This window comes from Mixophyes fleayi, chromosome 2 (genome assembly GCF_038048845.1).
Source record: "Mixophyes fleayi isolate aMixFle1 chromosome 2, aMixFle1.hap1, whole genome shotgun sequence".
NCBI classification, from domain to species: domain Eukaryota; kingdom Metazoa; phylum Chordata; class Amphibia; order Anura; family Limnodynastidae; genus Mixophyes; species Mixophyes fleayi.
The window spans coordinates 68373525-68517703 of NC_134403.1; the positions used below are offsets into that span (position 1 = coordinate 68373525).

The 144179-nt window shown below is 41.1% G+C and overlaps 1 protein-coding gene and 1 long non-coding RNA gene across 2 annotated transcripts; both read right to left on the bottom strand.

Moving 5' to 3' along the window:
- Window positions 1–21437: 21437 nt before the first annotated feature.
- CALCOCO1 (calcium binding and coiled-coil domain 1) lies at window positions 21438–62888 on the bottom strand. The gene is made up of 13 exons (XM_075199218.1): window positions 62783–62888; window positions 60165–60330; window positions 59902–60004; window positions 59349–59539; window positions 58120–58278; window positions 56824–56972; window positions 55959–56049; window positions 55608–55862; window positions 51424–51549; window positions 46219–46314; window positions 45991–46096; window positions 44280–44479; window positions 21438–23955 (listed from the first exon to the last, which is right to left on the bottom strand). Exons 2-13 carry the CDS (start codon window positions 60309–60311, stop codon window positions 23950–23952), a joined length of 1629 nt encoding a protein of 542 aa, XP_075055319.1. The 5' UTR covers window positions 60312–60330; window positions 62783–62888; the 3' UTR covers window positions 21438–23949.
- A 2671-nt stretch (window positions 62889–65559) lies between these two features.
- LOC142140135 (uncharacterized) lies at window positions 65560–76352 on the bottom strand. The gene is made up of 2 exons (XR_012688301.1): window positions 76304–76352; window positions 65560–66134 (listed from the first exon to the last, which is right to left on the bottom strand). It is a non-coding gene; the product is annotated as an uncharacterized LOC142140135 (long non-coding RNA).
- Window positions 76353–144179: the final 67827 nt, after the last annotated feature.

Sequence of the window (144179 nt, forward strand, 5' to 3'; positions counted from 1 at the left end):
ATGGACTGCAGAAGATAGAATGTCTTATGTCATAACCTGTTTCAAGTAGAGAAATAGCAAGAAAAACTTCTAATATTTGGCCACTAAATGACAATGAAGGGAAAATAATTGTAGATGGTAAAGTTGATGTTTTTGCAAAAGCATTCAATACTGTTCCACATAAGTCAGGCAAATATAATGTGAATACTATGTCTAAATAAAAGAGGAGAAAAGTGCATGCATGGGTAGATGACTGACTGAAGGATGAAAGACAAAGGGGTATATTTACTAAACTGCGGGTTTGAAAAGTGGAGATGTTGCCTATAGCAACCAATCAGATTCTAGCTTTCATATATTTAGTACATTCTACAAAATGACAGCTAGAATCTGATTGGTTGCTATAGGCAACATCTCCACTTTTTCAAACCCGCAGTTTAGTAAATATACCCCAAAGTGTAGCTGTAAATGGAATATATTCAGACTGGGCTAAAGTTATTAATAGTGTATCATAGGCATCAGTACTGGGTAAAGTACGGTGTTCCTATTAACTGATGACACTCAGCTATGTATTAAAAACAGAATAGGATTTGATAAAAAGGTGTACATATAACACATATGTATATACAATTGGAGCAAAGTCCTTTGTGTCTAGCTGTAATGGTTTGAAAACAATGGTTTATAACACTTGTTTCTTAGAACATTAACTGTGCTCATAGTGTCCCAGCATGTTTAATGGTTAGAGACAGCATGAAGCAATGTCTGATTTTAGTGGGTTCTCTACAGGAGTATGCAATAGTTCATTATTTCAACATACGTGGCAAAGCAATGGCAAGAAGCAGAAGCCATGCTGTGTAGTAAATCTGTGTCCTGTTATTCTCATGTGGTAAAGAAACGTTCAGCCCAGTATATTTAAGAAAGGAACTAGAAAGGATCAGGACCTACTCAGAACACAACTGTTAAAGGTTAAGGTTCCCTTTAGTTATTCAGCTGCATGTAACAGTGGGTACTTTAACCCACCAAACGCTGTGCTCACCTCCTCACTCTGCTTAGTCAGTATGCAGAATGACTAGTACATTTGTGAGGGTCATTACCCTGGACTATTTGTTCTATGCTGTTTTCCCCTGTGTTATCTTGCACAGGAGATCTATGCTGAACAGCCAATGGAGAGAAAGGATCCCAGTGACAAGGCAGCCAGCTTCTGCTTGGGTGGGATCACAGATGAGGGAATCCACCAGTGTACAAATAATAGAGAAGGGCTGATCATGTAGACAAATCACTCAAAGAGAATCTAAACATACTAAATCGTGGATATATTGCCATGTAGGATGTGTGGTGTTGTCTTACCTTCCAATGGATGGAAGTACATCTTAGGATGACATGTAAGCTGCTAACTAATGTTTCTGTTCTTGGCTAGGCAAGAAATAACCCAATGCCAAATAAACTGCCCTGTTTACAGCAATGTGTGGTATAAAGGTCCATAAAATCATAGCTCATAATTTCCATTATCACTGAACTTTCTTTGCTTTCAGTATTTACAGCACAAACACATTGTGGGAAATAATTATGGCAGCACTCAGTCAGCCAATGTGGATTTTACAGAACTCATATAAATCACTCGGGGGAAAAGAAAATATCAAACTCCCTGGATGATGCCATCATGTTTCCCAAGCTCGCCGGCTCCCAGCTCCACTCCCATGTACACCTCCACCTTCCCTGGAAGGGGACCCTTGTACTAGATTTTACCTTTTCTTATTTTTCCACCTGGATGTCAGATTTCACAAGATAACTAAGTTTTAAATCTGCAACATTTACCACTGATAAATGTGGTCTTTTGCTAGCAGCTGTTTTGTTGGAAGCAGGGGATAGGAAGGCTTAGCACTGGTGTTAGGTAGAGCATTGTCTCTGATGTGACTTGCAGAGTTCATTGTCTTCAAATGTGTTTCTTCATGTGAACCACCACTTGTGTGTGTCTGGGAAGTTTTGCTTAAGCCACCTTCAGAAGCCATGATCAGAACCTCTGTATGTTCACTAGTCATTCAAAATGGTGAGGAGTTATGTTAAAACGTTCTTCATGTCCGCTTTCCTGGGTTCTTTTATGTTCACAGAACTCAAGACTGCTTTACATTTTCAAAATGTTCCATTGACATTAAACGCATCATTCCTGTAAGTACTATTCCCTTCTGTGCGCCAGCTTTTAGAAAGGAGTTTCTCATCATAGGACCAATGAAGAGACTTGCAGCCCAGTCATTCTCAGATGTTCAATTCATCTATTTTTCCTGCAAGCAAATAACGATGCTGAATTTTAAGTTTTTTTTATTTCTTCTTAGGAAACTTCTAGTTTTGGGCTATATTCTGCTTTGAGTTTGGCAAGATTTTTTTTTTCTTGCTGTGAAATTTTCTCATTAACACTTGATAGCTCTAAAACAGTGATGGCTAACCTGTGACACTCCAGGTGTTGTGAAACTACAAGCCCCAGCATGCTTTGCCAGCTATCAGCTAGTTATCTACTGGCAAAGCATGCTGGGGCTTGTAGTTTCACAACACCTGGAGTGTCACAGGTTAGCCATCACTGCTCTAAAACAAGACTTTCATTGGCTTCTACTAGAATAATCTGGTAAAAACTCTGATGCTAAAAGTTTGAAAGTTACTAAACCACTCTGAGATAATGAGTGAGGAACTGGAGATGTTGAGCTTACAATCTATTTTTCTATTGTAATTGCTGAGTAATTTGAAGTTATTTTCAACAATTTCTGGGCTCTTAAGTTCATTTTGATGCCATTTTTGATTCTGTATAGAGCTTGAATTAGCAGTATGGTTTATTGGGATATGCTTGACTCCAGCATTGTCCATCCAGGGCTCTACATTGAGACTTAAGAAAATATACTTTCAACGGAGCCTCCTATTCGCTTAGACTCCACTTTCATGCTTTCTTCTGGTCTCCAATTGCTCTCTGGCAGGTTCTCGAGTTCTTCTTGGGCATTCTATTTTATAAAAATGTTTTCGTGCCTTTCATTGGCTAAAATAGTTGTTTTTTTCTTTTTCAGTTTGTGACTACTAAAATCCATTGACCCATAAATTATACTACCAACCAAATAAAATAATATGTAGTAGATCCGCCATCTATGAACCTGGCACAGAATCGTACAGTTGTAGCTTCCACATGGTGCCACATTCTATTCACATTATGGTCAAATCCAACAAAAAAAACAAGACTGAACAAATCATCAGCTGTCACCCTGGAAATATTCTCTATTTAAAAATCATTGGTCTGTTTGTTTGTCTGTCCCTTTGTGCATTCGGACACCCATACACCGATTGGGATGAAACCGATGTGAGGTGGTCCAGTTGGATCCTGGCCAGGTTTTAGGGGGTTTAGGATCCCAATCGGAGCTCCTGTTGCTATACTTTAGGCAGAACTTTGACCTGGGGTGCCTGTTTTGGGCCTTCCACTGGATAGATTTGGATGGAAACTTCACAGACTGGTAACATTGGATCCCAAAAGACATACGAGGGGGTTGAGGTCTCCGTCGGACCAACCGTTGGTGTATGCTGGGCAGAACTTTGACCCGGGGAACCTGTTCTGGGCCTTCCACCGGATGGATTTGGATGACATCTTAGCTGCTAATTATTTTTAAAGTGTTGACAGTTACATCCAACTCATTGATAACTTTATAACTTGAAGATTTAAACCCAAACAATGCTAGGTACTTCGACTAGTGTCTAAATAAATAAACACCTTACACCTCACTAATAATAATGTCACTAATTGATGGGCTGATTGATATGGATATTGTATCACCAAACAAAATGTCTGTCTCTACTGAAACAGTTGTACTCGGCTACTAAAAGAATGAATGATTCTAGGCTATTTGAAATATGGCTTTGTTATATCAGCAAGTAGGAAGTAGGAAGAGACTGACGCAACAGTAAAAAAAGTCTAAATTTTCCAAAAAAAAAGTGAATGCTTTAAAAGGAATCAATGGACAGATCCCGTAGGTCAAGGTTCTCCACCTGGGGCCCTTCCAGGCTTCTTATTCTGGCCTGCGACTTTCATGTCCACCTCTGTAGACAATTTTTTTTTACGTCATTTCTAAATAGTTTTCAGCCCGACATGTCCCTGGCCTTGTCATGTACATTTTGGACAGCCCGACTCTAAAAGATAAAGAGATCTAACAGCGGGGAGCCTTGTAGTGTATTATTTCATGCATCTGGTCATCTGAGCGACATTACACAAATTAGGCTTTGCAGCTCAAGCATAAGAAAAAATATAATATTTATTATGTGAACCTTTGAGCCCCTGTCATCAGTAAAGATATAGACAGCAGCATGCCTTCACTTTCTTTCTAGGGAAATGAATAATAATGAGTGGGTGGGGATGTCATTAAATATATTTTAGTAGAAAAAAAAACATTTTCTTAATACAATTGTGAGCTGGTAAAACATGCCTATATTTATTATCAACATTTATTTATATAGCACCAGCAAATTCCATAGTGCTTTACAATTGGGAACTAACATAGTAATAAAACAATACTGGATAATACAGACAGATAAAGAGGGCCCTGCTCACAACCTTACAATCAATGGGACAATGGGAGTCTGACACATGGGGTAAAATGCTACATATTGTTCCAGGTATGTCACTTCATGTCTTGGTGCACATGTATTACCACCAGTTATATGCCACCAGTTTTGACCTGTTTTTATACTGGTGTTAGAAAGAACACTATATACAAAAACAAAATCTATAAGCACTAGAACTGCTTGAGTTTGAGGTTGGATTTTTAAACAACAGGAATGAGTAATATCAAATGCCCCAACATTTTATTTACCTAAAATAATCAAAGGACTGGCAATTATCATGTAAACAAAGGGTGGTGTTTAGTGCCCAGAAAAGCACTCATGCCTGCACACAGACATCACATGTACATTTTTCTTTCCTGTTATATGAAGATGTACTGCTCTGCATAAGTAAACCTAAAAGCAATTGCAGAAGTGTTGTGAAGGTTTGTAGACAGGCCTGTGATGGCTGCTTTGCATTCAGGCACCATGAATCTTGCAGATGATTAATACGCAGTTTGTGACCATGGCACTGGAGAAATTTACCTCTCCTGCCTTTCATTAGTCTCCCCCAGATCTCATTATTCTGCTGTGTTAGGCACAGCCAGGGACCTGCAGGTAGAGGCTGTGATCGCTCTGCATGTTACTCCAGTAGGGGTCCCCAGCACCTCAGGAATCTGTTATACTCTGCAGCTGCTGGATCTCCTCCCTCCCCCTTCCTCCTATTTTGCTTTCATGTCTGTTGGTCTCTCGATTTTCTCTCCTTTGTCTTCTACTTGCTTCGGCTTTTCCGTTTGTTTTACGCAGGATTCCCATTACATAGTTTTGATTTTTTCACTTACATATGTTTTGCTGTTATCATTCGAACTGGCTCCAACCTAGCAGACTTTTATTCTGGCTTTTGGACCGTTTTGATTGTACATAACTTTAAAGCCAATTCTTCATTACTCTTGTTACTCCTTCTCATGAAAGCATAAACAGAAGAGGTATAGAAAGGGTTCTCTCTACATCTGGTATGAGGTTCCTGTGTTATAAGCCTATAGCAGTACTTTCTATATGTAAGAATACCTACCATATAATCATGCAATATTTTCACCATTATTGAATAGGTTAATTAATGCCCTTATCTGTTTCTCTGCTCGCTCACTGGTGGATTCCAATGATACCATGACCCCCATACCTTACTGATTTATCTCCAAACTTCCCTCCCCTCCCCCTCAGGAGTGTTAATGCGGGAAGCCGTAAAGCGGCACAGGGATTCCATTAATTAAATCTGTGTTATAATTAACTTTCATTAAAGGGAAATCAATAACGAGAGAGGCTTAGGTGATGGGAACAAGCCAGATTTATGATTAGGGGTTGAGGAGGTGTTCAGGCACCTGGATACGTTAACTCTCCTATTGCTGTAAAACAAATCTTATACATGGATTTTCACTCTTTTGAGCGAGCAAAAGACCCTGCGATCATTTATTAACCCATAATTCACTGAAAAAAGAAATATGGCTCCTTTCGTTAGGAGTTTCCTTCTTTCTTTGGTTCATTAACCTGATCTGCCTGTAGCATCTTGGGTGGCGGGGAGAGCTGCCAAGCATAGCCCAGATAACAGCTTGACATCAGGAAAATGCTGCATAGAATTCTCTGCTAACAAAATAGATATTGAGTGGAAAAACTGCAGACTTTCTTCTCCATGTGCTGCAGAGCATTGCTTCAGCAAGTCGGGGAATTAAAATTGAAAGCTCAATGTTATCCCGTAAATTCTTTTGGTAACAAAAGCTATGGAGCATTGCATCTTTAACACATTACATGAAACAGTCACATTGCTTAGCTCTTAGCCCCTATGTCATTTCTCCACTTCCAACTTGAGGGCTTTGTAGCCTTCGGAAATGCCAAGAGAGGCTATAAAACACAGATCCCCCTTGGAATAGTGACATTTGGAGGATTATAGCGGTTCTTTTCAGGATAGGATACAGGTTATGGTAGTATCGTCTTCTTTCTTATGTCCTGCAGACCTGCATATGCCTGTGGCACCCAATAATTCTTTGCATCTTTGTATAAGAAGTGACAGATTAGGAAGAAATATTTAATTGATTTGTCTATAAATGGATTGTGTAGCCGACGCAAGGTCCCAGGCTGGAAATATGAGGCTGGACGCGAATAAAGTAAATTTATATGGCAATATAAAGGCACCAGCAAACCGTGAATCACAGCAAGGCATGGGGCGAGGGGGGGGGGGGGGGGGGCAGGGTGAATAAGAGAAATCTTACACTGAGGCAAATATAAGCAAATATTCAGAAGGGTTGAAAGTACTGCATGACTAAGATATCACGTTTATGTGCAGTGGACTGTCGTGACTGAACATCTTGTAGATGAACAATTCATTCCGTCTATCTATCTATCTGACCCTCTCAGCTTCTCCTTCCCTCTTTACTGGTGATGAATGATGCAATGACAGCAGGCAGTCTCTCTCTCTTCAGACTCTCTGAAGAGCAGCCTCTGATGGATAGCAGCCATCTCTCTGCTTTTTGTTCTCAGCGATGTTAACCGATCACAGCCCAGGGAAGATACAGCCTTGCCGCCTCTGGAATATCTGTCCATCAGAATGCCCATTAGAGTCTGCCTGGGTGCAAGGGGTGCCTGTTTTCTGATGCCTGATATTGTTCCATTACAGAAACCCACCACAGTTGGATTACTAACACAGTGAAGCAGCTCTTGACAATATTTTATATGTAAGCTTCTAGTAGACAGGCCAGGCCCACAAGATCACAGAAACTACAAACTGGTCATTGCTGACTTCCATTCTGTGTCTGTCCTGCAGAAATAGAACATTCCCCCATCCTACCAGTAGCCATACACATGACTATTTCCCTTTCAAGACAGGGTGACTTTCCTGTACCCCTGTTCTGTTTAATGAACCATTTAATGTCACAAAGCTTTGTGACTGTTCCATAGAGCTGTAAAGCAAACATTATTTTGAAGTTTACCAATCATTAATTTACATTTTCTGCTTATAGTCTATACAGATTATCTGATTGCAGTTTGTTAGCGATATTTACCTTTGTATAGTCACTTACCTTGTTTGGCTATGTTCTCAGTTTAGCCATTTCCTGACAATGCCTGGGGCATCCATAGGCAAATAAGAAGGAGTAGACGGATCCAGCGGCCAATGAGGCAAATCCTACATAAATGCATTTTTATATGGGGGTGACAGGTCCACTTTAACTGCTGCCTTATCTTTGAGATGACTACAAAGTAGGTCATTGTGCGCTGCTGGGTAAATTACAAAAACAACCAGTAAAATCCATAGGAATCTTCGTAACATTTAGGCATGTGGGCAGGAGCGCATGAAAACTGCTATGGGCAAATTAGTGCAGCAACATCATGGAAATGCAGACACAAGAGGTGTCCTACAGGCAAGTAACAGTGGTGGGAACACTTGGAGAAGCGAAGGAAAGCTACATATAATAAAAAGAAATTCTGCCGATAGGTCCATTTCTGTTCTTGGACTGTAGTTAAACTGGTTCTAGGTTTCAATAGTATGTGCTATGAACTACAGCAATATACAGTCTCTCAGAGAGAGTGTGTGTATGCAGGTAGTGGGTATAGGTACATTTTAGTTATTAGTATTATAGTTATAGTATTTCTCCTTTTTTCTTGGCTCTGTATCGGTCCTGTGGACATCCATGCCCAATAGAATTGTTTTACGTCATTCAACTATACATACATAGCTGGCTGTCATGTTGGTAAACTATAGCCCTGTAGCTGTGTCCGCTATCTGCACTTAAATAATGACTCATTTTTGGCTTTTTAGTATTTGTTACACAGATTTGTACATCATAAGTAAGCCGTACTAGTTAACATTTGGTTGAGCCAGTAACATAGCAGGATGCAGTGCCCACATTTCTCTGTCCCTTTTAAATATCTGTTCTTCAAAACTTTCAACACATCTGCTTGCAACCTGGCGCCTGTAATGCATCTCACATGCAAAAGCTATGGGGCAAAAGGGTTAATTTCCTTGAAGACTTTAAAGAGTTATGAAAGCCCATCGGTGATAAAAATTGATTTTACGGTTCTGTAGCCAGAATGGTAGAGACATAGAGGAGGGGCTTGTACAAGCCCTTCGTCAGGAAAACAAAGCCTGTCTGCCTCAGCTGTATGCCCCAGTGACAGTCTGTGTATGTGAGAATGGGCTGCCTACTCCATCATTCTCAATTACAGATGGTGTGAGAATGGGACACTTGGGCATCTAGCGAGCTATTCGCCGAGATCTATTTACTTTCATTGTGAGGAATTTAGAGGCTCGCCATTCCTGTATTGTGCGGACTGTGACATGGCTTTGGTACAGTAAAAATATAAGGAAAACTATAAAAATAGGAAATAGGAGAACATGAAACATAAGCATAGCCAGTCCATTCGGTCAAAACTAATTTAATTAAGGAGGTGTCTGGTGACCTCGCTGCCCCTGATAAACAACAATGATCACTCACAGGTACTAAAGCAAAGTTTTATTCATCATAAAAATTCTATACATAAATCATAACATACATGCATAGTTTGCCACACAGGAATTCTAGGTGTTTAAACATCTATATCCGAGATAAACAACCTGTGGCCATTCAGCTGTTATTGAACTACACGTCAAGCATACAATGCCAGCCAGGGCATGCTGGGAGCTTTAGTTCCACAACAGATGGCGGATCACAGGTTGCCAACTCTTGATCTATGTTCTTTACTCATACTCTTTATATACATTGCCTCTTTGGCATCGGCCAAACAACATATGCATCTCTTAATATCTTAACCTTGGTGGGAAAAAAACAATATAGAAACCAAAGTGATTCGAATGTATATGTTGTAGATGTGAAACAGTGAGATGTGAACTTTTGTATAGTTTTAAATGTATATGTGGGTTTGATTATATTATTCATACAATGCACTGTGAACGCTGTCATATTATGTACCAGGTTAGGTGTGAAGAGATGACTGTACGTTTGTCACCTTTATGTGTCATTCAATACTTTCTACTCTGTAAACAATATCTGTGTTAATAGTCTAGTGCTTAGTAAGTGTCTATCCTGATGGTGTGAAAAAAGCATTAAGCTGTACTCAGAGAGTGTAATGGGATTATAGTATATATGTGCAGAGCTGACAATAATGGACCAGAATTGGAACTGATATCTGCATTGGCAGTGGGAGATCTGGAATGCTATCTGATACTCTGCATGTGCAGCAGGGAGGCCTGGAACAGCTCCGGATATTGTATGTAAGCATCAGGGCAGCTGGAACTAGTAAAATCTTATGTCTGCCAGAACCAGCAAAGACAACTACTGCAAGGAAACAGCATACTGCAAGCTAGCTACACAAATATATATCTGCAATAGTATTAAAGTTCTTGTCTATTTTGGAAGAAGCATCCTTCTTTTGTAGGTACCCTTCCTGGTCCTCCTGATACTACCCTACAATCAGCGTTGGTCATCACCATTTGTGAATATAAAGAGAACAGTTAGTTCTATTGTATACATCAACATCATTGTTTATTTGTAAGGCGCAAGAAAATTCTGCAGCACTGGATAGCCAACTGCAAATCCTTGCACAGTACAGATGATGTTTATAAAGGAGGTGTAGACGTGAGACAGATAGTATAGAGGGCCCTGCGCATGAACTTATAGTCTGTTTGAAGAGGGTTATTCTGAGACAACAGGATCTAGTGGAACTGTAGTTGGTAGAACATGCGGAGGAAGTAGTATCAGGTGACGGTAGGATATTGGAAAAAAGTCTGATCAGGTGGAGTAGGGAGTTCCGTAAATAACGATGTATGTGATAAAAAGCAAATCTTTATTGGTATCCAATAAAGATTTGCTTTTTATCACATACATCTCTATTAACCTCGTATCCTAGAGTGCCCCACGTTATAACCTCTGTTCTGTCTCTTCTTGTTACCAATATATTTTTAGGTTATAGGGTGCACCTTTCAGCGATTCTGCTGATTACAATGATAATATATTATCAATTATAAACTGATATATATAGGATACTTGGCTATAGACCTAGTGCGGTTGTACTCCCCCCTTTTTCCTTCAGTTCCGTAAATAAGGCAGGAGTGAGAGCTGGTTATAGGTGGGTAGGAGAGATGTTAGGGCAGATTGACGAGGGCGAAAGAGAATGTCAGATGTATGAAGGGGAGGAGTGGATTAGGGTTTTTAAATTGAGTAGCTTGCATTAAATTCCGGGGGAAAGGGGAGCCAGTGTAGGGATTTGCAGAGTGGTTAAGCAGGAAGAGAGGAAGAACAGTCTACAGAATTTAGGAGAGATTGTAGAGGGGAAAGACAGAAAGTAGGATGTTGCAGTGGACAAGGTGGGAGATAATGAGAGAATGGATAAGGTTCTGGTAATGTCCTGGGTGAGAAAGGGTTGTATTCTGGCAATGTTTCAAGAAGATAGAGCAATGAATTGGAAGGGTGGAGTCAAGGATGACACCAAGTTAAAAGGCCTGGCGAACAGGAGAGGTTGTGATATTGTCAACTGTGAGGGAGGCTATAGAAGGGTTAGTGACAGTAGGAGGAGGGAAGATGATGAGCCATGTTTTGGACCTTTTGAGCTTTAGGAAGTGTTGGGAGATCCAGGGGGAGATGGCAGAGGCGCAACTAGCCACACAGAATAAAAAAGAGGGACAGATAGATGTGTGTGTTGTCTGCATAGAGGTGGCACTGGTGGCTAAAGGAGAGTATTCATTCACTGTGAAAAGAGGTATAAATAGAGAAAAGCAGGGGGACAAGAACAGGGCCTTGAGGAAACCCACTGATAGTCACTGTGCTATGGAGGAACATGTGGCCGATTAGATGGCAGTGGCTTCTATGCAATCAGGTATGGCAAAGTTACTGGTTTGCCGGATCTTAATCTCCATTGAGAAAGGGAGTCGAATGACCCAAAGTGGGCAACCTATTTAAACAAAGTAATATATAACAATTACAAACCATCCATAGAATCATGCACCATGGTACTGGCCCATTTTTAAACAGGGGAATAGGATTTGCAACTATAAACGTGGGCATTTTATACACTATTCCTACAACATGTCAGACCAGTCGTAGAATAGTTAATTTATTAGCACATTATTTAAAATAAAAAAAAAAAAGGATGAAAATGTGTCTGAGACAGATTGCCCAATGTTTTGTGTTCTGAGTCCCCTCACACACTGGGAACAATGGCATATTGAATATAAAAACCGTTGCAATATTCACAAATGGGCAGCACCTTTTCAACTGTAACTAGGTAGCACTTCGCTTGCAACAATTTAGCTACTGGTTTAAAGATGCCAATTGCCATTCATTTATGTAAATTTGTTCTTAAGATCCCAAGGGGTATATTTACTAAACTGCGGGTTTGAAAAAGTGGAGTTGTTGCTATAGCAACCAATCAGATACTCGCTATCATTTATTTAAAACATTCTACAAAATTATAGCTAGAATCTGATTGGTTGCCACTTTTTCAAACCCGCAGTTTAGTTAATATACCCCCAAATGTGTTGCCTGTGTCACATTGCATCTATGTTCCTCTATTGTGCTCAGTTATGTATCTATAGCTCCCTGTATCAAGCTGGTGATCGCTTCTCGGCCTTTTGGCTAAGATCAAGTGCAGTTGTGGCAGAGCTGCACTTGGTCCTCTGGCCAGGGGCTGGGATTGCTGCTTTGAAAGCCTGGGACAAATGTGCCTCTGGGAGTGGCGACCCCGGGGGTGCCAAAAAATCACAGGTCAGTAGCACCTTGAAACAGATATAATGTGATTATGTTGGCACCCATGCACTTTTGACCACTTTCTTTTAGCACTCGCTCTATTCTTTGCCCCGGCCTTATGGCTGGGCGAGAAAATTTTTATACCAAGCCCAGCCATTGGGCTGGGGCCGTATCCACTCGGCACTATTTATTTTTCTCCACGTTTGTCACTTTTTCTTTTGTGTTCACGTTTCTGGATTTTACTGGGTACGGGTAGGCCCTTTTGGGCTCCTGTCCCCGAGACGATCTAGGGGAGGTTGTGTGGCCAATAGGCTCCGGCCTCCCTGAACACCCACGTTGGTCCTCCCCTTAGGGGGTGGACTAGTTGTTAAGCCCTGGGTGAAGCTTCGGTGGATCCCAGGGGCTAAAGGGACCCCCCTAGCCTCGCAGCGAAGGGGGTCTGAAGACCCTTGCCCCCTAAGGGACCTTTTTGGTTCCGGGGGTCGGGGACCAGGGCCCTTTCTTTTTAAAGAAGGGGCCAGTACCGTACCCCTTGTGCACTTTTTTATGGTTTTACACCTTTTTTGGGCACTTTGGGTTTTTGATTGCACGTTCCCAGGCTTTCAAAAAAAAAAAAAAAAAAATCAGTAAACATGTGTGTACTGTGAGTGTCGCCTGTATTGTATGTTTAGACAAAGTAACTGGATTTTGCCACTTTGTATCTTCTACTTATAGACCTGTGGTTACCAAACAGTGTAGACTATCAGCCATTTTGTACGGCTGTCACCATTAATCCATTTATATTTAAGGGGTATTAAATTTATTAAACATCACTATGGAGTGCACTTCACTGCAGGACCATCTGTCAGCAAATTGATTACATTAATTATTAATTGTTCCTCCTGCAGAGCTGTGTAGTAGTATTAGGAATTAAACACTCTGCAATGGTAATTGCTATAAAAAAAGCAAAGTGTTAAGTGCAGAGGAGAAATTAGAGAGTATTTATAACACAGATCTGTGGGACATGTGTAAAGATAATGCAATTTGCTCTGTAATGAGCAGTAAGAATAAAATGACATTTCTGCCAGTGACAGACACATAAAAGTGCTTAATATGCTTTTAGATGAGATACAGAGAGTGACTCCTCAACCTGGGGGATTAAACACATAGAAATAATAGTCTAAAATATATATAGTCTCTCTCTTGTTGCACCTGGTAAAAGGAGAATTACCAACATTTTTAGATTTGATTTCCTTCAAGTCAATTGCGTGATTTTTTTGGCGATTGAAAAGTATTTTTAATCCATCCAACCAGATGAATGTAAAGCAACAAAACTATTATACCATTCACAATGTAAGGGGAAACATATCCCTGGGCCAATGCAGCTGTGCTCATCAGTAGGAGCGGAATATAAAAAGACAGAGGGCCCGGTTCATCAAGGCATGCACACTGATGCACACTGATGCAACCTGCGTTTGGTTTAAAACGCATGTATTTTGGCTTTGCGCACACCCTGAATTCATCAAGGCACGGATCTCAAGATACGTACGCTAATGAATTCAGGTGTGGGTTACGCTATCTAAAGCTCAACATACCCAAAACAGAGTTTATTATCTTCCTTCCTGCCAGAATCACCCCCTCTCCTTAAATCTTTCTCACTGTTAATAACACCACAATTTCCTCAGTCTCCCAAGCCTGCTGCCTTGGTGTCACACTTGATTCTACCCTCTGCTTTATTCCTCACATCCAGACTCTCTCCCAGTCCTATCGATTCCACTTTAAAAACATTGCCTGAATACGTCCTTTTCTTATTCAACATGTTACCAAAACACTCATCCTATTCTCTCATTATCTCCCGTCTTGACTACTACAACCTCCTGCTATCTGGCATTTCTGACACCAATATATCCACACTTCAATCCATCCTAAATACTGCTGCAAGACTGATCTTCCTCTCTCACCGCTCCACATCTGTTGCACCACTTTGCAAATCCCTACACTGGCTCCCTGTGTGCTCCAGAATCAAATTCAAATAACTCACCTTTACCTACAAAGCCAACAACAACAACACCCCTGCATACATCTCAAATCTTATATAAATCTGATGATACTATTCACACTAATGCACCCTCCCAGCTGTGCCAGTCTCCACTCTGAGCCACAATCGCTTCTCTTGAATCAGCTGTGCCCTCATCCACTTAGAATGTGAGCTCTCTAATGAGCAGGGTCCTCCATACCCTTTGTTTTCATGTCTGCATTAATTTTGCCTTATATGACCTTGTTTTTTGTATGTCCTGTTTCCCCTATTGTACGGCGCTGCGGAGCACTGTGGCGCTTGACCAATCTTCGATAATAATAATAGGTCTGCTGTGCTCTCCTACACAAGACACTGCAGAATACATCCAAAGCCTATGTGGATTATAAATTTGCAAAAGAGAGCGCACAGAAAAATATATATATAATTTAATGCCACCAGTTAAAATTAAAGGCATTAATGATCAAACACATTTATTAGTATGCTGTTAATGTCTATTAAACATAAAATACATTTTTACAGTTGCTCCTGATTGTAGACACGTTATAGCCTGTATAAGACTATCATTACTACTGATCAGTGGCGGATCCAAGGGGGGCGATCGGGGCGATCGCCCCCCCTAGCAGGGGCTTGCTGCCGGCGGCTGCACACTGTGCAGGTCCGTTCGGCAGTGATAATGTGCTGCCCGGCTGCTCTGATTGTGTTTTAAACACAATTAGAGCAGCAGGACAGCACATTATCACTGCCGAACTGACCTGCACATACTGTGCAGCCGCCGGCAGCCTTAGAAGTTAGAAAGGGGGCGGGGCCTAAATGCCCCCCCTATATCGCCCGGGGTAGAAAAAATTTCTAGATCCGCCACTGCTACTGATCAGGATTTAGACTAGACCTGTAGCTTGAGCAAGAGATACAACAGAAAAACAAGTTACTTTGTGACGCACAGAGCTGGATTTGTACACTTAGGTTTGGCACGCTCCTACTGTACACAGACTATGGCAAAACGCACTGTTCACTCCCTGAAAGTGTAGGCTGAAGTAAATGTCCTTTACGTTCGGAGACGGAGCGGACAGGGCTGTGTTTAGTGGCGTATAGTGTGGTTCCGGGCAGATATGTGCCTTGATGAGTGTCCACGTGTAGTGCCAGCTTCATGTGCTGAATACAACGGAAGCTTCCTACGCTTAAATAGAAGCACGTGACAGGCTGACTATATGCTTCTTGTCATGTGATGTTCAAGTGGTGAGAAAGTAGAAATACAGCTCAGCATTGAATTGAGCCATTTCCAATTCAGTGATACAATTACCAAGTGCCCAGTTATTTCTGCAAAAGTCATAACAAATATCACTGCTGATTTTTTGTGTATAATTATTTTTGTTTTGTTTTACTTATACAGTAAACTGATATTTGGGTTATATTTGAGAGGGAGAATGACCCATTTATCCTTGGAGGACCACCCACATCAGTTTGAAAAAGAATGGTGTGTGCTGGTACATGGGAAATATTTACTTGTTACATTAAGCAAGACCATAACACCCATAGTTCAGATGTTTAAAAAAAGAAAAAAATATTTTATCACCGATTCGTATGTAGACATATATAGGGGCATATTCAATTGTTTGAATTCTCCGCAGCGTTAAAAGTATTACCGTTATTACGGTAATACTAAGCCGGATTTCAGCTCGGAGCTCCCTGAGCCGCTAGCTGAAGTCCATCGTGAAATGTACCGTAATGACGGTAATAGTGTGCGCGCCGCATTACTTTAGGCAGTAACGCCAACAGTTGAATATGCCCCATAGGGCCTGACTCATTAAATTTGTGAGATAGCTCAGTGCATGGTCAGAAACAAGCTTTACACCAATGGACGCAATTCATGTCTAAACGTAAATGACACATAGATCTGCCTACAACTTGAAGGGTGGAACAGGGGAGGGAAGGGGTGGGTGACAGTAGACAATGTAAAGTAAAGGTCGCGCCGCCGACGAAGCCCATTCAAGTTCCGGGTTTCTGGTAACTACATGCTTGTCAACCCTATCATTGGCACCAGCTACAGGGCAGGTATTAATGCAGACTGATAGTGGTGACTGTCACTGCATCTTCTCTGTATTAAACACTACATGTATGTGTGCCACTAGATAGCACAGAACATGTGTATGTAAGAGAAACGGACTGTTTGTACAGTACACAAGAAGAACATCTTGATTTATGATTTTAATGTTAAAAAAATATATAAAAAAAACCTTTTTATTTTTTTGCATGGGTTCTGATGGGACATATCTATGTGTGTATCCTGCATTCTGTTGTGTCTATTAACATAGGACAAGTACTATTTAGGCAGAGCGTACTTACACCCACATTCAAATGGAATCGTATCTTCAGATCAACTTGCATTTGAATACAGGCGCATATACCCTCAAGTTCCATGGGGTGTGCACCTATGTACGTACTAAGCAATGTTGCCCACTTGTGTATAACTAAATTGGCCGTATGCTCCCATGTACTGTAGTTCGTAAACAAGCCTTTTAGATATTGCTTGTGGTCATATGACAATGACCAGTCAGTTATGTGTCATCACCTACTTGTCATAACAGGAGGGAAGAATATTGATGGCTCCAAATAGAGATAGTTGGTAACATGTCCACCAGAGGATGCACACACTGAGAGGCTCATAGCACTGGGTGAATATAAAGCTATTTGCAGACTTGTCAACACTATAATTGGCTTCAATTATCATTGACAAATTGTGCAGTAAAGGGTTTTGATAAATGTCTTTAGAGCTACAAGGGGGCACAAGGCCAGAGAATAAGTACCTTTAGCACTCACAAAATGTGTCACAATTGACATCATTGAGTGTGTAAGTATGTGCTTATAAAATGTCCTGAGAGCACAGCATATAAAATTAGATAGCGCATTGTAATGCTACACTCCATTGTGATAGGTCACAGGCCACAGTTAGTACATCTGACATTATAATAATAAGAGTAATCCAATTAAAGCAACCTGCTGATGTCTAAGAAATCAAAAGTGCTATTTCCTCTCTGGTCAGACAAATCAGGATACATGTAGAAAATAAAGATATTTGTAAAATTTGTGCTAAATGAGAGCTAATTAAACAAAAGTAATAAGAGACAGATGGGTCATTGTTGCTGGAAAATACGTTTTTACATCGTGACTGAAATCCCTAATTTGCCACATCCGTTCAGCAATACTGAGCCCATGACAAGCACTTCCACCAATGGTATCTTCTTCCTCTACCTAGGAAATCCCCCTGTATAGACTCTTGTAATGAGACTGGTGTAATAGGCAGGCTGCCCTCCTCCTAAATAACACGTCCCAACCACAGAAATACAGAGCTTAACAATTATCAGATATCTAAGGCACTATAAAAATGAAGTGTGTTTGTGGATTGGAGATAACAATTTATTGACAGATATAAACAATATATAAAAATGTATAAAAAAAGATCTTCGCTCTAAAGCAAATTCTCACAGATACTCCTACAGCTCATAAACATTATCATGTAGCATATGGCCAGAAAATACTAAACATCTAAAAACCTCCAGTCTCAATAATAGTAACCTATGTACGTTATAGATGTAAAAAGCATCCCTTAGGAACAAGTGTCCCATCCACAGTATGTAAAGATCCTCTACTGGTGACGTTCAAGCTGTGTCTTTCTGTGTTTGGGATGTTCAGTATCTCCTTCTACAACAGTGTTAGGATTAAAAGATGTCACAGGCCTAGTCATCTCACAGAGGGTCTATGCATTAATAATATGCAGTACCAGAAAATATACATTGCTGCACATCACAGTGATGCATATTTAAGTACCGCTTCAATGCACCATGCCAGGGCTACTCTGGGAGCCCCAGCGAACTGACCCCTGTGCTGCGATTACTTTTACCTATTAACGGGCAGCTTAGCGCTGCCGGTGATAGGAGGAAGTGCTGCGCATATGCGCACAGCACTAACACTGTATGAGATTCTGCTAAGCCAGAGAGGCTTCAGCAGGATCCCAAAGGAAAAAACAGGCAAAGCCATACTAAAATGATGTTCTCTGTCTGTGCAATGCAAAGCTTATCAAAGCTTCATGTATTGCAGAACATCGCAGTCCCCATATTAATCTATGGGGACTGCGATGCTGCACGATATTTGTCTAAACGGAGGCGATTTCTGTGAAATCTCCTCCGTCAGGCATGTAATGCATAGCAACTAAACTTAAAAGATGCATGTTTTAAATGCCAAATAAGTTTAATGCAGGGCCGTCTCTTCCATTGGGCACAATGTGCAGGTGCCCGGGGGCCCTGCGGGCAACGGGGCCCGTCCGAGGAGGCACTGTAAAAAAAAAAAAATCCTGTAAAAAAGAAAAAATAAATACTTATCTTGCGGTCACGTCAGCGGCGATCCGGCTCCCTCCCTGGTCCCTCTTCCGTACTGTGCTTGCAGTGAATGTTGGGCGTGATGTCATGTCCAGCATTCACTGCAAGCACAGCACAGAGCAGCGCAGAAAAGACTCAGCGGCGCGGAAAAAAGAAGAGAAGGGGATCGGACTTAAGGTAAGTTAAGGGGGCCCCATGTATATTTATGCTTAAAGCACAAATTATATTAACTTACATCTTACAGCATAAGCAGCAGGCATCTAGATACAGCAAATCACACCACAAAGATCAGGATATCTTTTCAGCACCTGTCCTGGCTGATCAGCATTTCTATACGCACAGAATACAAGTGGATTCACGTGGCCAATATATAATATTGCACGGGGAACTGAAAAAAATGCAGACACAAAAGTTATTTGTGCCTATTTTTCTTGCATGAACACCTGGTTTTACAATTTGCACGTGTATACGAGAGGCTACATGGGATCGTTTGCAGAATATGCAACTATTTGCGCTGCCATATATATATATATATATATATATATATATATATATATATATATATATATATATATACATACATACATACACACATATATATATTTAGGGGCCCTGGTGCACTGCATTGCCCGGGGGGCCAAAATGTAGTTAAGGTGGCCCTGGTTTAATGCATAGACCCAATACTGTATAAATATATGTTACAGCATCGTTATTAATGTATGTTTGCATTCTGTTTCTGTTTTATAACGCTACAGAATATGTGAGCAACACACAGCCACCACACTGAGAGATCCTGACAGCGGGTGTCACATCATTAGTGGTTACTAGTAACTATTTACAGTAAGGTGGCAATAATGTTAGATTTTACCTACCAATCTGATTATAGGGGTCTGAATGTTGTTCACACTACATCAGCACTGAAGAGCGGGTGAGGTATAAAACTTAGAATAATATAAAATAACCTACGGTAAGATATATGCATACAAGCAGCTGTACATTATTTCCTTTCCAAAGTTTACTTTGGTAAATGTCTATGTAAATAAGAGGATTTATGCAGGTTGTACATAGCTGCCATCCCCACCAGTCTCCCGGTTCACCAGATAAATCACCAGTGAAAGATCTATAAGTGGTTGCACAGTACAAGTATATTCTGTGTGACAATGGGACTCTTCTTTATGGTGTTACTGTGGTCTTTGTCATCTGGCCATCAGCACAGAGTGTTCTGCACTTCTGCGGAATGAATGGCACAACCCTTAGCTAATTAAAGCACTGAGGGGATTGATGACCCATAGTTACAATCTGTATGAATTTTTATGGCATATTTACTGTATCTGTAAATCAGAAAGGAGCTCAATGTTTTCCACCAAAGCAATTAATCATGACTTACACTGCATAAATTAACTGACAAGTTCTCCTTTTGTTTTCAGCAGCTACTGTTTAAAGCCAGATACGTATGCAGTCTCATGCTTAGAAGATAAAGAAAATGAGGGAGTTGTATGAAAACTGGTGCACAGGTAACTACGGAAAAGGTGATGTAACCCATAGCAACCAATTAGATTTTAACTGACCTTTTCTACTACAACTTAGACCAGTGGTTCCCAAGCTTTTGCAGTTCGCGGCACCCTTAGAGTCTCCATAATTTTTTAAAGGCACCCCTCCAAAATAATTACCGAGCAGTCTCGTTTTATAAGCAGTTGGGTCAAAAAAACGCATTAAGTATTTAGGTCAGGACAGAAATACTTATTTAGTTGTATTCAAAAATAATACACATAAATCCAAATATTTTTATATATTTTTTTCAATTATATTTCTGTCAAAGAATAATTTACATCTCACCACACTCTGTGGCCCCTCTGCATCTCACCACACTCTGTGGCCCCTCTGCATCTCACCACACTCTGTGGCCCCTCTGCATCTCACCACACTCTGTGGCCCCTCTGCATCTCACCACACTCTGTGGCCCCTCTGCATCTCACCACACTCTGTGGCCCCTCTGCATCTCACCACACTCTGTGGCCCCTCTGCATCTCACCACACTCTGTGGCCCCTCTGCATCTCACCACACTCTGTGGCCCCTCTGCATCTCACCACACTCTGTGGCCCCTCTGCATCTCACCACACTCTGTGGCCCCTCTGCATCTCACCACACTCTGTGGCCCCTCTGCATCTCACCACACTCTGTGGCCCCTCTGTATCTCACCACACTCTGTGGCCCCTCTGCATCTCACCACACTCTGTGGCCCCTCTGCATCTCACCACACTCTGTGGCCCCTCTGCATCTCACCACACTCTGTGGCCCCTCTGCATCCCAGGGGACAGGAAGAGGGGGGAAAAAAATAAATTAAAAAAAATTACCAATCTGGAGGCACCCAGGACCCAGCATCCTCTCTCCTGCGACTTGTCAATGAATGTCGGGCGTGATGACGTCACGCCCGACATTCAGTGAGAAGCACGGAGGCCCATCATTGCTCTTGTCAGGTCAGGTGTTACTGTTTAACTTTAAAAGGGAAGTATACACCATTTTTAAGCATAGTTTATTTTCATTGTATATTTCTAGAGCTGTGCAGTAAAACCTGTGGACGTGTCATTTTATACGGAGGACCTTATTTATCAGAATATTTATTATATTGATCATCAAGAGAGAAAGCTTGGCTGAAGTGTAATGAAATATTAGGCAATAGACTGCCATGAAACAGAGCCGCCAGACTCACTAGGAAGAAGACAGACGTGTTTCCCTTCACCAAGCAATAACATCCACAAGAAGCACTGCACAAACAGGCATTGTTTATATAATTGTTTAATATAAATGTCCCTTTGAGACTAGGAACATGAATGTAAAGCTTAATATGGAAATGGAGATATTAAAGTTAACTGAGAATTATTTTTTTCTCCAATCAGAACTATTCTCTCATCATCCTAAAAGGAATCTCCACTCGCACAGTGACTTTCCAATGATCAAACATAATCCCCCAGCCTGTTATATTACCTCTAGTGAGAGCTTCCATCCTTATCAATCTTATTCTTTGACACACTACGAACAGAGGGCATTAAGAAAAGTTAAGCAAGAAATTGAGTTAGTTTTCTGGACAAAACCATTTTGCAATGCAAGGGGTGCAAATTAGTTTATTATTTTGCACATAAGTTAAATACTGGCTGTTTTTTCATATAGCACACAAATACTTGATAGCTGATTTGTACACTGAAATATAAAGATGATCTATAAAAAAAAACTAGTATTTTCCTTATGTGCAAAATAATATACTAATTTGCACCCCTTGCATTGTAACATGGTTTTGTCCAGGAGAAAACTTAAGTAAAAAAAAACAAGTACTTTCCTTAATGAATCAGGCCCAGAGTGATTGCAAAGGCCAAGATGTAATTTGCTTAGAGAAAACAGAACATATTCTGAGGGAAGGAATACATTAAATGACAATGAGGTTGCAAATTATTTATTGCTGCTTATTTCTAAAAAATATATAGACTCAACTCTAAATCAAAACTCCGACCTTTCCAAAATGCTCCCAGACTAAATTTATATTGATGTTTGTTATATGCATTGGCCACATAGGGCTATGTACTAACTTAACAGATAACCCGCAAAGTGCAGTAACCCGTAGCAACCCGTCAGCATTGAGCCATGATCAGTCTAGTGACAGCTAATGTCTGATTGGCTGCTGTGGGTTACTGCACCCAGGGTAGTAGATAATGTGCTGACATACTGGTTGCAGGGGTAACCGTAGTTTAGAAAGTGTATGTATTTATTCATCCACATCAGATGTATAATGATGTAAACAGCAGCCCGGCCTTTATAGAAATCTACTTAAGTGAAAGAGAAGCAATGGAAACATACAGGAACATAATGTTATAAGTGATGCCAGACTTTCCCTAATCTGTATTTTATGTAAATTACAATCTATATATTTATATAATACAGGGCTTTAGTGGAAAGAAACTGTAATAAATGCCATAATTAACATAAATATAGACAGCACTAAAATATGGCTTCAAAAAAGTTATTAGGCTGATGCTGAACGCTCGATCTAATGCAAATGACCCCCTAAATGGCTGCACTGTGAATCTACTGTTTAGTGAAACTCAGAACAACTGAGTTTTCCTAACAAGTTCAGTTTTGAACACTACAAGTCCCAGACTGCTCGGCCTAGATCTAATAGTGCCTGGCCCTATTTTGCAATCTTAGGTCTCATTTTTAGACTCACATTAACAAATATCAATTCATCTGTTCTCAGTTATGGAGTCTGGAAGATGAGTCCCATTCTTCTCTTTGCATAAATTAAAAGGAGCTAATTATCGGAGCCAGGGAGCCAAAGCTACCAGTGCCTGATGGATATTACTGCACAAATATTCTCTACCAGTCCTGTTGTCATCCAAAGGGTCCTGCACATGGAAATGTTCCCAACAGAGGAAACACATAAAACACATATAGAAATGCTGAGAAATAATGATACAATTGATTCTATTAGACAGAACATTTATCGTTGATGTTGTTGACAGAGTATAATAGACTGGTGACATTTCTGTATGTTTTCTGATCCACTTTATAAGGTTACTGCTAAAAGAGACAATTTTCTCTGCCTACTTATGACGGTTTAGTGCCGAGCGTCGGGCCCTACACCTGTGGCCAACAATATCTCAACACACAATATCCAGAGGTTACCGAACCTTAGCTCTAATAATATTCTGTCAAGTAAATATTCCATATTATTGCAATAAGAAAACATTAACTGGGGTTAGAGTTAAGAGCAAAGCACAAAAGGAGCAAATTTGCACCTTGGCAAAACCACGTTACACTGCAGATGGGTGATATTAGATGTGTGGACAGATTTAGACTTAGGAGGGGGCGTGTCCTAGCTCAACTCTAAACTTCTCAAAATTGATTCAACTCTAAATCCAGCATTTGTGTGCTACAAGCAATAACAGTCAGTATGTTACCTGCATGCCTTGAGCATATGGACAGACCATGGTGCAATTTGCTAATCACCTGTTTATTTTGCTTTGCTCATAACTGTAATGAGGCCAAAAATGTTTCTTAGAAGAAAGCAGAAATGGTGCTTCGGTCCTGTCAAAGGCTGATAAAAAAAGGAAAACATGGTCAGCTTACTCAGAGTCCAGTTATTGCATAAAGCTGGGTCATGATGTCAAACTGGACTGCCATAAAAATGGGAAAATATCGCAAGAGCTCCAGAAGAAATGATGAGTCCTGCTCCCGTCTGTCTGTACACAGGGCGTTACTACCACAGTTCTACCAGACTGAATCCACGTGGAGGTAAAGATGTTACCACTGCAAGAGAAGAAAAAAGTTGTGTTACTGTTAATCCACTAGAAGGACAAACCCTCCAAGTAACACGGAAGTACAAGTACAGATATGGTTAAATGCTCTTCCCGTTCTCCTACAGCCAGGTGTGATTATTTATATGTATATAGTAACCAGACTTCTCCGGCTACAGTGACTGTAAAATGTGTTGTGTGACATCATGTACAGCTGAATCAGTAACAGCCAAACGAACGGAGATCTAAGACTCACCATACACATGTACGTATTCGCTTCCTCTCCCAATATTCATATGTATATCTGGCTTGCTGTAGAATTAAAGAGCTACGAATCCTAAAATACACTTTCTGTAGCAAGAATCAGAAATATGCTCTGTATGTAACTGCTTATGATAAACGTGAGAGAATGAGATATATGACATTAACTACGGGAGGACATTTTTATGACTTGTGGGAAGCAGACCCGGACATTATGTCTGTTGAAGGGTAGAATCTCTAAGGTCTGATAGCAGAGCTGCTGGTCCATGTGTAGCTGTTCTGGTTGTCTTCCCTATATAGAGTTCCCTGCCATGCACCACCGTGAGGAATGTGAAGCCCCCTCAATGCCATGTGTGCAAGCAGCATTGTAGGGCTCCAAAATCAAGTTCTGCTCAGAGGGGCAGGGATGTTCCCTTGATCTCTGAGCAGGATGTAAAAGTGGAACACAGCAGTAAGTTAAGGGGTGGAAGGGGTATGATGAAATATATCCCTCCTGAGAAACTAGGGGCCCCTTCAAACTTTTTCTATGAGGCCTACAATTTTCTAGTTACACCCCTGTCTGCTATCATATGGGAACATTTACATTGTGAATGTTACAAGATGACTATTTATACTGAATATGTGCTTAGTGGAGGACCATACTGATCACATCACAGAGGGCAAACTACACAGTATGTAACATTCCTGAAAAACGTTTCTGGCAAACCCTGCCCACATTGTGGCAACGCCCCACTTACTCTCATGCAAGGTCCTCTAATCGGGACGGGTGGGAGGAATACCTTATTGTGCAAAAACAGCATGAAAAATATTCACATAAACCACTATATACCTGGGACCAATAATAATAAAAACATACATAAACTATTTAAAAGTATACAAGGACTGGTACAATACTAAACTGTGTAAAGTCTATGCATTTCAAGGAAAAAATTTATATATATATATATATATATATATATATATATATATATATATATATATAAATAAATAATACACACAACACAAACAAACACACACATTATCAAATTGCAGATACAATATAATTTAAATTGATAACAAAATTTAAAAGAGTAGTTTCCAAAATGTATAAAGAAAAACAAGAAAAATAGCAGTATTCCCCCTCCGATATTTTGGCATTCTTAATGTTACTTAGTTGACCAAATAGCACTATATTAACATTCAATTCACATTATATATATATATTGGAGAAGGCCATTTCTTCTGGCTACCCTTCCATTGAAGTCATACTTGTTCAGTGTTCCTCTGATGGTACAGTGATGAACCTGAATATTTACTGTGTTATCAGAGGCCTGGATGTACATCGCTGGATGTAGTTTTTGTGGTTTCGCAATTTCTCATATAATTTAGTCTGATGTTTGGGTTACTTTCCTGGGATGCCAACTCATGACAACTATCTGCAATGTTCTCCAATTGTAAATAATCGTTTAATCTTTATCACTGTAGAAAGATGGGACTTTGTTTTTTTATTCTTTTTAAATAATAGAATAGAATAATCAGCAGCTTCTCTGGGATCACTACAGATGTATGTTCTCCTTGACATGGTGATAACAAAAACCTGAATGCTTCAAACTAATCTGCCAGAGGTTCTGCTTTTATACAGAGATGGTAAACATTTAATGGAAAAAAAATCTAAAAACATACAGTTACATAGTAATACCCAACAATCGTTTCAGTATCAGTAACTTTCTTCAGGGGTCCCTCTGGGGAGTATTCTGAGATGAGATTTGATATGTATGAAGGGGTGGTGTTGTTGAGGGATTTATAGGTAAGGGTGAGTAATTTCAATTGGATTCTGGAGGACACAGGAAGTCAGTTTAGAGATCTGCAAAGTGGTGCGTCAGATATGGAGCGGTGAGAGAGGAAGATTAGTCTTACTGAGGCATTTGAGATGGATTGAAGCAGGGATAGACGGGTGAAAGGAATGCCAGATAGGAGAAGATTGCAGTAGTCAAGGTGGGAGATGACAAGAGAGTGGGTAAGTGTTTTGGTAGAACCTTGGGTAAGAAAAGAACGTAATCTGGACATATTTCTATGGTGGAGGCAACAGGACTGGGAGAGAGTCTGGATGTGAGGAATAAAGCAGAGAGCAGGGTCAAGTGTAACATCCAGACAGCGGACTTGGGAGACTGAGGAGATTGTGGTGTTATTGATGGTGAGTGAGATTTGAGAGGAGGTGGTGACTCTGAGGGGATGGGAGGTGATCATCTTTGTTTTTGACATGTTGAGCTTTAGGTAGCATTGAGAGAGTACAGAAAGGGTGAAGTCAGGGGAGGTGAGGTAGATTTGGGTGTCATCAGTGTTGAGGTGGTAACATGAGCAAATGTAAGACATTTTGAACCTGATGTTTTGACTCGAGTCAGGTAAAGGTGAGAGGGAGTTCTGCTCCTTCCTAGCAACTGTTGCCAGCTCAGGCTTTGTGCGGATGGCATGCAACACTGTGCTGGTTCTCTGTGCACAATGATTTATGGCAAGATATCACGGGCTTAGGAGCAGGTGCATCGCCATGTGATATCCTGTTTGGATGCATGTCATCACTAGAGCATCCACAGTTACATATCTGTGTGTCAGTGTAAGTCACAGACATGCAGGATGGACCGGACGTTGTATGAAGGACACATGGAAAGCGGGGCCACCCATGGGCTTCTTCTATACTCCAGATCTGAGCACAATCAGACACTTCCAGTACACAAAACAGGGGAAGTGGTAATGCACAGTTGTCCATACATACAAAATAGGACCAGACATTTGCAACATAAAAGTAAAGCAGACGTTTTGTGCAGTTGTCCACATATACACAGTAGGACCAGACAGTGATAACAACATCCCGCAAACAGAACAATAGAAGGAGTACTGTGCATCTGTTTATAAACAGTAAAACCAGATACTTCCAACATACAGAACAATAGAAGTTGTACTGCACAAACTAATGTAATCATTACACCCATCATTTAAAAATAGTGTTGCTGTCAGGGGTGTAACTAGACGTTTGTAAGGGCCCCCATGTACCTTCCAGTGGTGAAAAACTAACATATAACATGGGGCTTGCATACCTCCCAAATGTCCCGATTTCAGCGGGACAGTCCCTATTTTAGGTCTCTGTCCCGCCCGGGACATGTTGGGGGAAGGGAGGTATGTACTGGGCCCGCCCCCTTTGTATCATGGCCACGCCCCCCTGTCGGGGACAGACATGTTGGGAGGTGTGTGGTTGACAGGGAAGGCGGCTGCCCCCTCAGCTGTTGGCCCCATAGCAGCTGCACCTCTGCACCTACGCTCCTGGTTGTCATGAGAAAGTGTACATTTATATATAGAATAAATAAGGTCAAAGGAGATAAAGCTTTGTAGATATCCATGTAGATACAATCTCTGCTCTTTCTATCTCTTTCAATGGATTGCTAAGTAGATGGCAATCTCCATACTGTATACTCCACATTCAGTCTGATTCCCCCCATTATAACAGAAGTTGTTGCATTTGTGCAATGCTAACTCTCAATGTTAAGGAGTTACTAAACACTAATAAGGTTCACAAAAATATATTGCAAAACTTGACATATTTAACAAAACATTTACATTTGATAACTATCAGAGACCAAGATAATCCGTTATCAGCTAAAGCAGGTTACAAATGGCAGACTGATATCCTTTAATGGAATATTTACAGCCTAATGTCTGCAGCTTCTCCTGCTAACTGCTGTATGTATAAAATTATGTTATTAGTATTTATTTGAACCAATAGTATTTTAGCTTTACTTGACTTCTAAGCTGACTTGTCATTGTACAATATGCCTTTGTGATAAAGCTGTGTCCACAGAGGGTACATACAGTATGTGTAGTAGGTGTGCTGGAGTTGCTATTCGAGCAGCATAATTATTCTTTGCTCCATTTTATTACATTCTTGTTAAATTGTTGCGGTCAAGGTGTCAAGAAGGGTAAAATCAGTTAATTGTGATTTATCATTAAAAGACTGAAACACCATATTATTGAAATGATAAAAGACAAGCATGGGCAGTTTTAAGAGCATTGTGGGAGGTGGGCTACGGCAGGCTAAGTATTGTACCAGAGGTTTCACTCTTCTCATCTCTGACATCCTGATGATATAAAGGATTATTTTCTATTTTGTGTACTATATGTCGGCATCTCCCATCTTTGCAAGGTGTCTTCTCTCTTTCTCATTACACCTGCTCTCCCTCCTCCCCCTTTCTTTCTCTTCAAAATACTTCCATTCTGATTTTATCCATTACACTTGCAAATTGTGTTGTCTCCTCCTCCCTCCCTGGTCCCCTATTCTTTCCTCTCTCACAGTCTCTCTCCCTATGTCTGACTGCAGGAGAAAAGAATCTAATGATGCTGAAAATTGATTCTGAAGCGTCCTGACAATGCTGTACATCTTTCCCCCTCCTCGCTGCCATCTTTATGGCCTCTGGCTGTAAAAGTCCCTTTCACTCCCACTGGAGGGAGGCGGATTTATATCACTGCGCAGGCTGCAACCCTACTCAGCTGTGCACTATTCCACAAACGTCTTCCAAGATATCACCTGTATCGTGCTTCAGAAAGTTCTGATCAGCAAGGATACAGTGCGATCTGCCATTTGTACGACAAGCATTCGTCCTCATTCACACTCTACGTTTTCTGGCTGTCTTTTATCCCTCATAGTAGTAATACGCATTCTCTTACTTTATGCAGTAGTCACTTCTTCCTCTAAAATATATACTCACAGCACTGAGGGTGTGACAACATCATTGCTAACTGGTATCATTATCAGGCAATGTAGACACTGGTGATAACATTGCGCGTTTCCCCGACCATGGCCTTATCTGTGTGGAGTTTGTATGTTCTCCCCGTGTTTGTGTGGGTTTCCTCCAGGTGCTCTGGTTTCCTCCCACACTCCGAAAACATACTAGTAGGTTAATTGGCTCCTATCAAAATTGACCCTAGTCTCTCTCTGTCTGTATGTTAGGGAATTTAGACTGTAAGCTCCAATGGGGCAGGGACTGATGTGAGTGAGCTCTCTGTACAGCGCTGCAGAATCAGTGGCGCTATATAAATGGTGATGATGATGACTTGCTCTGTTATGTGTTGTTTTGAATGCTTATTCTATTTCAGTGGTTCAAAACAATTGAAAACTTTCATTCAACATGGCAGTGCCTTGTAAATACAAATTTACTCACAAACATGCACTGCAAACACCATTGAGTACTTAGCCCTATACTGAGAGCTGCAAATACAATTGTGTTTTACCAACAAACGATACACTATAACAACAGTATTCCACAACTTGATATTATTTATGGTCAGACAAACAAGTCAACAGATTAATTCATGACTGTCTTGTGGATGATGCAATATGGCTCATCCTGTTGCTTTGAAGGTGTAAATGCAACGTGTTCAAAATCAGAAACACTAGAAAGATTACAAGCGTTCGGGCTTTTTAATCTGTGAACGAATTTCATTCACTTGGCTATCAAATGCAAATTTATGATAAAGGTACTGAATAATATGGATAAAACGGGGTGCTGATTGGAATGTTAAATGGACTATACTTCACTTCAGTTAAACGCAGATTAAAGCGTGTTTCGTGCCAGAGAATGACATCATCATATTTGTAAGGAGCCACAAAACTACGCAGCAAAATACAAATCATACCTAAAACCAGAACAAGTACATAAGAAGTTGATGAAGCAAGTGCAGATGTGAGACAGGGCAGCTAGGGCCCTGCTCGTGAACACTTACAGTATAGTGGGAGAGGGCGGTAGGAGCTAGTGGAGATGAGACTGTAGCTTGTAGAACATGCAGAGGGTACAGTATCAGGTGGCTATACACTGATCAGTCACAACACTAAAACCACTGACAAGCGAAGTGGATCACATTGATTATCTTGTTACAATGGCACCTGTCAAAGGGTATATATTTTAGGCAGCTGAACAGTCAGTTCTACAAGCTGGTGTTTTGGAAACAGGAAAAACGGGCAAATGTAAAGATCTGAGCGACTTTTACAAGGGCCAAATTGTGAAGGCTAGACGATTGGAGCAGAGCATCTCCAAAACGGCAGGTCTTGTGTGGTGTTCCTAGTATGCCGTGGTTTGTACCTACCAAAAGTGGTCCAAAGAAAGACAATCGGTGACAATCACCTCTACAGTTTAGCCTACAGGATCATGGGCACACAAAGCTCATTGATGTGTGTAGAAAGCGAAGGCTAGCCTGCCTGGTCCAATCCCACAGAATAGCTACTGTAGCACAAATTGCTGAAAACGTTAATGCTGGCTATGATAGAAAGGTGTCAAAAATCACAGTGCATCGCAGCTTGCTGCATATGGGACTGCATAGCTGCGACCGGCCTGAGGGCCCACGCTGACCACTATCCACCGCCGATAGCGCCTACAATGAATACCTGAGCACCAGAACTGGATGGTGGAGCAATGGGAGAAGGTGGCCCAGTCAAACAATCATGTTTTCTTTTACATCATGGGGACGGCTGGGTGCGTGTGCATCGTTTACCTGGGGAAGAGATTACACCAGGATGCACTATGGGATGAAGGCAAGTCAGTTGAGGCAGTGTGATGCTCTGGGCAATGTTGTGCTGGGAAACCTCAGGTCTGATCCTGGCATTCATGGATGTTTCTACTACATACCTAAACAATGTTGCAGACCAAGTACACCCTGGTATTCCTTGATGGCAGTGGCCTCGTTCAGCAGGATAATGCACCCTGGCATACTGCAAAAAATGTTCAGGAATGGTTTGAGAAACATGGCAAAGAGTTCAAATTCCACAGGTGGAGCATCTGTGATGCAGAGAGAGAGGAAGATTTGTCTCACGGTGGTATTTTTAAATTAACTGTCGCAGGAAAAAACAGGTGATGGTAAAAATGATAGAAAGGAGGTTGCAATAGTCAAGGCAGGGGATAATGAAATATTAGGGTTTTGGTAACATCCAGTGAGGGACTAGTCTGCCAATGTTTTGAAGGTGGATTTGATATGACAGCACATAGATGTATGCATTAAAGTTGAGTATATGGGAAACAGGATAAATTGTTACTTTGTCAACCACGAGGGAGTCTGAGGTAGTGGGGATATTGGGAGGAGGGAAGATGTTGCTGAGCTTTAGGTAGCATTGGGAGAGCCAAGGGGAAATAGCGGAGACATAGTTGGACACAGTATAAATTCAGGGGAATGGAGGTAGATTTGGGTGTCATCTGCTTACAGGTGGTAGTGAAAGCTGGAGAAGAAAATGAATTCACTGAGAGAAAAGGTATAGAGAGAGAGAGAGAAGTAGAGGGCCTAGAACAGAGCTTTGATGAACCCCAGCTTATAGGGGGAGAGGAGGATGGGCCAGAAGTAGAGACACTGAAGGAGTGTTTTAGAGAGGTACAAGGTGAACCAGGAGAGAACAGTTCCACAAATGCCAAAGGACTAAAAGGGTGTCCAGGAGACTTGTTGACTGTATTGTAAGTGGCTCTTCAATTAGCCATGAGTAGACGCTGGTCACTTCAGTGAGGACAGATTGGTTGGGAGCTGGAGAACATAGCTTGTGTTTAGAAGCCTGATTTTCAACGAATGATTTACCTCTCTCTTCAATTATCAACATATAAGGAGAGTACAGAACCTCTTTAAACTTGTTTTAGCAGAGGTAAATATAAAGGCATATATAGTACCTTTGAATGGTTTACAATCTGGGTTTTGCAGAGCACATTCAATTAAGACTATCCTGAACAGAGACAGAAATGTCCTTTAGTTTACTAAATCCAAGCCACTTTGGACAGCTAACCCTTTCCTTGTTATTTAGATTTTATACTCTCCGAGTCACTGCATGGATATCTTCCTACATGTTCTGTCATTAGGACCAATATGTGCTTATCTTTTATTCCCTTGCCAGCAGTCTGGGGTGCAGCAGGTGGAACCAGGGATGTCTGAACTATCTGCGGAAGGCTCAGCTGTGTGTGAAGAGGAACTTAATTTCAGCATGGATTTGTTTCAAAAGTCTTCTGAGGAGACTATGGTTTGGGATACACCCCCAAGGGTGGACACAGTAGTCGCCAGACTGTCCAAAAGAACTACAATTCCTCTTGAAGTTGTGCACTCCTTCAGCTATGCTATGGAAAGGAGGATTAAAAGAGGTGAAAAAAATGACACCTGATTTCTGGGGCGGCATGGAGGCCTGCTGTGGATACAGCTGTGACAGCCAGAGTGCTACACATCCGGTGTAATGATTTGGAAGAATGTATACAGGATGGAATGAAGAGGAGTGAACTTCTAAAGATTGTCCAAGATATTTAGTTGGTAAATTAATTCATGGCTGAGAACCTAATCTACTCTTTTACGCCAGGCATCAGTTCCATATCTAATATATTGTGAAAGCCTCTATATGGATGGCCGACAGCCTTTTTAAAATCAGCTGGACAGAACTCAACTGTGACCTTTACACCTAACTTTAGGATCATGTTTTTGAAACAAAGAAGACACCTGCGGACACTGTACTCCGTGATTCCCAAACAATGTGTCAGTATACATGTCTGTGTCAGAATGCTAGGCTGGAGCTATCAGCAGAAATCTATATTATAGGTGAAACTATTCAAGAGAAAAGAACGATATGCAGTGAATATAATATGTGATTTTAGCTCCACTAAATGCATGTCTTCTTCCTTTACATACATAGTAACATAGTTGATGAGGTTGAAAAAAAGACACCAGTCCATCAAGTTCAACCTATTTTGGATCTCCTGCGATCCTGCACTTATATTTGAAATTAATCCAGAGTAAGCAACCGCCAATCTGTTTCAATTTTGAAAATCCCCCCAGACTCAATATTGCAATCCAATTTTTACCCTATATCCACGACTATCCTTTATTTTAAATTAACGGTCGTATCCCTGGATACACCTTTCCGCTAAAAATTTGTCTAACCCTTTCTTAAACATATCTATTGAATCTGCCATCACAACCTTCCCTGGCAATGAATTCCATATCTTGACTGCCCTTACTGTAAAGAACCCCTTCCTTTGCTGGTTGTGAAATTTCCTCTCCTCTAACCTTAGGGGATGACCACGTGTCCTGTGTATGGTCCTTGGGGTAAAAAGTTCCCATGAAAGCTCTCCGTATTGACCCCTAATGTATTTGTACATAGTAATCATATCTCCCCTTAGACGCCTCTTTTCTAAAGTAAACATGCCTAAACTGGCTAACCTTTCCTCATAACTTAATGACTCCATACCCTTTATCAATTTTGTCACCCTTCTCTGAACCCTTTCTAGTTCCAAATTATCTTTTTAATAGAGTGGTGCCCAGAACTGTACTGCATATTCAAGATGAGGTCTTACCAACGATTTATACAGTTGCAAAATTACACTTGAAGAAGTTTTCGTTCCAGATGAAACGCGTTGGGACACCTTTTTGACCCATTCCGGTATCCGTAGACAGGAAGTGACTCTGCGCTCCACTGTGGAACGCATCGCACCCGCGGATTCCGGCACACACGACCCGACTGTTGCAACCAGCCTGCCTGTTCTGGAGTTCCATTCTGAAGGAGATCATTGGACCTTGATTCTCCTTCATCCAGTAACGCTTCCACGCCGTTTACCAACACTAGCGTGAGTTCGGTGGTGCACACCCTGGTCACCACTCCATTTTTATCAATTTGTATTTTAGTTAGCGTGTTCATGCTGTGCATGTTTTCATTGTAGTTTATTGTTATGGCCAAAATTGAGTCTTATTAAACTGCTTTTTGGTTAATCCCTCTTGGTCCCACACGTTTGTTCAGTCTAACGGATTGCATTTTTTACTACAATAATATTGTGTATCAACTACAGCAAGTATTACCAGCTGATATCATCTTCCTTTCCTTCTTTGTCTCCTTTCCCTCCATTTCCTCACCCCCCCCCTTTTTTCCTTCTTTCCCTTCTTCTTTTTGAGGTTTATCCTGACATACGTGGACATGTGTGGATTTCTGGATTGATCCCTAATTGGTTCATACCCCATTGACAGCAATTCCAAATCCTGCAAGTGTTTTTCAGAGACTTTGTGTGTTTTTTGTGGACTCATTGAGCCAAGGACTATTGGTTTTTTCTCCATTCAGACTATCATTTAGTTCATTCCATGGTATGCATTGATACACCACCTTTAGCTTTGTCATATCAAGCCATTGTATGTGTTGTGTCTAATTTATTCTGCTACAATATTCACCCCTTTTTTCTATTAACACTTCGCGAGCGCAGTTGGAACATATTTATATTTGCAAAATTACACTGTCTTCCCTTGCATCTATGCCCCTTTTTATGCATGCCAATACTTTGTTTGCCCTTGCAGCTACTGCTTGACATTGAGCACTATTGCTAAGTCTACTGTCTACGAGCACTCCCAAATCCTTTTCCATTATAGATTCTCCTAAATTAATTTCATTTAATTTATAGATTGCGTTCTTGTTTTTGATCCCTGAATGCATAACCTTACATTTATCTGTGTTAAACCTCATATTCCATTTGGCCGCCCAATCCTCCAGTTTTTTTAAGTCCCTCTGTCACTCCCCGACTACTGCAATGTCAGCCTTTCTGGTTTGCATACTTCTTAGCTCTCTAATATAGAGTCCTTGAGAATTTTTTTATGTGCTTGATAAAGGAATGTGGATATGTGGATCCTTTAGATCTACTGATGTAAGGAATGTCCTACCTCCATTACATTGAGGATGGTTCTCACTGACTCCATCTTGAATCTCTTGGTATTGATTTGTTTGTTGAGGCCACTTAAAATAAAGTATAATCCGAAAGCCTCTGCTGTTCTTTTCTACTATGAAAATCTTTGAATAAAAGCATTAACCCTTTTGTGTTTCTGGAACTTTGCAAATGACTCTCTGATTCAACATCATTTTTAGGTTTTGCTTCATTGGTACCTGTTTTTCTTAGGATCTGGGATTTTTGGCCAAACAGATAATCCTCTTGAAAGGAGACTGCTATCAATTTATTCTTAGCCTGTAAATCCCCCAATGATGGGCATAGCCATAATGCTCCTCTTTAGAAGTTCACTCCTCTTCATTCCATCCTGTATACATTCTTCCAAATCATTACACCAGATGTGTAGCACTCTGGCTGTCACAGCTGTAGTCACAGCAGGCCTTCATGCCGCCCCAGAAATCAGGTGTCATTTTTTTCACCCCCTTCAATCCTCCTGTGCATTGCATACCTGAAGGAGTTAACATCTTCAATTGTAGTTCTTTTGGACAGTCTGGCGACTACTGTGTCCACCCTTGGGGGTGTATCCCAAACCATAGTCTCCTCAGAAGAAAAAGGGTACATTATACAAAATCTATTCATGTTACGAAGACATCTGGGAACTTCCATTCTTCTTATATAATACTGCTGATAACCTTATTCAATGGAAAAAGACAACTTTTCTGTTTAGGCCCCTGAATCAATGGTTCCTGCAAAGACTGCCCCTCTGAAACATCCTCAATTTCCATCACTTTGTGAATGGCTTTTAGCAGATTTTGAAACAAATCCATGCTGAAATGAAGTTCCTCTTCACACACAGCTGAGCCTTCCTCAGATAGTTCAGACATCCCTGGTTCCACCTGCTGCACCCCAGACTCATAATCCTCTGAGGCAACACTAATTACTAATCTTGACCTTTTAGACCTCAGCTGCTGTAAATCATCTTTAGTAACAAAAGCTTCAGCTAATGCAATCTTCATCCATTTAAACCATATGAGGTGGAGGCTGTTGCTGTTCACTAGAGCTACATTGTGTACACATCTTTCCACAAAAGCCTTCTGGCAACTTTTTATCACAACAAAGAATTTTCTGGGTTTTTTTCTTAGGTTTTCTCCATTTCCTTCTCACTTCCAGTCTGGGTTTCTGACCTAGAGACAATACTGTAGACTAATATCAAGCTGTACACTAACAAGCTAAAATAAGAGCTACTATAAACATATCGCTGGTGCATACCCTGAGCTGTGTCCTTGGGACCGTTTTTCTTCCATATTTGCCTTAGTTCTGTTTGGTACACAGTGTGTGGATGTGCTGTCACATAAAACGCTGCACTACCTGCTTCTGGCAATATATTCAAGGGCTTTTCAGCTCCCAGCATGCACCGTACATGTGTGATGTCACAGCATCAATTCCCACAATGCCTTATTTTAAAGGCACAGAGTCAAAAAACAGCCATCATTGCTGTGGGAGGATGCACCAACAGCAAAATGTATCACCAGGTTAGACAAGGTGCCTTATATTAGCGGTCGGAGGATGCAAGCTCCTATAAGGAGGGCAGCGCTCCGAATACTGGTACCATTCAGCTTTTCTTGGCTGCCAGAGGATGCAATCCCTGTGACTAGGCCAGTCCCACCATCTATGCTCTGCAATTGCCAGACCTTCAGGCGGAGCTACCCCCCATCCCCTGCTCCTTCTGGTAAAAATAGAAGTAGGTAAGCACAGAAAATAATAAACCTGAACTGCCTGACTCCACTACAAGGACAGGAAAGAAGACACAGAAAGAAGGGAGGCGTGGCCCTCCAGGTGTGCAAGTGCATAGTGTATGCTGTCATGGAGGAGGAGAATATATATAGAACAGAGAGAAACATGCTTGAAAAAAAATAAATGCAATTTGAAAAAACAAATAATTGGGGTGTCCTGCTCACGAGAGAGCTTAAAATCTATTGGGAAAATGGCAAAACTGAAAGAAGAGAAACAAGTGTGGCTCAGAGTGGAGATTGGCCCAGTTGTGAGTGTGTGTGTGTTAATGTGAGTAGTGCAGGCTCTACTAAAGGGGAGGAGTGCAGGCTCTACTATAGGGGAGGAGTGCAGGCTCTACTATAGGGGAGGAGTGCAGGCTCTACTATAGGGGAGGAGTGCAGGCTCTACTATAGGGGAGGAGTGCAGGCTCTACTATAGGGGGAGGGGTGCAGGCTCTACTATAGGGGGAGGGGTGCAGGCTCTACTATAGGGGGAGGGGTGCAGGCTCTCCTATAGGGGGAGCAGGGCAGACTCTACTATAGGGGGAGCAGGGCAGACTCTACTATAGGGGGAGCAGGGCAGACTCTACTATAGGGGGAGCAGGGCAGACTCTACTATAGGGGGAGCAGGGCAGACTCTACTATAGGGGGAGGAGGCAGACTCTACTATAGGGGGAGGAGTGCAGGCTCTAATATAGGGGGAGGAGTGCAGGTTCTAATGTAGGGGAAGAGTGTAGGCCCTAATAAAGAGGTGGGTTTGCAGTAGAATTAGGTTGTGTAACATTATAATATTTTAAATTGTGCATTTAATGGTGAGAATGAGCCCATAAGAAACCATCCATCCTATTTTACAATGCAGTTTTCCCTCTTTTGTTAATGGCTGAAAATCCCTTTCACAGCGGATAGGTTTGAGCCAGCCCTGCCTGTGGACATAAAAGGAGACGCATATCCCACATTAAGTTATGACCGTTCTTTCCAGTTCCTCCATCAGAACAGCAAAATGTTACACATGTAGATGCTGCTATTTGTATGTGCTTTAGTGTCAGAGCAATTATCTTTAGTGTTCCCCAATGACTCAACTCCATGAATGTCATTACTCAAGACTGGAAAGTAAATGTTAGTAGTGAAGATAAAGCCAGACACAGTTATTTACTAACAACATTAATGTGCCAAAACTCATAATAACTAAACATGTGCTTTCATTGTCTACAATGCACTAAGCTCTATTAAGGCTAATTGCCAATTTGTTGCCGCTATAATATAACATAGGCTGTAAAGTCCTAAAATAGCGCTCTGTAATCAGTAATCTTCCTGCATGATATGAGCAACCCATGAAATCATACTAGCCAATTCCTGATCTGCCCTAGCCAAACCTACTTCTGGCAAAACCACACCCCTTTTCTGACAAGTCACACCCATGTCTGCCCCCACAATCTGGGACAGATAGCAAGAATGGGAAATATAAGTTTGCTTATTGACCAAGGTGCTTTCCAATCAAGCAAACAAATAAACCTATGATTTGGTGTACACGGCTTCAGGTTTGATACCCAGCATTCTCTAATCCATAAAACTTGTACAGAAAACTGTATGAAATATGTGCCAAATAAAGCGGTTTGCGAAAACACCCAATAAAAACGCTTATTTTTTTGCAGTGGACATTTTGTAGCAGAGTAAACAAAATCTAATTGCTAGCCATAAACCTTCTTTATGTTCAACAATATATTGGTAACGTGGTTTCATCCAGTGTTTGACATAGTTTTATACTACAGAATTAGACCACATGCATTGTACGTAACTGCAATTACATTGGGATTATGCTGCGTTCATGCTGGTCATAGTTTGCATAAAATGTTACAGACAGACGAATGCCATTAGAAAACGAATCATGTTTCTTGTTCTTTAAATATTCAGTTCAACAGATACTGCAGGGAGAACACCACATAGCATGTACCTGCCTCTTGGGATCTGGCTGTAAACAAGTTGGCATAAAATTATCAAGTACTTTAAAGAGTAAAACTATATCAGTGTAAGGGTTTTTTCTACTGAAGACAAGTGATCAATCTGTGGTTTAAACGACTTCTAGAATACACAACAAGTGATGAGTGAGACAGTCTCTGTTCCCTCAGCACTGGATATAATCCCTACAATCAATAAGTCTAATCAAACAAGTAAGCAGTTCAATCAGATCAGGTGTATCTATGAGCGAGAGACAGTGTGAGCTCAGTACTTTTTATTTTCTAACCTCTGTTATTCAAACAGCCAAGTGTCACAAAAGCCTGCAATCAGAAATGTGTAGCATGCGATCACACAGTATTCTGCTATAACCTGCTTAATGGGCCAGCAAACTAACTAGGCATGGAGGTATGCGTTTGACCCTTGACGGCTGCTACTTCCAGCATGCACCCCACACTCCAGATTTATAGGCTGTCTGCTCATCCATATTGTGTTTGTGGAAGCAGACCAAGTATAGAGAGAAATGAGGGTAGCTGGCTACCTGCAGTTTGGGAAGGTGCCTTTACAGGCGACAATGCCAGAAAGGTGTTTTCTGATGTAAAGACTAGCACTGGATCAGAGATATTATAGTAGTGCATTGTAAATGTGATGTGCACAAACTACAGAGCAGATGGGTGATAGAAACCATGAAAGAAGCCAGTATGAACAGATCAATGATTCCGGCTCCAGCTGGAGGCTGCCGATAGCACACTGCTTGTACCAAAGGCTCCAGAGTGCTCAACTCATTTCTCTGGTAATAGAAATACAGAGGGTGTCTGCAGTGTTAAACATATAAAGGAGATATTTAAGTTGCTGCAGTTCACTTTCAGAACATCTAATTAGGAGCCTTAGAAAACAAGCTGAACATTAAGGGCTAATACGTCCGACAAGTCCACGGAGCTGTGCGATATAACGCACACTCCGTGTTCTGAACTTTGTGTGGTCGTTAATGGCTGAAGATCTTAATTCGACGCACAGGGAGTAGCTGACCGCTGGCTGTTTCCTGTCCTCTCTCCCGTCTTAGTTTTAATGTATCTGAAGCTGTGTGAGTATATTGCCTTTGTAATAACTGGAAGGTGGAGAAAGTGGGGTGAGGGCTTCGACAGAGACAGGTTTCTGATGGTAAAACTGACACAGTGCATTGGTAAGCTGTCAGCAGTAACCAGTGAAACGCTTCCCTGGAGGATCTGCAGATAAGGTGAAGGTAAAAAAACAAGAAGCTTACAATTTATATGGCAAAACAATACAAAGTAATAACGAGAGATGCGTACGGCAGGGGCACTGCTCGGCCGTGGAAACAGGGTCCAGGCCCCAGCCTCAAGCATTGTTTTCCAGGATCATTTTGAAAATGTTATTTATTGTATTTTTTTTATTGATTTACAGGATCTGATTTGAGATACTTATACTGTTGTATGACACCATTATTTATAGATTTCCTCTTATATTATTGTTCCTTGTATCCTCCTGCTGCACCATGGAGTACACGTACACCCTGATTTACTGTGTCTTCATGCACCAGGGAGTAGAGATACTGGGCCTGATTCATTAGTGTTCTTATCTGACGCTTTTTGCTTATCTTAAGCAAATCCGCTCTGTGCATGCTCAGAAAAGGGAGATAAGAAGCAAAATCCACTGAAAATCCATCTTAACTTCACTCTTATCTCCCCATTTCTTCTTAAAAATAAGCATCTTAACTTTTGCACATGATAAGATCACTAATGAATCAGACCCACTGTTACTGAGCAGTTACATCGCCCCTGCACAGGGTTCAACATAGAATGGATGCATAGGAAGCAACGTCCCACCTTCTACCTCTGCCATGAATCCCCATCTCTCTACACGCTGCCCCTATCTTTATAGTATGTGGGAGCATGCTTTTATGCTTCTATGATAGCATGAACACCAGAGCTAATTTTATTGCATAGAAGAGCAAAGTAGAAAAAAAAGCCGACAACAACCCCCCCCCCCTTCCCCCGCCCAATACATCTCTAGCAACACATTTTTGGGTTTACACTAACTGTGTCAAAATAACAAGGGGCAAAACAGCAACTAAATGCATTTTTTCCTACTTTTGCCTGAAATATTCATATTAAAAATGAAATACAAATGTAAAGGCCACATTGTGTGGCGGGATGCTATCACACTGATGCTATGCTCAGGGCCTTTAATAGGAGATGTTATAAAACATACATGCTTAGTGGTAGCAGATGAAATAAGCACTTAACGCTGTCTTTCTATGTTAGAGAAACGCAAATGAGCTACATTGCTGGAACATAAACTTCTAGTGTGGATTTGTTGCATACTTGCTCCTAGGAAGTTGCCTAAACCGCTAAGTCACCCGTATCCAATGTTAATGCGCTTTCCGTCTGCTAACAACTGAAAACTGTATTAAAATAGGATGAATGGTTTCTTACAGGCTTAGTCCAACTATTACAATCTTCTAACGAAACTTTAGAAGGCACCCTGTCCTAATTCTTATTTGTTACCAGTACAACAAATTATATTGTAAAATTGCAATGCATGAATTTAAACATGGGTAAAACTCATATTAGCTTTCATGAATTTGTATCCATTTTCCTAGCACGTATGTGTGAATGAGCCCTTAGTAATGGTGTTTGTTACAGAAAGGAAGTGGTTGTGATTAGTGGAATTGGACGTACCAATGAGAAATATAACTAACACAGCAATATTTTGACCTGAATGTGTCAGGTGATAGAAAGATCCAGTGTTCTGTCTAGTTGGCACGACATAAGAAGCAGAGATTTATGGGTAATTTAAAAGAAAAGAGTCCATTCAAGGAAAAAAGTTGCAGGCATCAGGTAAGAAATTACATCTTACTTTCTCCTCGACTTATTTTTTTCCATGGAAAGTCTTTGTAAATATTTTTCTGTGTACTGGTATGGACAGGACAGTGTATCAGGAACGCACATAACATTGCAGATTGCTGTATAAATGTGTGTATGGTATCCGTATATGAGTCTATTACAATATTTTAAACTGTAGAAGATGACTAACATGGTAATGCATATATTGGCTATAGGGTGAATGTCATTTAAAGATCTAATGATGAGCTGTTATCATTTGAGGCTGGGGCGGAGTGTCATTCTATTACTTTAGTAGCACTGATTTCGCTGGATGAGTGACCCAGCAGCCAGCATTGACACCGTTAAATGTTAAGTGCGGCAAATGTTCTGGCAGCAGACTAGCTTGGCTGTCTGGGTCTGTTGCTTAGCGGAGTTCTGGACAGCGTGTGGACAGGCTGTTCATGAGTCCGGCGCTGACAATATACTAAACGCTGAATAAGAGCAGGCACAGCACATTTTATATTGAACAAATTCGCCTATTAGTCACCTTGCACATATATAGGCTGCATGCCCACTTTTGGGAATAATCCCAGTAAAACCACTCTGCACCTACTTTATGGGATTACAGGTCCAGATGTAATGTACAAGTATTGTACAATACAATAAGTATTGTGGAAAGTGTAAATGCCTCACTTCAACATCCAGTCTAATATCCCTTTAGGCAGCTCCTGTCATTACAACCGAAACATTTATCTCCTAAAATAGTGCTGTTTTAGCCTCATTCATGTCTTACGTTATAAAACTAAGAGAATACCAGGACTATCTTTATTACATGTGTCACTAATATACTCTGCTTATTACATGGTATTTCTGTACATGTAAGTGCATTTTCCCACATCAATAATGCCAGAATGGCTTAGAAGACATCTCATTACAGATGTAGGACTGCTCCTAATCTCCAGAGCACCCACAAAAAAACATCCTTTTATGTGGCCATTTGCCCCATGCAGAAAGCCCCTATAAATGCACCTTCTGTACCTATAATTTAAAAATCTTCTCCCACAAAGCAAAACGTAATTTTTGCATTTGGGCACAATACGAGTAACATTCAGAAAAGAACTTCCCAATTCACCCAGCTCCTCTCGTTAGAACATGCTCAGATTTGCACCCTCTGCAGCTACCCCCTATCTGCCCCACCAAGATATGCACTTTATACACAAAAGCATGGCACAGCACGTCACAAAACGGCATTTGTGTTGAGGGGGCAGCATGACACTTACTGATGGAGAACCATGCACTGCTCAGTCAGTATAAGGCAGGTAGTGTGTGGATACAGAGCTGCATTTCAGGCAACTGGGCATCCAACTCCCACTCTTCCTTTTTATACAGATTAAAAAAAAAAAAAACCAAACTCATCTTGGCGGCATCACAGAGTGTATATGTTAAGTTATTGCTTCTGGTGGTTATTCACCCTGGACAAATGAATGTATGAGATGCCAGAAATGCTAATAATACTGGATCATAAGGGCCAACTGATAGATTATTGTACAAGATTTATTGTTTTGTTTAAAAGATCAATTCGGTTACATTAAATAACTTGTGAATAAAATGATCTGTGGCCTTTTCCCCAACATACATCATCATCAGTTATTTATACAGCGCCACCAATTCCACAGCTGCAGAGTATTTGTCCCTCACATCAGTCCCTGCCCCATTGGAGCTTCCAGTCTAAATTCCCCACCACACACACAGACAAAGACACGGACTAGGGTTAATTTTGTCTGCCAATTAATCCTACCAGTATGTTTTTGGAGTGTGGGAGAAAACAGGAACCCAGGCAAATATGGGAAGAACATGCAAAGAACATGCAAAGTTCATACAAATAAGGACCTGGTCAGGAATCGAACTCAAGACCCCACCGTGCTGCCCAACAGGTTTTTATTTATGAACTGTGCAAATGTGCCTGTTTATCCACCAAGAGACACCCACTTTCCACTCCTAGAAGCTGCCCCCCCTCATCAACCGCACCAAAAGAAATGACCGTGTGCCCGCTATGCACATAGTAGAAAGAGTGATCACTATCACTTTGGCAGCACCTCACCCTTCATTATAACTTTTCCTCTTTTCTCCTCAAATACTGTTTGGTTGAGTCTCATTCATGTCTTATTACACGGTCACTGTCATTATTACATTTGTCCCTATAACATATTGAATGATTTCATTATATAGATATGCACCTATAAATGCACCAGATCTCCGCCACCTCAAAGGACACGTAAAAATTGAAGTTCTTGTTGTGGTGAGAAAAAGACTCTGCACCCTCCTGGTAACCAGGACATATTGTCATAAATGTGTTCTCTCCCCCATTCAATCTCAGTTGGAGTCAAATGGAATCTCATTTTGCATGTAGGCACAATAAGAAGCACAGGAGTGTGCCAATCTAAGGCAAGGAACGCCTCCACCCACAACAAGACTCAAAGTGCACCAACCCCAGGCAATGCCATCTTGGTCCATGCCCATGTGCTTGGGCCAAGAATAGGACCACAACATTACTAAAGAGCATTTGCACCAGTGGCCTGCATTGTTGCAGCTTTATAAATTACCATTATAATGCCTTATTATTCATGACCTATGTGCATACATCCTCCCGTTCTCCTATAATATGGTGAAAGACAAGTGTGGAATCCCCCTGCTATTCATGCTTCTGCATACACTGTTATTATTTATGCTGTCACTTATTTACTACTTCATCAGCGTCAGCTTGCAAAATACAGAAAAATACATGTTTATAAATCATAATGACTGGAGACATTGGTATAGGTTGGAACTCACAGAGTCAGAGCTGTCCTCGGGCAGTGGTTGCAGCTGGCATGAAATGGATGCAGGCTGGTTGATCACCACCCTCTGAGACTCTGGTGGAAACGCTGCAAAGGTGGCAGAGATTGCATAGGGATCTTCTTGCTGAGGTAGACTCTTACTTTCCACAGACTCATCATCAGAGTCAGGGAGACCTAGCGGTGAGTTTGATGAACCTGTGTAATATAAGCAATACAATAACATTACAGAACAGTCTTTATGTGATATAGATAGTACAGTTCTTCTTTTTATATATCCAAATGTCTCTTTGTGGTAAGGGTCTGCATATTTCAATTCACTGGGACCTTGAAGACATTGGCTGGTAGCATTATTTAACATACTTTCTTTTTTTTTCTACTAGAAATAGAATGTTATGTAAGAAAGGAACCGAGTGGTACAGCCAGTCTGCCGAATGGTGATACAAATGCCCCTTCTTGTTCTGTTGTGTCTTAGAATATCTTTATGTTCATCCCATTCATGTTCTGACCATTTTACTGTATACTGTTCATCCCCATCTGCTGGGGGTTCTCCTTTGATAAATCTCTCTGTGTGTAAAACAATGTGTTACTTAAATATTGATATGCAACATTTTTGTGATTAAGGTTGTCTGCATATGAATGACTTTTTTCTCTCACAGGGAAATCTTATTAGATGAGGTCTTACAGATATCATATCTGCTGCGGTCCCACTGTTATCATAAGCAATAGTAGTCCCCATAGCTTTCTATGGGGACAGCTATTTTTCGTGATTTAACAAGTTCTGAGAATCAAAGATCTGAAGCTGGCATTAGCCACTGAATCCTATGGGGAGGGCATTGTGGTAGAGGTGATCGCCGGGTCACTCACCGCGTCTTCCTGCTCTGCCCATCGGTTACTAGCACAAAGGTGGCCAGTTGGCGATAGTGACCATAGAGAAGAGAGGATATAGATACTCTTGTGTGTTGACAGGGACAGCAGTTTATCATGACTGCTGTTCCAGCAGGACACTTTTAATAAATGCTCACAATCTTTCATTCTTTATCATTGCGTTATGATTGTGTCAAAAATGTGCTAGTCAATAAATAAGCCCCTAAGGCACACAAAGGGGAATATTCAATTGTTGGCGAAAACTCCAAAAATCTCGTGATGCGCGCACTATTACCGTCATTACAGTAATAGTGCGCGTAAATACCGTTATTACGGTAGTTTGCTCGCTCGCGGCTCCGGGAGCTGTAAGCTGAAATCTGACTAAAATTACCGTAATAACCTGTTTACTTTTTCCGCAGCACAAACAGTAAACAATTGAATATGCCCCAAAAAATCCTAAAAGAAAGAGAAGTTCATTCAGAAATATGTATGTCCACAAATAAATTGCATTGCTGGGATTTAGGACACATTAAAATAATCATAAATAAGACATTTATTTTCCGTGCATGCTCACCATGTTAGGTTAAACAGATTTAGATCATTCTGTGTTTAAAAATTATCCATTGAAAAAAATTGATTGTGAAAAGATCTTTCTGTTAAAATTCATGAATCGCTGCATTTGTGGGTACTGTAAGACTAATAATCTTGTATGAACTGTGAAATGTGACACACAATAATCTTACTGTTAGAAAAGAGAAATGTAAAGCAGCCCGTAAGTAAACTAAACACATGACTGTGAAATAGAAAATTCAGACTGGTGAGAGAAATGCAGACAGACATACTAAATCCTGCTGAGGTTTCTTCCTCAATCATTTTGTCTTCTCTCCACTTCTCATCGGCGAGCTTGTCCAGCCGTTCCTCCAGCCTCCGCACATACTGCATAATCTCCTGATGGGTGAACAGAAGTCAAGTTAAATCTACTGGAGATATGTTAGAAGGAAAAAAAACAAAGCTGCCACCAAACAGCGGTGTGATAAGGAAGAGGTGAAACGCGCTGGTACATATCTCACCTGCCTCTCCTCTTTCAGTTGTTCCTTTTCCATCTGTGCGACCTTCAGAGCAGATTTCAACTCACTCAACTCTCGTCTGCTCTCTGATAACTGCACCTGTACAACATATGGTAAATAATTACAAGTCTAGAGGAACTAGAGTCAGCTGGTCACCTACAGTGCAATTGTGGTTTTTCAATTTGGACAAATTGAACAATGATTGCGGTGTGTGTAGCTTGCAATTACCAAAAATAATCTCATCCAAATGGTCTGTATTTGCTTGGCTATGGTAGCAAATAATATTGGACAATAAACCCCACTGCTATGGAAGGACAAGAGCGGATGGTAGCGTTGGTTATGGTGTATGGTCAAACTGCTCTCGGATTTAGCTATTTGATGGTTATGTCAAACAACCGGATTATAACATATGCGGGCGGGCATACCGCATTTCTGTAATTCATGTATTATTTTTAATTTCAGGGGAAGTTTAATCTTTTTTTATGAGACCTATTATCTTATTTTCATAAATAGAATGTATAGAAACTTGGTTGCTTGTACAAAATAACGATACCTATCCCCTTTACTGCGAAGGCATTTTGTCACGCCTATGCTGAACCTATTTTGACACTTTTGGGCTCATCCCCAACACACTTCAATATCACCATCTTTTTTCATACCTTTTCAGAAGACATTACATTTTCTGATATATATTATATAGACTAGAATGCACAAAGGTTCCTGGAAAGTGGCGTAATATTAGAAATAAGTAATTTTTATAATTATGTTATGTCCATTAGGGGACACTGGAACAGCTGGAGTTTGAAAACTTTAAATGTAGAACAAAATATCTTAACTCCTCCCTTTCTACACCCTGCAGACTGCTGGGAGACTCCGTTATTGTCCAGTCAAGCCCGAGAGGACAGAATACGGAGGAAGAAAGAGGAAACGAAAAACATTCTCCACTCCAACCACAAACAACTGTTAAAACTATAAAATATAACAAGGTGAACAAGAGCTTAAAAGGGTGGGAGTACAGTGTCACCCAATGGACAAATCTAGTATTCTCTTTGATCCTATGGGGGACACTGGAACACTGGGGACGTCCCAAAGCTGCCCTTTTGGGAGGGTACACTTAGAAGTTACAATGCCCAGCACCTTCTGTAAAAAATATGAAATCTGTAAAAAGACAGCTGTTGTCAGCACTTGTCCTTAACACTGCGTGTTAACTATCTGTGTGTATCTAGCAAAATGAAAACGTGAGGTATTGGTTCATATTTTGATCGATTGCCATACGGAGAATGAACTTCTTCACAGAAATGCTCCAACTCGTTCTTATCCATGCTGTTTATGATAGACCCAAAAGACTCCATCTTGAACCTGTCCACCTGAAGCTGGATGTTTAAGGACTTCATGTTCAAAATAGCCAAAAGGATCTGTCTGGTTTCTGGACCAAGAAGAGAATGGAGTAGAAACCCAAACCATTGTAGTCTTCTGGGACTGAAATGACTGCCCTGAGGAGATCATGGACTGAATGGCTTTCTATAGGGCCTAAAATTTTGTTTTGTGTCCAGGAAAGCCGGTGATAAAAAAAACATCTGTGTGGTGATTTTAGGAGATGTATAATGTATTCCCAACCTACGATTTCTCTCACATAAATGTCTGAGGTGGGAACAAACCACTAATCCCGAAAGAGAAGCAAATAGGCTCCCACCACGTGAGCTAAGGCTCTGAGGGCTTATCAGGCCGAGCCTGTTTTCTCTCTGCTGACCTCCACAAAGTCCTGAAGATTGTCCTCTGGAATTCTGACACCTTACTTTTCCTGAGGAATGAAAGGAGTGAAATCTAGGGTCTTTAGGTCTGTAGTCATTGATGGGTAAAAAAAAGAGTTCTTCTTCCCCGGTGGATATGTTGTCCAGTTCTGGACCAAATAGGACACTCCCTGAGAAAGCATGGACTCCACAGGGTCCTTTTGGAGTCTGTGGCTGACTCCCATGCCCTAAGACACTTGAAAAGTGCAGAGACCTCTGAGGCAGAAATCCAAGCCCCAATGAGCCCAGCATTCAGAGCGGTGTCCCTCCAACTATTCGTATGCTCTGGGCCTACCTGACTATAAGCCCTCCACCAGCTTCTACAACCAACTCTCACTGCATTATTGACCAAAACTGAAGCTAAGATGGGTCTAAGGGAGGTTCCCACAGCAATGTAAACAGAGTTAAGGGTGTATTTGATCTTTTTACGTGCTATCCCTACAGGTTGCAGCATTCGGTATGGTGCTGGTCTTAGATAAGCGCACTATGGAAGATTCCGCCTTAGGCATATCTGTGCTGGGGAAAGGATAAAGGTTGCAACCTACTTGAGACCTGAAACCACCAATCAGGTTTTGTCCACACATCAAATAATAGGTCTTTCACTTAAGGGAAAGTGTGTTTCTTCTTCCTCTTAAACAGTGAATTGTCGGGCACATCGGACTCCCCTCTGTTCTCTAAATCCTCTACTCCCTGCTTCTTACTGGAATCCAAGTCAAAACACGAGAATACCTCATTATCAGAATCTTCAGCCACCTCACCTTCCTTTGAGTCAGATCCCTCCCAAGATTGACGAACAGCGAGAGTCTAACGTGGTTTAGATGTGGTGGCAGATTCCATGATCCTTTCCAAGGAGGCTAAAACCTTAACCAGGCCCCACAATGACTTTCCCAGAAAGGGTCACACCCCAAGGCTCCCGCAGATTTGCATGATGGCACTTGTGGCATGTGGTTCCCAATCACCAACTGGTTTGGCAATCACCGAATATCGCCTCAGCCTGCTTCAAGCATGCAACAACCATGGCTGTGGAGATACTGACTGGAGTAGACATGAGAGAAGCACAAAAAAAAATAATAAAGAATAAAAATAAAAAAAATAATAAAAAAAAGCAACAACTGCCTATGGCAGCTTCAGAAATTTTGAAAAACTCCCAGCAGGCTGCAGGGGGATACAGGGTGTCACGAGTCACAGTAGCTGATATTTGTGCTGCTAAGCTAGGAGGCGCAGAGTCTAAACACCCCCCCCCAGTCTTCGCCAAGGACCTCCGCAAGGGAGTTTGCTGCAAGGGACGTGCAGATCGCGGCCCTCCAAGTTAGCTATCAGCGGAGTGGATGGTGAACAGACGTGGTGTTGCAGGCAAAGGTCAAACCGTACTGGCAAACGTGGTATCAAAGGGCAAGGCAAATGGGAGTCAACAAGCCAAAGGTCAGATACAGCAGGAGCAATCAGGCCAAAAGGAGATCCAGAAGCAGAACTAGGGGAAGTCGGGTCGATACACAGAAGGTCAGTCAGATAGCAGGGAAACAAAGACCTAGATACCCTGGTGCCTACCTAGTTTTAGAGGCAGGTTTAAATAGTGGAGCCCATTCCCTGATTGGTGGCAGTGGAGGCGGTGGCCCGAACAGTTGACCGCCGACAGGAAGTGCAAAGAAGCTTCCCGTTGCTAGCAAACAGAGACGCGAGTGGACACACATGCGCACGGCAATCCTGAGGAGAGAGGACAGCGTCCAGCTGCCTAACAACGGACAGAGCTGCCGGCAGAGGAAGGCGTCCGTCCCTGACACCGATGGCGAGTCCAGGGACGGCGTCTGGCAGAGGGGAGTTCACACTTTTGATGCTAAATTTACAGTGCCCAAACTCCAGCTGAACCTCTCTATACCCCAGTGATCCAATGTTCCCCATAGGAAAAAAGATGATAGGTTAGAAACTGTAGGTCTCCTGTTAAGAATGGTACCCCAATTGTATGAGTTGACTTTGCATATTTGTACTTCTTGCATTCCATACATTACTACCACTTTTTGTGACCCCCCTAAATATAATATCAGGGCATTGTAAAGGTTGTACAGGCAAATAAAGTGTGAAATGCATAACTTTCAGACAACCTACAGCATCAAATGAGGTGTCAACTACCTTTCTGAGCAGAGCATGGAATGCTTAACAGTTTCCAGAAGGTGGCACTATAGAGGACATATTTTCCTATTTTTCATTTGTATATAAAATTAAAGTTTGGCAAACAGTTAAAAAAAATAGGAATTGTTAACCCTTTTTGAATAGCTGCTGGTCTCCCAACAATGCACGAAATACTCGTATTTACATAAATGTGTTTCTTTGGTGATCAACAGACATTAAATAAAAAGGGACTCCATTCTTTGAAATATGGGTCTTCCTTCTTTCAAATGTGGGTGCTCCTGCGTATTTGACAAATAGTGTAGAGTAAAAATTTGGTTTCTACCTAAATATTGTGGGTTTATTTACTTTTAGCTCACCAGACAATAAATAAAAACAGGGCACTTTAGTTAGAGAGAGAAGACTTTCCTCTTTCAAATAAGGGTACTTTTATTTTTGTGGGGGAGCAGCATCATGGCTCTAAAAGAGCCCAATTCCCAGGTTAAAAACTTTTTTTACAATTAAAAAAATAATTAAAACAAAAAGAAGGACTTCGATCTTTAAAATGAAAGTGACCCAATTTATGTCAGAGTCAGGTAAAGAGAGATCAAGGCTATGAAAGAGTCTCGCCCTAGCCCTGGTTGTTCCAAAGCGCGTTGCCTTGAGAACATGTGACCTGATGATGCTGTAGCGAGTCTCTTGCCGCGGCACTACAAGAAAACTCACCAATCAGAGTGGCCAGTGATCAGTAAGATGACTGACAAACTTTTAACGGCAGAGTGAGTGGAACTTGCCATTCGCAGTTTTGAACTGCATGCAAGGGACAAATCCCACTCACTCGTAGCAGCCAAAGACTAGCAATTAGTATATTAGTTGGCAGTAACAGAGGACTATCAAGTTCCGCCATAAATGACTTAGCAAAAATAAGTTAAGAACCATTTTAGGTTATGGCAGTGTCATATCACCCATATTTAAATACTACGTTGGTAACCTGAGCAAATTTATATTTGGAATATTGATAGATAATATTTTATGTCAGACCTGACAGCAATATTTCTTGGCTCTTTCAAATTATGCCCTGATAAAAATAAATCCTAGTCTTTGCCATTTTATTTACTGCATACAAATCAATAAACTGAGAATCAAGTATAAAAACCTCATAAAATCAAGAAAAAGTGTCATGTCTACTAAGCAGCATGCAATTCTGTGCAATTACAAACGTAAGAATATGGGTATTCATGAAATTGTCCTCAATGTTTGTCCCTGATATATGGCCAGAATGTAATTTTTAATCTTTGTGAGGGTTGTCTGGTACCTGACGAGCATCCTTCTCCTGGTTTAGCTTGCACTGAAGTGTCTGCCTCTGGCTTCTCTCTTCATTTAGGCCGGTTTCCAAATTCAGCTTTTCTGCTTTCAAATTTACTATCTGGTCCCTCTTGGCCTGAAACACAAAACAATATTCACAGATCAGTACTTCATGGGGCTGAGGAAGTGACACTGAGAATTCAAGGCCTGCTAAATCATCTTCTTATTTCTCATTGTATATATTTAATACAAGAATTTAGAATTAGTGTATAATAATATTCATGTTGCAGAACTTATAAGTGCTAGTAACCTTACATATAGATCTAACAATGCCATGAAGTACTATTTTTACCTTGTCTCATAATAAGTTTGTTGTTGGATCTCCTTTTACTCTTGTGCGCCAATACTAATTTATTTTGGCCAGAGGGACAGCGAGTCTCTTTTCAATGCTTAAATGTGCCAACACACGAAGGCTGTAGCTTTCACTGTTTAGTAATATGTCCGATCTCTAACACATCTTCATGCCAGCTAATGTTTGGCAGAAGGTTGGCTGCACCACACAATATCATTAAACCATTGCTTCTTTAATTGTTATGATTCAATAATGAATTTGTGCTGTGCAACTTCATCTGTACAAAGAGCCATATCTTTCTTGACCACACATATCCAAATATATGAAGCATTCTTTAATAATATCAGCAGCCAGATTAGGTACAATGATACATAAAGTAAAAACAGAAAAGATTTACAATTTCTATTTTAGATCAAGTCAATCTACCCAGCAGATACATATTCAGAGCACATTTTATTTATATAATAAATATATTTAAAGTTACTGAACATGACAACAAGGATACGAAGCAGATGTTATACTCTGCAATAAAAAGAGAAAGGATTACTGTGCTCCTATAACAGCGGACGTTACGTAGGACAAGAGACGTGGCATTGTGCAGTGATAGACGCACGCGGAACAAAAGATTAATTCCAGCGTACTGAATAGCAGAATTTGTACTGTGCAGACGTATACAGTAATTATACTGATACAGAGAATTACATCTAACATATTAAACAATAGGAATGGAACACAGTTGAAAATACTAAATAAGATCAGATTCAGATCATAGCCTTGATCTCAAATAAGAATAAACCATAAATACAGAATTAAGCAAAAAAAAAAAAGTAAAAGATAAATAAATCCCTTTATGGGGAAAAACAAGGCAAGACTCTATATAAAGGGCATACCAATAACTCTAATGAAATCACAGACAATAATAAAATGCAATGACACTTTATTAGACATCAATATTAATGTGATTAAAAACCAAACCAATTAAAAACAGTGCAGGTACTCCATAAAAGCCCTTCTTAAGAAGAACATGGTCCGTCTGCACTGAAAATAGGGATTTTCCATCACTGGGAACCTCCCACCATTACTAGAGACGACACTGCACATTTTCAGACAGTCAATAGTGCTTCCATAGAATTCTATTGTGAGCTATGGACGTGCTGTACCAGCACAGTGAGCTGGATCCAGGTAAAGGGGGGAGGGCTTCGCAGCTATGTTCGGCCAACCTAATTGCTGTATGGGATCATGTTTCATTCTGAAAACGAGGAAAACTAATTGAATAAAGGAATAAAGCTATATTTGCGTAATATATACATACACACACATATATATATATATATATATATATATATATATATATATATATATATATATATATATATATATATATACACAAGTTAACCCGTGCATGATACTCATGCATTCTAGTCAAATCAAGCTACTTAAGGTGTTAAAAAAGTTCTTGTCATGCATTTGAGCCTAGCCCAGGCCTCCTCAGGGGAAGAGCGTTACTTCCCGACGTAAGCGCCCTTTTTTAACGTGGTTTTGTCCACATGTCACCACCTCATCATTCTTCTCCATCACCTCATCCTTCATTTTCATCGCCACATCTATCCAGATGTCTATCCAGACACAGGGATCTCTCTCAGCGGTCCTGAGTATCACACTCCTCTCACTCTGTCACCCCCGGCAACCACCAACCACTCCCCACTGTCACCCCCGGCAACCACCAACCACTCCCAACTGTCACTTCTCCTTCAAGAAATATATATATATTTTTTTTAAATCTTTATAAACACTTTTAACAATTAACAAATTAAATTAACAAATTAAAAACATCTTAGTATACCAAATTTCAGCCCTTTCTGAATTTTTTTTTCCACACACACTAAGAATTTAGTAGGTCAATGTATAACTCCGCCCAGCAGGTGGCGCTGCAGCTTGGTTTTATTTTTTCCACACACACACACAGACAGACAGACTAACACACGCCACTAGACATTTATATTATGGATATATATATTATATACACATATACATGTGTGTGTTTCAGGTTTTTTTACCTGTCATTCAGCTGTGATCAGAAGGTACAACAACACACAGTACATCTGATATATATTCATGTTCCCCGTAATTAAAGTTGTCCTTCTAATTTTAGTGGTAGTTAACGGATACCCCCTAAACACCTTTTAGGGGCATATTCAATTGTCCATGTTACTTGCAAAAGTAACACTGTGCTAAAACTATTACCGTTATTACGGTAATACTAAGCTGGATTTCAGCTTGCAGCTCCCCGAGCTGAAAGCCGGCGTTAAAGGTACCGTAACAATGGTAATTACGCTCACTATTACCGTAATAACGGTAATAGTGCGCAAGCCGCGCTACTTTTCCGAGTAACGCGGACAACTGAATATGCCCCACAATACAATGAATCTACTCTTGTTCACCTTCATTAATCTGCCCATTCACACATAGTTTTTGCAGCCCATATAATTGACGTTCAGTGGACACCTCCATATGATGTAACCATCCCCTCTTGCCCTTTGTCCCATTTACTTACAAAAATACACAGAATTACATACCTCACCAGGCGTAGTCAAAACCCCCTTACTTTCCTATCTTAATTCAAAAAGAAATAAATTAAATCATAAATTAATATTGTTTTTTTTTGGGAGGGTGGGGGGGGGTGGGGTACATCCTCACATGGATATAATTTACTAAGAATATAGAGGGAAAGAAATGTGTCATCTTGGGGCACTCCGAAACCATTCATTCAATTTTATATTTATTTTTTTAGAAAATATGAATATTTTATTTAAAAAAATATAACATTGAATGAATAGTCTTGGAGTGACCCAAGTTGACATTTCCTTCTCTCAATATTCTTAGCTTTTAAAATAGCCCATTCGTGTAGACACCACCATATATGTACCACCTCTAAGCACACTCAGACCCTTCTTACTCTCCTTTATAACATTAAGTTACCCATTTAACATACTTTTTGTAGCCCTTTCATTCGTGATCAAGGATCTCTCCAGAATCTCTGACTGCAGGGACATTATATGTTCCTGCTAGCGAGGAGAGCTGGTATAAATGCAAATTGTATCCAATCAACTTGCAGGGCTTCTGTCCATTGAAGTCACAGGTGATTTCTAGCAGTGAAGCTATGCAGATTCTCATTGAAACTATTCAGCTTCCTCAGTGGCCAAGACTGCAACAGTAGCTTCATATTTTATAATGGGGCTGTCACTGCTGATTGCTGTTGGCACTGTACCTGTACTACGGCTGTCAGAGGTGATCTAGCAGTGTGGGTGTAGCGTGTATATATTACAGATATTGCCACTGTTCATCACACCCGATTCTGAAGCCTAAAGCTGTATTGAGTCTTGTGTTTCTACTATCTCTCTGTGGGAATACATAAGACCAATGAAGAGGAGGAATAAATTCATCATCATCACCATTTATTTATATAGCACCATTGATTCCGCAGCGCTGTACAGAGAACTCATTCACATCAGTCCCTGCCCCATTGGAGCTTACAGTCTAAATTCCCTAACATAGACAGACAGACAGACTAGGGTCAATTTTTGATAGCAGCCAATTAACCTAGTAGTATGTTTTTGGAGTGTGGGAGGAAACCGGAGCACCCGGAGGAAACCCATGCAAACACGTGGAGAACATACAAACTCCACACAGATAAGGCCATGGTCGAGAATTGAACTCATGACCCCAGCGCTGTGAGGCAGAGGTGCTAACCACTGAGCCACCGTACTGCCCATATGAATTATAAATAAATAAAGTTATCTACCTATACTACTCATCATATAGTACATTTTCACCCAAATTACCTCCATGCTGTGATTTAGTGCTGCCTTCTCCTGCCACCACTGCCCGATTTCTTCCTTATATCTCAGACTCAGGTTGGACACTTTGATGGCAAGGTCAGCAGTCTCAAGGCGACTTTTGTGAAGGTCAGAGATGGTGCGGTCCCGGACAGAAGAAACCGTAGCTAGCTCCTCCCCCAACAGCACCACTTTCTGCTGGCTTGCAGCGAGGATATCCTCTGTACAGCGCAGCTTTTCACGCAGTGTTGCCATCTGCAACTGCACAAATGCAGAGAGGACTTCAGTGCAACACAACACAATATCATCAACAACAAATCTTCTGTATAAATAGATGATCAAATTATTCACACACACCTGGCAGTGCTCCAGCTCTGAAGTTGCCTCTGCAAGATGTTGTTTTAGCTCCTCCTTGTCTGCCTCAAGCGAGTTATTCCTTGTCTCCCACCTAAGTAATAAAGAAAAGCAGTGAGCATACATCACAATAATGTACCTTCTGCAACAGCTGCCTATAGCCACCATTTTAGGTTACTTGCCCACTAGGGGGCACTGTGTAGAACATTTCACATTACTTCAGCAAAACTAGGGTTGCATACCTACCAACTGTCCTGATTTCGGCAGGACAGTCACGATTTTAGGGCTCTGTCCCGCCCAGAGACATATTGCTCCCACAGGTGGAAATGTTGGGAGATATCTTACGCCCACGGCTACTCTGCATAGCAGAGCAGTGGTGACCGGAGTGCGTGCTGCAGTGTTTGGAGGGGCAGGGGGGGTTTCTAAGGTGCAGTCTAGGGCTTCGTAGTGCTAGACGAATCTCTGGGGGAGTGACCAAACCCCCATTATGATGTGACCACGCCCCCCACGCCCCCTGTCCCGATTTCAGGTACTAAAATGTTGCCGGGTATGGGGTTATGTCTTTATATCACTCATCACTCAATAACAAAGTTTATGAATTGCCTCACTAACAAATTCCTAGGGAAATGATAGGCTGCACTGTGACTGCCTCCAGATAGATGCTCTCTGAACTAGTATAAAAAAAATGTCATGATTAAAATTGCTTTTAGTAAAAATAATCTGTATGTTTTTTGTAAAATGACCTAGTTACATTAGTCCATCACTTTTATTGCCAGGAAAAAGCTGAAATTGTCCGTTTGTATTTTGTATTGTGATTTAGAAGATAAATATGAAGCAAGCAGACTAAGGAAAGATCACTGGTTTGTACATGTCAAGCTCCTTGTCTTTCTCAAGCAGTTGCAGATTCCTCATGTGGATGTCATCCTCAAGATGCAAAATCTGATCTCGATGCTCAGCGTCCTTGCAGCTCAGGACATCCCGGTCCTCCCTTACTATCTGCTCTCTCAAGAAGAGGTCCTGTAAAAGGGAAGAACCCAAACCTTAGTGAGTTCCGCTCTTGAGGAGCGATGCCCAACAAAAGGGTGTAGTGCACTACATTGTAAAGAAATGAGGAAATGACTGGAGTTAAAAGCCTATAAAATGTAGATGAAGCCTTATGGTGGGACTTATGCATAGAGGTGTATATTTAAAGTGCACTCTAAACGTGCACTGTATTTTGAATTATCGGTACTGATGAAGGAGTTTTGTATTATTTAAATTCTGCCCAGTGTAGGTATCTATATCACAGATCACATTTTTTAAAGAAATGACTATTGTGTCACAACATACATTTGTTACCTACTGTCCTATCTTTTGATGCTTAGATACTATATGCATGTCAGGCGTATTTAAATATCATGCATACACCAAAAACCTAATGTGGCATTAGACAAAAATGCTGGGATCCCACCCATGAAAATCCTTTGCTTGACTCTGTCATAGTTGCCATTTAATGTGCATACATGTAAATATCTCCCCTTTCAAAAATGAGTACATGTCCCTGGCCACTACTGTCATAATGTGCTGAGCAACCTCATGAGAGACTACACTTCATCATCATCTATTTACATAGCACCACTAATTCCGCAGCGCTGTACAGAGAACTCACTCACATCAGTCCCTGCCCCATTGGAGCTTACAGTCTAAATTCCCTAACACACACACACACACACAGACAGAGAGAGACTAAGGGCAATTTGATAGCAGCCAATTAACCTACCAGTATGTTTTTAGAGTGTCGGATGAAACCGGAGCACCCGGAGGAAACCCACGCAAACACGGGGAGAACATACAAACTCCACACAGATAAGGCCATGGTCGGGAATTGAACTATGAGGCAGAAGTGCTAACCAATAAACCACCGTGCTGCCCAATCTAAACTTAATCTAAAGGTCAGTAGTCATCGTCATAGTTTATATCTCTAGTGTTACATCTTTATTTTTCCCCAAACAGTCTGCTTTCTGAGCTGATTATTAATACAACAAATGTCATTTTCCAGGATACCCATTCCTATCCTAAGTCAATATTGGGAGAGGTCTCATTGGCTGTTTCCTATGTACTTCGGAATGCCTGATATCCTCCCTGGCAAAGTATATATAAAAAAATGAAATCTGTAAATGTGTACCTGGTATTGGTGGCTGAGCCTGGCATGTTCATTGTCAGAAGTCTCCAAGGCAGCCTCAAGCTGTTTGATTTTTTTCTTTAGAGAGCTCACCTCCTCCTCCAGTGCAAGTCTAATTCTCATTAGATAGTTCCTCTCCTGCTGGGACAACTCCAACTGTTGCTGTGGGGTACAATGGTCACTCAGTACACTACAGTATATTATTAGAATATAGATCATCCATCAATATGGCCTTTTATGAGCAAAACTCCCTTTTAATACAAAAATTACATGTATATATATATATATATGTGTGTGTGAAATCTCCTGTAAAATATTTCCTTATATTTGGCAAATGGTAATATAATTATTTATATTTGGAGAGTAGTGAAGTCGTTTCTGTAAACTATAACTATATGGGGAATATTCAAATAGGTCCGGAGATCGCGGTTACACGACGGCTGTAGATTACATAAGGTAATACGGTTCCACAACAATGCGGATTTCCCTTCGCAACCCTATAGGGGGGGGGGGGCAACGGAAAATCTGCGTTATTGCGGTACCATATAGTACCTTCGCTGTCCATTCCGGAGCGTAGCCGTGATCTCTGGACCTAACTGAATATGCCCCTATATCTGGTGAGCACAGATGTCATTCATTTTGACAGTGTTCCGTGATGAATGAACACCTGAATATGACGATCAACTCATACAATCTACTTGCTTAGTTTCAAATTAATACGTGTGCATTACTGGTGGTGGCTATCTAAACACAAAGGTTAAAGTCATTGGAGAGAGTATGGCAGTCATAATAGTATTTAGACAAGGGGTGTCTGCCAACACAAAGCTACGTAAATAAACCGAAATATCACAACGACCAAAGATTTCACACATACTGACTGATTTCATGAATACACCTAGAGAAAAAGAAGCTTAAAGTGCTCTAAGACACCTCCAATCACACATTGAATTGGATATATAGTTATACAGGTTTAGGAGGTGACAAAATAGTGTCAGGAATAGACATTAAAGACCTTCAGTGCAGAAATATTGTTTTGGTGCCTCAAGCGTCAGGACTTCTGAGAAACACCGACACCTAACTGCTGTTGGTTGGTCTTATGGGTACAAAATGATGCTGGGGATAGACCCTGTTACAGTCTATGGACCCTAAATGACCTGGAATAACTGCTTGGTGGTTACTTATGAGTAAGTGTCAAATGAAAATGGAAACCTTTAACAAGTACTTCCAAGTACCTGCAAGAAGGTAGCTTTTGGGACAACCAAGATCATATCCAGAGATGCCTCTTCATCCTCCAAGGTGACCAGGTCGTCTACGGGCCGTGGCTCACTGAACACAAAAGGTTCACTAATTCCTTTCACAATGCCATGCTGATCCACATAACGAAAATTATACCGCTGCTCACCAGGGCGTGGTAGATAATAGGCTGTGTGGCGAGAAACATTTAGTAAAAACGCACATATGAGCTGGTTGTTTCATAAGTTGATGTATTTGTGTGATTTCAGCTTTAGTGTTCGGTGTCAGTTATAATACTTACTGTAAAGTTATGTAACATTGTACACTGCATTGCCGACTAGACCCTTCACTTCCAAAACTGGAGTACTCTTGGATATGAGGAAATGTTCTAAAGCTGACTGTGCTGTTTATGGTCAATGCTACTTGTACATCAATGAATAATGGATGTACACTAGATCCACTTTAAATAGTTTTGCATGAAGGAAAGGCGTTTCCTTTTTAATATAATATGTCACTATTTTTGTAAAAATGTAAACATTTCAAGTTTCTGACCTTGAAACGGAACACTGCAGTGAGATTCTGATCCATCTGTAGGTGCTTCTGAAGACACTGCCCAGACAAAGGTGTCATAGTCCTGTATAGAGGAAGCTCCTACCTGTTATGGAAACAGTGCATACGGTGTCTACATAATGTAGCTTTCAATATGCATACAAATATATTCAAACTTATATAGTAGCAGATCTATACCGACCAGGATTAGAACACACAGGCAACATGTGGCAATTAATTTACAAAACACAGAACCACGCCCTCACTTTGAAGATGCCGATCCAGTCACTGGTGGAACCCTTCATACCGGCTGGCAAGGTGTAGTGACATTCCACTTTGGTGTTGGGCATGTAGGTGTGAGCAACATTCAGGAAATTGACACAAGACACCTGATATGAGGGGGTGTCCTCCATGACGCTCAACTTCTTGGTTCTATGGATGATAGTAATTAATAACAATGACACAAATGCTTTTTCTCTGCAAAACATGCACAAATATATACACAGTATGCACACAGATAATTTGTATTCTTATTTTTTTTGTAATTGGATGGTAGTGGTTTTTCGAATTTTTCTCCGATTTTTTTTATTTAACAGTGCTTCTCTGATTGTGTATATAGTGTACAATAGTAGTCAGGCTTCAGTTGTAAACTTCTCTGCTGTCCAGGATGCCACTAGGAGGAGACAACAGGGACAGGTATCCTGGGCCTTGTCACCAGGAGGGGCCGCACAGGTTGGGAAGAGAGCATGATGTTGCTTTAGCTGCCAGTTCCACTGGTCCTACTTCATACTTGCCAATTCTCCCTGAATGTCAGGGAGACTCCCTGAAATAGGGCTAATCTCCCTCACTCCCTGAAGAGTCTGAGCCATCAGGGAGCATTCTCCCTGATGCTGAGCCAGTACAAGACGTGGTTGGCTTTGTCATCTGTGGCAGGATGACACAGTTCAGAAATTGTGTCCTATGTCCATGTATTGATGCCTATGTTGGAGGCCATTTTCATGGAGACCAAGATGTAATCAAAGACTGACAGGTAAGACAACATGACTTCAGTAATGGAGACAGAAATGTAAAAGACACTTCAGTCTCTAGAGATTCATTAGCTGCTTTTCTTTAATGCATAGTTGCCTACTCTCCGGGAATGTCCGGAAGACTCCCACACCCACACTTCTGGGAGACCTCCTGGGCTCTCGGGAGAGCAGGACAACCTCCTGGTTCTCGCCCCCGCAATAGATAAGTGGCAGGGGTGGGGCTTAATGGCGCAAATATCGCATTATCTTAGCCCCCTGCTGTAATTGGCCAAAATTGTGCCAACCGTTTAGGGGGCGGGGCCAAAATGATGCGATTTGTCACTCTGGCACACCCACCTCCCCCGGGATCTCCCTGAAGCTAAAGAGGAAAAGTTGGCAAGTATGTCCTACTTGTTTCCCTATAGAATCCCCCTGACACCAGCTCCTAGGTGGGGTTTCCTGTTACCCAGAATCCCATAATACACCCATCCTCTAAGCTTACACTCTACATTCCAAATCAAACCAATTATATTAACAGAAGTATGCATTGTAAATAAAGCATTTTAGCTCACTGTGCCAAGGGGTGCATGCTACTTGGATCACCTCCAGCTCTCAGAAGGATAAATTGAATACATGCCATTACTTTACTGCACTAGTTCCCTAACCTCTGACAGCTGTTTTGCTAGGTCCTCAAAGCAAGCTTTGTAATCCCAATTAAATTCTGCATGAATAATAGAGGTCATGTAACACTTCTTAATCAATGTACTAAACCTAACTTTGTTCACAATTTCTACATTTTAGGTTCTGTTTGCTCTTGTCCAATTCAATCCACTGTACAGTGCTCCCTCGTTTTATGCCAGTCTAAAACACAGGCCAAAGCTGGCATTATAACATGTTAATACGCTTTTGAACATACTTGTGAGAGTGGTATTATAAAAGGGAGGGGGAAAAGAGGGAGCACAGTAATTTAGAGACAGGTTCTGGCCACTTGTGTCTCAAAACTCATTTTGAAAGTGTTCCATGATGGAAAGCATGTTAGGGTGATGTCACTCTGCTGGTGCAAAGTTTGTTTCCAACTAGAACACAGCTTTCCTAAGCTGCAAAACTCTCCCATATGATGCACGGCATTAAGCACATGTGAGTGTTTTAGAGAAAATCAGATGTGACACTGCTGTAGCTCTGATAAGCTCACAAGTGAGAAGGAAACTGCCTGTAATGTGCAACTACAGCAGGAATTCTTAGACCCATTTTTTCCTGATTTCAAGAACAGCTTGAAAAGCACCCAGGTGACACCACCTTAAATAAAAGCAAAACAGACATAGATGCAAGGATTACCTTATACCAGCAGCTTGTTAAAATGGTTCAAGTATATTAGATAATTATTATTTTGCCTGCCCATCTATAAGAAATTATCCACTTAAATTAGGTGTTGCTAATACACTTGTATTTTATTTTGATATACAGGATACTGGGTGCTATATAAACAATAATAATATTCTTAGAGATGTAATTGTGTGTTCTTTAGGGAGAGCATTTGCTATACAACGTGTATGTTATATATTATATGGATTTGTGTGATACTGAACTCTCAGTCACATATTGCAGCACCCTCACACCTCTGTATGCATCAAGTTATTGTGGTGATGAAAGTGCAGACTCTCGGGTCCGTACTGTACATTAGGCCTACAGCTGATGGAGATTTGCTGCGCAACGCTCATGCATCCACATCACAGACAACTGAAGTGGAAAAAACAGCGTCACCCTGTTCGAGATTGTACTCAGTACACACCATAAGCCTCCCTAACACCTCCTTGTACACGCTGACTACACAACCTGCCACACTTCACCACCCTGTAAGAAACAACAAAGCATCTTACCCCCGCACTCAGAAATCAGCTGTCCCACAACAACAGCAGCTTGGCGCGGTGCTCCCTGGGAAGTGTAGTTCCAGGATGGGAGCAGTAGATTGTAGATGGCAGGAGACCGTACTACATTACCCAGCGCGTTCTGCGGTTGGCAGGGGAGCTGGAGCCTTAGAAGGATTTGTGTTGTTATAGGTAACGTGGGCAGTTTGGGAGTTCCCCTAGAGCCTGCTGAGATTTCCTTATTTTTTGTAGGGATGGGTGGAATGCGGTAGATGTATAGTGTATTAGATCAGTGTGACTATAAGTGCTAACTTGTTATAACTCTATCACGGCGGTTCTTGAATATGGAGTAAGACACTTAGGGTAAATGCTGTTCCTTTACTAGTAGTACATGAATAACATTAGTGGTGGGAAAATTTGGACAAATTGGGACATGCCTCATATCTGCCAATGCCACAGCCTTTTCCCTCAAAGCCACTCTCAAATTTGACCTTTCAAAAAATTGTCTCTACAGAATGGTAGGAAATATTGGGAAGTATGAAGGTATTGCACTGTGCAGTTTTATTTTGTTGTAAATGACTGCATATTGCAGACAAATGCTTTGTCTTAAAGTTCCCCGTGACATTCTCCTTCAGGACTGATGTTCCTGTTACCCAGAATCCTATAACACATCCCAACACCCATAGGTAAAATGCAGACCTAATCTGGGGATACTTTTTCTATTTGAAGAAGCAATGGTTAGTGTAAAGTGATAGGCTATGATTAACCTATCACGTTACCCTTACATCTATTCATTCCAATATGGCAGACATTGTAGGAGCAGGGCAGAAAGTGGATATTCTTTAGTGGGTGTAATTCACCCTTGGAAATGCATACCTTTTGGAAGGAAAAAATAAGAGTCAAGTGATTGGTTAATCAGTAATTGCTGCTTCACCAAACAGAGAAGCTGTCAGGCCCAATAGAGCATGCCCCCTCTACCCCCTCCATCACTCTTTCTACCTCAGTAGCATAATGTATGTGACGATGTGGGCCTACTACGAAATAGCCACACAAAAAAGTCCTCATTTTAAAGAATTGGGGTAGCCCTAGTTTTACAACCATATCAAAGTGAAATACTCTTTAGGAAGCAACACTGTTGGTATTTTTTTTTTCAGTATAATATTAAATGTATATCCATTGGATTTTAATTGTTATATTTTAGTATATTTCGCTTTTAAGTTATTACTCAATAAAAGTTATGTTTTATAGGATGGTAATTATCGATATTATCTATTAGAAGATTTAGTGCACCTTATATCAGAAACTTCGCTTTTTTCTCCTTTTTGTTCATAATATTAAATGTAATCAGGAAATTTAGCATTGTTATTATTGTGTTTACACTTCTTAATAAACCATACTTGTCTACATTTGTTCTTTTCATCTGGATATTTTGGGAGAGTAGGTAAGTATGTAGTAAACGAGTCTCCATTCTTCTCAATACAAAGTTGTATTCATGTCTTAGGATCTTGAGTTCCTTCCACAAATCAAAAACATACCTATAGGTTAGATGGCATCTGTGTATGCCCAAGGGACAAATGCTGGGGTGTGATAACATAAAATCGTGTTGTTGTGCAGCAAGTCAATTGAATCATGTCATCAAGACCCTGCCCACTTCTGGAGGAAGACAAGCGGGATCTGGGAGGATGACATACTCTCAATGGAGTCCGAGAGAACTCCCTGAAATTTGTGAGTCTCGGACATTTCAGGAGAGTAGGTAAGTATGTCCTAAACTGACCTTGGCATGTGTATGTTTGTGTGCTTCAGGTAGGAAAGTTAAAACTTCTTTGTTGTTTGTCTTTGCTTTATTTTGAAATCAAGCATTTAGAACCCCCCTCCCCCTTCTAGACATGACCATAGAGAGTGATGAGAGGTTTAAGTGCAAAGTTTGTGCTGTTGCTAGCAGAACAAATTAAAAATTGAAAATGTACTATCAGAAGTCTGGATGTTGAAGATTCATATGGATGTGACATACCCACAAACTATCCCAATTTAGGCTGCACAATGTCTTTCTGAGGGGGCTGTCCTTTCAGCCATGACTTTTGTCCCTAGTGTGGCACCGTTGGATTGTATTGGGTGCAATGGAGGAGTCTTTTTAGGTGAAGATGGCACACCCCTGGAAACATGGTAAGTGTGACAATGCCATGTACCCCCCCACCCCTTTGTGTTCTGACTTACATCAGGACAATGTTAGGAGATATGCTGTGATCTTCCTATGTGACTTGGGGTGAGGTTCAGGATCAAAGTTGGGGCAGGGGTACAAGATTGATGAATACTGTAGGGGTATAAGGGTGCCGACAGGAGGTAGGAACATGTTCTTACCATCTGACTTGAGCCCAATGATATCTGATGGCAGTCTTGCTTTTACTATAAACATCTAAAGCAAACCAATCTAAAGCTGCCAGCTTGTAATGTTGACCATCTGCTGAAGGGCAATATTGGATGGGAGGCAGAGTTTTTGAAACAAAATCATTTTTCTAGTGAATGAAGCATATTCAGAAAAAAACATTACATACTGCACAAGTCCTCTTTATATGTCAATTATGGTTGGTTTGTTTGCTTTTATATTGTGGTTTTAAGAAATGCAGAAAATATTGTACCTCAAAAAATAATCATGATTGCCTGTAAAAAACAGTATAAGTTTCAGTTCTTTTTCAGTGCTAATAATACAGTAAAGCTTGTGAAACTTTAGTGATTAGGGTCTCATTATTATAACAAAATAAAAGGGACAGTAAAGAAAATGGAAACGTACGTATATTCCCACATTCACTTTTAATTGAGACTATAAGGTATGAATGTCATTTTGTTTTGCTGGGCGTCTGATACAGTTTTAAATCTAAAACAAACAAGCTGAGCCAAGGTAATGATCGACTCAACTACATTGTCTCAATAATGTACTGTTTCCCTTCTTCTCAATGCAGCAAAGTTTATGTAGAGGGGGCAGTATCAAATAAAAATGGCACATTGGAGTATGGTTACAGGACTCTAAAGTTGTACTGCAGATCAGGTAATGTCATCATTTATTGCGTCTTTTGTGTTTTATTTGTCTCAACTTTTACTGTGACCAACTCTGAAGAACGGGGTTCTCAACTGGCTGTCCTCGTCTGGACCACAGCAGCCAGCACTTCTAGCTCTAGAAGAGTCCAGGAACACATGGTCAAACTTCACGCCCGGGTAAATTTGGCACTTCCAGCTTGGGACTTGAGATCCACAACAGCCCCGAACTTCACCTAACAGCAAAGCCAGGTAAGTGAACCTGTGCGATTTCTAGTTGAGTACCGCTAGGTCTTATAACTTGTGGCAGTCCACCTTCTCCTTAGTCTCTAATCTGTGAAAAGTGTATAGTTATTTAAATAATGAAAAAAGAAGAATCAAAAACATTTCTTGAAAGTAACAAATGCCAATTATTAACCTGCCCTATATTTTTCGGCAACATGTTCCTATACATGTTGCTCTAATTTGTTTTGTTAAAAAAAATTTTTTTAATTCAAATAAATGTTTTTCTTCAAATATAAATAGATTCCAGGGGGTAAATGTATGAACATGCGGGTTCTTCAACACCCGCGTGTTCGGCGATTAAATTTCAAGCGGCGCTGCATTGTAAAGGGAAGTTTCCCTTTACAATGCAGCGCCGCTTGAAATTTAATCGCCGAACACGCGGGTGTTGAAGAACCCGCATGTTCATACATTTACCCCCAGATGTGCTGCCCCACTCGAAAGAGTTTGTTCACATGGGTGTTTTCAGTGTTATCAATCGTACAACATACATTTGAAATGTATCATGATGCACCTGTGTGTACAACTCCGGTTCTTGTCTGTGTACTTTTCACATGCGTTTCAACTGCTTTGCGCTCCACTTTTTGGAAAGGAACATATCGTAATCACTGCTGTTCAGTGCATGTTTATCTAACCATTGAAATGCCTTAACTAATGCAAGTCAGAGCTTGGTAAATGTTTAGCCTCAAGCATTTGCCGTGTATTCACAGCGGGGAATACAATTGCCGCCTCATTTTTCAGGGGTGCAAGGAAAAATAAGCGGAGGTTTCTTTCAAATCTCTGCCGCAAAGTGTTTCACGGACGTTCTGGAGACAATTCTCGGCTAATTGAATTCCCCCCACATAGTGAGCAAATAATGAAAGGCATCTCAAAGTACAATAAATACATAGAAATAACCAAAATGCAGATGTGAAAATGCAAAAATAGTAAAGATTCACTGCAAATGTATATGCTGCTCATTTCATTGTATTGATATAATATGCTGGGCATGATATACTGGTAATTTTATATGCTGGGTATGACAGTCCTGATTTTTGTGAAAGTCCAGAATGGGTAGGGCTTAGAAATGGAGTTCTCCTTTAAACATAGATGCGAGTATTCTTCAAATATTTCTAACCGTTGGCTATAATGTATGAGTTTTCCAGCCAATGAATTGCTTCCTCTTAAATTAGGAATACATTTAGGGGCTAAGCTTGCATTAAACATATTACTGCAAAAAAAATCCAAACTCCCAAACATAGTATCACCACAGTGGCGTGACCCGTGGTCTTTGTCACTATGACAAATGGTTTGTTTTTTATTTTTATATCAAAGAACTTGTTCCACTTTTAATAATCCCTCTATATAACACTCTACACCCCCAACCAAATTTATGTTATTGGAATAGGTGAGGATTTAGTACAGGGTTTATTTAAAATGCAAACACCTATTAATAAATTCCAATGTTGCATTTCAGACACTTTTTTTCCCACTGGCTTTTGTATCTTTTTTGCCAAATTCTGCTCTAACAGTCTAGCAATGAAAACAACCTTTTCTTCATTAAATCTACAATACAGTGTCAGCAGTAGACAGGTTAAAAGCATTATTAGGAGTCTGATATAATAAAATAAAAGTGTTGTGAAGGGTATGCGCTAGTACCAGACTCCACCGAGGAATCAACAGCAATTAAATGTTGCCCATCAAAGCATTTATTATCAGGCTGTTAAATTGTAGATATTTTTAGTGTCCTCTCCTGCCGTTTCATCCTTTCCACAGCCCTTTTGTTACCCCTGTGCCGCCTTCCTTTATACACATTGCCTATCACTGCCATGACAATTCATTACAGCTGGGGTTAGGTGTGTTATCATTTTGGATGGCAATATTTGTAAATGAAATAAAGGCTTGTTTTATCCTTGCATATAGAAAGAACAGAATTTTGACCTAATAGTTTAATTTCATTTTTAAATATGATCTAAACCACAGGTCCTCAAAGTGGTTGATATTGACAATCCATGCCGTCGATAAACCACAGAAGGTCGATCAGGGGTCAGTTACATTTTTGTAGTCAAAAGCTGGCAATTTAAAATGTCAGTTTAGAACTGAAGACAATGAGGACACAGTTTGAAGTGGGTAAAGACAAAGGGTAGTTGCACAGGTGAGGTTATTTTGATTTAATCATACTTGCCAACTCTCCTGAAATTTCTGGGAGACTCCCGCATTTCGCGAGAGTCTCCCGGACTCCCGGGAGAGTGTGGCAATCTCCCGCATCTTCCCACGTGGGCAGAATTAGGTCCAAAACGCAGCGATTCACAGAGAATCGCGGCGTTTGGCCCCGCCGTAAAATGACGCGATTGCGTCATTACGTCACAGGGGCAGGTCCAAAATTACGCAAATTTTTGGAGCCCTGCCCCCATCACGCCCACCTCCCCGTCAGGCTCCCGGAAGTCAACTTTAGAAAGTTGGCAAGTATGAATTTAATTACTGTATTTAAATTTATTGCAAATTTCAATTGAATTTATAGCTATTCTGCACCAAAAGGCTGTATTCACTTGGCTTAGATTGGAAATGGGACAGGACCAACCCTAGTCAAAAGGAGGCAGATCTCAGAGAAGACATTTAACATACCCTCCAACTTTATAGTTTTCCAGTACAGTGCTGTTTCTTTAACTTTTGTTTTGTTTTGCAATAAGATGCAGTGCAACTAAATATGCATTGCTGCACATCGCAGTGATACATATTTATGCACTGCTAAGATGCACCATGCCATGCTCTGGGAGTCCCGGCGCGGTGACCCCTCTCCTGCAAACCTTTTTTCCCTATTTACCGGCAGCGCTAAGGACGAAGTGCTGTGTGCATGCGCACAGCACTAACACTGTATCGGATTCTGCGAAGCCAGAGAGGCTTCAGCAGTATCTCATAGGAAAAGACAGAACGTTACTTATCTGCGCAATGCAAAGCTTGATGCTTTGCAGAACATCGCAGTCCCCATAGTAATCTATGTGGACTGAGATGCTGCACGGTATTTGTCTACACAGACAAAATTTCTGTGAAATCTCTGTTAGGTAGTTAATGCATGGTAAACATACTACAAACTACTGTTTCCGCATCTCTTACGTGTCAGATAGTCTTGATGCATAGATCCCTGAGTCTTTGCAGTATTTTTAATAATTTGTTTTAGACTTTGTAAAAGCATGTATGCCTCCAGCCACTATTTGGCACTGTCTTGTATGCAAACTACCACTGCGACATTGGGTATTCTTTTCTAAGGGGAGAGGCAGTGACAATTGTGAATAATAGTGTGATCTACGACACATACATTTCTCAGTGCAATTAAAATGTCCAATTCATGAGGTAACCCATAAATATATACCATGTGACATACCTCACAAGTTGTAGGTTTTTCTTACCAGAACGGTGTGCAGGCACAAGATGGGGAGATGACCACACTACACGGGCGTGGGCCTGTGTGGTCTGGGCCACCCTCCCATAAAACACCCCTTAAATGCCGGGTGTACCTGCCACTGATACGCTTGGCATTGATGGGGCAATCATTAGTGGCCAGGGCCAGATTAACCCGAGGTCTAACTGGGCTACAGCCCAGGGGCCTCTGGCATCCAGGGGGCCCTTGAAAGTGCTCAGCAGCATTATTGATCGGTCGGGGGCGGGTGCACCCCCGGCCTGATCAATGCTGCTGAGCACTTTCGCTGTAGTCTCCTCAGTAAGGAGCGTACAGCGCGCTGGGGAAGGACTGCAATGCCAGGAGAAGGAGGTAAGTGCCTTGGAGGGTGGGGGGTGGCTCTGCTCACAGGGGGGGTCTCACCCTTCGGCTCGGATCGCGGGGGGGGGCCTCTCCAGGGGGGGGGGGGGAGGGGGGTGGCCTCATGGGGGAATGGAGGCCCCCTTAGCCCAGGGGCCTCCATTCCCTTAATCCAGGCCTGTTAGTGGCGCACATCTCTAAGCTGTCCTGGGATTGGGACAAAAACCTGATTGGTTGGACAGTGAGGAAGAAGGCAGGTATGATGTACTATGTAAGACCATGCCTTCCAGCTTCTCAGTACTGAGAACTAGCACAGATCAGGACTGTCCCTGCCACACTGCTGCAATATATGTAGTCACTCATAGAGATGCTCATAAATGTCAGCCTTATTTGTAATTTGATTGAATTGGTTCAAAGGCCCAAACCTGTTTGTGGTACAATCGTCAAAGTCTTGGATTCAAACTGTGGGTTTGCAATTTCAGGTTCATGTTCACATTGAAAAAAAAATTAAAAACACATTAATGTATTTAATGAATAAAGAAATTTTGCTTTTTTAAGTCACACTTTAAACACTACTGTGTTTGCGGTTTATAAAGAAATGGAAGTTGCTCAAATCAATTTATAGGCTATAAGGTTTACTGTTTGCATTCGAGATTCATCATTCACAATAAAAAACTGGCAAACTTTAAATGTAACTTGATCGTGTCTGCTTGTACTTGTGGGACCTGGCTCAAGCACGTTCAAGCAGGCTTGAATATGGTAGAACCTGCTCAAACATGGTCAACCTGTTTTGACTTTCTTGAATTTATTTAATGGTTCTGCAATTTGAGAAATTTATGTTTCAGTAATTTGAATTTTAGAACCGATTTGTCGAACTGATTCAAGAAATAAAACAGGTTGGTTGGGAGTATCTTGAATCATGTCGACAGACCCCTGACCAGGTCAATTTCTTGTTCTTGTGTGGACATACTTGACCGACTATAACTTTAGTGGGGTATCCTGTGATAGCATAGTGGTTCCTAAGCTAGTACATTTTTTTATTGTGGCTTATCGCAGTGATAATTACTTATTGCTGCGATTTAACATAACTAACACCTCGGCAGCTGAGCAGTTCTCAGTTGCTACAGCAAAAAATATACAGAGCGATAAGGGTTATTTATTGGGAACCCCCAGTCTGTTTGTCTTTCTGGTAATGCTATCCTGAAATACAAGATAAATAGGCAGTGATAACCCCATTAATATATTAGACAAACCAAAATCAATTAATTTCTCCAGTGAAAACACCCATTTTCGCTAGCAAAAGGACTCTTTGAGTTAATATACCCCACAATCTTAAAACAATTATATTGGTATACTGGCTTATTGGGCAGTATTCTGTGCAGCTTTAGTATTTACCCATGATTGTATTCTAGCTGAAAATGTATTAAACATAATATTTTATATAAGCTTAAGTGCCCCTGGATATATTTCTGTTCCAATAATTCAGTGGTTTCTATGCTATTTAATTATAAGAGCACCAATTGTGATTTGGAGTATTCCTCATGAGTATGCCAATGTTGTAAAGCAATATGACACATTTCATGATCAATGATGTAATGCTAATCAATCATGTGAATAGATCCTGTGTTTTGACCTTTATATTTGGGATGTTTTTGTCTGTACACTACTTTGTATAAAACGGGCCACTGAAAGAGGGATCATTTCTGGCAACTTGGTCAGTGTCAACCATATTGTTTTGTTTGTGATTAAAACAATCAGCAATCCCCATCAAAGTCCGCTCGAGATAAACTGTATACTTACGTCATGTCAGGGAATTTGATTGGCTGATGATGTAGTCTGCATGTGTGTACGTTCATCACCTGACCATACTAATTGGGCATAATTCTGTTGTTTGGCCTGATTGCTGAACTACACAATATTTGTAATCTTACCAGATATATATACTGAACTGGTCATTAGATGTCCACTGTTTGGCCAATATAAGACAATCAGGGCATCAATTCTAGGCCTGCTTTTAAGAGACGTAAAAACCTTTGTATCCTGGGTGACTACTTCGATCCCTGTAATTTTCCATGCCCACCTTGACTGCATTCAGACATGTGATTGTTGTACAACATGTGCACATGTCGCTGAAGCACCCACTGTGGGCATCCAGCATGTTTAGTTAACGTCACAAGGCCAGGTTTACCTAAACACTGACAGTCCCGATTTCAGGGCTCCGTTCCTCCCACGGATGGTGGGAACTTTGGAGGAGAGGAGATCTCTAATGGGTCTGCCCCCCCGTTGTTGTGACGTGACCACACCCCCACTGTGAGGTGGCCAAGGCCCCTGTCCTACTGCCGGGGACAGGTATGTTGTAAGGTGTGCCCATAGGAACAAATCAGACCTTAACTGTAATCTTTCTAGTGCAGTTAAGAAAATAAAAGAAAACCTCTGTTTGGTTGCTATAGGTTACCTTTGTGTTTATAACACCATTTCTGTTATATAAGCACCTATGTGCTCTTCGGTTGCATTTACACCACAGTCAGAGTAATATACTTAGGGGGTCTATTTATTAGGGGTGTGCACCGGCCACTTTTCGTGTTTTGGGCTCTGATTAGCTTGAGGTTTTGGGTTCTGATTGGTTTTGCCAAAACACCCCACTAAAGGTTTTGGTTCTGATTTTGGGTTTTGGGTTCTGATTTTTTTTAAAAAAAAGCATAAAAGTGCTAAAATCCATATTTTTGGTTTTTTTTTTCACTCCTACACTATTATTAACCTAAATAACATTGATTTCCACTAATTTCCAGTCTATTCTGAACATCATAACATGTATAGGCTAAAATATCTAGGTTGCCACAGCCATTCCTATATAATGTCATATAATAACACTGTGCCTGAATAGCAAAATAGAGTATGCCAAAATTTATATGTTCATTTAAAAATTTTTATTAACCATTGGGCACAAATAGAAACATTTAAAAACAATGCCCATTGGATATGAAATGTGAATACCAATATCACCATATTTAATTGATCTACTATGACTTCTGATTCACATGAAATGTTATATGCAACTCAACCTTATTTAAAAGAATCAATACATATATAAATCCCAAGGCGCAAATGTATCAGTATTTAATGTAAGCAGTATTAGGTAGTGTGACTGGATCACTATTAAATAACTTTGGGTAAAAAATTTATTTAAAGCGAAACTTACAAATGATCATTCATAACATAAAAACAAGTACTGGCCAGACCAAATAAATTCCATAAAAAGGTCTTTGAAATCAGCAAAACTAACTGTGATCCAGATTCCAGCTAGGGTAGCTAATGATAGACCAGATCTCTAATCCCAATAGAAATACTCTGTTATTCTCTAATGTTCAAAGTTCCTCTCATATTAATGTGTATATAGTAGCCTCCTCAGATGAGGGGGGCAGTCTGTATGGAGGTTCTTCAGATAGATCCCAAATAGCTTCACTAAATCTTGACAATAGTGAACAATGTCATCGGTAGTAAAGTCCTTGGTGCAAAGCAAATGTATAGAAAATGGAAAGTAAAACACAGCCTATATAAAGTTCTCGATATGGATACATAAACTCACATTTAGAAGTTCGTAGTCAAAGATGGTAAATTCTCACATGTTGGTCCTCCTGTGATGATCTTCTGTTACCTAACCCAAAGTATAAAAGCGGCAAGCGGGGAATTTATACAATCCGAGTCTCGCTAGATCTGACGTCGGGATTTGGAGTCTGAGCCTCGCTTTCAGTGTTTCTCCCCGCCGGAAATACCCGAACAGTGCTCGGATCGCCCTCGGATCCACTCTGTTCGGGGGGCTCGGATTGCGATAATCCGAGCCCACTCATCCTTACTATTTATCAGTTCTCCTGTTTTTGACAGGTTTAGGGATGTTTACTATTTATCAAAGCCCCCTGGCCGGTGAAGACTGCAAAGCCTAGAGAAACCTGTGTACCATGGACAGCTGCTGCCCTCTAATTGCTAAGACCATGTCATGATGGTGTCAGCCAGGAAGAGGGTAGGAGTAGTGACCGCAAACCAAAAAATGCTGTATTAGTATAATAAAGCATTTTTCCTTTTTATAATAAAGTAATTCTTTTCAATTTTTTTTTACATTTTCTTTTTTTAAAGATTTTTTTTTAACCTATAACTAGAAGCCCAAGTCTTGGCTTCCAGTTCCAGTGGGCATGTGTGAACCTACATGCTGAGCCATGAGTGCCCACAAGGACCATGCACTCACTGCTGCCAGTCAGTGTCGCCAGACAGCTGAGTGAGCGTCGCTCAGCTGTCACAATGACATTTAAATGATAAATTGGCCAACAGAACATTTTTTATTGAAAATCTTCATAACGGAGAGGTCTTGTTAAATACACCCCTTAATGTATTGTTCTTACAGCAATCAATAAGTAAATTCAGCTAATAATGAAAGAAACTTTTGAGGGGATTGCTGGTAAAGTAATGTGTTTTTCATGAGTTCATAAGTTACTTTCTGGAGCTTGGAAAAAATAAAGAAAAAACGTTTGGGGCAGTTTATTTCCCCCAAATAACTATTGCTATAAAACAAGCACTCATATCCGTCTGTTCTGTTGTGGACTTGAACATATTGTATTTTTGCCTCGTCAGTGCAATCAGGTAAAAGGAGGTCAGGCGCGTATCATTAACATGGTGTAATATCTTTCTGGGGACTGAAGAAAGGTAAAATGCTGAGAGGCAGGATTCAGCAGCAAGACAGTGAGGCACTCCGGAGTGCTAAAATCCACAGCTTGTTTGGTGTAAGCAACTAATTAAACCAGCGAATTTCAGACCTGAGGGTCCTTTCATGAGCCGTATTAACCATGAGTGCTTCCTTTTCGCCCATCTCCAGACGCTCAGCTATGTTCAGAAAGTAATAACTCAGAATGTGTCTGAGGATAGAACATTTAATTCTGTGTTATATGCCACATGATTAAAGCATTACAGCATACTGCTAATGTCATGATAAATGCAGATGGAGATTTTAATGTGGGATGCTCATTAAAAACAAATACTGGATGGTTCATATTACCATCAACCATGTGTTTGTTTTGTTGTTAAATGAAACAGGCGTATCAACCAATCTCCCTGCTTAAATACTAGCTCAGGGCAAATTATCTCAATATATATTTGCAGAAGATATTTGATTGTCTGTTTTTATTGATGGCAGTAATATAAATATGAATGCTAAGAAATTAAAAATTGGCAAATTGTAGAATGATCTCTTTCTTATGCAGTAGCTGATAAACCCTATAATGGGCTAATGGGCAAAGGAAGGTGATGGATATTACAGCGACCTGTGGGTTGGGTGGGTTTGGATACTAACACTAACGTTGCTTAGTGTTTGAGGCTTAAAACAGGTTCACTGTTGTGTGTAAAGGACTCAGTACTGTGGTGGTTAAAACTACATCTTTTTGGCGGATTCGGCGCAGGTGCCAGTTTAAACATGTATAGTTTGTCGCAGACTTTGCCAGCTGCAATGGTTTAGGGGTTCAGTGGTGGCATTTCTCCCATGCACATCCCTAATGCCCATTTGATAATTGAGATTAAGTAATGATTATTTAGAGAGGGAAGACACCAGTTGTTTCCTATATTTAAAATAAAGTAAATGCTATATACACTATATATATTTTTTCTTTACATAGCCCCCACTGTCTGTCCAGAATCACCCCTACAGTATAGCAAGCTTAGTATACAAATCACTGGACTCAGAATTTTCAAGTAGAGCTAACAAGTGCTGTTCTTTCCTCTACATCAATGCCTCCAACGTTCTTAATGGTGTTATAATACTGTGTTGAAATAGTGCAAACCATAATGTGCTTGTGGACACTGCCGCTATAATATATTTCAGGACACAGTTAGATCCTGGGAACTACTAATATAATGCATGGTTTGTGCTGTATTATATATCTATCTATGTGTGCATGTGTGTGTATATATGTATATATATATATATATATATATATATATATATATATATATATATATATATATATATATATATATTGAAAGCAGTTATATGCTGTTCATTGATAAATATAATATGCTATGTTACAATGCTGTGCAGTGCATAGATAAATATTTATACAAGAAAATTAGACATAACCCCAATTAACACCACACCAACTTCTTTACATAGACACTATCAATCCCACCCCTAATAAGTGTGCTGTGCAAACATTACATTTGATTTAATCTATAATGGCCTAAGTCAGCACAAACTATAAATACCTTTGTCTAAAAATACTGCCTCTTGTCTATACATCCCCCCCCCCCCCCTTTGCACTGCACATTGTGCAATAAGAAATAGCGTTGTCCAGCAAATTTCATGGTGAGGACGGGAATACAGAGGATTAGAAACATGGTAGATATAAGCATTGTGCATTATCTTGCTGCCTGTTCGTTGGCTGCTTGTGGACGTCCAGGCATGTTGAGCCCTTGTATATGTGTAACCCCTCAACCTGTATGCTCACCTGTATAGGGAGGCCGGGTCCCCGGAGTAAAGTTACAGCAGAGGAGGAGGAAATGGCATCGGCACCCGCCATAGGTGGGGCTACTCGTTTAAGTGAAGCCCTAAGCTGAGGGCAATTAAAATTTTGTGCTATATTTCATCAGCACTGCATTAGGGGTTAAACATTTGGTGTCAGCCAGCCTATCACTCCTGGGGGAGTGGTTTCACAGGAGGGCATAAATTACATGGGAGATGGGGGCTGGCTCTCTCTTGTCCTGGATGCCAGATACCTCCCTCCCGCCCGGCATAAGCTGGTTATACTAAATTCAGGCCTTGTCTTAGGTCAAGGCGCTGCGGGTAGGAGAGCAATGCAGTCAGCGGCTGATCGAAGGTGCTACCGTTTAATTGGCCGCACGTCACTGCCCCTTTTGCAGTAACCTGACTCTTGGCCTCTGGGGCGGAGGATATACGGTCGTATATGACAATGTGAGTCCAGAAGGGGGCAGTCACGATGACGCCAAGTTTAGTACCGACCAATCGTAAAGACTTGGGATCCGTAAAGTCTTGGGACAGCGGTATTGCTTCACCTTACGCTGGATTGGTTTAAAGTTTAGTCGTTAGCTGACTGCTTCGCTCTCGTCGCCATTCAGAGTTTTAAAATAAAATTCTTCCACAAAAATAAATACGCCCCTTTTTGCCAAACTTATATCTTGTGTCCGTGTCGTTATTTTAGATAAGAGGTATTAAGTGTTTAATCATTAAGGTATAAGTGCAAAGATAAAAGGTATTAGCACTGAACATTTTAACGCCAATGCAGAGGAAGGAGAAGTGCCAGAGCACAGTCAGAGAGGAGGTAGGCTAATCCTGGGACCTCTGTCTCACCAAGCGGAGCTGATGGAAGTAGAAGAGCAGCGCAGCTGCCAGAGAGAAAATATGTTGCTAGGAAAGTGAGGACTGTGGATAGAAGTGCTGTAAGGAAAGACTAAGACATTATTGTGAGGCTAGAAGCAATCAAAAGGGCTACAAATCCTGTAGAGAGCTTTGCAAGTCTTACAGAGAATGCTGCATGTTTGACAGAGAAAGCTGCCAACCTTACAAGCTGCCAGGTGCCTCAGGTTATTAAAACTTCTACATAACAGCCTTGAGATGAGTGCCATTGTGACCCCATCTAGGCCTTTGATCCATGTTTCCTGAACTGCTCAGTATCCACAGCAAGTGTGAGTAACCTGTTACATACAGCAGAGTAACATACACGGCTAACACTAGTACTGCTGTCTGTATGAGTAGAGCTCTGACCTTGAACTGCCGGACTCCTCCTTCCCTCATCTTTTGCACATACCCGTGCTTTTTGTTCAAGGGGTTAATACCCTCGGTATTATCTTACCAAATATTACAAATGCTGGCTCTACTACCTACAGCATTGTGTTCATCCTCTTAATTATTATTATTGGGACTACAACCCACATTATAATTATCAACTTCAGAGGGAGTGTTGTAATCTTCATTGTCTTCATTATGAAGGGACTCTTTGATAAACTTCATTATTATCTTCATCATAGTTTTTGTTAAGACTAGCAGCACTATGTGCCTCTACCTCATCTCTTACTGACTCAGAGTCTGCATTCTTCAGGTTCTATTTTTTTTTTATTTCATTCATGCTCACTGTATGAGCCAGATCAGGGTGTGTGTCTGGAGGTTTAATTGTGAGTGCTGGCCACTCCAGATCCCCGCCAGACAAGTGATTTAAGTAATGAGTGTGATGTTTAATATGTCTATTAGCTCTACAATGAAGCTGTTATCATTTTTCCCAATACATTCTGTTCCTGAGAGTAGTGCCATTGCTGAATCTACCACTTCATCAGTGTTGTTACTTATTATTTCCCTACATGCTATTGCTAAATATTACATTGAATTCCATTATGGAAAGCTTTTGTCTTTAGTGAATGCTACTGTGCTATTGTTGAGTTAATCTTTTACACTAAGACTGTACCACTGATTACTTCATGTGATTTACATTTCATAGTTCTGTTAGTCTCAATAATTTTTCCCTTACTTGTTATTTATTAGGTTGTGGGCCTCTTAAGTTACCTGCTCATTTAATAAATATGCCAAGGTATGTGTATGCATGTGTATATATAATATATATATATATATATATATATATATATATATCTAATATATATAAGCCTAGCGGTGTGTGTTAGTGTGTGTGTGGAAAAAACTATTTTCTCAGAAAAAGCTCATCCAATTGACATGAAATTTGGTATACTGACATTATTTGACAAAAAAATTATAATAGTGAAGTCAGTTAACTTCCATCCTCCCCCCTTCCCCCCCGTGGGAGGGGTAGTAAATGCTAAATTTACGAGTTGAGGGCTCAAACTCTTGTGGGTATTTATTTACCAGAGCCTGTGTTTGGTCATGGACAATTGTATGTCGTATTTTCACGAGTACGGAGAAGCAGTGATGTGAAAGTGCAGGTTATAAATACTGCCCTTCAAGGAAGACTGATTGAGCACAGCGATAAGGTGTTTAGCAGAAACGTTGTGTATCGAGAGGTTTTAGAACAGTAAGACGATGGAGATTAAGGATGTGGCGATGAAGATGAATATGTGGACAAAATCACGTTAAAAAAGGGCGCTTACGTCGGGAAGTAACGCTCTTCCCCTGAGGAGGCCTGGCCTAGCCCCAAATGCATGACAAGAACCTTTATAAGACCTTAAGTAGCTTGATTTGACTAGAATGCATGAGTATCATGCACGGGTTAACTTGTGTGTGTGCGTGTGTATATATGTATATATATATATATATATATATTAGTGTTTGTGTGTGTGTATATGTATATATAGTTGGCAACATTTAAAATTGCAGGGGCACATTGTTACTCAGTCAGTGCATCTATGCAGGCTATGGAATATGTCTCTGTGGACCTTGGATCAATCCCCATCATGTCCTGTTTACTGAATATGATAATAGTGTGTATATGTGTGGGGGGATTACAATTTAAATAGGCCTTTTCATTAAAAGTTAACTACAAGATAAGAACAGATGGTAAGAATTACATATAACGTGCAGACAAATAGGAATTTTATTGTCCGTTTGTCAAACTAAAAAACAGACAAATATTTCCAGGGACATATATTTAGAAACCTGGGATTGTCTTTGGGAATTGAGGAAGATTGGCAATCATGTCCTAATTTCCAACATTCTAAAATATATTCCAGGATCGCATTGATGCTGACAAAGGGCATGTAAGCCGATCATGTGCGATAATGCCTTGGTGGACTTTGCAGCACTATAACCCCCATTCTCTCATGAATTTATTACAGTGTAATATTAACTACTCTTCTTGAATGAATATTAACTTATAAAGCCTAAATAAGAATACACTGAAGCATTTGCACAGTTGTACTGTACATTTAGTCACATTTCCTGGGATGAATTTTCAGGGACAAATCTTTCAAACCTGGGACTGTGCCTGGAAATTAGGGACAGTTGACAACTATTACTTGTACATTTTATGTATGTGTACAATATGCAGTGTGTGTTGGTATCTTCAATATATTTATAAGTGTATATGGTATTTGATTTTTTTACATTTTTTTTATTGAAAGCCCAGGAACAGTGCTTTCGTGTCCTAAGTGCAAGAAAAAGGTGTAAAAAAACAAAAGGGTGCAGAGCTGACCCTCCTCTAAAGTGTAAAGGTCCTAATCCCCAATCCCCAGAACCAAAAGGTCTCTTAGGGGGCAAGGGTCTACAGACCTCCTTCACCGCAAGGTTACGGGGACCTCTTTTGCCCCTGGGATCCGCCGAAGTTTCACCCAGGGCAAGACAACTGGCCCACCCCCCATAAAAAAGGAGGGCAATGATAGGGTTCACGGGGGCTGGAGCCTAAGGGTCTCACAGTCTCCCCCCCTCAGATCTTCATGGACACAGGGCCCATAAGGGCCTACTCACACCCCTAACATTCGTGAAACAAATGAACACAAAAGTGAAAGTGACAAAAGTTGTAATAAAGAGAAAGATAAAAAAGTGACAAATGGTTACGGTCCCCTGGACTATTATAAAGATTTTCACGCCCAGCCATAAGGCCGGGAAAGCGAGTGTGTAAAAGAAAGTGGTATAATGTGCTAGGTGCTGGCAAAATCACATGTTTTAAGGGTGAACCAGTGATTTATGGCACCCTCGGGTCGCCACTCCGGGGGCACATTAGGCCCGGGCTTTCAACGCGGCCTCCCAGCCCTTTGGTGAGAGGACCAAGAACAGCTCTGCCACAACTGCCTTGATCTTAGCCTAAATGGTATTGATGGGATTTTAATTGAAATGACAACACATATAATAGATTTGTTTTGGTTTTTATTTATTTGAATCAGGATGTCAATTTGAAGCTTAAATACTTTATAGCACCTTGTATATTTTTATTAGATTATTTCAAGCCATTTACTTAAACAAAGGAATATGAATCAAACTACAGATATGTTTTAATTATCCAAAATATAAATTCCACTAGTGTCTTTTGTTTGAATGATTATTATGTTAGCCACACCCACTCATTTGCATAACCGCAGCCCCTTAATTTTCCTTGATTGTTGTAAATTCCAACACTCTGATGTCTAACCACTGTTTTGTTTTCACACCAGAAGTTGGAACATTGGAATTTTTTTCCAATGTTGACAACAATGCCTGGAGCATTGTGTATATGTAAAAATATTGAGATTTTCTACAGTGTGTGTTCAGTTGCTGGTTATAAGGCTTGTCAGTTTGTAAGTCTGTGCAGCTGGCCACCTGTGATTGGTAGACGTCACCCGTACGAGGACATGACAAGGTCGGAGCACTTGTTAGCAATAAGTAGGCGTTATGCACCTATATAAGTCCACACAGCGTATGCTGGTGATAGGTTCTATTAGGTTTTTAAGAGCACTGTTACTTATTCTCAGCTGGTTTTTGCCTTACCTGGCTGCTTATCTTGTCTGATATCTGACTGCCTTGTTCATGGCTTTGAATTTCGACTGTTCTTCTCAATATTGATTTGGTGCTGCATCTGGCTGACTTGCTGAACCTAGCTTGACATTGATCTTGTCTTCTGTGTCTCTGAATTTGGATCCTGTTTTATCAATGTGGTTTCATAGGTCCAGTTCCCTTGCTAATAATCCCATACATTGTAAGCTTGCGAGCAGGGCCCTCTTACCTCTCTGTCTGTGTGTATTACCCAGTATTGTTTTATTAATGTTTGTTCCCAATTGTAAAGCGGTACGGAATTTGCTGGTGCTATATAAATGTTGATGATGATGATAATAAACACCTTGTGCAGATGTCCTGGGGGCAATTGAGTACCAGTAAGCACTGCTCAATGTAAGGGAAAGAGCACTCTAGATTGGTCACTTGTGTTTATCAATAGAAGGCTAGACGTGATAATGACTGGGCTTCAGAATCTGACTACATACTAAGTTATGCTTTCAAAATAGCGGCTTGTTGTATGTGTCACACGTACCTGCCTGGTGCACGCTTGTCTAAATGAAGAAACCTGTCTGATGGAGAGTAAATATTAGCATATGGCCCGAGTATTTGCATGCAACTCGGAAATTCCTGTCTCCCAGGAAAATGGAAAACTTTTGCTTACACATATACCATTCCTGATTTAGAGTTGGATGTAAATCCATTTACTCCATGATTACTCCATTGGTTAGTTGCAAGTGGACGCAAGTATGGGGGGGGGGGTTGGGCGGGGTCTACATGTGTAAGTTCAGTATAGTAGCGGCATGGAGAAGTAGTAGTCGCGCCCCTTAGAGGTGCATTTGGATTCGATATAGATATAGATATATAACATGGGCTCCACACATTATGCCCTTTTTCAATATGGCCACCGATACATCCCCCTATATGGATACACTGCCCACACTTTATTTACTCTTATCACTCATTCCCACAAGTGTCCCACCATGTAATCCCCTCACAGGGCACAGAACCGATGTGTAATGCACACCCAATGTAGCCGCAATATGGCGGCACCGAATGCCGATTCGCGCATGCGTGATGATGTCACCGATGACGCGGGCACAAAATGGCGCCGCGCATCGCATATATAAGACCCAAAAGTTCATACAATTGATCTTACTACTCCTGATGAAGTTCATTGATTGAACGAAACGCGCTGAGCCTCTATACCATATCTGAAGACTACTGGTTACACTGCTACACCCTGAGAATTATACTCTTAGAATATCCTGCACCTAGCTTTTTGTGTGGAGCCTGCTGAGGGATTTCTACTACACCAGGGGATGAAACTGCAGACCAGTCACTTACAGCTAAGCATATATATTGTGAGTTTGTACTCTAAATGTTTTACTTGATTAAAATGCTTTTTTAAAATACTACACCCTATGGCCTTTTCATATATTTCCTTTCTATGATGAGCGGATGAGATTGGTGTTGCGGTTGTTTTAATATTAGAACATACACTATTTCCATCGCTAAGGAGATTTGGTTACAGACCACACTTCGGGATTCCTAAGGAGCCACTATATAGATAAGCGGTTTAATTTTATATATTTGGTACGCACGCCAATTTTTATTATTCTGCACGACAAGAATATATGTCAATTCATGCGTTAATCCTGCACATCAGTTTTATGATTCACTTGTGGTGCATTTATACAGACACCGTTCTGTTATATTTACTACTCTGGACTATTTTGTGTACTTTAGTGTTTTATATACACTGTCTATACACCTGAAGGCGCCGCCCTTCCCTATATATATACTGCTATGTTTTTCGGACTAACCATCCGTTCCGGTTGGCTGCCACACGTATATCTGTGGAGGTGTTACTCTCACTGCTTTCATTATATACATTTATTATTCGAGTACCTTATATATATTGTATACACATGTAATTTTGCACTTGTGTTAATATCCATACATTGGGCTAAGCGCCACATGTAGATATCTGGTCTGTGTGTGTGTATATATATATATATATATATATATATATATATACATCTGCCTTACAGCACTGGGGTCATGAGTTCAATTCCCGACCATGGCCTTATCTGTGAGGAGTTTGTATGTTCTCCCTGTGTTTGCGTGGGTTTCCTCCGGGTGCTCCGGTTTCCTTCCACACTCCAAAAACATACTGGTAGGTTAATTGGCTGCTAACAAATTGACCCTAGACTGTGTGTCTGTCTATGTCTGTCTGTCTGTGTGTGTGTTAGGGAATTTAGACTGTGAGCCCCAATGGGGCAGGGACTGATGTGAGTGCGTTCTCTGTACAGCGCTGCGGAATTAGTGGCGCTATATAAATAAATGATGATGATGATGATGATGAGATATATATATATATATATATATATATATATATATGCCTTTTAGGAAGCGTATTTTTGTGCATCCCGTAGGCCTAGTGCACGCTTCCAAATTGATGATAGCAGCCACATTTGTGCACTGAATGTATGTATACGCTAGATTTTAAGATATGTGCAACTGAAAATACAGCCGCAGAAACCTAATTGCGTGTACACAAGTCACAATATTCAGGCACATAGTGCATGAGGCAGTACGTGAACAATAACCACTTCTCTTTAAACATATCTAAAAAGACTATAGATCTATACTTTAATAAAGCAAGAAATATATACTGTTCATAAAAAAATAGATGGTTTTCTTTATGTATATACAGTTTTTTAAGGAAAACATCTGCAAGCGAGCAAATGTTGAAGCTGTCTGTTCAAGATATATGTTAGTGACAGCTGTCACTTGTGAAACAAGAGACCCCATGTGGAGAAGACATTAGACACATGGGAAAACACATTTATGAAAATTCTCACTTCTAGGCTTGTATTCCTTATGTGCTCCAAGGCCACTATTTGCCGAGCTTTTCACACACAAGCATTTTGCCTAATGACTGAAGGATCAATGATATATTTAATTAAGTTAAAATAGAGAAATAATTTATTCAGACTTAAATGGACTGCAAAACATATAAACAAAGAAAGAAGCAATTGACAGCGCTAATTACTAGAGCATGTGACCACCTGAAAATACTAAGATTAGTACATATTATCTAATTTATTGATGGCAGAATAATACTCATCATGAAAATGATTAAACTGAAAAAAAAAGAAAAATTATTACATATACCCATAATAAAGGAGAAGAGATCATGCTATAGTCTATACATAACAGTTCTATAATTAAATGCATAGACCAACCAACGGTACCTCACAAATCTAGTTCACAGAATTGCAAATCAACTGAATTAGTAGCCAAAGACCCGTAGATAATGCAGATAGAATGAGTATACTTGTATGAGTTTCAAAACTGGAGGTATTATCCATTTAGTAATATTGGGGCAGCACGGTGGCTTAGTGGTTAGCACTTCTGCCTCACAGCGCTGGGGTCATGAGTTCGATTCCCTATCATTGCCCTATCTGTGTGGAGTTTGTATGTTCTCCCCACGTGTGCGTGGGTTTCCTCCGGGTGCTCCGGTTTCCTCCCACACTCCAAAAACATACTAGTAGGTTAATTGGCTGCTATCAAAGCGCTGCAAAATTAGTGGCGCTATATACAGTAAATAGCTGCTGCTGATGATGATGAAGTATATAGGAGAAGAGACAACTAATCATACACTTACTAAAGGGGTAACAATGCTTTTCTCCATCTGGTCCCAGCCACTGAGCAGGGGCTGAGGTGACAATGTATTTTGTGCAAATTAAACATCTCTGAAATTCAACAAGAGTACCTTTATCTTCTTATACTATGATCTCTTATGAAACACGTTTAGTTGTCTTGTATTGCAGGTGAGGTTTAGTTGTGTTTACGTTCCTATTATTTCTGGTATTTGCAATGTACAATAGTTAACTAACGCTCTGGAATATCCTTGTGTGGAAGAGGTAGTAAAATACAGGGAGAGACAGACATACAGTGTTTTCTGCAAACACATTAGCTTGAAGCCAGAAGCAAATGGTCCTTTCTCACTAGGGCCAGATGGAATTGGGAAGGTTGAGCATTTATCCACCTCTTTCTTTGCCAAGTAGAACATTGTGTTTCTAGACACATGCTTTGTGGTCAGCTCTGCCAGTACAACATTCTTCTGCAACACCAGCCAGTACATGAGTGCAAAGGTCCATCTGCCACTACTGAAAGAGTTAGGAAAAATAGCCTCCCCCACCCGCCGGCTGCAGCCTATTCTGTATTTTAGACTATTTTCAGATACTGATGCCTTCTGCCCTTGACAGATGCCACTGGCCTTCCGAACCCTTCCCAACATGATGCCAGTCTGCAGACTTTTCAAAGTGGTGAATACTTTAACACGTTATTTTCTACAAAGCACTTCTGATACCAAATAATATTCTGTATTTGTAAACTATAACACGCTATGTATTTATTACATCTGTATGAAATAATCACATAAAATGACTGCTTGCTATTGTAATTTTGCACTAAAATGTCTTGTTAAACAAGCCTGCAATTTTTTCCCACTGAAAAACCTTAGAAAATAAGAGAAACAAAGTAATATATTAATACTAGCTTCAGTTAATGCAAAATATTTATTTTAATGTTTTTTATTTTATCATTAGGGTTTGTTTTTTTGGCGAATTTAAGATGATAGAAGGAGTACTTATATGTAGCTTTGTTTTTTTTTTCCTAGACACCCTCTTCATTCCAAGATATAATGGCGTAATTATTCTATAAAAATCAAAATTGCCCCATATTTTGTTAAGCAGAGGAAGCATGCATGTTATTGGTTGTTGCTTCCCACTGTGTGACTCAGGAATGTACCCCAAAAAGCAACAGGGGGTGACGGATACAAATAGGACAGACATGCTTCAGTATGCTAGCATTTGAGTTCTTTGATTGAAAAGGGGCATGAAATCTCGTCAACTACATCCTCCTACACTAGTCTGTATTATAAAGGTTGTTTCAAATTGCAAAGCGTTCTAATAATGTCCACAAACATGCACATATTCACATTGTCGGAAATAAAAAGCATTATGTTGAAACAGATCTGCTTTGTTACACTCCTATAAACATTTTCAATTATTACAAGGCACTCATTCGCTGAAGGGCGGTGTAAGGAGATAGTTTATTAGATGTAGTGTTATTATAGAAGGATATGTGTTTGCTAGAGGGCATGTTGGAGCTATGTGACGTGCTTTTAAAGAGGTGATTATATAGCAATGCACATTGGGATTATGTTATTGTAAATGTGATTTACTTCTAAAATAAACTCCTATTCTCGGTAGATTACATTTGTAATTTAACAAAATCTACCCCTTTTTTGCCAAGCTGTCAACCTACGTGAACAAGACACAAAGCAACATAGTATTCTCATGCTGTTTAACACTTTATTCAATGTTTATGGTGCCTATTAGTAGTGCAGAAGACTGGCACCATTTATTTAAAGGGATTGGATCAGCCAGGAGACTTGGCATCGCAAGAGTTCCTGACCGCAGTGGGTGTCATTTGAGTGGAAGTATCACGTTATCTACCCACATCGAGTCACGCGATGCCCTCTTCTGCAAGGTATGCTTCACTGCTTCTTAGCCTCCTCTAATTAAGTTAATTTGGCAAGGGATATCAATACACTTTAAAGAAGAGCTCTACACAGACCTTTTGTTTATGCATCTATCAACTCCTTTTCCTAAACTAGCAGAAGGAGGCGCGTAACAATAGCCAATGCAACTAGTGACAATCAAACCCTTAGGCTTTCAGCATAGGGGTGCTTTGTATGTCCATGTATATTAGCCTAGGGAATCCACACTTTAAAGTGCTAAATTCCTGACATAGAAGAGCTGCTTTTCTCTGTCAACGCTGTCTGATATGTGCAGGAAAACAGCATACAAGTCTAGGCTAATAAATGCTGCATTGTAAGATCCAGTATCCAGAGATGCATTAGGGGGTTAGGAGGGTGAACAGGGGGTGGGGCTACTGTGGGACCCAGAGCCGGACTGACCCACAGGGATACTGGGGGGAAATGCCAGTGGGTCCCACTACCTTGGGGCTCTGTTCTCTACTGTAGAGGGGTGGGGCGGAAATTGTGAATCTACTGCAAAGTGGTTAGCACTTCTGCCTTACAGCACTGGGGTCATGAGTTCATTTCCTGACCGTGGCCTCATCTGTGTGGAGTTTGTATGTTCTCCCAGTGTTTGTGTGGGTTTCCTCCGGGTGCTATGGTTTCCTCTCACACTCCAAAAACATACTGGTAGGTTAATTGGCTGCTATCAAAATTGACCCTAGTTTGTCTGTATGTCTCTGTGTGTGTATCTTAGGGAATTTAGACTGTAAGCTCCAATGGGGCAGGGACTGAGTGAGTTCTCTGTACAGCGCTGTGGAATTAGTGGCGCTATATAAATGGTGATGATGATGAAATGTAGAGAGCCGATGTGCGCAGCTCCCTGTATCTTTACGTGTTGCAATATCAACTAATGATGTCGCAATGCTGTCAATGCAGAGGAGCCAGGAGTAATTGCTGGGAAGCAGCTGCAGAAGGTGGAGATGGAAAGGAGCGATTCATCGTGACAGCAGCATGGAGAAGATAGAAACGTAGAACTTGACGGCACATAAGAACAGCTTGGCCCATCTAGTCTGCCTATTTTATAACCTATGGTAACCTCAAACACTATTTGATCCTAGTGCTTTGTAAGGATATCCTTATTAGAGATGCTCAGGCTCGGTTCCCAGAGAACCGAACACACCCGAATTTAGCAGATTAGAGCATCGAGCCGGCTCGGTACTTTTGCGCGCTTTCGGAATTGAAAACGAGGCCAAGCTTCATTGCTATGTCGTCGGATCTCACAAGTTTTGAATGCTATAAGTACCGCCCTCCACGGCGATCTAGCGCCATTTCACAGAAGGACACAGAAGGGCTAGCACAGTCTTTAGAGCAGTAGGGCAGCATCATAGGTAGAATAAAAAGAGGAGGGGGTAGCAGTGTTCTTCAAAGTCTACAGTGACATTCAGGAGAGCTCCATTGCTAATTGTCATTGCTGAAATACAAATACTAGGGCTGGCAGGCTTGGTGTAAATCTGCAGTCAAATTGTATGGCGTTATATAGGTTAAACACAAAGAGGAGAGCCTCATTGCTCCATTGCTAATTGTCAGTACTGAAGTACAAATACTAGGGCTGGCAGGCTTGGTCTTCTGAATTTGCAGTCAAATGGAACGGTGTTATGTAGGTTACACACAAGGAGGAGAGCCTCATTGCTCCATTGCTAATTGTCATTGCTGAAATACAAATACAAGGGCTGGCAGCCTTGGTGTAAATCTGCAGTCACATTGTACTGTGTTATCAAAATGGATTCATAGCAGTACACAGGAGACCGAAGCTTTATTGAGACAGACACAAATTTAGGGATGGGTGCATAAATTAAGGCAAGACATTCAAAAAAACTTCAAACAGTGATGGGGAATGGGTTGGAGGGGGTAAGGAAGGGGGAGACACAAGCCCAAGGTTTTATTGAATAAACAGACACATAGGGGGAGAAGGAGAAGAGGGAGCCAGAAAATTATCCATCTTCCTCTTCCTCAAGACTGTCAAGGGTGTTATAGTCTCTTAGCAGGCTGTGGATCAGCCTTTGACAGTCCTGGATGGTCGTCATCTCCCTTTTCAAGATGAGGCGATTCCTGGCAAGCCAAATAGCATCCTTAAAGCAGTTCATAAGGCGCCAGGCCTCCTGGGTGCCCCAATGGTGTGGGTCCCGGGATATAATCCATAAAATGCTGAATGGTATGAAAGACAAGTTCTGGACACACCGTCCTTAAGTTCATGTGCCCCACTGCAACAGTGCCTGTGCAGTGGGGCAGTCACCAAAAATTTGCTGTGCTGTTTCCCTTCTGGTGATGCAGAAGGGGCAGTTGACACATTGGCACAGGTTCCGGGAGTGCATGAATGTCCTGAGAGGCAGACCTTCCTGGATAGCCATCCATGCAATGTGTTTGTGTCTATTAGCCTCTTAGAGGACACATTCTCCCACATGTGTTTTGTTGCAGCAGAGAGCCCTGGAACAGGCTCCATAATGTCTTTAGCCCTGATGAGCTTGTGGACAGTTTTTGGCTTCCATAAGTCTGGTTTAAGTCCCTCCAGATGGTGCTCTCTCACAAATTGTCCAACATCCAGGTAAAACCAAGGTGTAGTCGAGTTGTAAGGGAATGAGCTTTCCCACTTGTCCCAACCCCCAACCATGGGTCCTCCAAAGAGGCAGGAGGAAAAAGCGAGACATGGACTTCCCAGCAGAGCAAATGTTCTTTTCAATAAGAGTTCTGTGGATGCAGTTGCAGACAAAGAAGGCCGGCAGCATGATGGGGATATCCGGGATCCCTTTCCCACCTTTAGGGTCTCCTTGTACATGACCGCCCGCTTCACTCTGTCCATGTATTAGCTGTAGAACTACCACAGTTATCCAAAGGAACGGGTGGAGCGATCAAATGAACCATAACTGATTTCATGATCCAAAGACAATTCCATCTTGCACCACTTTTTCTTTTCTGCCACTGCTGTGTGGCAATGTTTCCTAGATGTGCCAGGACACTGCAGTATTTGTCCGAAAGTCTATGAAAGTAATATTGTGACCTGTGAGGTGGTCAAAATTGACTGCAAATGACTTGAAATTAGTGTTATTGAGGTTAATAATGTAGGAACAAAAAAATAGCAAAATTATGTGATTTTAGCATATTTTAACAGTTTTTCTAAAAAAAACAAAATCAAAATACACAAGGGCGGTTTGTCAAAACCAAAACCAAAACATGAAGTTAATCCAGAACCAAAAGCAGAACACAGCGGTCAGTGAACATCTCTAATCCTTATGTGTATCGCAAGCATATTTAAATTGCTCTACTGTATTAGCCTCAACCATCTCTGATGGGAGGCTATTCCACTTAGCCATTACCCTTTCTGTGAATTAATTTTTCCTCAAATTTCCTCTGAACCTCCTTCCCTCCAGTTTCAGTGCATGTCCTCGTGTTCTAATACTTCTATTCCTTTAAAGAATGTTTACCTCCTGTGTCTTGTTAAAAGCCTTGATATATTTGATATACTGTGAATAATCCTGAAATACTGGTATATGAGAGTTGTGTAAAGAGTAAACAAACCTGTTGTCCCTTAACAAAACCAGCAACTAGCGCTGCAGTACCACTAGCCCTAGTATATACAGATGTGTGTGGTCCAATGGAAGTAAAATCTGTTAGTGGCTATAGGTATTTCATAACACTTATTGATGATGCCACATGTGTACTTCATTAAAGCTAAAAGTAAAGTTGCAAATAAAATTGAGGAATATAAGAACCTAGTAGAGACTCAGACAGGTTTAAAATTAAAAGTCTCAAGATTCAACAATGGCGGTGAATACGACAACAAGACCTTAGTTGAATTCAATAAAAAATATGGCATACAACACCAATTAACAATTGCTTACACACCAGAACAAAATGGTGTGTGATTGTGCAAACCGCACAATTGTTGATGTCACGAACTAGGTAATTGGAAGGCCTTACCTGCTGATATTAGCGCTGCTACGCAAGGTGGCGCGGAGTCTAACCATGCCCCAGGTCTTCACCAGGAAACCCCGCAAGGAGTTTTGAGCTTAGCCGCTGAGACGTGTCGGTCGCGGTTCTCCCAGGTAGCTACCAGCGAGGTAACGTGAACAAACGTACTGAACAGTCCGAAGTCAAATCCGTGCAGGCAACGAATTACAGAAGGGTGAGGCAGAAGAATCGTCAGGAAGCCGAGGGTCAGAACCAGTAGATCAAACAGGAACCAAGGAGAATCTGAAGAGTAGTCAAGCAGGCAAAAGGTCAAATTCCGGGAGATGCAGGCAGGAGATATAGGTAATAACAGGGGAGCCTAGAGACAAGGTATTAGACTAGATACTCTGGCACCCTAGTGATGCCAGAGTCTGGTTTAAATAGTAGTGCCAGCCTTGCCATTGGTGGAGTGGAGGTCGCCGATCAGCTGATCTGACCGCCGACAGGAACTGCTGCTTAGCGTCTCCGTTGCCTAGCAACGAGACGCAATGTTCGGGCGCGTGCGTGATCAAGAAGGCCTCCGTCCCGGCACCAGGTAAGAGTGCAGGACAGCGCCTGACAGTACCCCCCCTCTCTCCGTCGAAGAGGTGCAGATCTCGAGGATAACTTCTTGATGAACTTAGCCAAGAGACGAGGGGCATGAAGATCCTCCTTAAATACCCACGACCGTTCCTCTGGTCCGAAACCCTTCCAGTGGACCAGGTACTGGGGACGTCCATGGAAGTTACGGGTATCCAGAATGTGGCTGATCTCTTACTCGTCACCGGTGGTAGTAAAAAGAGGTTGAGGAAAAGAGGTCTTGCGGGAGAATCTGAGCACCAAAGGTTTTAGTAGGGAAACATGGAAGGAATTGTGGATTCTCAGAGAGGGGTGAAGGAGTAATTTGTAGGTTACTGGGTTGATGACTTGTGTAACCGGAAATGGCCCAATGAATCGTGGAGCAAGTTTCATCGAGGGTACCTAAAGTCTAAGGTTCCGTGTAGAGAGCCATACTTTGTCGCCAATATGGAGAATGGGAACAAGTCTACGGTGGCGATCGGCCGTTAGTTTATATCGCTGAGTTGCTTTTAACAAGTTTTCCCTAGTAGATGTCTACATGTGGGCCAGATCCCGAACCAGAGAATGGGCTGCAGAAACAGAAGGTGCTGAGGAATGGGAGAAATCAGGAAGGATGGGATGAGCACCAAAGACAGTAAAAAAGGGAGAGGAATCGGTGGAGTTGTGTATGTGATTGTTGTGTGTGAACTCTGCCCATGGGAGCAAATTATACCAGTCGTCTTGATTACCGGAGGAGAAGCAACGGATGAACATCTCAAGATCCTGATTAACACGCTCTGTCTGGCCATTAGTCTGGGGGTGAGAACCCGAGCAAAACTTTAGGTTGATTCCAAGATCCTTGCAGAATGCCCTCCAGAATCGAGATATGAATTGTACCCCACGGTCTGATATAATTTCTTGGGGACAGCCATGGAGCCGGAACACCTCTTTAATGAAGACTTGAGCCAGTTTAGGGGCAGAGGGCAGACCTTTAAGGGGGACAAAATGGGCCATTTTAGAAAATCTATCGACGATCACCCAAATAGTATTGAACCCTTCACTGGGCGGGAGATCGGTAATAAAGTCCATGGAAATACTAGTCCAGGGGCGATCAGGTACAGGTAGAGGCAGGAGCAGCCCAGAGGGATGTGGGATCTAGGAATCTTGTTTTGGGCACATGTAACACAAGACTTAATGACTTCCTTGAGATCCGATCGGAGAGTAGGCCACCAGTAGCTTTGGGAAAGGAGAGAACAAGACTTCTTGAATCTGGCGTGGCCAGCAAACTTAGTAGCATGAGCCCAGCGGAGGGCCTTCAAGCGAAGGTGGGGTTCCAAGTAGGAGCGGCCAACTGGGGGAGTCTTGGCCCTGGTTAGGGCGACTATACTAGAAGGTTCCAGGATGTGAGGAGGTTTGACTGCAGGAGTGTCATCAGATTCATTGAAGGACCGGGAAAGAGCATCTGCCCTAGAATTCTGAGCACCGGAGCGAAAGGCGAGTTTAAAATCAAATCGGGCGAAGAAAGAAGACCATCTAGCCTGGCAAGGATTTAGGCAGCGTGCCTCTCGGAGATAGGTTAGGTTAGGTTTTTGTGGTCCGTAAAGACCGTCGCTGGGTGTCTTGCTCCTTCAAGAAGGTGACGCCATTCCTCGAGTGCTAATTTGATGGCCAGTAATTCTTGAACGCCGATTCCATAATTGCGCTCAGCAGAGGAAAACTTCTTAGAAAAGAACCCACAAGGCCGAAAAATCCCAGAGGGGGATCTTTGGGAGAGAACAGCTGATGCATCCACCTCTAGAAAAAACGGTTATTCTTGATCCGGTTGGGATACAACAGGGGCAAGTAGAAAGGCTTCTTTCAGGGAGGTGAAAGCAGAAACGGCCTCCGGGGGCCAAACCTTCGGGTTAGCTGATCTTCTGGTGAGATTTGTTATGGGCGCAATCAACGTGGAGAATTGGTTAATAAATTGTCTATAATAGTTAGAAAATCCAATGAAACATTGAATAGCTTTCAAGCTCAGAGGTTGAGGCCAATTTGTGATAGCGGATACCTTCAATCCAGAACCAGAGACGATATACCCCAAGAATGGTATCTGAGGAACTTCAAATATACATTTCTCCAGTTTACAGAAGAGTTTGTTTTGCCGTAGACGAAGTAGGACCTCTGAGACGTGAGACTGGTGAGCAGTGATATCTGAAGAAAAGATTAGTATGTCATCCAAGTAAACTACTACTGAGCTATAGAGGAGGTCCCTGAAGATCTCGTTGACAAACGATTGAAAAACAGCGGGAGCATTGCATAATCCGAAGGGCATGACGAGGTACTCGTCATGTCCGTAGCGAGTACAAATAGCAGTTTTCCACTCGTCGCCTTCACGAATCCGGATCAAATTGTAAGCACCCCGTAAGTCAAGTTTAGAAAAGATCTTGGAACCACTAATTCGGTCAAACAGTTCGGAAATGAGGGGAAACGGATATCTGTTTTTAACAGTGATGGCATTAAGCTGTCGATAATCGATACAGGGACGTAAGGTACCGTCCTTCTTCACAAGGAAAAAACCCGCCCCCGCAGGAGAGGTAGATCTTCTGATGAATCCGCGTTGCAAGTTCTCTGAGATATACAGAGACATGGCCTGATCCTCGGGAAGGGAAAGAGGGTAGATTCTGCCCTTGGGAATGGGCTTCCCCGGTTGTAACTCAATAGGACAGTCCCATGGACGGTGAGGAGGAAGAAGCTCAGAGACTGCCTTGGAGAACACATCCAAAAATGACAAGTAAGGAGCGGGAACTTCAAGATGAGGGGAGTGCGCCTGGCATGACGAGGAGTAAAGGCATAACTTCTTGGGTTTGACCCAACTTAAGCATCTCTTGTGACATTGGGGACCCCAGGAGGTGACCTGAGGTAAACTCCAATCGAATTGGGGCGCATGTAGTCTAAGCCATGGGAGTCCTAGTATGACTGAATTGATGGATTGGGGTAAAACCAAAAATTCAATCCGTTCAGAATGCAGAACCCCTACTGTCAGCCGATCCGGTGCAGTAACCTTGGAGATGGAGCCACTAGAGACACGGTTTCCATCCACGGCAGTTAGGAATAGCGGCTGAGGCAAGTCAAGAATCGTAATTTGGAGTTGTGATGCCAAGGTGGCGGAGATGAAATTTCCTGCAGCGCCGGAATCCACGAAGGCAGAGGTCAGAAGGGGGCCACAAGGTGAGTCCAGTGTGATGGTCATAAGGAAGTCTGTATTGGAGGTGGAGATGGGAGTGGATAGTCTCACTCCTAGAACGGCCTCCCTGTCACCGACTAGGATGGTGCATTTCCCGGCCGTTTAGGACAAGACCGCAACCGATGTCCGGATTCTCCACAGTAGAGACAGAGATTCTACCAGAGCCTTTTCTCCCTCTCCTCGGGAAATAGCCGGGAGCGACCAATTTGCATGGGCTCGTCAGTAACTGGTGTTGGGTTCTGGAACCGAGGTGCTAGGCGAGGGAAAAAACGTATGGGAGAGGATCTCTCTCTTTCTTGGGTACGTTCTCGAAAGCGGAGGTCCACCCTATTACATAAGGATATAAGAGAGTCAAGATCCGCTGGGAGCTCACGGGACACCAACTCATCTTTGATACGATCCGAAAGACCCTGCCAGAAGGTCGCCACAAGTGCCTCATCGTTCCAGTTAAGCTCAGAAGCGAGGGTGCGGAACTGTACCGCGTACAAAAAAAGTGTTCACCCACAGTAGCTGTAAAAGGCAAAACGCCACTAGAGACGTGGTCTGAGAGAAAGCAAAGTATCAGTCATCTCAGAGACTTCGGCTGTAAAGTGTGTGCACATATTCCCAAAGATCCAAAGACAGTAGAATGTATCATGCTTGGATACTGTCAAAAAAGCAAAGGATATAGACCTTAGCACATTACAAACAACGGCTCATAAAGTCAAGAGATGTGGTGTTTCATGGGATGGGGTATGGCATATCGATGCCGAGTATCCCAACAAGACTTCTCCCGACATGAGGACTCTGAAGGGCTCCTCCCTGACGATCAGCAATGACGACTACTCTTCAAAGCGACTTCAACCAATCATGATCAAGTAAGAAGCCTTCTATATTGTACATGAGCGCATACTTACATTACCCCCTTAACATCAACCTCACTACCTTAGCCTATTACCACCCGTTACACAATTTCACACAAGACAACTACCCCCTGACCAACATTGTTGTGTGACAGGATCATTTAGCTTATGAGTCACTTTTACCTTTGCAGCCTGGCTGGGCCAAAATGCTAAATTTAGACTTAGCCTTAGCCTCATGTGTCAAACTCCCATTGTCCCATAAATTGTAAGCTTGCGTGCAGGGCCTTCTTACCTCTTTGTCTGTGTTACCCAGTTTGTTTATTAATTTACTATGTTTGTCCCCAATTATAAAGCGCTACGGAATATGTTGGCGCTATATAAATATGATGATGATAATACCGTTGCCATGGTGAATGACTTCCTAAAGTGGAGTCGGATTCTTGATCGTGATTGGTTGAAGTCGCTTTGAAGAGTAGTCGTCATCGCTGATCGTCGGGAAGGAGCGCTTAGGAGTCCTCATGCCGGGGTAAGTCTTGTCGGGGTAGTCAGCATCGATATGCTGACTACCATCGGTTTCATGAAAATACACCATCTAGCAAAATTGTGGAAAATCAAGAACCACAACAGATATGTAACACTGAATATACAGGCAACAGGAAGCGTGTCTGAACCTGAAAGTGTGATTACAGATATACATTTAGAAACAGAGGTTCTCTGAGAAGTAACAGATATTCCCCCTAGAAGATATTGCAAGGAATTTGCAGGATATCCAGCATACAAAATATGGTATATCTGACACGTAACCAGTGAGTACTCCTATATACAAAAGCTTAAAAATAACAAAAGAAATGTTACCAACAAGCAGCGAGGAGAAGCAGGTGATGAAATAGGTCCCCTACCAAAGCAATGTTGGATGCTTGATGTATGCTAGTTTTGGAACACACCGTGACATAACACATGCTGTAAGCTGTGTAAGTCTGTTTGCCATCAATCCTGGGAGACTACACTGGATTGCAATTAAAAGAATTCTGAGATACCTGAAAGACACAAGACATTTAAAGTTGAAATTTACAAAATTTAAAAATTCAACTTTAGAGACTTTCTGTAATGTCGATTGAAGATCAGATGAGGATGACCTTTGTTCATACATGGGATATCTATTTTTACTAGCAGGCGCAGCCGTCAGTTGGGCAAGTAGAAAGCAACTCACTGTTGCCCTATACACCACCGAGGCGGAATACATGGCATAACCTGAAACGGCAACGGAAGCTTTATGGCTGAAAGAGACTTTGTTCTTGTTGAGATGTGGACTGGAATGAATAATTAATGTTGATATATCTCATTTGTTAATATGTTTTTTTGTTTGACTAACCCAATGTTCTTGTTACAGGAAAGAGACTATTACAAGATGTGTATGGTAAATTATATATGTTTTTTCTTGTAAAAGGAGACATCGCTAAGCGAGGGGGGTGTTAATATGGACCACTGCGCTCTATCTCCCTTCTTGGTAGTGGTGTCCCCTGTGGACTAGTGTAGACAGGAAGTGGGGCATCAGCATCGATCTACTGAGCATCCATAGGCAGGGAGTTAGGCTCTCAGCAGGTTCTTTCATTGACAGTTAGACTGAAAAGAAGTGACATAACTGGAGCTGACATTAACTGCATAAGCTTGTCATACTGCCTGTTTGTACAGTCGGTATCAACTGTGAGCAACTGTATATATGTATGAATCATCTGTTACAACAAGTTCTGACATAAAACCAACAAATTGGTTAAGTCTAAAAGCTTCTTGTAGTTTAACATCTACCACCAACACTGCTGACACCTATTACATATAACAGCACAAGTGCCCTGATAATAGGTTTCTACCAATAAAAACAGCAAACTGTTATAACAGTAGCAGTGATTCCTTCCACCCCCTTCTGTTGCTCTCTTTGCATACTGGTATGCTGGTATGCAGTGCATACCCTTTTTCATGGGCCCTTACCATTGCATTCCCCTGGTGGGATCTTCATGCCTCAGTCTGACACAGGTATGGCACATTTACTCTAGTTATGCCACAAGTAGAACCATTGGTGTCGGATATATGGAACCCCTGCCTTTTGTTGGATATAACTGTCAACTTTTGTCTAGAACACTCGCGGAAGGCTGATAGCTGTCACATCTGCACTTCTGTTCATTTCAAACTTTTCTTTACCTTCTCCGGCAGTAAAATGAGCTGGTGCCAGTGCCATGAGGTATGTATTTTATAGATGGTAGGGGACCCAGGTAACGGTACCATAGTTTGATAGTTAAAGAGAGGAAGTTTATTGTTGGGCCAAGTTATTCTTTAAAAGGTGACGGTACAACAATACCCTTTTTTTACTCGGTGAAGCATAACATACAATTATATATTATTGAGTAAGAAAGGTTCTGTTGTCTAAAACGTGTTTTATTTTATGTTGAATCTGCAGTTTGAGCAATTCTTAAGTTGTTACTCATTTAAATTAAATCAAAGTGAAAGTGAACCATGGAATTCTGTGTGTGTGTTAACCTTTATTTAGTGTGGATTCATTATGGTCCCACCAAGGGTAGGATGATCTTTTCTTATGAGAGGAAAGAAATGTTGGAGAGGAAGTAACTATTTATCCTCATCATCATCAGAGGGAGGGGATGTTACTAAACTTTTGGTAGCAGATGTTTGCAGCGGTTAGTGATTACTGAAATGAGATGAAGTGGTAGAAATGGCACATTTGTAGGAGTGTGCATTGCTCTGCAGCCAGGCACACAGGCATCTGTACTCCGCACAAGGACTCTGAGCTGGCAGTCACAACCTATACTTTTATTGGGACACATCTTGCACTTCCAGAGACACATTTCTAAGCACATCTGGACCAATGTAAAACAAAACCTCAACCCACAACAGTGCCACAGATAATAAAGAGAATTCCGACGACCCATTACTTTTAAGATTAAGACATAAAAGACAAAGCCAAGCGGTATTTTGGGAGAAAAAGGAGGAAACCGTTTACTTAATAAAATATATTGTACATTTTACATTTATACCTTTGCACATGTAGTTTGAGGAGGCAAAGGGACAGGGGAGGGCTGGCAAATTTTAGCCTGGGGGGCAAGGCTCATCTCAGCAGCCTAAATAGGAACATTTTAAAGGAAAAATAAATGCAGGTGGCCCAGTGAACCAGCCCAAGGTAGCCCACTCTGGGACCGACCCCGTAGGCAAATGCCCCCCTGCCCCCTAGCCCAGCCTGCCCCCCAGCCCAGTCTGCCCCTGCAAAGGGACCTCTGTCTATTGGGACCACAGGGATGATAACATTGCCACTCCAGGTGTCTCGAGTTTAGAGAGGAGGAGGCTGTCACAGCACGGCTGCTGGCCTCTGGGAGGGGGCGAGGATGCTGTTGTTGCCTGTAGAGTTAGAGCACCAGCCCGGCACTGACCAGCCTGTTTTCCGTATTGCGCTTGTGTCACACAACATAGCAGTGATTTAATACTATTGGGTAAAACAAACTGAAAAAGATTTCTGTGTTGTGTGTATTCTATGCGTATAACTATATGAATTCCTAATGTGTGTTTGATGATTTTATACATGCCAATCAGTCTCTGTCTCTTTAATTACTATTATTTATTTATAAAGCACCCTCATTATTATTAAATGCTGTACAACGAGGAGATCAAGTTGCATACTTTCATACCTTGTGTTAAATAAAAGGTAAGGATGGCCTTGCCCAATACAAATGAGCTTTATTTTCAACTAATATATTTGTGTGACAACTCTATGCAGTAATTCCTTGCCAAAGTTTGAATTGCAGACAAGACATCATTTCACTATAGCAGGCTCTCATAGTAATTAATTGGCATTTGTAAGTGTCATCTTGTACTGCCAATAGCCAGTCAGTAAATCTCTGTTAAAGTGTGAATGAACAAGGGGCCAAGCAGCAATTACATTTGTTTTATTTTCATATAGCCAGTAAAGCTCCAATACAGTGTGATCCAATGTAAAAAGGAATCTTGTATTATCCACAAGTACGTCTTGTAAGACTGATTACGCGGAAATAACAGTGGGTTTGTGGATTCTAGCCTGTGCCCAAGAGTATTGGGTGGACTTGCATTGTCCCAGTTTTCATGAATGCTCAGTGAATATACACTGGTTTTCCTGATCCACTCCAACTGTTGTAGCTGCGTCCATAAATCATACTTGCCTACTTTTGAAGGCAGCTTCCCGGGAGGGGGGTCCGTAGAGGGGGGTGTGGCCACACCTGGTGCGTCGTTAGGCTCAGCCTACTGTCAAGCTTAGGCAATTTTAACCATAAACAGAAGGGGACGGGGCCACAATGGCGCATTTAGCCCTGCCCCCCACTATCTTAAACACAGACGACAGCTAGATGCAGGATTTTTGTCTGCTCTCTCGGGAGTCCGGGAGAACTCCCAAAAATTCTGGAGTCTACCGGACATTCCGGGAGAGTAGGCAACTATGCCATAAACCTTATGTGTCATTGTCCACTTGAGGAAGTGTATGCACAATACTTAGTACAGTAAGTGCATTCAGCACACATGGAATAAAATATACTAAAAATGCCAGTGTATATATATATATGGAGCCCACTTCCCAAAAAAAACATGTGAAGGAAAAGATGGCTATTTTCAGATAAAGGCTGTTTAGCCAGGTACATTGGCTTCCGTTGCAATGTGTAACAGTAATCATAGGAAACTGCATGACAGTAAATGTGCCTCAATATTTTTAGCACCAGTAAATATAAGTATCCCCATGTGCGGGCAATTTACCTAAAATATGATAATATGTATGTCAGATAATGTGTTGTAGGACTATCACAGACACATCTGCTTAGCACAGCATGTAGATCCATATAAATGTCCCCCACACTACCTACCCATAAAGAATGTCCTGCAATTGGTATAATTCAGAGAAATTTATGACAGTTTTAAGCAGGTTTGGTCACTGGGGAATAATTAACACTTCACAGTCCATCAGATTACTTAGATCCGGGCGCCATAGCAACCATTTGGCGGCTGTTCATTGCCATTAAAGGTTATTGCTGAAAACCTCACTGATGGACTAGATTGTACAGGATGAGAAGGAAAAGAATTAATTAAAAAAAATCTGACAAAGCTGAGGTGTGTATATGTCAGCGCGTGTAAAGAGAAGAACTGCACAAACACACTCAGGGACTATTGAGACTCTAAGGAGATGCTCTCATACTTAGGGCTGGAGATTAAGGGGACTGTCACATCAATTCCTAGGTGTAAACTAGTGCAGGCTAAGTAACAGAGCGGCACATCCTTCCTTTACATTGTTGTATCCTCAGGCTTTTAATATGCTCTTACATCCATATGGTAATAAGTGGGTATTAGGACCCTTGCATATTTGAATTTAAAACATTTGTGTACATGGAATTGTGTGCTGTAACACTATTATTGTTTATATAGCGCCAGTCATATTGCGCAGAGCTGTACACAGGATATGTAGTCATTCAATTCAGTCCCTTCCCCCTCTACCACTGCGTTAAAGCCATTACCGTTATTACGGTAAGATTAACTCGGCTTTCTGCTTGCAACTCGGGGAACTGCGAGCAAAAATCCGGCGTTAAAACTACCGTAATAACGGTATTTACATGCACTATTACCGTAATAACGGCAATAGTGCGCAGGCCGCGTTACTTGAAAAAGTAACACAGCCAATTGAATTCTCCCCTTAGAGTCTAAATTCCCTACCACACACACAGAATATGGTCCATTTTGTCAGAAGCCAATTAATTTACCTGTAAGTTTTTGGACAGTGGGAGGTAACCAGGGAGAACATACAAACTCCACACCGATAGGGCACTGGTTGGACTCATGCTCACGAGCCCAGCGCTGCGAGGCAACAATGCTAACCACTGTGCTGCCCAAAAGCATCCATTTTCAGAAATTAACAGAGGAAACGGGAGCAGAGAGGAGGAGAGGACAAATATATTTTAACAAGGAGAAATGGAGGCCAGAATTCTAACTTTAATACTGGTGGAAATAGCCAAGGATGCAAGGCTGCCGAGGATTGTACTTCATTTATATGGTTACCTGAATTCAGAGCCGGATTTAGACCTCATGGGGCCCTAGGCAAGATATTGGTTTGGGGGCCCCCCCTTCATACACACAGTGGCCCCTCACACACACATAATACACACACAGTGGCTTCTCACACACACACATAATACACACACAGTGGCTCCTCACACACACACATAATACACACACACAGTGGCCCCTCACACACACATAATACACCCACACAGTGGCCCCTCACACACACATAATACACACACACAGTGGCCCCTCACACACACACACAGTGGCCACACACACACACACACACACACAGTGGCCACACACACACACATAATACACACACAAACAATATATCACAACCCCCCCAACTTACCTGTTTGCATCCACGAGCTGTGCACTCTTCCCTCTCTTCACACATGGGACGGCACCTATCATGTGGTGCACGTCCCATGTGGCACAGAGGAGGGAGGGAGGAGACCAGCCACCACACTAGCTCCTCCCCCCCCCTCTCGCGGCACCCGACCCCTGTTGTGCCCCCTTTCTGGGCCCCCTTAGAGCCGCAAGGCCCTAGGCAGGTGCCTAGGTTGCCTAGCGGTAAATCCGGCCCTGCCTGAATTAATGCTGCATTCAAGACAGAGATGAACATTACATGCATATAAAGCCTATGGTGTAATTGTGCAGTCACTAAGTTATAAGCATTGTATTGCATTGTAAATAGATTTAATTAATTAATTTGAGAATATTTTAAATGAGTTATTAAATGACAAACTTAAAATACAAGTTGCCCTATACAAAAAGCATGTCGCCCTCAAGGATATTCCAGTCTGTGTTCCATAAGGGAAGCATTTATTTCAGACAACACTTTAAAATTAATAAACGAAAAGTCTAAACAGTAAAAAGAATTGTCTGTAGAACGAAATGACGTTTTGAATTGTGAAATTCTATAGTTTGCTACATTCACTGCCTAGAATAAAAGCAAGTACATGCACCTCATTTGCATGCATTATGGAACATGCTGCTGCTATGTACATAAAATAGAACTCTGCTCAAAACTTAAAATCTAGTTTGTGGTGAAGTTCACTCTGTTATGATAAAATATATCCTCTTTAATTTGATCATTTTCGTGCATGTCTGTAAATGCAATTGGTTTGTGCATGTTGTTGTTTTCTGACTGCACTAAAAGGTCTCCTCTATGACATACTTGCCAACTTATGGCAAGTATGATCCGGGAGCCTGCCGGTGAAGGTGGGCGTGCAGGGGGTGGGGCTCCAAAAATCACGTCAAACGCCGCGACTCAGCGTTTGAACCGAATTCTGCCCACTTCACTAGGAAGTGGGCAGATCAGGGAGATTGCCACACTCTCCCGGGAGTCCAGGAGACTCACGTGAAATGCGGGAGTCTCCCGGACATTCCGGGAGAGTTGGCAAGTATGCTCTATGTGTGATGCCAAATTGTAAACTATTTATCTTTTAAAACACTGCTTGGTTTAAATGAATCATTAGAGTGAGGGGACACCAGTACTGCCTTTATGGCCTCTGCGAGGTGGTTCATCTAGACTGTAGCAGGAATGCTTGGACCTGCAGGTGAGATGACACAGAAGGAGTAGGCTGCATTTCTTAAGCCAAGATAATTAACTGCTTAACACATCTAGGACATCTTGCTTGGCACGTTCAGGATATATTACCGGGCACACCCATGGTATGTCCAGGCCATCCTGTGTTACATCCAGATCATCTTGCTGGATATATTGCAGTGCATCTGTCTAGGTATAATACATGGCACCTTGCTTGGCATATATCTTGTTGGGCTTATTACTTGGCACAGCACACAAAGATCCTCTGTGATAAAACAATGCTCACTGATCTGCGTAGACACACCTAGAATAAGTCATGCATCTCTAACATGTTTGATCCCCTGATGAAGTCATCACCTATGATGAAATGCGTTGGTGCCAATCACAGCTCAGCACAGTTGCCTGGCAACCATACTGACATTACGGAGTTCCCCGATCTAGCAGAGAGACACGGACGCGGCCCATCAACAGTGGGCTTAATAACATCATATTTCTGCGTTTAAGGGACTTTGAGACGCTGAAAAAGATACCTTTATGTGAACGACTTACAGCACTAAACTGTTAGTGCTTTTTAATCAGTGTTTTATTGTGATTAAACTTGTGGTACTTTACTATCTTTGGTCCTCCTCTCTCTTTTTATCCCTTTTATGTATACATACGGAGATACATAAGGAGATATCAAAAGGAGGACAACATACATCCACAAGCATATACATTGGGACCATATCATCTGCTCTTCATATCATTTTTAAGCTAATTGGGAACATTGAAATACACAGCAAATATTGGACTTATTTGTAAGACCCATATAAGGACTGTTACTTATATGAAATTTTAAGTCCACAATTATATGTATTAGAGACTTATTTTAGAGTTTTTTTCTATCTCATTACATTGTATATTCCAATTCTAGCTTATTTCAACAATCCTCCCCAATTGTACCTACTCCTATAAAAGTTCACTTTATATGTACTATTAGGGGGTTGGAGGCAATCTCCCCATTAGGATAGTGGCTGCATCCCATTACCCTTTTCCCCACTCTTACTGAACGCTTTCCGACTTCATATATTATTTTTTTCATGTTTGGCCTTGTACCTGTTGGTGGTTTGATCATGATTTTATGCTGGTTCGATTGGGGTACGACTGCTGCATCTGTCCTTCAACATTGAATTTGCGATTTGCAGCTTACAATTAAAAGAAGTTAAAATAAACTTTTAAATGTTGTTTGTTTGAGCTTAAATGGCACTATTTTATGGTATTAACTTTTTTAAATGCTTTATAAAATTTATTGCACCTCTCTGCTCACGCCACTCTTTGTTTGTCTTTTTCTACACTTTTTGCCTCGTTTTAAAAAGATTTGTGTCCTACACAAGCTTTGTCATTTTACAGCTTTATCCCCTGCCGCTGTCTGCAATGTCAATATCGGCGTTTGTTGAAGGTACGATTACATTGCAACTTTGAATTTTGAAAACCGATCTGCATGATGATCTGGGCACCTCAGAAATATTTCATGCTCAGCAGTCTGGAAACTGGGTCTACATTGGCAGCTATATAAACACTCCAATCCACTTGTTGCTATTATATTGTGTGTGCTTTTTAATGAATACATCCATTATGCCTATGTCAAGCAATGAATCCTTTAGCTTGCAGTTTTATATTTCCACTGTCTGTTAAACATACACTCCCAGAATCCCTTGTGACACATAATGAAGACACGGAGCCCAAGATACTTCATCAGAAACATTTCATTATCCCAGCCCCACGGCAGCACTATATAAATATGAGTTACAGCCCAGTTGATTAGAAGCTCAGTATGACAAGGAATGACTGTGTTTTCATGTTTTTACACGTCACATTATTACCGGTATTTAATTGCAATAGTAGTTTTAGTTTTGCATATATATGTATGTTTGTGAATTTTAGTTTGCTGACACAATCATTACACAAAGTGCTATTTACACACAGGAGATGAATGATCATTCTACTGTCACGTTGGATGTATTACAAAAACAGAGTATTATGGGTTATACATTCGCTGGCAGTAAAGTAGAAGTGATTAATGTGCTCACTACATTGGAATATGGCCTCAACACTCATAAATACTTATGGTATGTATTTGTGTTTATGACAACATCCTTTGTAATTATACAGCTCTGCAAAATATGTTCGCACTTTATTTAGAAAAGAAAAGGGACGTTCTGCACATTCATGCTCTGGTGAATTAATTTACAGTATTTGATTGCGTCAACAAATAGCCATATCAAACAAGTGGCTTCTATTAAATATACCAGACCCAAGCATAAACATTTGCCAATATACCATGATATCATCATCATCAACACTTATATAGCACCAGCAGATTCCGTAGCGCTTTACAATTGGGAACAAACAGTAATAAAACAATACTGCATAATACATACATACGTAGAGGTAAGAGGGCCCTACTCGCAAGTTTACAAGCTATGGGACAATGGTTTGATACACAAGGGTAAGTGCTATTGACTATTTGAATATTTGTTCAGCTAGAATGCAAAGGTTACAAAGTATTTAGTGGGCTGTATGCTCAGTCACACAACTACATTGGTCAGAGGGTTGTTGATTTGTGTTAGCTGTGTAGAGGGTGGTAATAGGGTAATCTAGGGAGATTAAGAGGGTGGTAGGGGAATACTATAAACTTGTCTGAAGAGGTGGGTTTTCAGAGAACGCTTGAAGACTAGAGGAAAGGGTTGTGGTGTGAGGGAGTGATTTTCATACAGTAAGTGTAGCCCAAAAAAAGTCCTGTAACTGAGAATGGGAGGAAGTAATGAGAGTAGAAGAGAGACGCAGATCTTGTGCAGAACGGAGGTTGCAAGTTAGGAGATATTTTGAGGCAAGTGAGGAAATGTATGTTGGTGCAATTTTGTTGATGGCCTTGTATGTTAGTAGAAGAATTTTATATTGGATTAGTTGAAAAACAGGCAACCAATGTAGAGACTGATAGAGTGACTCAGCAGATGTAAAACGTTTTGCAAGGAAAATCAATCTAGCTGCTGAGTGCAAACTAGATTGTAGGGGCTCGAGTCTGATTTTGGGAAGACCAGTAAGGAGGGCATTACAATAGTTGGTGCGGGAGATGATGAGTGCACTGCAAGTTTGTGCAGTGTCTTGTGTGAGATATGTACGTATTCTGGAAATGTTTTTTAGATATATGCAGCATGATGTAAATATAGAGTTCATTTGGGAAACAAAGAATAGTTGCGAGTCAAAGATTACAACTAGGCAGAAATAGAAACAGAAATAGAAATGTCAGGCAGTAAGCTTCTATTGTTGGGTGGGAATAATTCTGTTTTTGAAAGATTGAATTTGAGTTGGCGAGAGGACATCCAAGATGCAATGGCAGAAGGACAGTCAGTAGCGCAAGACAACACAGATGGTGAGAGATCAGGAGAGGATAGATAACTTTGTGTATCATCCACATAGAGATGATACTGAAATCCAAAGGAGCTTATTAGTTTTCCTAGAGAAGTGGTGTAGATAGAGAATAGCAAATACCTTTTCAGCTCTTATTGAAAAGATCCAATAGTACCTGGCTTCCTCTGGGGCATTGTTTAGTTTGACTGCTATAGGAAACAGACACCGATATGCAACCTTGGAACTGTGTAGCCTACCCTCTCCTTTTCAAATTCCATTTTGTGTTACTTTCTCTGCAGGTGTTAACTTTGTCAGTAATTCACTGCAGTCAGGCTAAAGGCTGCTTGTGCGGAAGGGGGCAGGATTGCTGCACATTGCGTCATTTATACATCAGCCTCACCACACCCGCTTGCCAGAGGGGGTGTGGCTAAAATGACATGATTCACTGCAAATTACATCATGGAGGCCTCCATCCTACCCACTAGGAAGTGGGCAGGATATTTGAGACTGGCCTACTCCCTCGGGAGTCCAGGAGACCTAAAAAGAGATCAAGCTATTTCATTACATAAAACTTCATTTTTTTTTAAATGAAAAGACAATAGGCCTGCTTTTACTACATGTACTTTTGTGTGATTGAAGTTTTTTTTTTACTCCTTCTATGAAATTGCATTTTTTCCTGCATCCCATGAAAAGAAGGATGTGCAAAAAGCAGATCCTTTTACAGAGTGGAAATGGATGTAAAATCTCTTGGAAGCATTGCTTAGCAAAACTAGGCACACCGGCCCTCACCTAACTCCCTCCACCCCTGACACTGCTCTCTTGCTGCGTATAGTTTTGCAGTTTGGCAGAAATCTAAGTGCACCTGCACAAATCAAGATGCACAGCGCCTTAAAGACAGTTTTGCACCTTGGCCGTTTGGCGCATTGTAAATTACCTCCCTAGTGTTTAGTGCTGCTATTTGATGCAAATGTTACTGCAACATTCATTGCACATTATGCTGTAATATCACTGGAGCTGCCCATACCCCACTAGAACTTGATTTATAAAAGATACACAGCCAGAACGTTTCTATTAGGATTCACAGTAGCTCCTACAAAAGGAATTCTTGGGTGTTACAATAACAAAACAAAAACACAGACACATTTCTTGGGCATATGTTAGCTTTATTACAGATGTTATTTAACATGTAATTATCGTATAAGGACTAATGTTACGAAACCCTGCTTTAGAACAAACGTGAACTCATTAGTTAATGAAGGTACTGCATTACACTTTATGATGTCCAAGAAGTCCCTGCTGCCGCCAAGTGGCCTCTTTTAGTAAGTACAACTGGTTAAGCTTAAAAACAAGATAATGTGAAATTTGAAGGCTTAATTTAGAGTTGGAAGTAAATCCAGCAGCTGGAAGATGCAATTTTACACCTTGGAAAAATCATATTCTGCTGCAAGTGAGCACATTTAAAATACGTGGACAGATTTAATTGGAAGCCGGGCATGTCCAGGCTCACCTCTAAATCTCAGTGTTAAAATAATGCTGCCAAGTGTTTGTTTGCTATATGCAAAAGCAGGTAAGGTTCTCCCTCCATGCACCCTTTGTGTCGCTACATGGTTTGCACTAGTTGGCTGGACTTGCTCCTAACTGAAAATGAGTCCCTGAATGTTTTACTCACAAAGGGCCTCTTTTCAAGTTGGACGCACTGAGCATGCATACTTTTATTCACCCGTATTTTGAGTTACAGGTATCTTGCATTTGCATCCACTTGAGCTTGGAGAGGCCTTCATGTGGAAGTTGAGTACAGTAAAGGGGGACAGAAGAAAGTCTTAGGTGCTTAGGATTATTAGAAAATGGGTTGATTTGTTTACCATTACGGGCAAAGCAAAGGAGGCTTTGCAGGATGCAAAAATGAGGGCAGGCCTACCAAAGTGATGTTAATTGGTTAGACTGAATGTTGGTTTTTTTGGCCTGTTGTTTAAAGAACAGTCCTGAGGGGCATATGAGTGTCATAAACTGTAGGAGATTACCAGATAACAGGTAAGTGAGGCAATGAGTCAAAGGTTCACAGGGGTGAATGTTCTGCAGCAGAGTATAGCGCTGAGCTCCTAAAGAGCTGGAAGCCCTAGTACAGGATCATTAGGTGGCTCGATGATCTGCAGGAGACTACTGGTTCTCAGGTAGTAGGAGCAACAAATCAGAGGATCACGAAGGTGAATGGTTTGCAGAGGAGTTTAGAGCTGAGGTCCTGACGAGCTGGAAGCCTGGTGCAGGATCAATAGGCGGCATCATGGTCTGCAGGAAATCTCTGGAGCACAGATAACATATAAATAGGAGCCAGAGGTAGGAACATCTTTACGGGTAGGGAGACCTAAAGATCTGGCTCAGAAAGAAGGTAGGAGGTGTTTTAAATAGATGGAGTTAGTCAGCAATCAGCCAATAGAATGAATGAAGCCTGGTGCATGCATGCACAGTACTGCCGGCAAGATGGCGTTCACCAGCGGGAGCGCAGTGCCGTCCATGGAGAGAATAACAGCTACAGGAGGGGACAGGTAGGAACTCAGAACCCTGACTGCAGGGTAAACGGGTCCGGAGTGTGACAATTTGAGGATGCCTTGGAGATCGTTACAAAATATGAAGAATGAGCTTTGATGGCTGGAGATAACATTTTGTTGGTTGGGACACGAGGTTCAGACACTTTTGGTGAGATTTTGCTTTCAATAAAGGCCTTCTCAGTGCATGGAGTGTCCTTTGAATCTGATATAACTAAAGGTCCAATAATATAAAAGAAAATACAATTTTTTTTAACAGATCTGGGAATGTAAAAAGATATAAAGGCAGATTGTTGGAGGTTACCTTCAGCTAAAAATATAAGGGTGCAAGCAAGGTTACCCTGCACCAGGTTCACGTACAGTTATTCTGATGGATAGGATATTTTTAAAAAGTTTGAGAGGGCTACAACAGGTCTTTGTTAGTTTACAGTTACATTAGACTATCTGGGTAATGAAGGAGGATTTGAATGTTTGGAGTGTTGGTTATTCAACATATGAACTGGGTTTTCTTGTAGGTTCCTCCTACCATGGATTTAAAATACCTGTTTCTGGATATTAATTTCAAACATGACATGTCTCTAAAGTGTATAACAATATAGCTGATGCCTTATTGCACTTTTACTGAGCTGGACTAGGGAAGTTTCGCCTGTGGGAAAAGGAGTTGGCTTGTCAGGTCCTTCTTCAGTTTGGCAGATCATTAAGCCAACATAAAATGTCTGGCCGGGAAAGCTCTGGCCTCTGCTACTCCGTATAGATGAGAGGCCTGGAATGAATGTTTTTTTTTCAGTAATGCAGGTTTCTATCAAGGTTAGACACAGGAGCAGTGCATTTTGGCATTCATAAGGGACAATATTTTCTCTGGAGATCCAAAGCCTCTATGGCATTGGCAGGTATTTTATTACCTGTATAATTGAAGGGTGGACCCGATATCACAAAAATGTCTTTGGTCAGTAAGGCCTTAAAAAAGGTTGTGCCAGAATAAAGCTGGTACCAGAGGATCAAATGAGGAAAAGAGAAAGAAAAGGTGATTAACGGGGCACTCTGTGGTTCTGTTTGTTATAAAACATGCTAATTAGCTTTATTGATATACATTAAAATCATGTCCGTATCACATAGAATATATAATTAAATCAAAGATCTAGGGTAAATGTATCAAGCTGAGAGTTTTTCAGCGGGTATGAAAAGCCAATAAGATTTTAGTTATCATTTATTTAGTACATTCTACAAAATGATAGCTAGAATCTGATTGGTTGCTATAGGCAACATCTCCACTTTTCAAACTTGCCAAAAAACTCTCAGCCTGATACATTTACCCCCTAATGTGGCTGTCTATTAAACAAACGGTGTAATGTGGATGTTCCTCTCGACTAGTTGATTTATAGTAATAACATATGTAATTAGGGTATACTAATGTGGCTAAAATGATTGTCCCTGAAGTATAAGATCTAGGAGGCAAAAGACGCTGTGAGAAAAAATATATATAATATAAGATGCGGCTGAGCACTGCAGCATTGTGTATATGAGACGTCTGATGTGGACGCCAACTAATCAAACACTGTGGTATTAAGGTCTTGAATAAGTTAATGGGATTAATTAGACCATCCATTTAGCATAAGACCCAGGAGACAAGAGACGCTGAAAATTTATATGATATAAGACGCTGACAGCCACTGTAATACCGTATATATGGGATACCTGATATGACTGTCTATTAACAAACGTTGCTATAGTAACGTCTTGACTTACTAGCCGAATAATATATGTTATATGGGAACATCATTATAAGGTGATTCCTATGGATTAGGGTAACCTCTACTTGGTGAATCCTGTGATCAAAAAATTCCCCCCATACCGATTGAAATTAGCATCCATTTGACACATTATATAAGAAGAATGAAGAGAAGCATGGGGAGATAATTTATACAATAGGGGTGAGGGCGGCGTGCATTTAGTGGCAGTTGCTGCTTTTTTAACAGTTATTAGCTACTATCTCAATTTCTATTCACACTCTTCTCTTTTGCTAATTTTGTTTTAATTATATATTCTATGTGATACGGACATGATTTTAATGTATATCAATAAAGCTAATTAGCATGTTTTATAACAAACAGAAACTCAGAGTGCCCCGTTAATCACATTTTCTTTCTCTTTTCCTCATTTGATTACTCAATGCTTTGCATGTGTGGGTGCACCTCTCCTGAGAGTTTATGAATGCAATCGTGATATAAGAATACGAGAAAAATTGTTTAATATTTAGACTCAAAGGAGTTATGAGGTTTTCCCAGTGCAATATATACATATTTTTTGGTACCAGAGGATAGCAGATGACCTTCTTATTTTGTTTTTGTCTTCTATGGCTTTTTCAGAGCTTTAAGAGTTAACAAATTGGTAGCGTCATCTAAATTCTCTTCTAGTACAGGATTGCTGAGTTTAAAGGTGGCTTTTTATGGCCACTGTTTGGATTGCAACATTTACAAATCGAAAACTGATCAGCTTGGTAAGGGTGTTTGGATTACTTTGGCCAGGAGGGGGAACAAAACAGTATGCCACGTTCAGTTAGCGAGAGCTTATTTTGGATGGATGGATAACACAGCTCTCAACTGATTGAGGCATAAGTATGGTGATCCTCTTACCTAATATCTGTTTAGAGCAGTTGTTTAAAAAGAAAAAAAAGTGTGTGCATAAGATGGGTATTTATCACCAGAGCTGCCTAGAGGAATTTGGGGCCCCGGTACAGAAACTTTCTGGGCCACCCTTCACACATAGTAGGAGAAGGGATGTTTGCCGTCACAGGGGGGCGTGGTCACACAGTAATGGGGGTGTGGCCCACATGGACTGTGTCTGCGCCTCTTGTCGAAGTCAGCAAATTGGATAGAGTCATTTCGATTAATATCGAGCAAACTTGGTTATCTTTGTCTGAAAAGATGCGTTGAGCACGCTACCGAGTGGAAGGGCGTATCCAGCCGCTACACGTGGCAATAACAGTTTTACACTTTTACACAGGTTTGCACAAACACACACTCTTGTAATTAGTACACATTAATTGTAGATGCAACACATAGTTATTTATATCAAAATATAGTATTTATGTTTAATATTATAAGTTATATGTATGTTAGTAAAACATGAGGTTCAGGTTATAGGAAATATGTCATTTCTGGTCTAATTTTAATCCCCTATTCATCAGCAGCTGTCCGGTTCACTCGGTGAAGAGATCGCACATTGCATACTCTAGTTATTGATGTTAGGGAATAAACCTTTAAAGTGATACTGACTATAAAATGCTAATAGACTAGTTGAGACTGGATTCTTGGCGTGAAAGTCGGAGCACATCCCCTGGAGAGATGACCCCCACCCTTGGTTATTTTGGTTTGAACTAGCCTATGATCTGCAACACCCTGGATCCTCCTGAAACCTGGACCAATAGAAGCAAGCCAGGTAATCTGCATTGTTTCACTGTATCTCTGACTGCATATAAGCAGGGGCTCTTCATCTAGTGGGCATTCATCTTTGACCACAGACTTCAGACCTGAATGACTGTTCACTGGATCCAGTGCGCCTGCGATAAGTAATGGCTGTACTTATTATTATTTCGCTTGAATTATTCTGCTACTTTTTGAGAATAAATATTTGTGCGTTGGAAACACAAATCGAGATTCGACAATCGTTATTGGATAGCGACAAAACATGCATAACACTCTTTACACATGACATTATGGGGGGGAATTCTATTAGCCACGAAGTGTCTCTGGAGCGTCTATGAGATACTTTGCGGCAGAGATTTTGTCAGAAATGCCCACATCACATCACCGGCAATGGAATTCCCCCCATTGAGTATTAAAATGGTGTTGCTCTCACCTACCCAGGGCCGTCTCTTCCATAGGGCACGATGGGCAGGTGCCCGGGGGCCCTGCAGCCCAGGGGGCCCGTCAGAGGCAGCGAGAGAAAAAAGTTCCTGAAAAAAAAAAAGAAGAAAATACTTACCTTGCGGTCAGCTGGCGATCCGGCTCCCTCCCTGGTCTCCTCCTCCGTGTGGCGCTCGCAGTGCATGTCGGGCGTGACGTCATCACGCCCGCCCGACATCCATTGCGGAGAGCAGCTTGGGGGAGGAGACCAGGGAGGGAGCCGGATCGCCAGCTGACCGCAAGGTAAGTATTTTCTTCTTTTTTTTTTCAGGAACTTTTTTCTCTCGCTGCCTCTGACGGGCCCCCTGCAAGGCCCATATATATAATCTTTTTTTTATTTTATATACATATATATATATATATAGGGGCCCCGGTGCACTGCTTTGCCCGGGGGGCCCCAAATGTTGTTAAGAGGGCCCTGCACCTACCTATTATTGCAGCAACCTGGTACTGGATTCTTGTATGGATCCTGGAATGTTGGGACCTATATAGGTACATGAAATATGGAAAATAATTAGTGACCACAGTACACAGCACAGATCACACAGTATATAATTATATATCAAGCAAAATATATGTGATAAAAATAATCACATATGTTTGAAAATGGTCAGATAATGAAACACAATTGTAAGTGTATAAGAGAAATAGCTGTCTCTAGGGGCTCTGCAACCCCATACGAAGATAAACGCACAATAAAAATGAAGAGGCGCTCAAAAACCCTTAAATATATATTCAATAATGAGAGACAATGACATAACGTCAAACTAATTTATTTATAAAGTAACAATATGAGGGAGATTCAATTGCCGGCGACATGGCACGCGGACATTGCGCTGCGCACATTGCTGACAATTGCAGTTGGAATCTCCACTGCGAGGTGTCTCGTGGACTTTATCTATACATAAAAATAAAATTATGTTTAATTATAATGTATGTCTTATATAAAAATTAAGAGGCGCTCAAAAACCTTTAAACACACACAAATATATATGTTTCAGGGCTTTTTTAGCATGTAATATATGAAACATACTTTATAATCAAACACAACAATAATACGCCACCCACCCCAGCCACATCACGCCACCCCCACAAAACATTACGTCACCACCACATTACAACCCCCTTAGACATATCCTAACCCCCCAGACACATCCTAACCCACCCAGACACATCATAAGCCCCCCCAGACACATCATAAGCCCCCCCAGACACATCATAAGCCCCCCCCCAGCAGACACATCCTAACACCCCCCACAACACCAGCCCAGCTCACTTACCTAAGCTGAGCAGGAACTTCTCCTCGCTGCTGGGACAGTGTGTGATGTCACACACTGTCCTGGGACTGGGAGCTGCTGACAGCTGTCAGCTCGCTCCCTCCCACCCTCTTAACATTACCCACACCTCAATTCGCGGGTGCGCGCTAGCTCCACCTGCTGGTAGAATTTTTTTGTAAAAAATACTAGACTGCCAGGCCCAGGCCTCCCAGGCAGCCTGGGCCCCGGGAATTTGTAGGGGAACATCCCAGGAAGAACTGCATTAGACAGGGAGGACAGGCTCCAGCTAAGTGCACAGTGTCTGATGGTTCTCCTCTGTAAAACTGTTCTCACCTGTGGTGCTTGGAGAAATTTTGAATGTGTAGACATTATGTATGTTGACATATTAATTGTATAGATATTATGACTGTTGACATTTTGAATGTCTACATTTTGACTACATCCCCTCTTGTCCCATATATTGTTGCTTCTTGTTTCCACAGACCATAGCATTTGTGTCTCCTATGCATGTCCAGCGATATAAACTGTTTATGTGATGAAGGCCACTCCTTACAAAAGACTGTTTAATAAAGACAAATCACAGATGTTTGCTGTATTGGCGTCCAGACTGGGGCATCGAAGTACCAGAAATTGTGTGAATAGTGATAAACATCGTCTGCACCGATCAGATGACTTGTAAGAGAATGACGGGTCATAGAGGATATGGTTTTCCTGAATGGGTAGTGACATCATCACAAGTGCCACTATCCACTCCCTGTGTGCCAGACCTATGACCACTGCTTATCCACTACCTGTGTGCCAGACCTTGGCTTTACCTCTGGCCACTGCTTATCCACTACCTATTTGCCAGACCTTGGCTTTTCCTATGACCACTGCTTATCCACTACCTGTGTGCCAGACCTTGGCTTTACCTCTGGCCACTGCTGATCCATTACCTGTGTGCCAGACCTTGGCTTTACCTCTGACCACTGCTTATCCACTACCTGTGTGCCAGACCTTGGCTTTTCCTATGACCACTGCTTATCCACTACCTATTTGCCAGACCTTGGCTTTACCTCTGGACACTGCTTATTCATTACCTATTTGCCAGACCTTGGCTTTACCTCTGGCCACTGCTTATCCATTACCTGTGTGCCAGACCTTGGCTTTTCCTATGACCACTGCTTATCCACTACCTGTGTGCCAGACCTTGGCTTTACCTCTGGCCACTGCTGATCCACTACCTGTGTGCCAGACCTTGGCTTTTCCTATGACCACTGCTTATCCACTACCTGTGTGCCAGACCTTGGCTTTACCTCTGGCCACTGCTTATCCACTACCTGTGTGCCAGACCTTGGCTTTTCCTATGACCACTGCTTATCCACTACCTATTTGCCAGACCTTGGCTTTTCCTATGACCACTGCTTATCCACTACCTGTGTGCCAGACCTTGGCTTTATCTTGTGAGCATCGCTTAGCTTCTATTTGTGTATTAGACCATGGCTTTACCTGTGACCACCACTTATCTGTTTGTCATGTATCAGACCTTGGACCCCCACTTATCATCATCATCATCATCACCATCTATTCATATAGCGCTACTAACTCCGCAGCGCTGTACAGAGAACTCACTCACATCAGTCCCTGTCCCATAGGAGCTTACAATCTAAATTCCCTAACATACTCACACACAGACAGACAAAGAGAGACTAGGGTCAATTTGATAGCAGCCAGTTAACCTACTAGTTTCAGCTACCTGTGTTCCAGACCTTGGCAGTGCATTGGACCACTGCTTATTTGTTACCTTTGTACCAGATCTTGACTTAGAATCTGACCATTGTTTATATACTTACCCATGCACTGTACCTTGGCCTGCAATCTGATTTCAGCTTGACTGCTGATCTGTAGCTTATCCGTAAGCAGCTCAACACCAGGTTTTCCATACTGCCATTTTCAATTTGATACCTGTGTAGCTGACCGCTTGGCTATAGAACTGCTTCAGACCAATTCCATTCAACTGACCAGATTTTTACTGTATTATTTGCATATTTTGCTATTCACATATAACTAGTAAGGTTTTGGCATAGAGACTTATTACTTAGTGTCAGTGGCCTCCAGCCTCTGTCCTCATTGCTGAGCATTGTAAGTGCTACTGACTGTGACACTTGTCCCATAACCTTATCCATATCCTTATTATATTATATATACTCTCCCATTATACCATATTTTTGACTTTGTATACATCATTGGTAATCCCATTAAACCATATCTATGTGTCCAAGTAGACAAACGTGTAAGTATTAATCACTGCTCCTTCTAATCCCAGAAACATCCATCATTCCATAAACATCCATAATCCTATGAAAACATCCTCATACCCATACTAAGTAGGGAAGAGGGAGACAGGAGAAGTGGATAAAGGGAAGAATACTTCCTTGTTTTCCAGTGGAGAGGTCCAAGAGATAAGTGTGGAGAGCCGAGTGCCCATACCTACACTCCCAGTGTCCTTTGTGTCCATGTGTGTTAGATGCCATCATCGCCTACGCGTGGATGCACTGTATGTTGGCCAGGTGTCTTGATTTGGCTGAGTATTTCCATTGTATATGTGCTGGCGTGTGCATAATCCAAATGTAGCATGGGCTGTAGTGTGGGTACTACAACAGAGGGTGGCTCATGTACCGTTGGATGCATTAGTGCCCCGACTATATGCAGGGTAAGGCAAATCTAGGTTCATATATTCAATTAGATGTGTCCAACTGTACATCACAAGCATTTGCATCAGGTGTACGCTTGAAGTATACTTATGCCCCATGATATCATAGAGAGATGTGGCTTGACAATGTTAAATGTGACTTTTGCTATACCCTATTTGTACACAATACAATAATGTAAATAAGTGTCATATACATAACAGAAAATAAATGTGGAAGGAAATGTAATTAAATTAAATTATACTTTGTTTTCCTCTTTTAAAATCAAATGGAAATCTTTTTTTCCTGTCTCAGTCCAAATGGAAATATCAATTAAGTATTTATTAAGTAATGTGAATTGGCGATCACAGCTTCATATAATATAGAAGCCACGCTAATGATTTAAGTACTATCAGCAAGAGAGCTCAATCTCCAATCAGCCAATCAGAAATGGCTATCTATTGTTTCTGATTTGTATCATCATCATTGCATATCATAGCACAAGAACTTGCAGTAAACATGTCTCCTAATAATTATGGGAACATGCCTTTACAGTAAACATCCTGCTTGCCACCCTTTCCTCCTTTTGTATGGAGAGTTATAAAGGTTAGATATGTCAAAATCTGTATATATACATATACATAGAAAAAAAAATGCACATTTTACGCAAATAAAACAAACATCCAATTCAACATGAGTCCCTTAATGTGCATACTCAAAACCTGATAAACGTGTGGGAGTGTTAGTATTAAAAAGTTTATTGAATGTTTTAAATTTTACAGGGAAAAAAACTAAAAACCCAAATCGAGCAAACACACAGGAAAGGAGGGAGGGAAGAGAGCAGGGGAGGGGAATATATAACACATTATCAGTCAAGTACAACAGAAGGCTGAATAATGCATACAGAAAATATATGACAATATTTCATTACCAACCACAGGTTGGAAGAGGATGGTGTTGAGCTTAACCAGCATTTCAGAATCATTGATACATTTTGACAATTTCAAAATATTTTGGAAGTCATCATCTGACGGGAACGACTGGAGATCAGACTCCCATTGCAGTAGTCATTTTATGGGCATCCTCAGAGATTGAGAAGCTAGAACCAGGAACATCTACGGGAAGATAACCGGTGGTCTCAAGGTAGGTGAGGTATGGTCATGAGATTGGATCCCATGCCCTACATGTAGATATTTGTAGACGTCTCAATTGGGGACACCATAAGTAAGTAAAGGGAACCAACTTGCCACCTTCTAGAAGATTTCATTGTGTAGTTGCCCCGTGGTGTTGCCAGAGATAGCTGTAAATTTGGAATCAATTTAGAGACACCTTTTAATAAAAACATGGGAGGGTGAAATCAGAGTTTACAAAAAGCAGTTTATCCCATGCTAAAAGAGAGTTCTTTATGTTAGTTGGGGTATTAACTACTAAGGATCTATGGTCTGATGGGACCCACAAGATTTCTTCTAGTGGGAAGGGGAAGGAAAGGAGTCTTTCAATAGAGATCCACGGCTCAGGCAAGTCAGGAGTCGGTCAGTCACCGAGCTATTCCAGTAGACAAGAAATCTGATAATACTCTAATTTAGGCACTTCAAGGGCCTCATTTTTAGAATGAACTGTTATTTCCTTTGCTAAATTAGCAAACGTGAGATCCAATAAGGGATAAAACCAAAGATATGTAAAATTTCAGGAAGGAGCATTATTTTTACTGCCACTATGTGGCCCAACCACGTGACCCTATTAGCAAAATTACACAAAACCGTATCAGAAGGTTTTTACACATATTTGAATACCCAAATAATTAAGAGATTCAGATTGTCCGTTATACTCATATTGTGTTTTGAGAATATCCTAAAAGGCTTAAGAAGTTGCAATGCAGAATTTTCATATTTCCATGTGTTAAGTTTATAAAAAAGATGCTTCAGCATATTCCTGAAGGATATGGTGTAAAGCTGGTAATGAGGTCTTAGGGTTAAACACTAACAGCAGAACATCATCATCGAAGAGACACAACTTATTACACATGGATCCAACTACGGGTCCCGTGATCTGGTCAGATCTCTGTATCTGTTCAGCCAATGGTTCTATTGACAGGGCAAAAGTAAGGGGCACCCCTATCTTGTGCAATTAGAAATAGTAAATTTAGAGGACAAAAAAACTATTATTATAATTATTGTTATTATTATGATCCCTAATTTATAAGGTGCCACAAGATTTCGGCAGCGCCGTACAGAGTACAAACAGTTAACCATACAAGGTAAGACAGAACAGAACAATAAACAAGTAAAACCAAGACTCCATAGCTCCGAACATAGCTAATACAGTGAAGTTGGAGGAGAAGAAATGGTATAGAGACAGGAGGGAAGAGGGCCCTGCTCGTAAGAGCTTACATACTAAAGGGAGGACAAACAGACTGCAGGTACAAGGGGAGCCAGTGGAGGGGATCACACGCAAGAGTAGCAAGTACAGGGACAGGGGAAGAGAGAGTAGATTGAGCATGGAGATGGTTAGGTGGAAGGCTGATAGACATTGAGGAACAGATTAGTTTTAAGTGCCGGTTTGAAGGAGGACAGATTAGGGGACAGTTGGATGGAACGTGGGAGATCATTCCAGTGTATGGGGACAGCCCTGGAGAAATCTTGGATTCTGGAGTGGGATGAGGTGGTCAGAGTGGAGAAGAGACAATGGTCATTGGCCGATCTCAGGGAGCGAGAGGGAGTGTGAATGGAGAGGAGGTTGGAGACATAAGGGCCAGTGGGGAGTGAGTGGGCCTTGTAGGTGAGGGTGTGAAATTTGAAAAGGATTCTGTAGGGGAAGGGAACCCAGTGTAAGGCAAGGCAGAGAGGGGAGGCAGAGGAAGTGCAGTGTGAAAGGAAGATAAGTCTTGCAGCCACGTTAAGTGTAGAGCAAAGGGGGGCGAGGTGGCATTGGGGGTGGCCGGTGAGGAGAAGGTTGCAGTAATCAAAACGGGAACTGTTGCTAAATATACGTGCAGTAGGGCTGTTATGCAGAGCAGAGATGACATTCAGAAAGAAAATCCAAATTTAGAACAACAGACATACTACCCATGAGGTCTGTCAAAAACGTTATCCGCATCAAGAGAAATCAACAACAGAGGATGCTGAGTGGAAGAGTAGTGCTCAACTATATAAAAAAAATCCCTCCTAATGTTATCTGGGGCTTGACGCCCAAGGACAAATCCAGTTTGATCAGTTGGGGAGAATCGAATTCAACTGAGTGGCAACAATTTTCACAAAAATTTTAATATCTGAATGCAAGAGAGCTGCTATAGGGCGATAGTTTTGGCAGCGGGAGGGATCTTTACTTGGTTTAGGGATTGTAATCATTTCAACATCTAACATTTCCTTGGAGAAGGAAGAATAATAGTAGCATGGTTAAATAAAGCAGTAAGGATCAGTGGTGACAACTCACTATGAAGTGCGAGATAGAAATGATTGGTAAAGCCCTGGGGCTCTGTCCTTTTTCAGAGTTCTATTAGCTTGTGTAACTTCCTTCAACAAGCACAGAGAGCACAAGGAGTTAGCTAGATCCGTGGGCAGAGATGGAAGGTGCAGAGCGCCTAAGAAGTGCTGAATAGAGGCTGAGGTAGGTTGGGGAGTAGAAGAATCAGTGGGGAGATTACAAATCTTCTAATAATAACTCGCAAAGGATTAGAGACACACTTACAACGAGAATTTAATGAGTGCTTGACACGGTTTATAGCATTTTTACCTCTAAGTTTGCATGCCAAGGCATCATATAAGTCATATCCAGCCAATAATTGGAAAAATGCAGAGGAAGTGCATGAGCTAGTAATCAAACTAAAACCTGTTAAGTGTAATGTCCTCTGTCCGTGTTGAGGTAAGTGTACATTATAACTATGTCATGATTTCACTGTTTGTGTTTTTTTTGTAGGTATAGTCGGTGTCGGTATCCCAAGCATCGGGATATCGCACCCAACCTGTAGACATACACTTTCTGACAAATATATGTTTCATGCCAATTTTAACATTGTTTTTGTCTGCAGTGTTCAAAATTGTTGACATTTGGTAAAATAAAATGGAATTCTATTAAGAACATACTACACGATGCTACAGGGAAGCTTTGAGACACCTTATTAAATACACTTCAAGCGCTCTTGTAAAGCGTGATCAAACTACAAGGTTTTGTTTACACTTTTAAATGTCTGGGTGTATAAACCCCTACTGTAAATCACAGTGGTTTTTTATTGAATCCTCTCATTTTAGGCATACCTGAGTGTCATATCACCAAGTTTTGTTCATTAATTAATTTAATTTTGTCAACACATCCTTCCTAAAGCAGAAAATTGTACAAAAAATTGAATTACAGCAAGTTCATTAACTGTAAAGATAAATTTAATTAACATAAAATGAGCTATAGGCTAGCGTTAGATGGCTGACTGATTCAAGATAGGCCTTTAATCACTGCTACATTATACATAGTGATGAATTTAATCTCCATACTAGTCCTCATACATTCTACAAACACTGCGTGCAGCATTTGTACAGTTTATCCTGAATGTTCATTTATCACTATGTCAGTGTAGGACCGATTAAACACTGCATTTACAATGTGGATGCATTTAATCACCTGTCTGGCAAAGCCGAAAGGATAATTTTAGTGTAAAATAACATGCATTATTAGTAAACGGGTAAATTGTGTAAACTAGGCTATTTTGCCTGTATTTTATTTATATCAGGTCAAAACTTATGATTGAAACAAATAAATATATTAATAAATATATTAAGCATCATTAGCATGTGACTTATATACCATTGATTCCAATATATGGAGCATTATTCAATAGTAAAAAGATTATTTTAATTACATCTCACATAACTACATAGTAATCTTTCTGAAGAAAATCTTTCAGCCATTGTATTAATTGTTACTTAATTAGACCCTTATTCTTTCTCATTTTGACTACTCATTCTCATTTTATTTTTATTTTTTTAAAGCTCAGGAAGATAAAGTGGCAAACAGTGAAAACTCAAAAGTAAACCCACAAAAAGTGCGCAAACTTCCAAAAGCATACTAGTAGGTTAATTGGCTGCTATCAAATTGACCCTAGTCTCTCTCTCTCTGTCTGTCTGTGTCTGTGTGTGTGTTAGGGAATTTAGACTGTAAGCTCCAATGGGGCAGGGACTGATGTTAATGAGATCTCTGTACAGTGTTGCGAAATTAGTAGTGCTATATAAATAACTGCTGCTGCTGATGATGAAACTTCAGACCCTCCTTTAACGAGATAGAGCCCTTCTAAGCCTGACCCCACAGAAACAAAGTCCCTTAGTGGGCAAAGGTCTGCACACCTCTCTTCGCCACTGAAACTTCCCCCAGGGTACCTGAATTTTCTACCTACCCAACACTCTCATTTACACCATATATCATCATCATCATCTTATTTATATAGTGCCAACATATTCCATAGCGCTTTACAATCAGGAACAAACATAGTAAACTAATAAACAAACTGGGTAAAACAGACAAAGAGATGAGAAGGCTCTGCTCGCAAGCTTACAATCTATGGGTATTATTTTAATTAAAAATAATAAATCCCCAATATACTCACCACTGAAGTTTTCTTCTGTTGTCAGCAGCTTTTTATCCAAAAATGACTGTCACTAAAGTCCAAAATAAATTTGTATCCAAAGTCCGGCTTGTACAAGTCCAAAGTAAATATGTAATTTCCAAAGTCCATGCTTGTAAAGTCCAAAATAAATTTGTAATTCCCAAAGTATTTTTATCCAAAAGTCCATGCTTGAAATCTCTTCAGTTCTTCTTGGGCCCAAAACCAACCTTGTTGATTGAAGTCTTCTTTGCTTCAGCCAGGAGGGCCCCATATTGTAAGATCCACGATTCTTCTGTTTTGATTGAAGAAAAAAAATAAAACAGCTGAACCACCGCAAACAGCTTCTACTAGCTAGAAGCTCCGATACGCAATGATTTTAGCTCTTGCGCGATCTTGGTCTATTCATAGTATTAGGGGATTTTCCCACAACTGTGAGAAAAGCTCAGGTTAGGCCCGTTTCTATTGTCCAAGTTAATAAACAAGGGGGAGGCAACATTGTCCTTTGTTACCACTACCAAAACCCTCCCCCTTGCCTCCATTAAATTGAGGGTAGAGGGCCGAGACTCTGCGTTATTGATCCTCTGTCATTCTGGGCTCTATGACTTCTTTAAGTTGATTTTTTGCTTCTCTCTAACAATTAATTAGCCAGCTGCATTTGGAAGAAAAAAATGTGAAACTCAGTGGTCCCTACACTAAGTAACACTAGGTAGTGAAAGCTTTATTCAGCTTTTAGAAAAGCTGCTCAGTCTGAAAGATGTCCTGTACAGGACCAAACTTTACATTGCTTGGAGCTGTAAAAACTTAACTACTATTAAATATCTACTTCTATTATAATTGATGAGCTGTAAAAAAAATTGTTCTGCTATAGTGAAGTATGAACTTCTTCCCAATGTCTTAATTTAATATCAAATCCACAGTAGGACCTGTTAGGGAGACCACATGTCGGGGAGGCCATGACCTCAGGGGGCCTGTGGATATCATCTCAGGAACTTACATTATGAAGAAAGATTGATGTAGGGGGCTACGTGCTAAACCACTTAATTTTTATTAATTAGACATTGAGATATGATATTTTTCAAACTCCTCTCTAAAGGAGGGGTGGCCTGGGATCAAATATTGTCTGGGGGCCCAAAATTCTTATGGGTGGCCCTGATCACATCAGTGTGAACTATGTAAACTTGAACTCTGATCTGGCTAGGGAGCTCAGATTTTTTTATTCATCTATTACTTGGAGGGATTGGCATAATGGAAAAAGTTATTTTCTAGAATACAGTGTACTTTTCAAGTTCATATAATCATATTAGCCGGTCTTTTAATCTGTGCTATAATAGTAATATATTAATCTTAACTATTACCATCTAATTTTAAAAAACTTTATTGTAAATCTAGCAGTAACAGAATGGAACATGCATACCTGAGAATATTTTTTTGATGATGGGTAAAACAAGGTTAAATATCTCTGGTTATTGTAGAAGCTACAGGAGATAACTAATAGATAACTTAATTCTGAAAACGAAATAGATAACTTAATTCTGTTTAAGTATCATGATTGAACTTAAACAGATAATGATTGTTTGTTTTATTTTGAATTAAAACAATTTATTTTCTATGAGAATAATGTTACTTATTATCTGTATTTTTCCATTTTCAATTCTTAACTCAATTGTTTTATGGATTAAAGTCCCATTCTGCCCGGTAGCAGATCTGCAGTGATTTATTAATCAGTTCTTTTCTTTTACTGTGCTGACAGCTATCTGAAGTAGCCTATAGAACATCTCTCAGAAAACCCATTGACGGGATTGTAACCTTTGAATCTTTTTTACAATCTCTCTATCTCAAGACAAAAACTGGTAGAAAGGTCATCATTTACATCCTATGGGGTGACTGGAGTTCTCTGCTGTGAGAAAGGATTGTGTACTGCATTGATTTCTGGTCACTCATCTTAGATGTACTATATACCTTGACCTATGTCTAATGTTTAATATTATGACACCTTGTCACAGCTGTATACTGAGACACTCATTGCCTGGCATAATGCCAATGTGGACTTGCCATGGCAGGTTTTATTTTTATTTGCCTGCAGGGGACTGGAGGGATTCGGCAAATGGAGATGTTCAGGGTTAGCCATAGCAATGTTCCTTTTACCATGCCCAAATGCAAAGGCCATTGTCAGGCGCCGTCCCCGCGCCTCCTCGCTGGCCGGGGACGGACGCCTTCCTTCCCCACTGGAGCACCCCGTTGCTAGGCAACAGGGCGCTCCTTACGGCCGTCGCCATCAATGGAACGCGCGCCCTGACTTCCTGTCAGTGGTCAGCGCCTCTGACCTCCGCACCACTGTCCACCAATGAGGGCTTACTTCCTCCTATTTATAGCAGGCTTTGGCACCATTAGGGTGCCAGAGTAACTAGGTTACTAGCCTCCAGCATATGTATATTTGCTTCCTGATTGACTATCTGTGTACCGACCCGGCTTTCTCTGACCCCGTCTTGGATACCCCTCTGGATTTGTGCTGTACTCTACGGTTTTGACCCTTGGCTTGCTGACTACGTTCTGTCTCCTGATTTGGATTCGGTTCCTGACTTCTGCCTGTACAACCACGGTTACTCATCACCATCTCACGTATAGCTTCCTGGGAGGGCCGCGACCTGCACGTCGTTTGCCGCGAAACCCAAACTCCCTTGCGGGGGCCCCTGGTGAAGACCAGCGGCGTGTTTGACTCCGCGCCTCCTGGTGTAGCAGTGCCAATATCCGCAGGTTAGCCGCATTCCTATATCGTGACAGCCATATTTTGTGTTGCAGGACACAAATGCAATGTATGGATTGGGTGAGTCTCGCCAGCACATAGTTGACAACATTTTGAAGTAACTTTTAAGGTTGCTTTGTTGTTTAGTAGGTGAATCTAAGCTTGTCATGTGTGGTCCAACCATGATTTACAACAGTCCCCATCTTGATATGTTGAGTGAACGGTATGTGATCTTATAGTACCAAAGTTTAAATAATCATAATAACTTGTAAAGGCCAGAAAAGAAGAACACATGAATATTGCATCTTATATACAGAATAATAGGAATTGTACTTTACGTTTGGTCAATATTTGAAAAAAAAGAACATTTCTAAAGTCAAAAATTTCTAGGGACAAATTTTTAAAGTCTGGAAATTAGATTGTCGGCAAATATGGCAGTGATGTCATAATGACTCAAATTACAGCTTTTTTACCTGTATCAAAAACATTCTGTAGTAGAGTGGATAATATTTTACCATTTAATAGCTGAAGTGGAATGTCAGGTTATCATTGAACAATGTATTTTACCTTCTTGGTTGATATCCGAACATTTTCATCAACATATTTTCCATGTCCTCAGGTTGCAGCGATCAGTGATTGGACGGCCGTGGCACTCCAACCAGTCAGGATGTCCGAAAACTCTCATGCGAACTACGGTGTGTGTGTGTGTGTGTGTGTGTGTGTGTGTGTGTGTGTGTGTGTGTGTGTGTGTGTGTGTGTGTGTGTAAAATCCTCTTCAAAGGTGGAAGACTCCTGTAAAATCTTTTCAAAAGGAAGATACAATAACCAGTCTGTTTTTACCAGTCTAGATTGTAATTCAACACGTATTTTGCATATTGTTTGTTAAATCTAGCTTCAGCATTCTAAGGGATACAGTGCACAGGATAAAATCTTTTTTTTATGATAAGCTTGTCCACAAATGCTGGCTCTATATGTGGTTATTTATATTTGCATTAATATAGTGTGGCAAGGACAGAAAGTAAATAACAAAATATTTTAACAATTACAATTCATAAAGGAAAGCCATAGTGACAAAATGTGCATGATGTATTGTAAATGGGATAATATTCAAGCTGTAAAATACAAAGTGTTTGGTTCTATAACAGACCCATTAACCAACCACAGTACTTAGAAATATATATTCATCATCATTCCATTATGTATCAGATCAGAACAGGGAGGTTTTATGTGTTGACTCTAGGTCAATATTGCTTCTCTTAATTTTCAATTCTTCTAACATATCACTCGTACATGTCTTTGTTCAGTGATGTACACACTTTCACTGACTTCTTAAAAGGTGCGTGTTTGTTATTTTTCTACCTATTGTCTAAGCCTAAAATTAAAGACGACAGATAGCGTTTGAATGTTTCACATCAATATATTAACAGTTATCTCGAGAAAAGTAGCAACAGCTCAATGTAATTGCTTTCTGTGTGAAATCACTAGGATCACACAGGGACTTTAGTCATAGAAATGTTTAATCTTATCTCCTGTAATTTCCTATTTATTTTATTGGGAAAACATTTTCACTCTATGTAAACCATTATGGCAACTCTTATGGCAGTGCACAGAGGGCATTTGTCCAATCTCCCATTGTCAAAGGTACCCAGTGGGCCAATGATATCTGGCCTCCAGGACAAGTGTTACAACCATCTGGAATTCCAAACTAGAAAAATGTGAATTCTGACTGCATCTGTTTGTGCCTTTCCTACAGAAGCAGACTGCCAAGCTATGGTACTGGTGTCTAACCTATTATATAACATTGTTCTGTTACACTTTTGAAAGCCTCAGGTGCACCTCACAATCCCCTTATTTTAGCCTCCTCCTTATATGACCTTACCTGTGTCTCGGTCAAGATGGTTCATTGTGTCATTTTTCATAGTCTCGTCTAGTTTACTTTACTGGGTTTTGGCTTCAACCTTCTAGTCTATTACTGTGGCCTGTGACCCGACTACGCATATTTGCATGGTATTTGACTCTGCCTTTCATCTGCGATTCCAGTTCCCAGCCTCAGGTTCGTGGTGTCTGCTGTCTGCTCCATTGGACTTACCGGTGTTCCGCTTGTTGTCTGTGATACCCTTTCCACAGCCTCAGGTTCGTGGTGTCCGCTATCTGCTCCTTTGGAGTTACCTGTGCTCACTGTGTTCCACCATCCAGATTTGCAGCTTAATCTGGCCTCTGCTTGTACTGTGTTGCTCTCCAGCGCCAACTCCATACAAGCCACAACTGGTATTACACCCAAAGTTGAATCTGTTTGCTATAGACCAGGCTTGGCTAACCTGTGGCACCTCAGGTGTTGTGAAACTACAAGTACCAGCATACCCTTCCAGCAATAAGCTGCTATATATTGGAAAAGCATGTTGGTGCTTGTAGTTTCACAACACCTGGCGTGCCACAGGTTAGCCAAGCCTGCTATAGACTGAACCATTAATCACTCCCTGCATCCGTGGCTCAAACCTGGTTGACCTGCTACCTTGTACTGCGGTTAACCCTTCATATCCTGGAACTGTTATTTCTATGGACTAAACTTGCCATTTTTTTTTTATTATGAAATTTTATTGAGATTTTGTACATATGTAAGAAGCCTGTGGGGTACAGAAAGAAAACGGGGAGAAGGGCAAAAAAAGTGGAAAAAATATATTTTACTGTAATAATTACTATATAATAAAAAAGTTTATTTAGAGGCTATTTTGTTAATGTTTTGGTATCTCAAGCTCACCAATATTCAATCGGGTTTGGCATAGAGGAAATCAGTCTCTGCTGGGGAATTGGTTGTACAAGTTGTGTGTCCTATTACTTATATAATGCTAATTGTGCCATTGCTACACCGTTCTACTCTGATCTCTTGGAAAACTGACTTTATAGTTGCTAAGTTCTCCTTGCTGGCAAGTCTATTTAACAAATAGCACAGATTAGAAAGCTATTTTTTTGGACTGTTAGGGTTATGAATTATAATGTTAAACACTCTTTAGTATTACAGTTCCTTAAAAAATCATAACCCACACAGTGTAATCGTGCAAGAGAATAATTTGAGAGGCCAAAGAATCTTTGCCCTTAAAAACCCAATTGGTTGTTCATACTTGAGATGCTCAGGCTCGGTTCCTCGAGAACTGGACACACCCGAACTTAGCAGATCTGAGTACCGAGCCGAGCCGGCTCAGTACTTTTGAGCTCCCTCGGAATTGAAAATGAAGCAAAACATCATTGTTACGTCATCGGATATCGGATCTCGAGAGCTTTGGATTCTATAAGTACCGCCCTCCACGGTGATCCAGAGCCATTTTACAGAGGGACACAAAAGGGGAAGCACAGTTCTTGGCAGTCTCTAATGCAGTTGGACAGCGTCATAGGTAGAATAGAAAAAGGAGGGTAGCAGTGTTCTTCAAAGTCTCCAGTGACATTCAGGAGAGCTCCATTGCTCCATTGTTAATTGTCATTGCTGAAATAGAAATAATAGGTCTGGCAGGCTTGGTCTTCTAAATCTGCAGTCACATTGTACTATGTTATATAGGTAACATACAAAGGGAAGAGCTCCATTGCTCCATTGCTAATTGTCATTGCTGAAATACAAATAATAGGTCTGGCAGGCTTGGTCTTCTAAATCTGAACTCACATTGTACTGTGTTATATAGGTAAAACACAAAGACGAGAGCTCCATTGCTCCATTGCTAATTGCACCACTTTTCTTCCTAGATGTGCTAGGAAATGCTGTGTGTTTGAGTCATTGATCTGTCGCTTAGCATTCAGCCAGGCCGCTGCAGTCTTTGTTTGAAAGTGTATGAAAATAATATTGTGATCTTTGAGGTGGTCAAAATTGACTGCAAATCACTTGAAATTAGTGTTATTGAGGTTAATAATAATAATGTAGGGGGAAAAAAAGCAAAAAAATTTGATTTTAGCAAAAAAAAAAATAGGGATTTTAGAGAATAAACGGGATCCAAAACCAAAACACGCAAGGGTGGTTTTACCCAAACCAAAACACGAAGTTAATCAGGATCCAGATCCAAAACCAGAACCAAAACCAGAACACGGGGGTCAGTGAACATCTCTAGTTCATACATATCACTCAATCTGTCAGGAATCTTGCATTTAGGTGCAGGACTCAGTATCTATCTTTCAATTCACAATGTGCGCAAGCACCGCTGATGAAAGTTCACTGAGATGCAAGCAAGTAATCGCTGACATCAAAGAGGTGGGTAGTTGAACTCCCAAACAGTATTTAAACCTGCTCTGCCTGTCATTCCCTGTCAGAGTATCAACTTTGCTTTTCTAAGCCCCTGAGCATGTTATCCTGATTACTGTTTGATTATTGACCTGGCTTGTTCCTGTTTTTGTGAGACTTGGATTCAGACTTTGTACTGCGCTGACATATTGGTTTTGACATTTGGCTTTCTGTGACTATTCCCCTTCCTGTGGATTCTGTTTTGTTGCACCTGCATCCTGTGACCACTCTGCCTTCTGTGCTACCTTCTATAGTGCTCCGACCACCACGCCAAGGGTCACTTTGGTGGACCGCGAACTGGTTACTACCAGGGCCGGATTTACCGCTAGGCAACCTAGGCACCTGCCTAGGGCCTTGCGGTTCTCGGGGGGCCCAGCTGGGGGGGACAAGAGATAAAAAAAATTCGGCCCTCCCCCGACTTGCGGCACCCCGCCCACCCCCCCGCCCCGCTGGTCTCCACCCTCCCTCCTCTGTGCAGTCTGATGTGTGTCACATTGGAAGTCCCATGTGTGAAGGGGATGCACAGAAGACTGCACAGCTCCTAGATGTCAAAAGGTAAGTTGGGGAAGGGGTAGGGTAGTATATTAATAGTGTGTGTGTGTGTGTGTGTGTGTGTATTATGTGTATGTGAGGGGCCATTGTCTGTTTGTATTATGTGTGTGTGAGGGGCCATTGTCTGTGTGTATTATGTGTGTGTGAGGGGCCATTGTCTGTTTGTATTATGTGTATGTGAGGGGCCATTGTCTGTGTGTATTATGTGTGTGTGAGGGGCCATTGTCTGTGTGTATTATGTGTGTGTGAGGGGCCATTGTCTGTGTGTATTATGTGTGTGTGAGGGGCCACTGTGTGTGTATTATGTGTATGTGAGGGGCCATTGTCTGTGTGTATTATGTGTATGTGAGGGGCCATTGTCTGTTTGTATTATGTGTGTGTGAGGGGCCATTGTCTGTTTGTATTATGTGTATGTGAGGGGCCATTGTCTGTTTGTATTATGTGTGTGTGAGGGGCCACTGTGTGTGTATTATGTGTATGTGAGGGGCCATTGTGTGTGTGTGTGGGGGGGGGGGGCAGTGTATTTATATTATGTGTGTGTGAGGGGCTGTTTGTGGGAGGGAAATAGGTTTATTTTTTAAATAATAACACTATTAATTAAATGTTCTGGTTGGAGGGAGGCCTACTTATAAAATGTGGGTGCTATATTGATTTAACACTGGGGCTGGTTGGAGTTCACTAAATTTCATGTACCCATTTTTTTTTCCAAATAGAGTCTCCAACATTTCAGGATCCAGACAAGCAGCAACTAATCTAAAAACACAGCAGCCACAAGTGATGAAAGTGAGAAGAACAGGTAGGAGAGAGCAGCACAGTCTGCCAACTATCCTGAATCTGGTGGGATTTATATTATGAGGAGGTCTGACTTGTTTAAATGATGCACTATGGGATTCATGAAGAAGACTGACATATTAACATGATTATTACATTACAGCACTTTTTCATGTTTCTGTAGGTAGAGGGCTGCAGTCAGTAACTGTAGTAGCGGACGGTCTATGACGTGGTAGTGATAGGAGACTACTGTTTTTTCATTACTGGGCTTACTAACCCTGAACTACAGTTTCTTGACATGTTAATTATCTTTAACTAAACTTAGGTGTTAATCATAAAGTACAATTTGTGTGAACTGAAAGGTAAGCAGTGGTAGAAGTGGGGTGTAAATGGTATACCGCTACTTCTCATGCTGCCTTCATTGTAAAATAATGAAATTCCATCCACTTGTTTACATTCCCATTACATTTTTCATACCGCCACTTCTAAACTTCCACTTCGACCACTGAGCTTAATATTCATCGTATGGAGCATATGACCAGCATAATTCAAAATTCTGTTAGATCCTTTGACAAAATATGGGGTCCATGGACATTATTCTTTAACTGCTGGGACCACAGTGTGATGCTGTGTAATGATAAAGGAGAGCACAGTGTGATGAGAGGGACAATAATGAGGGGCCGCATGGTGATGCAGTGTAATGATAAAGGAGGGCACAGTGTGATGAGAGGGACAATAATGAGGGGCCGCATGGTGATGCAGGAGGAGCAGCGTGATGTGCGGCGGCACATAGTTTACCCTTCTACTTAACTATAGGAGTATATGCTATGCTAAAAAAATATAATGCTATGGATTATTTCGGGGATGTGGGGGAGCTGGGGGGAGGCGAGGTGGGTTGTGGGGGGCCCCGGGGGGGGGGGGGGGGAACCAATAACTTGCCTAGGGCACCATGAGGTCTAAATCCGGCTCTTGTTACTACATACAGACAAATTCATCCCAGTTTGTGGCGGGCTCTCGTGAATACCGGTAGAACGTAGTCTCCACATCATCACTCTCTGACTTTGTCAATCCTAGCTGGTGTTGTGTCCACAATCCTGATTCTGATATAGTCTATTCAATTATGCTATCTATCCATAGCAATAGGTAAGAAACTACTGAAAACACTGACAATTTACAAATTACCCCCAGTACTTATATTGCAAATTCACCTCTGCTTCTATGAAGAAACCACCCATAGCTGGGACAGTGGTTACACTCCGTGGGATTCCTCGTACTCAGACATACCAGAATATATACAAAATAAGGCTTTATTATGACAGCACAACACCATAAGATGTTACAATATACAGGGTAAATGGTAGCGTGTACCCTCCAGCAGCCTCTTGCAGTCAGCACCCCGAACTAACAATCTCCAAAGCTACTCTGGAGTTCTCAGTCTTATTCTCCTGCAGTATTACCACTACTGTTTAGATAGGCAGTCCTGTGTCTCACAATCTGGACTACTAGCTCACACAGACCCTGTCCTAGTAGGGCTTCCTCTGGTGGCACTGCGATGCCTGGTCCAGAGTCCTTAGCGCTGATGTTTTGTACACCAGGATCCTCAATGATAAAATGAATCCATTAGCCTACTGCTCTCCTTATATTCCTGGCTGTTTACTCAGGAAGTAGGGTCAAGATGTCCCAATCCTCCCCTTTTCAGCAAGGGTCTATCAGTGGACACTTAAATTATTTAACTGTTAGACATACTATCTCAGTTGTCTTGATAATACAATGGAATGACTTGACTGAATTAGCTATTTGGCTAGATACACTTAACAAAGAGTTACATTATTACATCAGGGAATAACCTCACACTTCCCACTTGCGTGAAACATTAAGACATTTGACACATTGTATCTGCAGCATTACATGATCTAAGTATGAGATACATTTTGATACAATAACATTTATATTGATACGTATTAATACATTTCCCAATGATATTTCAGTCAGTATAGTACTGTATTGCACATTATCTGGAAGGTCTAACCTAATTACCTCCCAGGTTACCTGTTGACCAAATAATTATCTTGGACTGCCAGCTAGCTATCTTAACAGTCACCCAGACATCATTCTGATTACATTATTAACAACCCAGATCTAAGCTACACCTCATAACAAAGGACATTTGAGGCAAATGATAATTACCTCATCTAACACAAGCAAAATGGCTTTTGCTATCATGCTATTTTCACACAATATGGCAACAGTCTTTGTATTTGTAATAAATACAATATTGCAGGTAATAGCAAGGGCAAAATGTACCTAATAACATAAAATAACAATACGCCTAATACACCAATGCCTTGGTGTATATACTTAGACTGGGCCAAGGAGTAAAAAGTTAATTAAACTGTGAGAAAAGGGTGATGCAAAAAACGTCCTCAGTCCAGTGGGACCCCATTTCGTCACAGCTTTTTATAAATTAAAGTTTTATTTGCCTGCATTTCCTACTATCATCTGGCCTCTCAGCTGAACCTGCAACGTTTGGAGTTGAAGTCCCCCAGGTATAAGCGTGGCTGAAGGATGAGTGGATCTGCTGTATAGGAACTACATGTTCTGTGGAGCTGTGTGCCGCCACTCCTGGCTCCTCACTGGGGAGATGACACATAGAGAGGGGGAGAGTCTGGGATGCGATTCGTCAATCATTGCCAAATCATCCTGCCTCTGCATTCATAAATCACACAGTTTATATACCTGCCATGCCAAAAGAAGCAGGATGGTGGTTTCAAACCATGCAGTTTTATGTTTGGTTTGGCCTTGGATACATTGCAGGGTTTGCATATCACACATGAAGCTGCAAAAAAAGTTCTGTTTTGCCAAACAGACATTTGAGAATTTTTCCCATTGACTGTGTGAACGAGGATTATGTTTCTGCTCTGTGTCCTCTTCCTGCTAAACTACATGGCTTGTGGTTCTCATTCCCACACTCATTCTTTCCGGGAGACTCATGAATTCCAGGTTGGTCTCTGGGACTCCCGGGAGAGTAGGCCAATCTCCTGCATCCTGCCCACTTCCTAGTGAATCGAGTCATTTGGGGCCAACGCCCTTCAGTGAAATGACACAATTGTGATATTGTGTCTCAGGGGCCACAATGACTCGATTTGCTTCACTCTGCCCCTCCCCTGCTCCACAGTTGTGCTTCACCTCCCCTCTGGGATCTCCCGAAGGGGACAATAAAAAAGTTGTCATGTATGACCTTGGGCCTAACTTGCAAGTGGAATGCAAGCATAAGCGTAACTTGCGATTTGATAAGTCTCATGCGAGTGTATGTACTCTGTATTCAGAGTTGAAGACGCGTTCAGGTCTGAATGAGTAACCCTGGCGTCCTCTTGACAACAGATGTGCCCTTTATGTCAAACTTGCGAACATTTACAACAAAAACTTTTATTTTCATTAAGAAGACAATTGCTATAAAGTATCACTTAAACTTGAATAACCGTCCTAATATAACAGAAACAACTTTATTCCTAACTTATGGCCAAGCAACTAAAGTCTCAATAAGGTTCAACAAGAAGTGGATCGCTAGTTCTGGTGTTCATCATCATCATCATCATCATCATCCTCTACACCTGTCTCTGACCACTTACAAAACCGCATCTGCTATTACGTCCCAGTCTGAATCCATACGTAATCGCTTGACCAAGCCCTTACTATACATTGACAATGTTAGAACACCACTACCCTCCCCCGACATGCCTCTTCAGGCGTAAGGAGCCATAAGTGCCAAAAAAATCGCATTGCAGAGCTGCAGTTGTGTACGTTCGCGTTCTGTGCATGCAGAGTGCAAAAACAAGATACGCCATTTAAATGAATGTACATCTCACTCTGAATCAATTACTCCCAGTCTAATGAAATCATTGCTTGATCCATCTAATGAATTACCACTGTCTTTAACATTCTTTGATAAAGTTCAGCGGACATCCATGTAGTATCTAAACAAACTAAAACTAAAATAGGTGATTTACCGCACTATTCAATTGAAATGTAGCCAAGCTTTATGAACACTTGTTCTACTCCAGCTTGCAGTCTCTTCTTTGACCCTTGACTAGATCCTCTTCAGTTTTTACTATGAAATTGTTTACTAAACATACATTCTAAGGGGCCTCTTTATCAAATCCTCCCCGTCTTTAAATATTATAGCATTTTTCATTAAAGGGGCTATTTATTACAATAATATTGCCACAGATGTCGGCCATATTGGCTGCGTTTCTTTAACTTCCATTCGCAGCCGTTCCCATAGCTGCCTAAGGGGACTACTAAATGGAGTTACTTATCAAGCTCCGAAAAGCATCACCAAAGCTCCGCCCTCTAATGTTGCGATTCGCAGCAGTGTGTTGTGAGGGCGGGGCTTAATACTTCAATTTGCATAATTAATTCCTGTTTCCACTAGGAACCAAGAGGATGTCTGTGTTCCATGAGTGTGGGAACACTCCCCGAACTTTGAAAGCCTCCTGGACATTGTGGAAGAGTTGGCCAATATAGGGATACTTGCCTACTCTAAATAAAAGCTAATGATAATTAAATACTTTAGCAGATTGCTATTCAGGAAATGGCCGCATAGAGCACAGATTCAATAAAGTGGAATGAGTGGCATGCACTTGTGTAAGCACTTGACAGACAAATAGGCGCTTTGTAAATGACTCTAAGTTTTTCTATTGCTCTGAGATAAACGATCACTAATCACCTATGAACAGTAACATAACAATGTTTCACTAGTGCTCTAACTTGATAGAGAAAATATTTGCCAGCTATTACTCTCTTGTATTCATATTGCTAATTTTTCTGCTTCTTTATTGTATTATTATTGAATAGTCTATGTCCTGTTAAGTTATCATGATTGTAATTTCTATTGTTCTGAAATGCATTCCGCAGTTTTGTTATTTTCCAAATTTCCTGTATTTTACCTCTTTAAGTTTAGATGAGATATAGTGCCCACAAGTAAATGATGCTTAAAATGTGCCCATTTCAAGGATTCTGGATATTTCTCTCTATCTGCAGCATTTATAGTTGTTATCTAGAAAAATAATTAAAAGCACTGAGTCATAAAATATGATCATCACAGTTTACATTTGATAGGGGGCTGCTTTAAGTTTCTGGTTTAATTTCGCTGAAATGAAACAATTTAGCTTTTTTTTTTTATCTAGGTTTTATTTTATTTTATTCTGGAACCAATGCCCCATTTGTTGGCAGTGACCTTAAAAGCTTAATTAAAAACTAATGCAGTGTGAGAGTGTGAATCTGCTAGCACTCCCAGAGCTCTGGAGCTTGTCAAAAAAAAGTCCCATTCCAGCTTTTCCTTTCTCTCAAGCACTTTTTCCTCTCAGCAACATTAATGTTTTCAATAACACTGGAATAGATTTGACCTTGGAAACGAATATGAAGTCTTGTTATTAACTCTTTCTGGGTTTGCTGTCTGGCTTTATGTATTCAGTATTAAAGCAGCATTTTTGAAGTTGAAAAAAAAAAAATTCCCTCACCAGGGTCCTGGGAAATTGCAGGCTGAAGCAATTTTTCCTGGAGCTCCTCCATTTCTGTAAAGTCTAACACCTGCCAATATTTATAGTTCACCACATTAAATTAGCTGCTGTGAGTGGGAGGACCAATAGAAAGCTGCAATCTCCATGCTTTTGGCCTCTTATTGGTCTGCACGGTCACACCCCGCTCAGCTGTATCACACAGTACTACCGCCATGCTTAAATCGTCTTCCTCATACAAAGGCAGTGTAATAGCAGGTGGGAATCCTTTCATGTGAGGGAAGCGATTAAAAGCCCTATCGCTAACGTTAATAGAACTTTTCACCCTTTGATAAATATGCCCCTAAATCTCATTGTAGCAAATTCAGCATGCAGGCAGTACTATAAATGTAGATACATCACCTTTCATAAAAATGCATTTGTTATACTTACTTGCCCATCATCTGAAAGAATATATTAATCCATCACCAAAACACAAAACATTTTGTCATGCATAACCACATAGAACCGATGAAAGCAGCACAAAAGTTGTTGTTATAATCGTCAACAGCTATTTATATAGCGCCACTGATTCCGCAGCGCTGTACAGAGAACTCACTCACATCAGTCCCTGCCCCATTGGGGCTTACAATCTAAATTCCCTAACATACACACACACACACACACACACACACACAGACCGACCGAGAGAGACTAAGGTCAATTTTAATAGCAGCCAATTAACCTACTAGGATGTTTTTGGAGTGTGGGAGCAAACCAGAGCACCCGGAGGAAACCCACACAAAATGGGGAGAACATACAAATAACAGAAAAAAGCTTTTGCATTACCCAATTCAATCTTAAATTGCCCTCTTGACTTAAACAGAGGAAAAGCTCAAGGAGTATTGTTAGAATATATCTTAATAAAAAAGTAGTAGTTGCTTGGAACAGGTCTAGTGCCAGAATACACCATTAATAATTAAAATTATCAAATAGATGGAACAATTATTTTTATTCTGTCAACATTCTATTTTTTTTCACCTCTACGGAGAGTGATCGCAGATGATTTTACTATAACAACCTTCTAGAGAAAATGCATGCAAGTCTATAGAAAGCAAGCGCCTGTCATGTACTGAAGTGGAAAACTAGAAAAATTGTATTTGAATGAATCACAATGCTGCTGTGTGCCAAGTCTGCCATTTTTATATTGATCCAGTAAGGTGTTCCACGGCCTTTTAACCTGCAGTGAAAGGCAATGAGATTATTTTACAAGCAGTAGTTTATAGTGTTTTGAATAGAATTCTTAGAAGGGAGGCAGTAATTACTAAGCTGCTCCTACAGTATATCATGTAAGACCTCTGACTTCCAACGTAATTATATCGACATGCATGGTAATAACACTACTGTATTATACTGTAGTGTGTCTTATGTTTATTGCTGACCATTCTTACATTTTCTCTACCTGTGCTGATATGGCACAGTCTAGTCTCACAAACCGCTCCAGCATGAAAATTGTTAAGAGGCAAGCGATAAAATAGTCTGGGGACCCGGTAAATGTGACCTAGTAAAAGCCAAGGCACGGCAAGGGAGTCACTAGCACTGAATCTCAGGTCACCTGATCCAGGAGAAATGGGTGATAAAAACAAGCATTTTCGGAAATTATGTAGAATATTCCATTTGTGGCTTGCTGCAGTCGGGGAGGGAGCAGAATTTTAATCAGAGAGACTGCAGTGACAGACTGCAATGTGCCTGGTGTTATACTGTCCTTATAAATCATATTAACACAGCCAGACGCTCAGTACACAGAGCAGCTTAAAGCTGTCAGTGCTGAGTCTGGCCAGGGGAATGAGGCTGCTGGAGAGGGGGAGGATGCCAGGTACCAGGGAAAGGAACAAATAAAATATTGAGTGGGAGGAAGACATAGAAATAAGGGCAAATAAAAGAGGAGGGAAACAAAGCAAAGTATAACAGTATGAGATGAGAATTGGGAGATCGAGTTATTATTAATTTGGACAAAGTCATAACTCAGAAATAGCCACTGCAAAGATGGAATTAAAGGACACATGGTCAAGAGGGCAGATGAGTTACATGTAAACTGTAGCTGAAATGCAAGTTGTCCTATGTGAGACATCTTGTTCATGCTACATATAGAAATGTCAATGTTAGAATATATAGCTTTTGTCAGAGTAGCAGCATGGTATATGCTATAGAAGACAGTTTTCCAATTTACTCCTAACATCTGGACAGTCCCCACTATAAGGCTATATAAAGGGCCACTGAACTTAAGGTAAAAAGTGTTTAGCTGATGGAATTTGGCCTTAACTGCTCCCAGTCCTTTCCTGTCTAAACAGACAGCAGAATTAATTGACTGTCCTCATCTCAGCTCTATTCATAGACTATAAATTAAGCAAATTGCAAATTTACAAATACAGTGAAGAATGAAATTCAACAGAATAGCAGACTAAAGCAGAAGTCAAAGCTTGTATCACCCGAAACTTGGTACCCCTGCGAAACTGTAATGGGGAACGACCATCTGCACTGCCTTTAGTGGGAAAGAGAGACGAAGAAAGTAGGTAAGTATGACTTACCCACTTTCTTCAGCTCTCTTCCGGGAGCCAGCCAGTAGAGGTGGGCGTGAGGGGGGCGGGGCGGGCAAAATCGCGGCATCTTGTGACATCATGACGCAAATTTGACAGCGGGGGGCGGGGCCAAACACCGCGATTCACCTGGAATCGCGGCGTTTGGGATCTAATTCTGCCCACTTCACTAGGATGTGGGGCACTTCCTAGTGAAGTGGGCAGAATTCGGGAGATTGCTACACTCACCCGGGAGTCCGGGAGACTCTCGCAAAATGCGGGAGTCTCCCGGACATTCCGGGAGAGTTGGCAAATATGATCCTACCCCTCCCCCAACTTACCTTTTTGCCATCTAGGAGCTGTGGAGTCTTCATCCCCTTCCCACATGGGACGGCACCTGTCATGTGGTGCACGTCCCATGTGACACAGAGGGAGGAGACCAGACACCACACTAGCCCCGTGTGGCCCTGACTCGCGGCACCCGACCCCCCCATCCCCCAAATTGCGGCACCCCCCCGCACGAGTCACGCGGGGCGGGGGGTCGGGTGCCGTGAGTCGGGGGAGGGGCCATTTTTTTTTTAAATTGCTCATGTCCCCCCCCAGCAGGGCCCCCCGATAGCCGCTAGACCCTAGGTTGCCTAGCGGTAAATCCGGCCCTGTTAATAGGTACTTGGTTCAACTTCCCTACATGCACAGTGGGCCTGATAAGGAAAGTAAGGCAAAATTGAAGTTTATTATTTTGCGCTTAAGTTAAATATTGGCGATTTTTTTATGTAGCAGATCAAATACTTGTTAGCATTATCTTTACAATTAAATGTAAAGTTGATCTAGGACATGCCCTACTATAAATCTGTCCCCACATTTTAAATATACATCCCCCTCCAATGCAACATGGTTTTGCCAAGGTGCAAAGTTACTCCTTTTTTTGCTTTTCTTAATGAATCAGGGCCCAGTATGTGAATAAACATTTTTGCTAGTTGGAAGGTGGCAAAATCATACCACATAGATAAGTTATAGTATACATTCACTTAATCATAGTATTAGTGCAACAGATATAAACTTTACTTATCAAATTTAGTAATAAATACAATCTATGTGTGCACAGAAAATCTTCATAAGAGTAGAAAATAGCAATAGAGTAAATTAATGATGGTTTGGATATAATCCTTTTAGTGTTCGTATAACTTATTATCTCCCCCTATATCGGTTTTTATGCGAATCACGATACAGTTTATTTAAACGTACAGTCTCAATGTTATGAGAGTAATTTTCAGTTCTAAAGTTTAAATAGTGTTCCTGTACATTTATCCTGTGAGAGCTGCAGCCTCTACTGACGTCCTTGTTGCCATTCTGGATCTAACATGGAAAAACTTCTGTATTCTGTCCCGGAAAGAGAGGTCCTGGGCAGATACTTACCATGGTTTGATCCTCGTAATTGAACAAGTGCTTTCTGAGCACAAATTGGTAGAAGTGTGGAGCGCTCGGCTGTAGTGCTCTGGATTGTATAAAAAGCAGTATCTGTATTGCTGGGTTGAGATCCAGTAAGGCAGCCTTTCAAGATCTCATAAAGTCCTATGCATTTCACCTCTCTAGATTAGGGGCTTCTTCAGGGATAAGTTTAAGCATGTATCTTTGCTGGCAGGTATATCAATTCATCATCATAATCTCTATAGTGCCACTAATTCCGCAGCGCTGTACACAGAACTCACTCTCATCAGTCTCTGCCCCATTGGAGCTTACAGTCTAAATTCCCTAACACATACACAGACTGAGAGAGACTAAGGTCAATTTAATAGCAGCCAGTTAACCTATTAGTATGTTTTTGGAGTGTGGGAGAAAACCAGAGCACTCCAACGCAAACACAGGGAGAACATACAAACTCACACAGATAAGGCCATGGTCGGGAGTCGAACACATGACCCCAGTAGACAAAAGTGCTAAACACTAAGCCACTGTGCTGCCCCGCCAGAAGACCGACCGGGTGACGTTAAATACCTGTTCTTCCTAAGAGGAAGAACAGTGGGATAATTTTTAATGGGTTAACATCCAAGTTTCCAAATTGTTTAATGTGTCTTTCCACAGCAGGCCATGTTGTTTCTGGAAAAGTGGTTTATACTCACCATAAAGTTCAATAATAATAAAAACAGACTTGTTACATTTATTTTTAATGATAGGTTGAATTATGTAAATCTTATTTCTTGGGGATATGAATTTTGATAAGTAGTAATTGGAATGATCTTTCTATTAAGTGTTTAAATACCTGTGTAGAAAGAGTATATACCACGGGGCTGTACTTGCCCAGAGACAGAGAGCAGGCGCAGAGAGGAAGGCGTCAGCTCTCTGCTCACTGCAGAGTTGCTGATGGTCAAAAATGACATCAGAGCGCTGTCAGTAAAGAGGAGTCAGCACACAAGCAGGAAGAAGGAGGAATAAGAAGATGCAGGATGGATACACCTGTCCGTACTCATGGAGCGAAGCCCGGAGTGGGTTGTTGTTGAACACATTGCTCACAGGTGCACACAATATCCCCCTATACCACTAACACCACACCCCCTCACCACCAGGCATGGATATTAGCATTCCTGGCAATGAAAATCAGGGAAAAACATACAGCACACACCATGCCCGCTATACCACTATACTACCAATGTCACAGTCACTAACACCAATCAGGAGACACTATACCACCAACGATCATTTCAACCAATAACATTACAACTTTTTGGCACTAAAATCGGCCACTGGGCTTAAAAAGACGTTGTCCAAAAATGGTCAACCATTCTGTCTGCAGAACCCACTGAGGAAGCCACTATATGTGGGACCCACCCACACTCTAAAAACAGTTTGATACTATATTTTGCCATTCTTAATTACTCCTAATTATTTACTACTTTTATTTACTTTAAAATCGTTTGTTATTGTATTTTATTTTACTATATACTTTAAATATTTTGAAAAGAAAAAGGGGAATGCAAATTAAAAAAATATAGAAAAAAAGTGACCAGACGGCCTCAGGCAGCCCCATTCGACCAGTGGTCTACCTGGAAACGTCCCGGTCAGGTATATGGTCAATCTGTCCCTGCTCTCTATACCACTAACCCTGGGGTGTAGGAACCAGGGGGGAGGGGCAGAGGGGACAGTCGCCCCCACATGATTTCTGTTGGGAGGGCAAAGGCTGTGTTTTGCCCCCCCATAAACGTCTACACAAAAGTCTTCATGCTACTTTCTGAAGTCATGGTATCTGTTCTTAACTTGTGAAACTTTTTTAAATGATAGATTGTCTTAGTATAACTACCAAATGTTCTTTAATATTGATTGCTTTAGTATAGATTTAATACAGATTGATTGATTTGCTTAAAAAACTCTGGTAGGTGTTCCGTTCTTAAACATTTAATAATTAACCTGTATTGATGATGAACAACTATTCACTTTACTGTTATCCTGAATTTCGTGCGGTGCGTCCAGTAACAAACATGACATATAGCAATTTAAATTTATAGCACATACCATAACCAGTGAGGCAGTGACTATAGATTTAAAAACACTCCCAATCAAATGAGATTAGGCTGTCAATGAAAACGGAATAAAAACTAAGATAAGGACTATGAAAAATGTACATTTTGTAAGATGAACAATTGAATTTATTTATCTTTCTAACAGCTAGTGTACTAATTGGTAGTTAATATTAATAATAATATTTATTTAATAATGTATAATAAATTGTAAAATAAAATAAACAATGAAACTGGGGTTGGCCAACCCCTGAAACACTGAAAAAAGTGAACATAGGATTGGGAGTCTTTGTATATCTACAGTCACTGTTACAACTGTCGTAAAGTGAGATACCAAACGTTAGAAAAAGGGGCTCCAAGCCCTATAGTAGTCCTTGGCCTTTTGCAATGTGTGGACCCCGCAGGTTAAGTGTTTAAAGACTTAGCCTGAGGGGTCCACACATTGCTGCTTTAACTTAACATTAATGTAGGGCGCACTGACGTGAAACTGAAGTGCCTGACAGCTGGGTGTTCGGAATGACTACCTGTCAGCATGTAGCTGCCATCGGAAATCTGGATCTTCGGTTTTCAGGTATGTCGGTTTATATTGTATTGGTTCTTTTGTCAAATTGGAATTTTTGTGTAGGTGTCAAGAGTGTTGGGGTTCTCGTCACCGTTAAGACGTCCCCAACCTGGTGAGAAGAGGGGGCTGGAGAGAACAGGAGGGTGGACTGGCGGTGGGGGGTTCTGGAGAGAACAGAGGGAGTTTCAAGGGGCTGGGGGTTGGAGAGAAGGGGAGATATTCTCTGGAATACATAAATATAGGCTACATAAATAAAAACAAAAGTAATTAATTATAAAAAATAAATATGTAATATATTCATTAGCTATTATTAATCTCTATTAAATGCGGAGAAAGTTGTAAGCCATAATTTGATTTTGGGGCTGGTGTGGGGAAATAGGCCTTTGTATTAAATGAAAATGCTAGTAATTTAATGTCAGGGATGGTGAGGGATGAAATCGGTCTGTTTTTTTAATTGTGAATGTTATTAATTGTAATGTTATTAATGTCATGTTGAGGGTGGTGAGGAGGAAGATGGCTGCTTATTAAATGGGAATGCTATTAATTTAGTGTCGAAGTTGGTGAGGAGAATATGTCTGTTTATAAAATGGGAATAGTACTTATTTAATGTTGAGCTAATTGGGGGAAAATAGGTCTGTTTATTAAAAGGGATTGTTATTCATTTAATGTTGGGCTGTTGGGGTGGAACATGTTGAGGCAGGTTGGGGATAAGGAGGCTTATTTATTAAACGTAAACGCTATTAATTTAATGTCGGACTGCTTAGGGGAAAGGAGGTCTATTTATTAAACGTGCATGTTATTATTTAACCTTATGATAGGACTATATGGGGGACATAGGCATATTTACTAAAATGTGAATGTTATTAATTAAATTCTGGGGATGATTGTTTGCTTGGAAGGCCTGTTTATTAAACAAAATGGTTACTGATTTAATATCCATCTGGTTGGTGAGGAGGTAGGCCTGGATTGTCTACTGACTGCTCAACTTTCCAGGAGGTGAATAGTAGCTATCTCTTTTCCAAGCAGGGGTCCAACATTCTAGGCCAAGCAGCAACTGAGCTTAAGACACCGGCAGGTAGTCAAAGCTACAAGAACAGGTAGGAGAGCTCAGCATAATTTTGGAAAATTGCCTTGCGCTTGTACAAGTCTAAGCACATCCCCTCTGGTGATGCATTGCTGCTGAGAGGCAACATCTGTTCCCACCAAAATATATGCGGGGGAGGCGCCAGTGGTCTGTTTTGCCCAGGGCAGTAAAATGTCTAGTTATGGCTCTGCCGCATTTACACAACTCACCCTGTT

Bases quoted from the DNA above. Each gene is read 5' to 3' on its own strand.
- CALCOCO1 (XM_075199218.1), bottom strand. From the start codon at position 60,311: ATGGAGGACACCCCCTCATATCAGGTGTCTTGTGTCAATTTCCTGAAT. The intron at 46,097-46,218 runs GTGAGATATGTA...TTCACCCATCAG, and splicing joins AACTGAAAGAGGAGAGGCAG to GAGATTATGCAGTATGTGCG. The intron at 44,480-45,990 runs GTATGTCTGTCT...TATATTACACAG, and splicing joins AGAAACCTCAGCAGGATTTA to GTTCATCAAACTCACCGCTA.